The sequence below is a fragment of the Spea bombifrons genome, chromosome 6 (genome assembly GCF_027358695.1).
Source record: "Spea bombifrons isolate aSpeBom1 chromosome 6, aSpeBom1.2.pri, whole genome shotgun sequence".
Taxonomy (NCBI): domain Eukaryota; kingdom Metazoa; phylum Chordata; class Amphibia; order Anura; family Pelobatidae; genus Spea; species Spea bombifrons.
Window position 1 is genome coordinate 945383 of NC_071092.1, and position 105587 is coordinate 1050969.

Consider the following 105587-nt stretch of genomic DNA (forward strand, 5'->3'; position numbering starts at 1 on the left):
ATATCCATGAAACATCTGACTGAGCACATGCGCGGCCGCATCGCACCCCCGCCAATTACCCCAGTCTCTGGCTTTGGGTTTCATGTCTTTATTACACATTTTCAGAGCAGCCGTGCAGCTGCGGCCCCCGATTAACGGCCATCGGTGCCCCCGTTTAAGTGTTAGAGGGTCTCCGTCTCCGAGAAAGAACCTGACATGGTCTATTATCAATTTATTATTCGGGGAGGAATTCTCGCGGATTAAGAGCGAAATAATCTGACTCCCTTCGTTTTTTGGGAGCTCGGAGGAGCAGGCGGGAGGAGGCATCTCGGAGATCAGGCTTCCCGGCCGGGGCGGTCTACGTGACGGCCGACACACTAAGGGTACGCGGCGGATCCGTTACGGATGAAGCGGTGCCTGGGTAGCTCCTCGTCTAATCGCTCTGATAAACGAATCATCTGTAACGCGGGACGGACGTTCAGGAACCGAGCAACGGCGTCCTCCGTCAGCTTTATGAAGCGGATAAGACGTTATTATCGCTGCCGGCAGGAGGGATCTCAGCCTCTTCCTCTCTATGGTATACGACTTAACTCAGTGACCCCAATACGGGGCTGTAAGGGTCTAACCTCGTTGTCTGTGGAGCTCGTAATCTCTGATAGTCTCGTGAATTCCATTTACCCCCAGGGGGCAGCTGAAGGAGCCTCTAATTCTGGCTCTGCCTTTTATCGTAAAGCGATAGTTCAACAACGCTCAAGACGGCAAAAGTGTAACGATTACTAATAACCCAAATACACCTCGATAACACACCTCGTTATAAATTCAGTCACCGCTCGTTTAATCTCGTTAACCGGTAAAGTATCCGTTTTTGATGACATCATTACATCATTGTTTTCCAAGCAAACGCACGTTTTACATTCTTCGTAAAATAAACGCTCTTTTCGGGCGGCTCATAGACTGAGGTCTCGGCGTTTCGAGAAGGAAGACTTCTGGCTTCTGCTATCTCGGCCTCCAGCTCGGGGGGCTCGGGGGGCTCCATCTGGACAGAAAGATAGCGAGACGGAAAAACCCACCCAGGTCCATCTTCAGTGCCGGAGAATCCCCCGGCCGCGCATTTATCTTCTTCAAACACATTTCAGGCGATTTCATGAAATTCAAAACCCAAAAAATTGTCAAAAAGCAAAAAAAAAAAAAAAGTCAACCGATTTCAATGGAAACCCGCGAGACTTCGGCAATTAACTGCAAATATCAAGAAACGCGCCGGCGACCTAAAGAAGTGACTTTTATTTTCACCCGAGCAACTTATACGATTTAAATTAATTTGGGATATTGAATAAAAGATAATGGAGGATTTAATAACCATTTCTCCTAAAAAGGGGGTTACAGAGAAATAGAGAAAATTTACTCATAACATCGCCTGACCTGCGACGGCATCAGAAACAAAAGGATCTGAGTATTAATCGCTATTATTAGCAACAATTCCGTTAAAAGTCTCAAAATAGCAATTTTTTATATATAAAAAAAAAAAAAAAAAAAAAAAAAAGATAGCCAGCCAGGTGTATGGTTTTAAAAAAAGACATTTTAAACATTTACCATTATATAAAATTATAAAAAAAAAAAAAGGATTCTGGTAAAAAGGGGTCATAGCAACCAGTGGAAAGGACCAAAGGGCCAAAAATTACATTGGTTGCTATGGCGATAAGACTCTTTGCACAAAGAATTTTAGTTCATTCAGGACAGTTTAAAGCCGACTCTTTGCCAAAAATAAACTTTGCTGAGAAGGTTGTAGATGATGAATGGATTATGGTTGTAGTGGAACAGCCTCCCAGCCGAGGGGATCCGTGGAACAAGGATTACACTTCAGACGACGGGGGAAAAGGACGTGATTCTGATTAAAACGCATCATCTGACTCAGGAAGAAGATATATCGTCACCACGGCGATTAGAAAAGGAAAGCAAAAACATTAAAATACATCTTCAGAATTCTCAAAAATTTTATTCTTATTAAACCGCGAGTCGAGGTGCTTTTTACCAATTAAATACATTTTATATATTTATAGTCCGGACCTGCAAGTCATCTAAAGAAGTTATAAAAAAAAAAAAAAAAACACACAAAAAAACGGTGACAAATATATAAAACAGACAAAAAAAGAAAAAAAAAAAAGACAATTTTCTGTAAAATCCCCTCGCTTTGTGCTCAACGTCTTAAACCTTTTTGTTTTTTTAAATGTCTGAAAATCTGTATTTAACATTATTTACAAATCATAAATAAAATCACAAATTACACCAGATTAACCCGAAATAACAACAATAAAGAAAAAAATATTTTCCCAGCAGTACTGATAATGTTGTTTTAACCCTCTGAGCACCAGACGTGGGCAACGCATTTCGTGGGAATGACACACACAGGGGGTTAACAGACGTTCCATAAAACTTCTTGAAACGTGGTGAAGGTGCTTGGATTTTGGATTCATTTGGGGGAAGATTTTTTTTGGGGGGGGTATTTCACCGACAGCAAGAGCCCCCTCTATTAATGCTTACAGCGCCCCCCGAGTTTATGAGTCTCGAGACTCCACGAGCGTCAACATAGACCAGAGCGCTACTCGATAGAGAAGTCCTTCATCCCAAAAGATGGCGGCTTCCACGAGAAGCGGGACTACGCGGAAGGGACGCCCGTGGCCGGCCACGATCTCTTCTGTGCTAACTTTGTGGAAGCCAAGACTCCGCCACGGGACGCAGCACCACGGGACGCAGCACCACGGAACGCAGCACCACGGAACGCAGCACCACGGGACGCAGCACCACGGGACGCAGCACCACGGGACGCAGCACCACGGGACACAGCACCACGGGACGCAGCACCACGGGACGCAGCACCACGGGACGCAGCACCACGGGACGCCGTGCCAAGTCTCTAAAGATTTATTGATGCGTCGTCACCGGTGCAGCTCTTTTTAAATAAACTTATATACAAAACTAGCGGAGCCGTAGAGCGCGACATCTAACGGATCGACCCATTCAAGGAAATACGACATCCTGACGGGACAAACGGCACGGAAAACGGCCCCCGAGGGTCCGCAGCGCCCCGGGTCGGCCAACACAAGAACGTACAGCAAGCTACGCGATGGGGCTCCGGAGCCGCCGTTTGGAGGACGCGTTGTAAGAAGATCGGAAAGCGGCTCCTACGCCTCGTCCGGCTCGTCCGTTTCATCCCAAACCTCTCCCTTGGAGGCCCGGCTGAGAATTCCTTTCCATTTGCCGAGTAACTCCTCGTCCTCCGCGCCGAAGAACAGCGTCTGCTGGGACTGGCTCAGCTTGAACGCGTGCTTTAGGTCCAGCTTGTCGGCGGCGCCGGCTAAACTCACTTCGTATCCGGGCAGCGGTATGGCGCGGGGGGATTTCCCGTCCTGCAAAAAGACGGAAACATCGTTAGAATCCAGACAGACGAGGAGGAACCGGGTTTAGCGCAAAGTCACTCATTATGGGGGGCCGAATCCAGGGCCGGATATCCCCCATAAATCCCTAGCTATGGAGACGAGGGACGTACCGCGCGCAGCGAGCCGGTTACAGATTCTCTGCGGAGCGCAAGCGTCTCACCGAGAACTTCTTTAACCCTTTAAACTCCAGGCTCGTAACACGGACCACGAATGACGTTTCATCTCCCCGGTAACATCTGTGGATTTATTGGCGACGCCGAGCCGGACGAGGCATCCGACGTTTTATGGATCCAATAAAACCCACAAACCGCGGCTTCACGGCTAGAAATGGCGGCGGCGATAAAATGGAGGTAGAGAGCATCGCGTCGCGTCTCTCCGCTGAACATAAAGTCCGGGCATTCATTTCGTGGCCATTCTTCATATTTAGGTATTTTCTATCTGCCCGATAAGCGAGTAAATCGTATCGGCTTCCCCTCCGCTAAACCTCACTCCGCGGCTCTGCTTTTAGTCACTGAGTCTGCCGGGTTGGCTCCATAAACGGCTTTTCTGGCCCCGATCCGATGACGTCAGGATAATGATATTACTTTACATATAAAACCATCATAAAGGAGACGTTCGTACAGAGAACGAGTGATGTCATCACCGCTCGTCTCATCTCCCATTGGCTGCTCTCCGTTCTGATTTAGAATCCGGAGATATCGATGACATTTTAAGACTTATTTATTCCCGCGATAAATCGCTCACCTGACCGCAGAGCTGAAGATACAGCACAAGAGGCTCAGCCTTGGGTATACAGACCCAGACCCTGCTCCAGGTCTTCCCCTTCTCCAGAAAAAGGAGGTTACTGCAGAAAACGCTGTTCTCCGGAGACAATGAATTTCTCGTCTAAAAGGAAAAAACGAAAACTAAAATCCACCCAGATATCCAGAATTTACAGAAATAAATAAAAAGAAACGTTTTCTGCAATCAGTCAGGTTACCGGCCGGCAGCCGCTGCTGAAACGCCGGCACCGGTGACGAGAACGGGTTAATAAACCGGCCGTTACGGAAATGAATCAAACGGGGATCCTAACGAGGCGCTAAATCGCACGACCGGGCGGACGCCGTCATTACTCATCGATTTCATTCATTTCCCCCCGGAAAAATTACCTCGAAATTGGTTTTCTTCTTTATTTCTCCGGCAGGATCTGCTCCCCCCGGAGAGAAGGGGCCGGCCGCGGACAGCGGGAAACACTCCTTACAGACTCTGTGATGCCTCCCGTTTTCTGGGAGAAGCTTAAATTCGGAGCATTTCGCACAAATCACCTAAAATAACGAAAACGATCCGAGTGAGACGGCCTCCACGAAACCCAACGAGACGCCCTTCCCAGAGCGGGGTTTCCGGCATTAAAAACCTCAGATTTCATTCATTCTTTTATTTAATACGGGAGCCCCCCCCCGTTAGATAGATAGGAGACGGCAGGCGCGCAGGGGCGGGCGGGGGCGGGCGGGGGCGGGGTGTCGTCTTCTCTTACCGCCGAGCACTGCTTGCAGTGATGCCTCCGCTTGGTGATGGAGTTAAAGCTCTCTCCGCAGCCTTTACAGTTCTTTATTTTAGATTTTCTGAAGTAGTCCGGCTTCAAAACAGAAAGAAAACACCGCAGATTAGCGGCCCGGGGGCCGGGTGGATCCGTCAATAAAACAGGTTGGTTTTTATGGCAGAAGATTCCAATTCTTAAACCGCACAATAAATGATAAATAAACCCGATTATTTTGGTGCAGAAATCCCACTTATTATAAATCTAATAAATGTACGGAAGGCGGCCGCCGGGTTGCGGATCTCGCTGCTTGCGTAACGTGTGATTTCGACGCATGTGACTGATGGGGGGGGTAAATGTGTTAATTGGGTTTCTATTTTAAAGCACCCCGGTGTCTCTGCGCGTGACCGCCCCCCTGTGGCCAACAAAAAAATAGTAATTTTACCCGCAGAAAGTTCCACTTTGACTCAATAACCCCTTTCTAGTAGAAGAAAATCCTATAATTGTAGCTGGAGCCCTAAAGGCTTCCTTACCCCTCCTGGAGAGCCGCAGCCGTCAGACCCCGGGGTAGAATCGGACTGAGCGCCGCTCGCCGGTATCTGGAAGAATTCAAATATATTCATTTAGGTTTTACTCTAATTTACACTTTTCGCTCATTAACCCTTTTTTGATAATTAAAGCGTGACGGAGATAATAACCCGCGTTTACTTCCCGATGCTTCAAGGTACACTTTATTTAACCATTTCAGTGCCACCGGCCCCGCTTCGCCCCCCCCCCCTCTGGCAGCGAAAGGGTGGGAACACGGTTAGTGAATGACGGGACTTACGGGAGAATCGGGACAGTGTTCCTCCTCCCGGGAAAACGAGCTGTTAAACGCCTTGAACGTCTCGCTGTTCTGTTTGTGCTTTTCGATCGTCGCCTGAATGACCTGAAACGGAGAGAAATAATAATAATAATAATTATTAATAATAATTAATAATAATACGGAGAACACGGAACTCTGGCAATTGGGACAGAATACCAAAAAATTAAAGTGCCCAATTTGTGTTTTTTTTTTTTGTTTTTTTTTAAGCGATTGGAGGAAGGCAGCGTTCCCATTGGCCGACTTCCGACCAGTAAAAGTATTTATCATCGTGGCGTCGTCGGGGAGGAAAGACGAAAGTTTATCCCATTGGTAAAAAAAACCCTCGCTGCGAACGCGTCGCTTCGGGGGGATTCAGTGGCTCGGATTCTTCGCTCCGCGGGGGAGGGGTTATATTTGGATAGCTGGGTTTTTAGGATATTTCCGGGGGAGGTTGCTGCCCCTGCAGGGTCAGGACGGGCAGCTGCAGCTCCGCGTTACATCTCTGCGAGAATCATTATTCACTTTGTGGATACTTCATAATTTACTAATAAAGGTTCCGTTTTATGCGGAAGGATACGGAAACGGAGCGCGATGCAGATACGGAGCTAAAACCTAACCTATTATACCCGGAAAAACCCCCCGATGATTGAGAAGAGTCCCGCCGAGCAGAACAAACACAACGTTACCAATAAAAAAAGAAGTCCGTTCACCTGAATCCAGTCCCTCCGCTCCTCCTCCGTCCTGCAATAATATTAATAACAGTTACTGAGTTACCCAAACTTTTGGCACCTGGTCTCCGACTCCCATACTGCCCAGCCAAAAAAATCCCCTCCCAAGACGGTTCATGTAATTAAACAGTCGTTGATACCTGGCCTGGAGTTCCAGCGACCGCTTCTTCCCTATTATTAGAAACGTATGAGATGCGTTCGGCTTCACAATTTCCTGGACCTTAAAAAAAACAAACAAAAAAAAAGGTTCGTATCCGGGAGACAGAAGCCTAGAACCTCCCCTGGAGATCGGCCCCCGTCGGCCCCATCTAGTCGCCCGTTTCTCCTGCTGTAAAACCTTAATCAGTCGTCGGTCTCGTCTTAGATTCAGGAGCCGTATGTCTATCCCATGCATGTTTAATACCCTCACTGTATTACCCTCTACCACCTCTGCTGGGAGGCTGCTCCATTTATCTACCACCCTCTCCATGACGTTTAAGATTGGTCTGAAGCCCAAACACACTCAGCCGGCACAGGATTTAAACTCCACAGACACCGACCTGAAGTCCGGCGACATCGATTTTCTCGCGCACGCTGAACTTCTGCCCCATCAGCCGCAGTTTGGGGACGCAGTAAAGCAGCATACAATTAAACTAAACAGCAAGAAAACACATTATTCTATTATTCATTATTATTATTAGTAACAGTATTTGTTATATTCATTATTATTATTAGTAGATAACTATTTTATTAACTACTTGTAGATTATTATTATTAGTAGTATTTGTTAATAATCCACTAATATTAATATTACACATACTAATAATAGTAATAATCCACAAATTAAATAATCCACTAATAATATGAATATATTTATTCTTTACTTGTAGATTATTATTATTAGTAGTATTTGTTAATAATCCACTAATATTAATATTACAAATACTAATAATAATAATAATCCACAAATTAAATAATCCACTAATAATATGAATATATTTATTAATTATTTGTAGATTATTAGTAGTATTTGTTAATAATCCACTAATATTAATATTACACATACTAATAATAATAATAATAATAATAATAATAATATACAAATTAAATAATCCACTAATAATATGAATATATTTATTCTTTACTTGTAGATTATTATTATTAGTAGTAGTATTTGTTATGTTCATATTATATTATTAATTATTTGTAGATGATTATTATTATTATTATTATTATTATTATTATTCAGAATACACTTTGAGGAGAATCCTCTCACCAGGTAGAGGTAGCGGTCCTGGGTGGTCCCGTTCTTGGCAGATAATTTCTGGATATGTCCTTCTTTAATGAATTCGTTGGCCGGATTCACGATGTTCTCCTCCCCCCCGAGACGCTCGTAAACCTCCAGGAGTTTGTGCATCTTTTCCTTTCATTCAAAAACAAATAAAAACACAAAATCAGCTTTTTTATAACATACAGATAACACGAGAGACAGACCGTGACGCGCAGGCGCAGAGACACACATTATATACATACATACAGATAACACGAGAGAGACAGACCGTGACGCGCAGGCACAGAGACACACATTATATATATATACATACAGATAACACGAGAGACAGACCGTGACGCGCAGGCGCAGAGACACACATTATATATATATATACAGATAACACGAGAGACAGACCGTGACGCGCAGGCGCAGAGACACACATTATATATACATACATACAGATAACACGAGAGACAGGCCGTGACGCGCAGGCGCAGAGACACACATTATATATATATATACAGATAACACGAGAGAGACAGACCGTGACGCGCAGGCGCAGAGACACACATTATATATACATACATACATACAGATAACACGAGAGAGACAGACCGTGACGCGCAGGCGCAGAGACACACATTATATACATACATACAGATAACACGAGAGAGACAGACCGTGACGCGCAGGCGCAGAGACACACATTATATATATATATATACAGATAACACGAGAGACAGACCGTGACGCGCAGGCGCAGAGACACACATTATATATATATATATACAGATAACACGAGAGACAGACCGTGACGCGCAGGCGCAGAGACACACATTATATATACATATATACATACAGATAACACGAGAGACAGACCGTGACGCGCAGGCACAGAGACACACATTATATATACACATACATACAGATAACACAAGAGACAGACCGTGACGCGCAGGCGCAGAGACACACATTATATACATACATACAGATAACACGAGAGACAGACCGTGACGCGCAGGCGCAGAGACAAACATTATATACATACATACAGATAACACGAGAGACAGACCGTGACGCGCAGGCGCAGAGACACACATTATATATATATACATACAGATAACACGAGAGACAGACCGTGACGCGCAGGCGCAGAGACACACATTATATATATATACATACAGATAACACGAGAGAGACAGACCGTGACGCGCAGGCGCAGAGACACACATTATATACATACATATAGATAACACGAGAGACAGACCGTGACGCGCAGGCGCAGAGACATACATTATATACATACATACATACAGATAACACGAGAGACAGACCGTGATGCACAGGCGCAGAGACACACATTATATATATACATACAGATAACACGAGAGACAGACCGTGATGCGCAGGCGCAGAGACACACATTATATATACATACATACATACAGATAACACGAGAGACAGACCGTGACGCGCAGGCACAGAGAAGCACATGAAAGAAGAGAGAGAGAGAGAGAGAGACAGCGCGAGAGACACATCAGAGGAATTGCCCGTCTCTCCATTCTAGTTCTGTCCGACCCTTTGAATGTAGGGACTGTAAGAAGCGCTACAGGAATTGTTGGTGCTATATAAATGATAACTCCCGCAGCGCTTCTTACAGTCCCTACATCCAAAGGGTCGGACAGAACCAGAACTGACAGAGGACCCGATACATTAGGCGCAGACGGCTCGGCCCGCAGGCTTACACCATGAACAGCGTTTAGACGGCGAATACATGAAAAGAAAGCGTAAGCGTGACATTAGTATGTTCTGCGGGATGTGACACGCGCAGAACGCGATCACTGAACATACGGCCGGCTGAGGCGTCCGGCGGCTTCTTACCATCTTCCGAATGGCTGCGTTGGAATGGTCGGCGGCGGTGGAGATCAGCTCCAGGGACTCTGCAACACACAATAAACATTCAGGACGGTATAAACGGTATCGGCCCCAGGAACACGCGTGACGCGGCAGGATCGAAAGTGACCCCACCCCGGGATGGACCCGCCGATGCCGTCAGCTTTACGGACTTGGGCGCTGAGGATAATGGGAGTCGTTCCCTCCGTGAGACTCACTCTCTGAATCCTTCCTGTCCGGCGCGTCCCCCGGCAGCGTCTTCAGATAATCTTTCAGCAACAACTCGTAGCGCGGGATCCTCTGCACCGGCTCGAGCATGTGATGCTGCAGCGTCAGGTTCCCGCACACGTCGTCCCTCTGCGGGGAGGAAAAAGCAAAAAGTAAACGCAAAGTAACACAAAGTAACACAAAGTAACTAAAAGTAACTAAAAGTAACTAAAAGTAACTAAAAGTAACTAAAAGTAACTAAAAGTAACTAAAAGTAACGCGTTTGGAAGCTACAAAATATCAAAACGGTCTTAAATTCCCAGCTCTGAGTATAAATCGGGGCGAAGAAACGGAAATAACATTCATATATCTAACGGGGATCGCTCTCTGTTATCCCGGGTGGTTACAGATATTCCCACGCTGCTCCTCTTTCAGTTATTACGTTCCATTGCTTTAGAAGGTGGGGGTTAAATAAGCGGAACAGCCTCCCAGCAGAAGTGGTAGAGGGTAATACAGTGAGAGGAGTTAAACATGCATGGGATAGACATACGGCTCCTGAATCTAAGACGAGACCAACGACTGATTAAGGTTTGAGTCTTTACAGCGGGAGAAAGGGGCGACTTGATGGGGGCCGCCGGGGGCCGATCTGCCGGCGGGTTCTGCCTGTGGAACGATGTGAATTATTTCCGGGTTCTGTAAGGATCAGACGCTGCGTGCGAGACGGACGCCTTTTGGCCGCGTTATTGATTTGGGTTCGTTTCGCGTGAAGGTCGTGGAAATTGTTGGAAACGTCAATAATCGAGGGAAATAAGGAGGCCGCGGATTTAACACTCAATCTGCCGAGTGCCGCAACGAGCCGCCGAATGACCGAGCGCTAAATCATTTAACGAACAAGCCGCTGATGACAGAGGCAACCAAGCGGCAGAACGTCGCGCATGCTCAGAGATTCGCTTTTATTTGGAAAACCCCAAAATCCTACAAATAAAAGTTTCAACGGAGGCCTCAGTCTGCTCCCCCGATTTGCCAGGTTTGGGTCGATAAAGCGATTTGTGTTTAGAATTCTGAGCCCGCGGAGTAAATTTCGGGTATAAAACTCATACATTTTTTAGGAAATGAGAAAAAAGTTTTTGTATTTTTAGAAGTGAAAAGAATAAAACTGAAACCTGGATGGTGTGAACGACGTCTTTAAAGATGGCCGACCGCTGGGTCCAGGCGTTCACCATCTCCATGGCTTTATCGAAATTCTTTATATATTCGCCGTACATCTTCAGGAAAGGAGCGAGTTTCTGGAGGATGTCGCCTATCCGCGGATTGGAGTCCCTTCAAAAATACACGAAATAAAGCAAAATTTACAGAAAACACGATCGTTTCTTCATAAATTCTCCACAACATCGCTGCGTAACGGCATCGACCGAGGGGGCCGCGGATCAGAAACAATCCCAGGGCTTCCTGAGGAGGCCGGACCCCGCGAGAACCAGCGAGAAGCGCGCGGGGTCCACGTCCGCCGGTCTAACGCATAAACCACAGAATGATAAACGAGGTAAAACCCGACTTCCACATTCTCAAAGAAGTTCTCGGGAGCCAGTTGTGTTTATTAGAGAACTAAGGAGCCCGAATCCAAGGCGCACGCGGGGTTAAGGATAATAAACTGAATTAGCCAAAAAAGTACCAATAATAACGGGGAAGAAAGCTCACCATTCCTGCGTTATTCGCGTCTTCAGCTCCGGCAGCAGAAACTGACCGTGAAAACAATAGATGGAGGAAATATTGGAGAAAATTCCGTTCGTTACGTCGGTTGGAATTCCGGCCGAAACCAGCTTAGTGCAGAAAACCTGGCGGGAGAAATGAATGAATAAAACGAATGAATGAATAAATAAAGTGAATGAATGAATAAAGGGGGTGAATTTATCTGAATATTTAAGTATCAGGATCTGAAAGAAGTGAAAAATAACCAATTTCCCTGAAAAGAACCCAGCGGCTCCCGCCTTAAAAAGGTTTGCGGTTCATTCAATGAATTTATTACAGAAGAAGGTACCTGGTCGAGCAGATGCAGCCGCTTAACGTACGCCTCCTCCGTATGAAGCAGCTCGCTGGCGATATTAAACAGCTTCTGAGGCTCCGTACACTGAAAAAAAAACAGAAAAATATACTTTACAGAGTACAGAAAACGCTATTAATGTTTTGGGATCAAAATCAACTCTTTCTAAACATTTGAGTGATTGAGTTTTTCCAGACGGGAGTGAAACGCGTCGGTTTGTTTCTGGGAAGTGACCCCGGAGTGGAAATTTACTTTCAGAATTAAAAACATGAGATAAACGTGTGAGATAAGGACGCGGCGCACACCGAGCACAGGAAGTAGTCGGGGACAGGGGGGGGGTATTTGCGTCGGTGGATATTTGCCCCGGGGCTGTGACTCTGTGATAATATAACCGGGAACGTGCGGATAAAAACCTGCGAGAACCCGTTTCACCGACTCCCGGCAGACATTAAATCTGATTAAATATAAACCCCAGATTGCAGCTGAACGCCAGATGCCGGCGAGCGGCCCCCGTGGCCCCCGTGTCCTGAGAACATCATTAATATAAAAACAGAGTCATGTGATATAATTGAAGCCGAGACTCCATGCCGTCCGTGGAGTTATTTATTAAGTTCTGTTACTGTAACCTGGCTTTGTGTCGTGGAAAGCAGTGCTGGGAGTTGGAGTTCTCCGTTTCCTTTGCTCACCGGAGCCCCCCCCTGCCATTAATGTATTTTAAGTCAATAATTCAAATTATATGTTTTTCTGCGAATTCACCCCAAAAGGTCTCCATATTTGGAGCCGTTACTCGGGGGCCACCTGCCGCAGAGAGAGTGATTAATAATATATATATAATAAGAGACGGGGAGAGACGGGGTGCAGGGGGGGTCGTTACCGATACCCTCCGAGAGTCTCCAGAGAGAATCTGACGGGACGTTAAACTTCCTCTATTGATTGCTTTCCAGGCTGCCGATCAATACTTCCATTATCGCCCCGCAACTCCCCCCAGCGGCCCCGGAACCGCAGCTCCGGACACATCCCGACGTTCTCCGAACTCTCTGCTCTAGAATTTCTTCCCGGAATAAAATGCCGGGAATTAGAATTAAAGGTTAATCAGGAAACCGGCCGGCTCCAGAACGTCCCCGGGGAAGGCGAACGCAGCGCGCGGCGTAACCGATATCGTTCCGGAACATTCACTTCTTCCGAGCGTCCTCTCTGTACCCGGAACGTTAATCTAGAAGAATCCTCCTGTGGAACGTTATGGTCTCTAAAACCGCGCAGCCTCTCCCCCCATCCGGAAATCTAAACCTTCCGCCTCCAGCTGATGCCCTCGATGGCCGGAGATGTCCGGAGCCTCCGGAGTCTCTTATGCAGGAAGCGAAAATATCTGAGATGATCAGGAACGTTACCCCCAGAAACAGAGAACCTGCCTGTCCCATCCGGCCCCCGTCTAGTCACCGTTTCTCCCGCTGTAAAGACTCAAACCTTAATCAGTCGTTGGTCTCGTCTTAGATTCAGGAGCCGTATGTCTATCCCATGCATGTTTAATACCCTCGCTGTATTACCCTCTACCACCTGTGCTGGGAGGCTGTTCCACTTATCTACCACCCTCTCAGTAAAGTAAAACTTCCTTACATTCGATCTCTGGCCCTCCGGTTCTAACACTTCTCCTCCTTCAGTTTATGGACCGAATGCTCTACAGACGTTGTTCCTACCTTCACAGAATCGACGGGGTCCGTCTTGAGCGCGTCGATGGAGTCGTGCTCCTCGCTGCTTCCTTCATCCATGTCGCTGTCTTCTTCTTGAAGAAAGTCCTGCTTTCGGTCCACAGACGAAGCCTGATCCTTTCTGTCCTTCCCCGTCTCCATGGCGTTGACGGGCAAAGTAAGTTTTTTGGGGTCCGCAATGTCGTCGCTAGAAAACACCTCCCCCACCACGCTGCACGAGGGGCTGTCGATCCCGCTGTCTCGGTTGGGAATTTTGCCGTTGTCGTTGGGGTCCATGGTTGAGTCTTCGTTGCCGTTATCTCTCCGGGGCTCGTCTTCGAGGATCCCGTCGGGATTCTCCCCGTTGCCGTCGGCGATATTCAGTCCTTTGAATTTCAGAGCCTCGCAGTTGGCGGCTTCGTTATCCTCCGGCGCCGTCCGCTCCTCGCTTGCGATCTCTGCGGCCGAGTCTTTGCAGGACAGACGAGGACATTTCGAGGATTTTGATCCTAATTCCATATTAATATTGATACGTTGTTTCTTCGCGGGTTGGACCGGTTGCCTAGGAAACAGAAAAAGATAATACTGAGGCGGATGATTAGGTTTTACGGACGTCCGCGGCCCCCGAAACGCGCTTCTAAGACATCATGTACGGCATCTTTAGGGGCAGCAGGGGGCACTTAGCAGACAGATGCCCCTCCGCGGGGCAGAGACTATTTACCTGAAACTTTCGAACTTCTCGATGAGGATGCTGATGTCCGGCGGCCTGTTCTGCTCCCGGGCCCCGGGACGTCGGGGGGGTTTGGGGACGGAGGGCAGGGGTCTGGATGGCGCTGGAGGAATCCGCTGTCTGGTCCTTTCCGGGAATCCAGCTTTCAGGTGATCTGGTTTAGGGGGTACTAGCGGGAACGCGGAAAAAGAAAGATCACAATCCAAAAGGTCTTAATTAGCTGCAGAGAAAGCACAGTGTCATCCTGCTTGAGCTCAGGTGGTAATTGCCCCTGCATGACCTCATTTTGTACCGGGAGGCTGTGGTTTCAGACGGGTGACCCAGACTCCCCTGCCGCGGCGGGCGCTTCAAAGGATTAATCCGGGGCCGAGTCGTGCAGACCCCTGGCTGACGCGGAGCCGTGTATGTAGCGTGTTTACTGGTGAAGCCGTGCCTGGGCTGAGTTTACATGAATAACACTGAACATGTTTACAATACATACAGCCCGGGGAACGCGCCGCTCCGTGTTATGTCAGAAATGCAGCAGATCTGTAGATAAGACGGCACGTAAACCCCTGAGCTCATCAACGAGCCCCCACATGCAAATTGGCTGCTCTTTGGAGGAGATCATTTGCATATGGGTTCAGGATGATGTCACCAGCCGGGCACCGGGGCCAAACAAAGCCCGGTCTTCTCTGGATTTGGCCAGCAGTTCCCCTAACAGACATTTTCCCCGCTCCCCCGGATAACGATCTCACTTTAGTAAGTAATCCGACGCGTTTCACATTGCTGGCTTTGCCACGCCGGCCGTACGGCAGCCAAACGGTTAAATCATTCCAAAGTCTTACGAAAGATCCCGCTAATAATCTGAACGACGTGCAGAAGGTTTGAGCCCCGGCGCGGATCTCTGCCCGGCCCCCGCTTCCTCCCACGTCGGCCCTTCTCGAAGCTTGCGGCTAACCACCATCTGCCTTCCTTCCTCGTTCGCTTTAAGTAACATTCTTACCAAACATCTCCACAGCGCCGAGCAAACCCACGGCAAAGCCCCTTTCTATTGGGTTTTAATAGAGCATACTAAAGGCTCAATGTGAAGGCAGAGCGCTTGTGAACACGCGTGCATGAAGGGGGTGAACACGCGTGTATGAAGGGGGTGAACACGCGTGCATGAAGGGGGTGAACACGCGTGCATGAAGGGGGTGACGACGCCATCTTAACCGGGGGCCCAAACACGCATTTATATAGCGCCAGCAGACTCTGTAGCGCAGTTACAAAGAGACGGTCGACGTATCGACAATAAGATCGGAGAGAAGGAGGAGGTGGCCCTGCGTCTCGGAGCTTACAATCTATTAACCCGATGGGAGATCCTCTTATTTCTTCATTATTAACTCTCGTGACCCCGGAATCCCCAGAACCGGCGGCCGCTCTCACCTTGCGGTTTTCCTGCAGCCGGACTTCTCGCTGGGACCGCTCTGCATTTCCATTTCCTCCCAGTTTGCTGGATGCATTTTACTGGGTCGGCCGGCTGCAGCTTCCCACGCGGACCCCCGTCAACGCGGCATTTCGGCTGAAAAGACGCTGAACAGAAACCTGGAAACATAGAAATAAAAAGGTGTCACGTTACGAAGTCTGCAGACCGACGCGCATGCATCACGCAGACAGATTCCCACACCGCATGCTGACGCCCGCAGCGCACTCGGCCGGACGCGCATTCTATTATTAAACAATAATAATAATATCAGTAATATTATAAATAGTAATAATAATAATAATAAATGTCAGTAATAAATAATAGTAATAATAATAATAGTAATAATAATATCAGTAATAATGAATAGTAATAATAATAATAAATGTCAGTAATAAATAATAGTAATAATAATATCAGTAATAATAAATAGTAATAATAATAGGCGCCGAAGGGCAATCATCGGGCCACCGGCTGCCCCCCCCGCGCTGCGATATCATTGGGTTCGGAATCTGTTCCCCTTTTCTGCCTGCGGTATTTAAAACAAATATCTTTAAATATTTCAGCTTCCCTAAAACTCTGTAAAGCGAGACCACGAAAAGCTAATTTACTGTGAAATATATTAATATCACGGGGGGGCTGTACGAAACACCCCAAAAAAACTCAATCAGTGCCGCGCATGTTCTAACCATGCAACCAGATCGAAGCCAGCAAGGCACCAATTCCAGCAAACGGTTAAATAAAAACACGCAGGCTGTTTTGTTTTTTTTTATCTCTAAAACCAGAATTTTCTCCCTAAAACGAGCAGGGAAGCGGATGAGACAGCGGCGGAGGTATTTAGGTCAGAGGCAGACGAGTCCAATGAACTTTTCATATTCCGCGTTTCTGCGCCTCGGAGCCGAGTTTCGGGAATTCTCTGATGGAAACGACCGGAATGTTGGAGAAAACCGCCTGGAATCTTCAGAGCCAATTCGATGAAGTCGCTGAGAATCGTTAAAACGAGATCCCTCGGCCGGAGGATTTGGGGGTCCTTTATTAAGTTACATAGCGCAGTCATACTCCGCAGCGCTGTACAACGTGTGATTATTATTTATATATCGCCGTCACATTCCACAGCGCTGTACAATGTGTGTTATTATTTATATATCGCCATCATATTCCGCAGCGCTGTACAATGTGTGTTATTGATTTATATATCGCCGTCACGGAGGGACCGAGCGTTAAGGTAACTTTCATGTTCGGCCCTCGATCTCCGCGTTGACAGGAAAACAGATCGGCGAAGGGAAGCGATTCGTCATCGATGTGCCAATAAACCCAGACGAGACAGAAAGGGGAATGCGCAACACCGGCAGACCCCCTTCAACCGGCTGTAAACAAACACTTCCAAGGCTGAAAAGCTTTGTCCTGCGGCACACGGTTGAATCTAGAACCGGATTTACCGGGTGCGGCAAACAGTCTCCGGTGGTTCCGGTATCCGGGTCCGTTTCATTCATCCACGCAGCTTAATTCTTTCAGCACAGACCGTTTTCCTATAAAAGCAGCGGTTCTCCTTCATTCCGGGCGCCCCCCGAAGTCTCTGCCCTGCCGGACGTCTATGGCTAGTGGATCCTAGGAAGGAGACGCGTTCCACGTTCACAAAAAACACTCCAAAAGTTTACACAAATACAAAAAAATCATGATTCTGCTGCCGAATCGCTCAACGTTTCCTTTAAAATCAGAACCTCCACCCCCAGCCTTACCCGAAAACCGAGGCTTACCAACAAGGGGCCGACGTCGGACACACTGACGTAGCGACACGTTATAAGCATACTGTGCATAGGAGGCAGGCGCTCAAAAGGTTAATTGAATTGGGTAAATATGAGACATCGACGCCAATTATTTCTGAGAAGAAGCTTCGGCCTCCAGACGGTCCTTTAATCTTCGGGATCTCTTTGATGCTGGAGTTTAAGGCGTTATAAGGGTGAGATTCGCAAAGTCGCCTCCATGATGTCATAACCCCCCAAAAACAAAATACACGAAACTTCATCGGATCATAAAACTAAGCCCGAGAACATGAGCGGTTTGGGGCCGGGACACGCGGGAGACGAACGAGAAACAAGGATTTTCACAAATTCGTTGGATTTAGGGTTATTTTCTCCATTATCTGAATTTAAAGGAACGTCTGTTTTCTCTGAAATATTCTGTTTACGTTCAGTCATCGATTCGGTTTTAATCCCCGCAGTGCGGCTCGCAGAGTCATCGGGAAGGAGCGAGACCGTCGCGGGGTCTCCTGGCCGCCCAAATCTTACGTCACTAAATAGTTGTGAAGGTTCTCGAGCCGCCGGATCCCTCCTGCGCGGATATCAACACCAACCGGATACATCGTTTCCACCTGCATGCAGGCAGGCACCACGCCATCACACTAACCCCTAGACTCCGCCGTAAACCTGTCGCCGGTTACATTTCTCCACGAGCCGCGTCGGTAACAACGTATCGGCAACCGGTTCTCCAGATGAATAACCCGTCCGTGTAAAGCGTCTGGCGAGACGGACGGACTCTGTAAACATTCCCCGCGTTTATTCCGGGCTCCGTTATCTGAACTCCTGGCCCTCGGGGCGGGAAACTCGTCTTTCAGGATGGCTTGGATTCCTTTTTTATTCTCGTTCTTGTCCCCGCAAGTCGCCAATTAAACGCTTTATTCAGTAAAAACGCAGCCAAGTCCCCCTGGAGTCAGAATTCGTGACAATTCCTGCCATTTCCGGGCTTCTGAACGCCGTTTATTGGAAATCAGATTGATTTGTGAAATTCTATTAAGACAACATTGCAGCCCCTCGTCCAGAGGAGCAGCGGGGTGCAAAGCCAGGGGTCCAGAGGAGCAGCGGGGTATAAAGCCAGGGGTCCAGAGGAGCAGCGGGGTGCAAAGCCAGGGGTCCAGAGGAGCAGCGGGGTATAAAGCCAGGGGTCCAGAGGAGCAGCGGGGTGCAAAGCCAGGGGTCCAGAGGAGCAGCGGGGTGCAAAGCCAGGGGTCCAGAGGAGCAGCGGGGTACAAAGCCAGGGTCCCAGAGGAGCAGCGGGGTGCAAAGCCAGGGTCCCAGAGGAGCAGCGGGGTGCAAAGCCAGGGTCCCAGAGGAGCAGCGGGGTGCAAAGGAGCAGCGGGTGGCAGGTCAGGGGCCCAGCATCCTCTGATTTAAATATTAACAGTTCACAACCCCCCCCCCAGAAAAAAACCTAGCGGAATGCAAGCTCTTTGGGACGGAGTGTGGTGATAGTAAAAGGCTCAGACCTACCTTTTGAACACTGTCCCAAAGAGCTCGCATTCAGTTTGGGTAAATAAAGTCAACCTCAAAACTCCACAGAGGGTCAATCACTAAACCTAAAGACCCAACCGGTGCCCGGAGAACAAAGGGAGGAGCTCAACATCCTGCACCCAACCGGCAACCACCCCCATTCACCTCCGACGGCAACCAACCTGGGGGTCTCCAGAACGCGGCCCCTCGTTACCCAAAAAGCTCACCCTGCAGGGTCAGACGCTTCACATTTATATCCGCGCGGCCATCACCGACACGAAGAGCCCCGGCAGGTCACAGATCGGTGGGGCTTTCACAGTAAAACTAACAGCCCCGGGCGAATAAAACGAAAAGGAGACAGCGCTCCGACCTCACGATGGACCAAAAACATCACGTTTGGGCTTCCGACCCCGTAGAAAGTGGCAGAAATCCTGTGTTTTAACCTAATTTGTGAAGCCTGGAGCCCGGTGACTCACCTCCCCGAAGCAGCGGCCGCTGTCAGCTCTCCGCACACTTCCTGCATCTCGCACTCAGTTCCTATTTTGAAGACGAGGAGCTCGAGGAGAACGTTTACATTTCTGCTTCGTGACGCGATGCTCTGCCAGGAACTGCTGTCATTCAGGTGTCGCTACAGAAACCAACCCCTCGTGAAAACATTTTATCTGCTTCTCAGACACCGGAGAACACCGGACAACACCAAGGAACACCGGAGACCACCAGGGAACGGCTGACATCGTCACCAAATTCATCGTCTCTTCCTTCAGCTTAGTAAATAAGACAGACGGGTGTCTCGTCGTAAAGCCAGCCCCGTCTATGTATTCATTATTACTTAAGGACTCGCCGAAGGTCAGGCCTTTGGGGTCCCAGCATGTATGGAACCATTTTGACTTTATAAGACCCGCCCCCTCCCTCCCCATCATTGAATCACCTCATAGGAGCGGCGCCCGGCGACAGGAAGAAAATGCGCATCGATTGGTGGAGCTGAAGTAACGGCGGGAAACGCGCACGGATGACACGGATAGAACGATGAGTTTACAGAAAGATAAGCGCATACATTCGTGGGGATTTTTATGAAAATGATGGAAGTTTGTGACATCATACGAGGTATAGAGAGGCCTGGGGCTGCGGTTACTTATTAACCCTTTGAATTTGCGTGACCTCCGATGTCGGTCGGCGCCAAGAACAGGTCAGGTTACTAAAAATACACAATAACTAAAACATGGCTCTGAATTTGCTAAAATAAAACAAATAACCGCCGTGCCGAGATTACAAAACGTCAAACATTTCCAACACGCTCTACAGACGGCAACCGTCAACGACGACCAATCACATGACAGCCAGGGCATTAAACATCAGTTTAACTATACATTACACCGGGCCGGCTCGCTGATTTAACTATACATTGTGCGGGGCGTGTGAATTATCCCATTGAACAGTAAATACCCCGGAGGAGGGAAGAAAAGGCTTTTGTTTGAGCTTCTTTAAAGCAGTAATTCTGCTGGATCCGTTCAGCCCTGGCCGTGGATAAAGAAGAATGAAAAATGATCCCCTTTGATGAACTTCAAACGCTGTTTAAACCTGCTACAGGTCAGGTGATACGTGTCACGAATAAACACACGCACAGTAGCGCTGCCGGTTTGAGTGACAGATCATACCTCCCAAGTTCCGCCCCCAGGGTAGAAGTTGGGAGGTATGATCTATGTTACCCCTTCATGTTAACTACTAAATCATATGATTTTCATTAAAAAACAGCGTCGGCCCCAAAAACCTGATTTTTAAAGCGTCTTTTATTACAGTCACAGATAGCGCCTCCATAAATGCGGATTATTTCCTGAGCTGCCCCACGTTGCCCCTCCGTGTAAATACCCCAGACACAGGCAGTATTAGCAAATGCTCAGGTGCAGTTCCTGCCGGCAATACATTAATCCGGGATTTCTCCTCTCCAGGAAAGATTAAAGGCTTTACCCCCCCCCCGTACTGGAACCCGAACCACCGCCGGAGTATCACAAAGGGGATTCTCACAATACCAGCCCCACCTGGGACACAGGGCTCTGCCAGACTGCACTAACAGCAGGTGTTACCCCAGCAAACCTTACAAATAACCGGCCGTTACAGAAAACAGATACAAGATTCATAATCATTTTATTATACTTCAATTGGAGCAGCATCTCAGCAGAGGTGGTAGGGGGTAATACAGTGAGGGGATTAAACATGCATGGGATAGACATACGGCTCCTGAATCTAAGACGAGACCAACGACTATATTTGAGCCTCTACAGCATGTCGATGATGTCCGCGGCACCCGGCGCACACAGGACAAACATTTAATCCTGGCTTCTCTCTACGCTTATGACATCATCACCTTTAAATTTGATCTGATTGAAGATGTGATGTAATCTGACCCCAGACTGGGTTGGTTTTGTGTTTTTTATGAAAGAGTCGCTCCCGGGACGGGCCCTTCATGCCTGGAATCTGATTCTTTTGCCCCTTGAATTTGCCCCTCCACCCAGGGGCACTTACTGCCCACCACCAACCATCTTTAACGTGAAGTTGTGATTGGCAGATGGCTGCGCCGTGTAGTGAACGTGCCCGCGGTATTCTGCACGGAGCCGAGGGAGCGCAGCCATTTCCTGCGCAGATAAAGTGCGTTCAGAGCAAAGACTTCCGTGACCTCTGCTTTACTGAAAGTCGTTTGTTCAGTTACCCGCAGGACAACAGCTTGAAGCAGCCGAGCCTCCTCCGTCCACATGTACGAGAACAACAAACACGCGAAGCCAGGGGCGCTATCTGCCGGATCTTAAAAGTGATCCGCTCCCGCGCTGAGAAAAAGACACTATTACTTCAGTATCTGATTTTACCAAAAAGACAGGAAACGCACTTAAAAGAGTAGCGTAAAAATTCTACAGCGAGAAAGAAAATGAGCGGAATTGGCCAAGAAGGAAGGAAGTCTTCATGTCAGTCCCTGCAGTTCCCCCGAGTGCCTGGCGATGGCGCCATTTAATTCCGCGTTTCTGGGCCTGGAGTGAAAATTCACAAAGGTCTCGGTTATTACATCGGCAGCACGAGGGCCACACATGGAGTGTCAGAGGGGCCGCCTTCTTCTCTCGTAGACGGGAGAAGACATGACGTGCTGTCACTGCGCATGGATATCAAACAGGGCAGACGCTGCCCCGGGGGTCCGCGCGCGACCAACGCATCCCGACAAACATTTTATAACATGATGCAAAGTGATCGCGGCAGAATCTGTTCCCCGTAACATGCACGATCTCTCCGTCTGATCATCAGCTCTTGGGACAACACGTTAACAGCCTCGTAACGCAAACATTTCATTACCAACCATGGAAGGAAGCGCCGGCGATCCACGGCCCCCGAGACAAGTCCTTACTCTCCAGACACAAAGGTCCTTCTCCGGTTAGACGTCTAGGAAGGCAAAGAATTTCTCGGACATGAATCTCCCGAAAAATTTCAATAAAGGAATATTTTGACTGAACGGAGCGATGGACCGGAGTGCTGGACGGGGGGCCGATGGACGGGGGGCCACGCGATGACGAATTACTGTTCAGCGTTCTAATCGATTTTAAGAGACTCCACGACTATTAACGCAGAACCTCCACGACTTCAGGCCATCGACGTAGATTGATGTTCTGGTGACTTTTCTTCATTTTCATGAATTATACCAGAAAACGGAGCCAAGAGCCCAGAGATCGATATTTTTTATGCATCGTGAAGTAGTCGGCAGTCATTAAATCCGGGCCGCGGGTATTACGAGCGCATAACGAGCATCAAAGTGTTCTTCATGAGGGCAAAATTCCATCGGCACAAGTAGCCACGTCTACCAAACATGAAACGTGTCACAGCTTCCCAACTAACGGAGCGATCTCCTGCGGCCCCCCACGGCCCCCCATCAGTGACCTTTGAACATTCCGAAGAGACGTTCCGCGGCCCAGCTTGTAGAATTCTCGGATCCGGCGGCTTTATCACCCTCATGGCGGACGGTGTAATCCGCTCGCCGTCACGCGCGGTTATTAAATAGAGATCGGGAACCGGCAGCGGCTTCAGGATTAATCCTCACCGGCCGCAAAGGGCTTTATTCGCTTCTGGAGATTTACAGCCTGCGCACAATCTGATTTATTGTTTCTTGGGATTCCTTCATCGGCCTCTCGGGTCGGAGAACTTCGTTCCGAGCCAAACGCTCCTGCCTGCGAGACAAAGCCTTTTATGGGTTAAATTCTGATAAATAAATGACTCGCCGAGGATCCGGAACCTTCCGGCAAACACTTCCCAGCAGTGCGGAATCCACTTGGGGCTCGCTGATCCGAGGAGCCGGCGACGCCGCGCACCCACCGGGCCAACGTCTCCTACCCAGCGGAGAGCCGAGTAACCGCTGATTATTAGTTAATTACAGAAAACCGCGGAGAGATTAACGAGCCGGTCGCTCCGACCTTCAAAGACGAAAAGCTGAATTACAAAAAAAAAAAAAACGGTTGGGAAATCGGGTGTTAAACGCGTGGGGCAGCGAGAGATGCAGATTTATACATTTCCAAAGCCATTTAATGTTTGTGACATTTTCACTTATTATAGTTTCCCTGACAGAGAGCTGCACAGCCATGGTCCTCGAGGGCCGCAAACGGGCCAGGAATTCTATCTATCCCAGCCTGAAAACGGAACAGTTTAATGATTACATTTTAATAAAAGAAACTAGTTTAAAGATTCCTAAATTGAGAGGCGTGAGCTGGGACACCAAAAACACGGACTCCGTATCACGGCCCTCGAGGGCTGGCGTTGGGCCCTCTGTAATCCGTAAACCGGTTTCAATAGCAAATGTCTGGCTCGCCAAAACGTTACCCAGAATACCCTGAAATGGGATTAAAAGAATAGATTTAATAAAACATTCCACGGCTAAGGGATTCCCGCGCGATTCCAGACGAGCGGTTACAGGGATTATTCCGGAGACGATATAAATCCTGTATAGAAGGCTCCGTAACGCGGAGCCGCTATTAGAGCCCTGCGTGTTTACACGCGGTATCCGGAGGACGTCGCGCTGCCGTCACCATCCTCTATCTGCACGGGGAGCGCGTGGGGAATGCGCGGGGCAATGCGCGGGGCAATGCGCGGGGAGCGCCCCGGATCCGTCGCCCGGTTTCCCGCCTGATTACGGTCTGTTAAGCTGCAGACAGAGCCGGATATGACGGAGCGCCTCCGCTGGCTCCCGGGGGTACTGCGCCCTCTAACGTGCTGCAGATTAAAAGGCGAAGTTAAAGATTCAATTTATGGGGATTCAGGATTATAAAAACCTGCATAAAATATACATCGACGGAAGACCTGCGGCCAACACCCCCCTTATACATCATATACGACGATCTAAACTCTGCTAATACAGAGGATACAACGCCTTAAATCACAGATATTGTATAAAACGCCCCCCTCCCCCGAGAAGTTCTAAAATCACCTTTTACCGTCCTGCTTTTTATATAAAGATACAGATCCGTGTGATATATTACCAGACAAACTATTGATATGTAAATGTCGGCCTGTTGGTTGCCCGGAGGCACGCAGACAATCAAACCCTGGCCCCTAAGCCTGCATGCGCAACCCTAGGGGTTCAGTCACCAGGGCCCCCCCCAGCCAAAACGCCAACAATAAAGCCCCAGAAACCTTCCCAGAACGCCCCCCCCAGACGTCTCTCAGTCGCCAGGGCAACTTTGGCATCGAAAAAGATCCATTGATGGGAAACGGATTCACATTCTTTCTGCCCCACAGAATCCGAACGACTCGGCCGCCAACGGTAACGACGAGCGATCTACAGAAAAACGTGACAAAAATACATCGAGCGATAACGAGAGATCAAACCCAAACCTCTGCGCAGCTGGAACGTGGACTGCGAGGGTTAACCCAATCATCGAAATCATGTCACAACATGTCATTGGGCTTAACCTTTTGAGTGCAGAGGATGATATTCTCCTTCTTTGACAGTCAGATGAAATGCGAGCCGTGCATGCAGCCAATCACTGTAAGGGTTAAAAGGGGGTTATCCCTTAAAGTTGTGCTTTGGGCTTGTCGGTCTGCACATCCATGCACACACACACACACACACACACACACACACATATATACACACACACACATATACATATACACACACACCCTCGTCTCTGCGCTACACATACATGTAGATATTAGCAGATCTCACGCAGGAAAGCCCGATTTGCAGAGATCGGTTCCAATCATCCTTTTTTATTAGTAAATAAAACAAAGCGAAAGGATTTTCTGCGATTTCCCGTCGGAGGCACCTGACACGTGTAACCGGAGAGCCAGCGAACGACGTCCGCAGAGAATCGCCACAACGAGACAAGAAACACAAAAACCCACCTCATCGGACCACGAACGAGAACGTCAGTCCTTACCCGACACGGCCCGCCGGACGCCAACCAGCCGACCATCTGCCCCTTCGGGAACCGGGTATATCTCCCTCTCCGATAAAATCCAGGGGGTAAATCCGCAGCGGGGGGGGGTATTCTCTAGGTCATTTGAAGGTCGCCTTATTCATCTATGAGCGAGGCCCCTCAGCCCAGCGGCCGGTCCCCGTCCTTCATCCTCAGCGCCACGGACGCCCTGAGCTCTGACAATGCCAGCATGCGCGTGAAAGGGAGAAAGTACTTTCAGGCTGCAGAATGCCTTGGAATTGTTGCCATGGCAATAAATGTGCGGGGGGGGGGATGACAAAAGCCGGCACTCGGGTGAGGAGCGACGGATGAAATCTCTCGGGGAGGACGAGTGCAGACGAAAAAGAGACGTTTATCCCGGCTAGAAACATCTGCTTTTCGTCCAGCGGCCTCCGAAAGGATTCATCGGTTTAAAACCGGGTTAAGAATGATATGAATGCGGGGGGGACCCAAAGTGATAAAAACAGAGCAGTCGCCATAGTAACCCGCGGTACCATCTTGCTGATTGCGACAGTTTTAGTGCCCTTTTTGTCTACTAGAAAAAAAAAGGGAATTTTTCCGGGACGCGGAGAACCTCGTTGCAACCTTTTGGGGTTTGGAGTCTAGAACTTCGCAGTTTGTTGTTTGAGGACTTTGGAGCCTCCGACCCGCCGCGGTGGTTCTGGACCCGGGATTGTAAAAAGTTAACGTTTTTTTTTTTTTGGGTGGGAAGAGAACGCGTAAATCCGGGTCAGAGCCTCTCGGAACCCAGAGCTGTCAATCAAATCCCCAAGAGCTCCTGCAGCGGCTGCGGAGGAGATCCCTTCACTGGGACCCGAGGGGGTAGCGGAGCTCGCGGGGACCCCTCGCACCCAGCCCTTCACAATATTGACGGGTCACGGCCGGGGTACGAGGATAAAACAAATAAAAAATTACCCAACCCCAAGACTCCCACCTTTATATCCATCCGGGGATCAGCCCCATAGCCCCGAGAATCTGCCCCATAACCCAGAGACCCCAAGAATCTGCCCCATGACCCCAATAATTGGCGTAAAGGCTCCCAGTTACCCCTTTGGCCAGCAGGTAGGTACCGGCAGGTGGTACGGGGAAACGTTTTACCCCCCCTTTTTGGGATGGGGGTTGTTAAAGAGACAGTAACCCATTAATATTCCGCGGCTGCATGTGTTTTCACTCCAAATGATGACTCATTGAAAACATTTTGAGATTATCTATTGTCTCCTAGCAACAGAGGCTTCTCCCCTCCCCCGCTCAGTCATCTGACTCAGGGCTTTTTCTTGTTCATTCATCTATTAAAAGGCCAAAAGCTTCACAAATCCCCCCCCCCTCCAGGAGCCCCCAAAGACGCCTTCAAAAAAAACACAATTTACTTAACCCCTCGGGTGCTGGTCTGTAACACCTGACCCAATAGTGAATTCAGCAAATAAATCACAATAAAACACCTCGTTGGGGCGATAAATGAATGGACTGAAAAGGTCAGAGAGCAATTGATTTATTTACAACATCTGATCAAAGGGCGCAATTAATTTGCGTTTATCCACCGATTGGGAAGTTTTCAGATTTTTAAGTGATGGGCCACCTGCGTCCCTCCAACTCTCATCATTCCGAGTCAAACCTCGGCAGAAATTAAATATATTAATGGCTGGGATGATTAGAACCGTTAACCCTTCACACATACGGTTTTACTGCTAGAAAATACACATTTACAGCTAAATAGAAACGCTGCGTTTCCACCCAGCGGGTATTTACTAAAAGCACAATAATATTTTCACCAAAAACGCGTGAATTTCTGCCATGTCGCAGCTTTAAAAATACATAGAATAAAAATTCTCAAAATTAGGAAGAAATAATCCTGAGCAGCCAGCGGTAAGGGGGGGTATTGGGGGTCCTGGATTCAACACATTGATTTAAACAATACTAATAATACCAATAATAATAAAATACTAATAATAATAAATACTACTACCACCAATAATAATATTAGAATACTACTACTACTAATAATAATAATATAATATAATACTAATACTACCACTACTAATAATAATATAATAATACCAATAATAATACTAAAAATAATTAATACTACTACTACTACTGATAATAATAATACTGATAATAATAAAGCTTAATACATATTGTTCAATATCAAAAGGTGATACATTGAGCTCCGACAATCCGTTCCCAGAACCCTTTGCAGCGGCGACGGTTCATTGACGGATGTTTAATATTAAGCGATGGAGCCGCCTGCTGGTGGAGCGCAGTATCGCAGGCACAGGAGGCGACTCATTCCGCACAAACTTATTATTATTATTTATTGTTTTATATGGCGCCATCAAATTCCGTAGCGCTGTACAATGGGAAAAACAGCTGAAAACAGCAGCAAACGGCAAAAACTATAGAGGGAGCACAGCAAGGATCCGCCGGCTGCAAACGATCTGTCATAATGCCCCAGCTACTAGATGAGCCCCGTGGGGTGGTTTCATCCCTGCCCCCTCGCTGGGTCAATGCAAACACTCGTAGAACCCGCCCTGGCGGCGCCTGAAACATAACGCAACCAGATGAAAATGTCCCATGACGGGACTGTCAGGGAGAAGCGAGCAACTGCGCAGGAATGAGGAAAATGACAAGAAATTTTAAAAGAACGGAACGAAGAAAAATAATACAGCTCCACCAACACGACTCCCGGTTACCACGTATCGAGTGATCAGGCGGCTGAAGCCGTTCCGGGGATAGAATGTCACAAATAATGGTGTATAATTAAATAAATCTAATCCTTAATCTAAGAGATCTTTAGTGAATAACACGCTGCCGGCCTAACGGAGGGGGGCTGCCGGCCTAATGGGGGGGCTGCCAACTAGGACTAAACGGGTCGGCGACTCACCGATGGAAATATCGCGTCATAAAGCGATGGATTCGGCGGCAGGTTCTGGAGGGTCCAGGGTCCGCAAAGTCACCCTCCTCGGGAATGTTTTTCGGGGGGGGGGTTAATATCTACCTGACGCTCAGGATCCAAGCGAGATAACGAAGGTTTCGGAACGGGGAGGACGCGGTTAATGGCATGTAACCGGGGGCCGGCAGGTCGGGGGCTTCTCAGGGGACCTTCCTGTGTTTTGGAAACTTTTTTTTTTTTCCGTGGATTTATTAGATCAGAACTGGGAAAAACCACTGGAACGAGTTATTAGCAGAATCCGGGCGATAAGGTTTCCGACGTCATTCTGAGCCACGGACGCCCTTTAGATTCGTATCTTTGGCCCCCGTTTGCCTCAAACGCCGCCGGTCGCTGGCACTAAACTGACCTATTCCAATTACATACAGAAATTGGTCAAATTCCCCTAAAATAACCCAAAATTTTAAAGAAATCGATCTGGTGATTGAGTGAAAATTTGGGGGATATTTAGGGTGATAACACAGACCGGTGGGAAGGAATGGGGGGGTATATTTAGGGGTGCTCTCAGCCTCCCTTATTTACCCCCCGCCAGCCTGGGGAGCAGCTCAGCGTTCACCAGCCGGTCGTCCCAAAGCTTCCTACATCTGCCGAATATTCCGTTATCCGCCCCACAGCTGTTAAAATAGCAAATGTTGGTGGCCGTGCACCGCAGCAAGTTACCAGCCAAACTGGATTCAACCAAGTGTGATTACTTCACATAAGTGGAACAGCCTCCCAGCAGAGGTAGGGTTGCCACCTGGCCGGTATTTCACCAGCACAGCCGGTATTTAGAGTACCCTGCCGGCATCAGTATTTTTCGCAGGGCAGGCAGGGTGATTGGTAGGAGGGGGAGCGCCCAGAGCGTCTTTAGCGCAGCGCCACGTGCCGCAACGGCGTGATTGGTGGAGGCTGAGCGCTGGGGGGAAGTGATGTTTAATTTCATGATGTCACTTCCCCCAGCGCTCTGGAGTCTGGCAGCATCCGCAGACCGGCCGGCCTGTGCAAGCTCGCTGCCTTTGGAGGAAAAAGCCTTATGTCCCAACTCCTGCCTGCACTGAGAAAAATAAACTGAGGTAGGTGCACATTATGTTTCTGTGACAGGAAATATTGGGGAGGGAAGGTTGGTGCACATTATGTTTCTGTGACAGGAAATATTGGGGGGGAGGTAGGTGCCCATTATGTTTTTGTGACAGGAAATATTGGGGGGGGTAGGTGCACATTATTTTTCTGTGACAGGAAATATTGGGGGGAAGGTAGGTGCACATTATGTTTCTGTGACAGGAAATATTGGGGGGGTAGGTGCCCATTATGTTTCTGTGACAGGAAATATTGGGGGGGTGCACATTATGTTTCTGTGACAGGAAATATTGGGGGGGTAGGTGCACATTATGTTTCTGTGACAGGAAATATTGGGGGGAAGGTAGGTGCACATTATTTTTCTGTGACAGGAAATATTGGGGGGTAGGTGTACATTATGTTTCTGTGACAGGAAATATTGGGGGGGGTAGGTGCACATTATGTTTCTGTGACAGGAAATATTGGGGGGGGTAGGTGCATATTATGTTTCTATGGCAGGAAATATTGGGGAGGGAAGGTAGGTGCACATTATGTTTCTATGGCAGGAAATATTGGGGGGGTAGGTGTACATTATGTTTTTGTGACAGGAAATATTGGGGGGTGCACATTATGTTTCTGTGACAGGAAATATTGGGGGGGAGGAAGGTAGGTGCACATTATTTTTCTGTGACAGGAAATATTGGGGGGGTTGGTGTACATTATGTTTCTGTGACAGGAAATATTGGGGGGAGGAAGGTAGGTGCACATTATGTTTCTGTGACAGGAAATATTGGGGGGGTTGGTGTACATTATGTTTCTGTGACAGGAAATATTGGGGGGAGGAAGGTAGGTGCACATTATTTTTCTGTGACAGGAAATATTGGGGGGGTAAGTGCACATTATGTTTCTGTGACAGGAAATATTGGGGGGGAGGTAGGTACACATTATGTTTCTATGGCAGGAAATATTGGGGGGGAAGGTAGGTACACATTATGTTTCTGTGACAGGAAATATTGGGGGGAAGGTAGGTACACATTATGTTTCTGTGACAGGAAATATTGGGGGGAAGGTAGGTGCACATTATGTTTCTGTGACAGGAAATATTGAGGGGGAAGGTAGGTACACATTATGTTTCTGTGACAGGAAATATTGAGGGGGAAGGTAGGTGTACATTATTTTTCTGTGACAGGAAATATTGGGGGGGGTAGGTGCACATTATGTTTCTATGGCAGGAAATATTGGGGGGGAAGGTAGGTGTACATTATGTTTCTATGGCAGGAAATATTGGGGGGAAGGTAGGTGCACATTATTTTTCTGTGACAGGAAATATTGGGGGGGGTAGGTGCACATTATGTTTCTATGGCAGGAAATATTGGGGGGGAAGGTAGGTGCACATTATGTTTCTGTGACAGGAAATATTGGGGGGGAAGGTAGGTGTACATTATGTTTCTATGGCAGGAAATATTGGGGGGGAAGGTAGGTGTACATTATGTTTCTGTGACAGGAAATATTGGGGGGGAGGAAGGTAGGCGCAGATTTGGTGAGATTTCATTGTCCTACCAAGCAGCCCCCATAACGTGCACAGTCTGCCCCGGTGCAACCGCTAATACCACGTCGAGGCGCAAATGTGTTATTTATGTATCGCCATCATACTCCGCAGCGCTGCACAATGTGTTATTTATATATCGCCGTCATACTCCGCAGCGCTGTACAATGTGTGCTGTTATTATTTATCGCCACCATACTCCCCAGTGCTGTACAACGTGTTATATATATCGCCATCATACTCCGCAGCGCTGTACAATGTGTGTTGTTGTTATTTATATATATATATTATTATTTATATAGCACTGACATCTCACTTAACCCTTTCCGTGCTGAAGGTCACTGAATTCACTAACCATAAACTTGTTAAAACCAGTTCATTTTGGCAATTTCCAGTAAACTTTTATATACATTGTTACCAGGAAGCACTGTAGGGAGTATGTATGGAAACACGCAGCGAACATGCAAACTCCATGTACCGTCAGCGGAGAAGCCCCCCCGGACCCTGAGAACTCCCCACAAAACGAGACAATAAACCCTTTATTTAAACCAAAAGGAATGTGTCCGATTCCTTTGAATAAAGCGAGATGTCTGTAAGAGACTCATTTCACCCGGGAGCGCAGACTCTAAAAATAAAATACGGCAAATCTTAACCTTTCCGAGTGCCGGAGAGCAAAGAGACACTTTATAGCGAGGCTTCCCCTTTGGCTCTCAATGGGTTAATAAATAAAATTCTCAGCAGAGGACATTAAATCATTGAGAATCTATTAAAGATCCAACCGAATCCCAACGTCTTCCGAGAGCCTCCATGTCAGAGCCGGAAATAAAGGGTTAAATCCCAAATCCAGTAAAATCCCCAAACTTTTCCCAAACTCACCCTCTGCCCCGGCATGGCTGATGGCTCTGTTACCGGTCATGGTGCTCATTCTCCTTTTGCTCTTCTCTGCTGGAACGAATGCCCCGAACCTCCTGGTTACCCCAAGCCCTTACATCCCTGGCATCACAGGGCTCCCGGGCAGCATGTGATCGGAAGAAGCTGTCTGTATTCACTAAGAGCCGGGAGATCCTGCAGCTGAGCCTCTAACAGGCAGAACCCAACCCACCCCCGACAGCCAATCACTGGGGCCGGGGGAAGCGAGCCTGACTCTCAGCACTCACAGGCAGCCAAGTGTGTCTTAAACATAATGACCATTATGAAGGGGTTAATATCCGTTGTCTGCCCCCGCAGAACCCGCCGTGAAAACAGTAATGAAAATCTGTTTTAAGCCAAACAGGAAATAGGTGTTGTTTGAAAATAGCCCCACCCCTCCCACCTGTGCGGTTCGGACCAAGCACAGCCCACTTTCTGCCTTTATTTCAGATTTTTAGGGCATTGAGAAGCGAAAGGGTCTCTGGGGGGCCGAATACCGCTGTCTGGAGAAACTGTCCGCTGACCCAACTGGTCATCGGAGAACTTGCAATATTCCAATGGTTTCCATGGTGATTGTTCTACATTTAGAATTTTGTCCCATAATCAGTCCTATTTTGCGTTAATAAATAAAGGCCTCCCCAGAATGAGCTGTAGGCAGGTTTGTAGGATTTCCTTAACTGGATCCATTCAGTGCTCCTTCCATAGGTTTTTAGAATGTGTTGGTTAGGGTGACTCGGGGTGCAGCGATGGGGGGGGGGAATCTGCAGATCATTGCCCCTTTCGGCCAGTCTTTCCCAAACCCGCTGTTGCCCATCTGACGCTCTACAAACCAAACAATAATTTAACCTGTGTGCCAGACATCTGTTTGGGTCCTGAAGAGTTAACAGCCCCTGATTTCTCAGTGCGCCCGCCGTCGTATGGACACCGCGATGACAATCGGACTATTATAAATTTTTCTGTTACCCGAGGAGCGGACGGGGGGTTTGTGAGAGACGGCAGCAGCTGCGACTGCTTCCGGGGGGCCTAAAGATGGGCTCTTAATTTCTAAGTGGATCTGAGGCCGTGATATAAGAGGAGCAGGAAGGGTTAACAAAAAATGAATTGCATATTAATGATGTCTTTAAACTTTTTTCTAGATGGGAAATTACCTCCCAAGTGTCCCTGTTTAGTTTGGCCAGTCCCTATTTGGCCTTCAAACCTCTGATGCCCCTCTCCCCTCCCCCTCCCCTGATGCCCCTCTCTCCTCCCCTGATGCCCCTGTTTTCTAGGAGGTCAGAATGTTTGCGGGGTATGAGGATATCACAGGGTTCTACTGCCCTAAAAGCCCCGATAATGTGTATAGAAACAGCAGGAAACGGCTTTATAAATTAAACGGGGTAAATAAGCCTATTATTCTAAATGCCCTGCAATGTTACACACATAAAATGTCTGGGAAAGCCCCGCCCCATCCATGTCTCTAGCCACACCCACTGAAAAGAGTGCCCCCTCTTGATCAGCTCCTCTAGCTGCCCCCAGCACAGGCGACGTATTTAATCGTGGGTTAGGGAGTTAAACTGAGATGTTTCTAATAAAAGTGAAGGTTAATTGCCTTTATAACGCCTGCATCCTGACCCCCGGGGGTCGAGGGGGTTCTTATTCGATGCAGTTATACAGGGGCCGTGGGGTGCATGCCCTTATGAGCAGGTGGTCTGATGGGCTTTTGTTGGATTATGATGTCATACCCCAGTATCGTTACTCACCTGTATTGTCTCCTGGCGCTCTTGCGTGTCGCTGTCCGGGGTGCTGAAGGCTCCTGAACCTGGAAGACCATTCCTGCCACCTCCAGCTGAGCCGTCCTCACTCCTTAAAGCCCCATCAGTGTCCTAACTGCCTAGAGCTGCCACCCCGGGACCGGCTCCTGGGGGCCCAAAGTTCTGCTCAGATCCTCCATCTTACAGACACAGCCCAAGGCCCAACCCTTCCCCCACGCCAAGAGCCTTTAACGGAGAGCGACCCATTTACAATGAACAAAGAATCTTTAACGAGGCAGATTTTTAACGCTTTTATTGTACGTTTTTATGCGCGATTTCCACTCAATGCCAGACGGGCGCAGAGAAAGGCGTCAGGAACCCCGCAGCGCTCACGGGTTACGCCACGGTTCCGGTGGTGACTCATGTGCTTTTCGCCAGTTTCTGAGAACGTTCAGAAAACAAAACTTCTTTGTGATCTCGGATCTGTTTGCAAAGCTGACGATTTGTGTAGAAAGGAAAAGCCTTTGGCTAAAAATGACCTCAAGGGGCAATAAATATTTAACCCAAACCTTTGCCAAACGTCTTGCCGGCTGCTTCCCTTCAGTCCCAAATCCGCAATGAACCTAATGAAACCCCAAAACAATTACCTATTTGATGGATCGGGGGGACCGAGCTCTGAAGCTCTGTCTAATGGTCTGGAAGACATTTGGGGGGCTTACCGAATCGCACCCCCAAAAGGGGCAGACGCACGTTGCCCACTTTATCCAACGTACAAACGGAGAAAGGGATTCTGGTGCAAACTTTTAAACGTTTTTCACCATAGCAACCAATGCAACTAGTGGGATATGAATTGGATACGAGAACAGTTCTCCTCTCGCACCTGTCAGCATAAAGTTAAAGCGGTGGCAGTATACGTTTTAATGAGAAGCTGCGCCCTCGTTACCCGCCGCGGGGGGTTCTGGGTAGCGCTCGCACCGCGGGAATGAATAACATGTTCCTCGGCTGACGGACGCCTCCAATTAACCTGAAATACTGGGGACTGAGAGCCGATTATCCCCCCGCTTGGGCTCACGGTGTCTAAATCACTCATTTCTAATCCCAGGGGGTTCAGTTACTGTCAAGCCATCACATTTACCTCCCCATGCGCAGCAGGCTCATGGGAAGGCACTGAAACAACTCTTCACCGGTTTGCTGCGAGGGTGCAGACCTTTATCACCGCTTCTACAACTCACATCATGCGCAGCCCTTTCTGCGGCAATACCCACAATGCTTAGACGAGGGCCGGCTGAGTGATCCCCGGGGGTTTCTCTCTTTATTGTGAGCCGGATAAATGATAGACGCTCCCAGTTAGGATACCAGACCCCAGAGCACGACCCGGCCGCCGGTCCCCGTGTGGAGGGTAATAAACCTGCGCGGATCGCCCCGCACAACTACTAACCGGGGCAGGGGAGGCAGCTCTCTGCATGCCGCATCAGGGCTCCATCTAGTGGCCATTAACGGCAGCGCAGCACGTCCGGCCTGCGGAATATTCAGCTGCTCGGTATTCATATCTCGCAGGTATCATTATTAGAAATATCCGCTCCCACACTACACAAATCATTATCAGTAACGCACGGCTTTCGGCGTCCCCGGCCATGAACTCCCCGGCACTCACCGGCCGCTCGCAGGCATCCCGCAGACTTTAACCGTTTAATGGAGCGTCTGATAGCGGCTGGCGTGTAACACAGACCGTGTCGGCTTCTCCTGAACGTCTTATTTTTTCCTGGGAATCCAACGGAACGACCTCAGACTTAACTATTTAACTTTAACGGCCATGCGCAGGAGCGTTCCGAGCAATAAAGAGACGGGTCGGATGCCTTTAATCACCTTTATTGATACGTGATTACCTTTACACAGACGCCTTCTAATCACAAACCTTGCATTAACATGTCATTAACACACGAGACACACCGTTATACTTAGCGTTGGCTTATGAGCTGACAATCGGATCTGTGTAAAGGTTACTTGGCAGGAGGACGTGCAAACCCAAAAAAATGGAAACACTTTGTCACTAGAATGCACAGAAACATAATACAGAACGTAACGAACCATTTAAATAAATACCCACAAACAGATAAAATCATAGCTTAAGGATCAATACTGAAAAAGAGGAGAACCAAGAAAAGTCCACAAAAGATCGTTTTTCCAGCAAACAGAATTTTCCCCACTTTTTCAAACTTAAGTGGAATTTGGATTTTATATTAATTTTTTTATAAAAATTGTCATTTTACAGAGTAACCAATTAAAACATTCGCCGCGGCCTCGACAAACGTGCAGAGCCGACGCATTTCACGCTTGTTGATGCCGTTTCCAGCTTCTGTTTCCTGAAAAGAACGGCGTTTATACAGAACATGCAAAAGCCGACATTGACGCGGAACCCGGCGCCGTGGGACCTGGCGCCGCGGGACCCGGAACCCCGTTTAGTGGACGGCAAAGGATTCGCATCGCTTTAAAAAAAAAAAAGGTGAAAGCTTTTCATTTTGGTTCACAAAGTTTCCATTTTTTTTTCTCCGGATCCCTGAAATACCAAAGATCTCTCGTTTTAAAGAATCGCCGACCAACAGAATTTTTTACAATTCTTTCAGTAAATATAAGCAATTTTACTGAATTTTAAAATAAGCAATTTTTTTGTGTTTCCCTTTTTTTTGCACTTATTGCTCTTTCTTGTCCTTAATTTTTCAAAAACTGGTTTCATTTTTATTTTTTTGAAACCAAAACTCGTCTAAAATTCCCTTGGTAGTTGAGAAAGGCACTGCCGGCAGTCATCGGTAACAAAGGCATAAGAACGCTCGTTAATGGACAACTTTAGAATTTACGTTTTCTAGATGTACCAGAATTTGGCACGATAAACAAGGAAACAGAACAATTCCAATTTGGAATTTCAGTGGAACATTTGTAGAAAATTCAGTTCGTCAGCAATTCTTCATTTCCTAAAAACCAGATATTCTGGTGCTTTTAGGTAATACTACATTAAACAGGTTTTTTTTTTTCAAGTGCCTATTACTGTTTTTAACCAAAAAGCAAGTCAAGTTTTTCCTTGTTACGTTAAACTATTCCTAAGAATAATAATATGAGAACGACCCCAAAACTTGGAGACCCTGGATTTTATTTAATGAACATGGCAGTTAAAACCAGTAATTAAAACACCAAAAAATACTTATTGTAGCAAAAAAAAGCTATAGTTGCACAGAACATATAAATTTATATAATATATATATATTTAACGCCAAAGCGTGTGTTAAATCGGAACATTAGCCGAGCTCCCTGCATCATGCTGATATAAAAAAATCAACAAGTACAAAGCTTCAGAAACCAACAAAAATCCTCTGTTTTTGGGCTAATAATCCATCCGCCCCTCGATCCAAAACACGACTACATGAAATATAAAAAAAAGTAAAATACTCTAATATAAAAAGTGCACGGGTTTAACCAAAGCGGAGTATCTGACGTGAAAATACGACGCGGCGGCCCCCTGTCCGAGGAACGCGGGGGGGATGGGAGTGTACGTTACCGGTAAAGCTTACAGATTATATGGAGACATTTCTATCGCCGTGTGATAAAGCAACCGGTAACGCGGAACCGGTAACACGGAACCGGAGCACGAAGTGGTTTTCCTCCCCTGCTAAGAGCGGTACGGAGGGGCTTTAGCGGAGGGTCTGTGCAAATCAATGCACCGGACGGAACGGTCTTCTTCAGGGACTACTCTATAACTGGAAACGGAAACATAAAACCAACGTTAGACACTTCGCATTCCGTGAAGAAGCTTCGGAGAAAGTTAGTTTGAAAGCGAAGCAAAAGTACCCCAAAGAGGCAGATATTAGTGTCTGGGGGGGGGCTAACGCCAGATACGGTGGGAAGAAGTGGCGAGGGTCTCTTAATCCGAATGATAAGTGCGGCCCCGACGGAGAGGTAGGTTAAATCGACGATAAGCCCAAGCGCCATCCCAAGCAGCGGAGGCCGGATCACAAGATTCACAAATCACAGAAGTTTTATGACGACAGCATGGCGAACGGGCGACCCCCCCCCCCCCCCGGGAATATATTTGGGGCCCTTTCTATCAGATTCGTGCTCGGCAACGGTCGTCAACGGGGTTCCATCGCCTGCTAACGGCTGCTGAATTTTTAGACAAATTCCATGCATTCTGGATACGGGGCTTCCGGGACAGATATAGATTTTTTATTACGAGACCCAAAATCTGTGGAAAGAAATGCTACGAGCGGCGCTTTTACAATCCATTTTTAAGGACAATAAAGGGTTTTTGGGATCATTTGCTTCGTGGTATTAGTTGTACTTTTTATATCTAGTTACATGAGACAAATAAATATAGTTTTTGTGGATTATTAAAACCAAACGACTGGAAACCTATTTTGGGAAAGTGCTTGGTGAGAAAAAGTTCCACGAATGATTTGTGGGGGTTAAAGCGTGTCAAGCGGATTAAAGTGTGTCGAGCGGGGGTTAAAGCGCACGTCAAGCGGGGGTTAAAGCATGCGTCGAGGGGGTCAGACGCACTCAGAAAGCAGGCAGGTAATACAGGGAGCGAACTGCTTACAATCTATAAGGACGAGGAAACAGGACGGCCCAGGGCCCCCCCAACACGGCTCTGCGGGGCAACGCGTAGAAAACGCAGGCACTTCAAACAACGGGTTTCCTCCGTTTCCAGAAAACGTGCCGTTATTTTCATTACTTTGCCAAATAGGAACTTTGCTTTCAGCCGAATCTCTCAATTTATTTACGTTTTTTTGCATAGGCACAATTTGAGAAGTACACATTTTTGCCTCAAACGGGCTTTTTTAATACCCGGTTCCGCATGGAACGCAGAGCCCCGTAACCTGCATGACGCACCCAGCGCTTTCCTCCCCTCATCTCCGGAAAGAAAGTTCATGAAACCAGACTTTTCTTTCCTTTTAAAAAATGCGAGGAAACAGCGGGATTGCTACTTAACTATTTCAATGCCACGGGCAGGCGGCACTCTGCTCTGCAGTTTGCTCCGCTGGCACCGGAAGGGTTAAACCTCAGGTTCAGTAACATTTATATACAAAAATCACCGTATTTCACCCCGACAGCATGCCCGTTTCCGGCAGCTCTCCCACCTCAGGGGTGAATCGCGAGTTTGTGGTTTATTAATGGTTAAAATGTTTCACGTCTTGTAACTTAACCCCCGAAGCCCCCGGAGGAGACACCAGATGTGCATTCCCCAATTAAAGCGACACACGGAAATACTGATCATCGTTGCGTCAGACAAGCCGGTGACGCCTTGCTGATCCGGGTCCGGCCGTCACCCACCGTTTAGTGGCCGGAACATACGCGGCCAACTCCTAGCCGACTACGAGCCAACAGACACGGCTTATTAATAACGTGGGATATAGGAAAGGATGTGGCCCTAATCTGAGGGTCCGCGTTGTGCTTTACTAAACGGAAAGAGCAAACCATGCAGTGCAACAAGGGACACGTCTTCTAAACGCCTGCAGGGAGAACCAGCCCCGGACGGACACATCGCTCACCTCCATCACTACACCTTCCGCTGCTTCCAGGAGGAGGAATTATAAATCCCCCCGGCAGCCTACGCCGCGAGCCACACGAGAAGCTCATTGCTGCGCTCTTTCCCGTTCTGCGGAACAGATATGATGAGACGCAGCGGAGACGTGTTAGTCAGCAGATCCCGGTCCTCCATGCTCCATGCGTGTTTGTTAGCGGCAGCCAAGCCCGGCGGTCACCTCTTTACACGTTATGACAGTTAATGCGACAGTGCAGACAGCGGGCTTCATGCGGTTACCCAAAGCATAAAGAACAGAGTGTTTGCGACCCGCCTCGGCTAATCACAGCAGATCTTGTACTTTTCGCTGCAGTAAACCTGGTTGTTGAGGACAGACGCCTCGGACCTGTCCGCGCAGGAGCGGATTTGACTTACACTGGGGTTACTGCTCTTGGGCTTGGAGGCAGATTTTGTGCGGACCCTTTTGGCCTCGTGGTCGAGTTCCAGATGCTCCAAGCGCTGGGTCAGAGCCAGCTTCTGCTGGATGGCCATGCGCAGCAGCGAGTTTAAAGTCTTCTTCTCGTCCTCGGCGGCCGCCAGCTGCCTCTGCATCTCGTCCAGCTGGGTCACGTACTCATCGCACCTGCAACAGAACAGAGAAGCACCGGGGAAGACACGGATGTGAATTTACCACATGCATGTTTAATACCCTCACCGTATTACCCCCTACCACTTCTGCTGGGAGGCTGTTCCACTTATCTGCTACCCTCTCAGTAAAGTAAAACTTTCTAACGTGGCTGAACATTTTCCCAAGCTTGCTCAGGATGTCGTTCATTACTTGAGTCTTTTCTAGGATTAAGAATAAAACAGAAAGCGGAGGTTCAGCTCCACGTCAGGTATGTTTGGTGCGGAGTAAGATGTGGAGCTGTCGCTTATCACACGCTTATTCACACGCTCCGGCACACCTCTTACATCCAAATCACACGCTAGGAGCTTTATAGTGAGGCATAACACTCTGATGAAGATAAACATGGATTCTGCCTGTCTGGGTAAAGGTACAGAGCCTTTGTACTGCGCCTCAGAGTATGTTAGCGATGCAGAGCTGCCAGTTTAATGCTTAAGCTCACCACACTTAAAGCAGGCATGCGCGACACCCTGCAGAGAGTGCAGCAGAACCCATCACACCGGTTAATAACCCTTCGCGATCCAGAGCGCAGAACAAACAAAGATGTAAAAGCCAGATTTCAAAAGACGGGTTGGGGTTTTTAGTAACGGGAGGCGATCCTCCTTCCAGTGGCTTTTACTACGTCTACAAACACGAGAAAATCTACGGCAGCTCTCGGTACATGAAATATTCATATCGTCACTCAGCGAGAAAGCGGTCGACGTCCCCGGGAATTAATCCAAGGCTCTAACGGAAATTACTGACGTGAGGAGAATTTTAATCAAATTGTGCCGGATTTAGGGGAAAAGGGGTGGAAGTCGTGAGCTCAGCGATAACTCGTCTCTCGCGGGCAAATGAATGACCACAGGCGAGTGAATGAGCAGAAAATATAATTATCATTTATATATTATGTATTATAAACTGTATTTGTGGGGTTCCCAGGTGTTCAGACCGCTGTGTCCTTATCATAATGTAACAATGTAATAATACTGTACAAATAATGTAGTAATAATGCTGTATATATAATGTAGTAATAATGTTGTATAAATGTAGTAATAATGTAGTAATAATGCTGTATATATAATGTAGTAATAATGTTGTATAAATGTAGTAATAATGTAGTAATAATGCTGTATATATAATGTAGTAATAATGTTGTATAAATGTAGTAATAATGTAGTAATAATGCTGTATAAATAATGTAGTAATAATGTAGTAATAATGTAGTAATAATGCTGTATATATAATGTAGTGATAATGTAGTAATAATGCTGTATAAATAATGTAGTAATAATGTTGTATAAATGTAGTAATAATGTAGTAATAATGCTGTATAAATAATGTAGTAATAATGTAGTAATAATGTAGTATAAATAATGTAGTAATGATGTATAAATAATGTAGTAATAATGTAGTAATAATGTAGTAATAATGCTGTATAAATAATGTAGTAATAATGTAGTAATAATGTAGTAATAATGCTGTAGTAATAATGTAGTAATAATGTAGTAATAATGTAGTAATAATGCTGTATAAATAATGTAGTAATAATGTAGTAATAATGTAGTAATAATGCTGTAGTAATAATGTAGTAATAATGTAGTAATAATGTAATAATAATGTAGTAATAATGTTGTATAAATAATGTAGTAATAATGTAGTAATAATGCTGTATAAATAATGTAGTAATAATGCTGTATAAATAATGTAGTAATAATGTAGTAATAATGTAGTAATAATGCTGTATAAATAATGTAGTAATAATGTAGTAATAATGCTGTATAAATAATGTAGTAATAATGTAGTAATAATGTAGTATAAATAATGTAGTAATGATGTATAAATAATGTAGTAATAATGTAACAATGTAATAATGCTGTATAAATAATGTAGTAATAATGTAGTAATAATGCTGTATAAATAATGTAGTAATAATGTAACAATGTAATAATGCTGTATAAATAATGTAGTAATAATGTAGTAATAATGCTGTATAAATAATGTAGTAATAATGTAGTAATAATGCTGTAGTAATAATGTAGTAATGTAATAATAATGTAGTAATAATGTAATAATGTAGTAATAATGCTGTATAAATAATGTAGTAATAATGCTGTATAAATAATGTAGTAATAATGCTGTATAAATAATGTAGTAATAATACTGTATATATAATGTAGTGATAATGTAGTAATAATGATGTATAAATAATGTAGTAATAATGCTGTATAAATAATGTAGTAATAATGTAGTAATAATGTCGTAATAATGCTGTATAAATAATGTAGTAATAATGTAGTAATAATGTAATAACTGGCGCCAGCTCTGCCTCGGTCCCAGAAATGGCAGCAACGCGATACATTGTCTCAGACTTCTGGCTCTAGAAGGGAAGTCGTTTCCAGTTCACGTTGAGATCGTTATTTATAATCCGTGAGAAGTACCCTCGGTACGGAACGACCTCTGCATTGTTTGTGACCTTTTTGCGTGACCCGGGGCATCAATGAACGCTCATTAAACTCCGAGGCAAAGACTTTCTCTCCCGGTTTCTCTTCTGGTTATCGGATGTTTTCGTTAACGGACTATAAGTGGGAATTCTCACCAACAAGATGATAAACAGGATTCTGAATCAGAACATCGACCCCCCCCCCAAATCCGAATTTTACATCATTTCTATTAAAATGCGTCACATACAGAATAGCAGCTGGGATGCGTATTCCTCGGCTGTGATCGGCTACCCACCTGGTCGCAAACATGGCTCGCAGAGACGAGAAGGTGGCCGCGTCCTCCTTTAGCGCTTTCAGCTCATTGCGCAGCTTCATCATGGTTTCCGTGACCATCGTCTTCTCGTTCTCATACTTGCTCTTCAGGTTGGCGAGCGCAACTTCCGCCGTCTAAACGCAACACAGACAGAGAATGTTACGGAACGTCCCCGTATCGCAATGTCTACCGAGACAGCTAGAGGTCCACACATGGGGGGCATCAGTGATCGAGAGGGAACCCTGAGCGATGCCAAAACCGAGAGGACCGGGTACCAGAGGACAATATAATTAATAAAATGATATAAATGACACCTCATGCATGGAAAAATAATGTTATATGTTAGAATGCACAATATCCATCATTTAAACCCAGATTTGCATTCTGACGCTTTGGAGATTAATTGCAAAAGGACTTTCCCGCCATCTGGAATTTGAAGCTACTTTCTCTGGAGCGCGTCACTCCATGAATAAATTAGCATTAAAGGGGTCATTACGGGACCCCCATGTCGTATCCCCACTCACTTGTTTGTTGGCTTTCAGCACGGTGCGTAACGTGGCGATCTGCTCCCGCTTGGTGCTCAGTAGAGATTTCAGCTTCAGGATTTCCTCCATGAGGACCTCCTTGTCTTTGTCCACCGCCGGCCCGAGCTCCTGGCTGGCCACCTGCTGCCGCGACAGCTCCGTGTTCCTGTCCACGGCCGCTTGTAAATGTTTGATTTGATCACGGATTATGGCGATGAGATTGTAAATATTCATGGGTTCCCTTCTTGGGTCAGAAACCGGAGACGGTACTGGAGACACTGGGGATCCGGAGTCACTTGGACCGTTCTCTGGGCTCAAAAGACCCTTTGAAAGCAAAATAGGAGACCGACGACCCTTCCCTTCAGGGCTGTTTCTGCCACCTTTGCCCTCCTTGTAATAATCCAGCATGACCCTGTTGGGGGTCTCGTTGTTGCACATACACACGTGGTGGTACAGGTTGGCCAACTCCTCACTAAAGGTAACCAGCTCATCTTGCGCGACCGTCAGACTGCCTTGGCTTTCTCCGGCCACGTCGGACACTTTCTTCAATTCTTTCTCCAGTTTCACGACCTGATCTCTGTCCAGACGCGTCGACTTTTCCAACGTGGAAATCTTGTCGGCCATGGCGCGCGTTTCGCTCTCATACCGGCTCTTCTCCTCTCCGTATTTTCTCTCGCATTCGTCGTATTTGGCCTTGATGCCTTTCAGCTCCTCCTTTAGATCGTGGATCTCAGACACCGCCACCTTGTACTTGCACTCCAGAATCTCCGCTCCGTTGATGTCGACCTCGTAATAATCCCCGTCTTCGTGGCTGTCTCTCTCCTTCTCGTTGTCGAGCGCAGACTGGCGTTCCTTGGTGGCCTGGAGTTTTTTCATGGCGTCTAAGTTCTCCGTGAGTCTGCTCACCTTGTCGTGCTGCTCCGAGAGGGCGCCTTTGGTGTTCTCCAACTGCTTCTGGGACTCCTGAAGCGTAGACAGCAAGCTGACCTTCTCTCTCTCCATCTGATGTATACAAAAAAACCACAATGTCAAATTAAGACATATAGACACGTTCATTTACATTAACCTAAACAAACTACAGGTCTATACCGCGTGGGAGCGAGCGGGTGATGTGGGATCCTACCTGCACCAGCTGCTGTTTTAATTTCTGTATTTCCGAGATGTTCAGCTCACTCAGAAGATCAGAGACCAGACTCGGCGCCGGGTCATTTTTCTTGGGGGTGGACATTCTGTTGTCACCGTTTATCTTAACGATGCCGTTTTGCTCGAATCCGTTGACGACGTCATCGTTGTTGGGCTCGGTGATCTCGTCGCTGAATTTGAGGCCGTCCAGCGAGAAGTTCAGGTGGTTGCTGTACAGGCTGTCGTTTACGTTCATGTAATGGGACAGCTCCTTCCGCAGGTTGTTTTTCTGCTCCCGCTCGGTTTTTAGCGTCTCCAGCGCTTCCTCCAGCTGGCGCTCGGATATCTCCTTTAACCGTATGGCGTCTTCCAATTGGCTATTCAGGAATTCGGTTTCCTCCTCCAGCCTTTTGATCTCATGTTTAAGACCCTCAAACTCCACCTGGAAAAGGGGGATTCGTAAATTTACACGGAAAAGAATGAAAAACTCCCACCTGATTTAATTATACGTTTTAAAGGACTAATAACCATACAGTAGAAGACCACCCAATGGGGCCGCGCGGGGAAGAAGTGCTGGACGTACGCGGAGTTTGATGTATGGAGCAGCTCGATGTATGAGGTCTCAGGACCCGGAGCAGTTTATAAACACCGAGACGGAGACATTTATAACGATCGCACGCTGAAGGGTTGGAGGACACTTGCCTGGTTTTGCTTGAGGACGGACACTTGCTTCTGGAGGGAGATGTTCTCCTCCTCGAGTTCGGTGTAGTCCTGCAGGAGTCGGGCTTCGCGGAATTTGTACTCCTTGATGTCATCGCGCAGGCGCGACCTCTGAGCTTCCACATTCTGGTTAAGCTACAATTAAAGAAAGAAAGAAAAACAATGTCAGGGCTGCTAAAACGAACATTAAATCAGAAGCACAAGCCCCTCCGGCACGCACAGCCGACCCCCAGCGCTCTCCACCCTGACCAATCAGCGGGAAGCACAAACTCAAGTACGCAGCGCACGGTGATGATGTCACTCAAAACGGGAGGGGCCTAACACGAGCATAGGGTTTCCGGCGGGTACAGATAGATGTCAATGACTTTATTAAACAGAAAAAAATACTAAAGCTCAGCAATCAGGAGCCAGATATCAGATAACAAAACCCCCCCCCCCACGGGTCGTTTCTTCCATCCTTATTCTCGATGACTTCCAGCAGGCGCGCCTCTGACACGGGAGTCCTGCGAGTGATCGGTGCTGGTTGGACGCGGTCCAGTAACCTAACCCACTGTAACCACCTGAAAGACAACGTCGCGCATGCTGTGTAGCCGTCGGGAAACAGGGAAGTTGAGTTGTTTTGCTGGGATGAGTCACTCCCTGAAATAACTTCAGACACGAGATAATAACTCCAGCCGATGACATCATGTTCCTGATTCTCTGCACGCCAAGCAACTTAACCCTCTGCGTGTCAGCGGGACCACCGCTCTGCGTGTCAGCGGGACCACCGCTCTGCGTGTCAGCGGGATCACCGCTCTGCGCGTCATCGGGATCACCGCTCTTCGCGTCATCGGGATCACCGCTCTTCGCGTCATCGGGATCACCGCTCTTCGCGTCATCGGGATCACCGATCTGTGATGGACCACTCCATTAAATTAAAAAAATATTTTAAATACATCATTTTAATAAGTTTCTAAAATATACGGACTGCACAACCAATCAGGGAGCGGCATTCCACAGCCCCCGGTGGTTAAATACCCTGTATACCCCCCCGACCGGTTACATGGAGGCAGTTTTCATGGCGTGTTGATTAATCTAATTGATTGGATCAGCACCATGGCTGACTGAGCGTAGTGGGAGTCATTGTGCTAAATCCGCTTTAGCTGCATAAGTAAGAGGGACGGATAATATCTGAATCCGCAAACCCAGACAGAATTAGCATCACAATCAGCTTCCCCCGTAATTACGACAATTATCAAAGCGGACGAGCGCTAAACGAACACAGACGAGCAAAAGAGACAAAGAAAGGGTTTAATTACCAAAAAACTGTAAAATGGAGAATTATGCTGGTTTTGGAAGGTTTTGGGGTATATTATGGGATTTGATACAAACGCTGCTGATTGGAGACATCTGTGTCTGGACCGGAATTCTCCCTAAAAAGTATCCAGCTGCGCGGTTTGTTACGGTGCTCGATTCACGCTGCAGCTTCCTCTGTCGCACAAATGGCGGGTAATCGCTGTGTCCATTCCACTCCAGAGTCGGCCCTCGGGGCCGGAGATGCCGCTTCCAGCGCAGAGAGGCAAATCCCTTCCAAGTCAATTTGTTCTGCATCCGCGGGGTCCGTAGAGCCAGCAGCGCCTGTTTACTCTCCGATTGTCTATTTAAAGGGACGGTGCCCTGGGAATAATGTTTTTGGGGAGTTTTAACTCTATATGTGTTTATTTTCTGGCATTTCCCCTTTAATCGCGATTCTCGGGCTCATCGCTCCAGGCGTCTGCAGAAGGACGCGGAGAACTTGGCTGCATTTCTCCTGAGCAAACACTTTTCGTTTAGCTGCCGGGTAACTTCTGTCGGGTTAGTTCATTAACTCACGCGGCTTCTGTTTGCACGGCCCGCGTCTGAAGGGGGTCCGGCGGAACAGCAGCCGGCAGAACACCCGATAACCGCGAGGTCCCCAGAGATCCGGATCCCGACGCTTCGGCCACCGTACGTACGTTAATGCATAAGACGGCTACGTAATCGCAGGGGGGATTCCGCACGTTACCCCCATGTGCACTTGCCCCTTCCCCAACGCCCCGAGCAGTGAAAGAGACGCGTTCAGCCAAAGACATCTCCCTGCAGGCGATAAACTCCGCGAGTCAGCTCTGGCTCGGTTAATGCTGCAGCCAATCAGTGTCAGACTACGGAGGAGGAAGGCTGCTGCCGCAGGGCTGCAGCTTCTGTGTCAGGTAAGTGGAAGGATGCGTATTAAGGTGCGTTGGGGTTACTCGCAGAGCGCTTTAATGAGATGGGGAGACGTCACTTAATGAGATGTCACTTTAATGCAGCTATTCTGAATACAGACCCCCCGGCTCTCTGAATGAAGAAGGGAGGATACCACATGTACAAAGGGTTAATAACGTGGACGTGTGCAGATACGGATTACGTCCCCGGGCCGTGGGAATGAGTCTCACCTCTTTCAGCTCCTGGGTGACGGAGGTCAGACGTTCGTTCTCAGACAGGGTATTGGCCACGACGTTGCGCGACTGTTTGAGCTCCGTCTGCAGCTCCAGGACCTTCCTCATGTAATATTCCTCTTTCGTAGCCGACTCCTGGATCAGCGTTTCTTCTCGGCTCTCCCCGTCTGCCGCGACTTTCTTGTGGTTGCTGTGCGCTTGTCCGAAAGCCTGGGGAGCAGAGGTAACAAGTTACTGACAGCCCCCGAGAACACAGGCTCAAGGGCTAGCAATCTAATCACATGTCACATGCGTTACCTGCTTCGGCCCTGTATAGGCGGCCTACTCTAACCGCGACCTATTCAGGGCCGACTCGCTGAGTATACTATACATTATACAGGGCCGGCCTACTCTGACTATACATTATACAGGGGCCGGCTCGCTGAGTTTGTTATACAGGGGGCCGGCTCGCTGATTTATCTATACATTATACAGGGGGCCGGCTCAGCCCTTCATCACGTGCATTAAACTGCGGGTTTAGTGAATCCCCCTCACAGCCAGCGCCCCGACCCGCCGCACGTCACATAATCCTCTCCATCAGACTCGGATGTCTAGAAATCCACAGCCTTCGGAGAAGGAAAGGTCGGCTGCGAGGACAGCCGGGGTCATCGTCACGAAGCCGGAGATGGAGGAATTCTGCAACCCGCGGAACACAACGACCCGAATCCCCCAAAGCAGAGAATTCAGGGACCCTGAAGGACAGCGAGGCGGCCAGCGGCCATCAGTCACGGGCAAGAACAGCTTCCGTGATTAATAACAAGCCGCTGCGCGTCTTACTGCCCCGTAGGCAAGGTTATACCCCCCGTCCGTGCCTTCCTACCACGCGGGGCTGGTATATGGCGACCCCCATATCTCAGAAAAAAATCATATGGAAAGAATGGGGGACGGGTGTCTGAACCGACGGCTTCTTTCAGCTCAAACCCTTTGTTGCCATTTTTGTGCTAACGGTGGATGACGTGCGGTAAAAATCGGCCATCGTTCCAACAAAACGCCTCGTCTACCGCCGCCACGCTGTATGTATTATTCATGTTCTGGGGTTAGACAGCTGGGCTGCCGCTAATAAATCACAGCGAGCAGCGACGCGGCTGCAATCAGCTCCTCTCCGCCGGCGACACCAAAGTCTATAAATTCAGAAACCTCATTCCGAAAATACACAATAATGGAAGGTTTTCAAAAATAAAATATTTATGGCTTCGAATGGAACAGTAATGTAAGATTTTACTCAGGGAGTGGTAGATAAATGGAGCAGCCTCCCATTAGTGGTAGAGGGTACACAAATCCCCAAAATCCAAGGATGGAAAAAGCGACACAGAATCATGTTAATTAGCAGATAAAGCCCCCGTCCCCCCGGGCTGTCCAATGACCCCCTTAGACAGATTTGGCTGAAAATAGGTCAGCAGCTGATGGATAATTCATAGCTGCCCCTCAGCGATGGTCGCAACGCGCAGCCATGGGGCAGAACGTGGCACGGGGGCCGATATGTGCAAATTAACGATAATGAAACGCTCGCTTCCCAGTAACGGGGTTTGGTTACGGGGCAATCCCGTAATTTCCAGGCTCCTCTCCCGAAAGAGACGTCTCAAAATATCACAGCCTTTGTGTAAGTAGATGAGACCCCCCAAACCACGGCTGTCACAAGCCCTGTGCCCGGCGTCGCGCATGGAAAGGACTAATCCCCGGATTAAAAGACAACAAGGTCGAGAGCAGAAGTCTCTGAAACGCGCGACCTCTTCACCTCTCCACGTCTCTCGGTCTGGAGGTCTCTTCTAGGACATCTTTATCCATCAAATTTTTTACTATTTTAAGCGTATTTAGGTGTAATTAACGCCGAGCGAGCGGTTCTGCTCCGAAGGCTCCCGGGCTAATTATGGGCAGCCGACTAATGACAGAACCGGAACATTAACCCCTTTATTCAAAGATAACTCCAAAATCTGACATTCTGTAACAATCAGTTCCTGAGCCGCTCTGTTAGAACGATTACGATCTGTGCCGGGAGAATAACCCCAGTCTCTGACATCACAGCTCACGGTGACATCATTATCCACTTCTTGACGAGCCCCGCGAGACGTTCTGGATTCCATTACACCAAATGCAGCTCCAGACATCACAGAGGCTTCTTTAACACGAGCCATGCTGCCCCTTTCACGGCTGAAATAGGACGCCGATTGTCCCGGGCCAGAGACACGGAGGGCACGGGCCGCCTCAAACAGCCTTTTGTAACGAGGGCTCTCTGATTACAGGCAGAATCCCGCAGAGAGCCGCGCAGGCGCCGGGTACAACTGCTCATTAAATGACAGACGTCACCCACTTAACTATTTAACGCGCGAGGGTATGTCGGGACGTAGCTGCAGAGCGATGGGGTCCTATCACTCCTATTTCTTGGTCTTTTTGGTGTCCTGTTTCATCAGACCCAGAAAACGCGCTATTTATAACATGGATGAAAACGCGGTAATGTTATCCGGAGGTTTATTTTAGGGAAACTTCCTTATTGCCCCAAACAGTCAGAGCCGCTATAAATACCAACCAGTCGGCGTTAGCGACTCTTATTCATGACGACAGACGCCGGTTCCTAAATGCTGGCGTTCATTGGGTTCATCAACAGAGCGTTAAAGGGATTTAAAAACATTTCAAAGCAGAAGAAAGGATCACGCGCGCTGCCGGTACTAGCGAGTGAATTATATGCAGATCGGCTGCATTTCCCTAACAAATAAAGAAAACCTGTGTATGAAAAAAAAATTTACAAACAAAGGAAGAAATAGTTTCCAAATTTTTTTAATTTTAAGAAACGTAAATCCGCGCAACACAAGGAATCACCATGGAAACTAGCGGGGAAAACACTGAACGAGATGACAAATGTGCTTCATTTACACAATTCAAAGAAAAGCCCGTGAAAATAAATCGCGTCGCCTCCCGTTATAATGAATGATCTGAATATATTAACCACTTTCGCCTTTTTTTCTTTTAAAGGAATGAAATCGAGTCATAATATTTAGCCAAATGGCGCAATGCCATATAATAACCATCTTATATTAAATAACAGCCAATGAGACAACAGACGCTTAGTATATAATATTATAAAAGATTCCGAAACAAGATTCGCTGGAATCCATTATTATTATATTTATTAATATTACATAAGTTACGGTGAGTAAAGGTGATGGGAAACTTTTCCACTTAAATGTAAGGGGGTAGTAGAAGTATTATTATTAAACCCTCATCTACAGCCAGAAGGCTTGTTTCTCCCTCAGAAATCTCATGCTGCTGCCACAACCACAAGGCATTCTGGGTAGGCACATGCAAATAAGGCCTTTTGCCTCTATATCCACTTTATACATGGAACCCTTGAAAGTAATTGCCCCGCTGTATAGAACAGCCTTTAGACGAAAATCGGGTAAGAGGTGCAGTAGCCAGAACACCACTCGTGGACGGCGTTTCATCCTTAATGGGACTCGTCGGCATGAGGTTGTGATACCGGCTTAATACTTGAGGCTTGGGGGAAGCACGAGAAATACCCCTACTTGGGGGATTTAAATTAAACCTCAGTCCCGAGATTGGAGACATCATTGGGGAGGAAACCCACCGGTTACCAGCGGCAACCACTGCAACAAACGTGTCTCAGAAACAGAATTTAAGTCAAATTTATTCAAAATCCAGTAAAAAGACAAAAGTGCATTTTGATGAATAATTGACTACCAATCCCCCCCCTGCCCCTGGTCGCAAGCAGCTCCCAGTAAATATAATCTCTTGGCTCCGATTAGGCGGACGGATTTAGCGAACGCGCAGCTCGGTCCTGATATTGGTCTGGAATCTGCTTTTCCTGAAACGATCGTGGAAATGAGTTTCAGAGCTCAGCGTTTCCTAATACGACGCTTCGTGGGACTCCAGATATCCGGGAATCAAAGCAGAGTCTGAGAACATCACACAAAAAACCCGATCCCGATGGAACGGCTCGGGGCCGACGGGGCCAAACGCAGCGAATTCAGATTAATACACGAGCCGAGGCAGCCGCGTCCGTGATATCTCCGGCGATACACGCTGTTAAAATGTAACATTAGAAGACGTTCTCCGCTCTGCTGGTAATAGAAAGTGTTAATGGCTGAAGGTTTCAGGGATGAAGGAGTTAAGCAGATGATGTCACCGGCTCCATGTTTACGTCTGGCAGCGTATGCCGCAGCATTCTTAGAATTGTCTGTCTCTCTTTGCTAAATACGGTATCGCCGACGGCCTGCAGGGGCCACAGAACCAGGTCCCGATTCTAAAGCCCAGAAAGGGCCAGAGTGGCATTAACAAGATGGGGGGGGGTGCTTTAATTACACCAAGAGCTGGAAGGCTATCTAGCGTATGATGTCATAGACTGTGATGAATCGCTACTCCAGGCGGCTTTGGGATAGTAACCAGGGGACGTGGAATTAACCCTTTCGGTCAGTGCTCTTCAGGACTCCGGTTTTTAGCCCTTCTCCAGGTTATGCTGCTGTGGTTCCACTGATTACCTAATCGGTTAAATGGCCCCTGCCGCGCGTGTCCAGCGGGAGACATTGGAGGAGCATTGTTTGGATTTGGAGCACAGCAGGAAACATGACTTTTCGCGCTCCATCCCCCTCACGTTACCCCGGCAGGAGGGGAAGCTGCCGCCACGTGATCCGGAGTCTGGCTCCGGGCTATTTTTATACAACCTCGTTACAAATGCTTTTTCCTTGGGAGCTCAGCTCGGCCGCTCAGAGATCCTCAGCCGGAAGGGCCTCTGAATCCACAGGGTTTGTCCCCGAGGCCAGCGAGCCTTTCCCGGAGCTGCCCGACGCGAGGTTAATGCATATTATCCCCGTTGCGCATGCCCTCGCTTGTATACACACGCATTGTGTACAGAAACCACGTCGCAATCTCTGCGGGTATATCCGTCCACACACACCAACGCACACTAACCCCACAACTCCTGGCACTGCGCTCCTCACTTTCCTTATCGTTTGTTACACAAAGATGTGAAAAATCTTCCCATTAACACAACAGACCCAACGCTACAGTCACGTCACAACAGCCAATCAGTGCAATCAGTGCGTGCGCCCCGTCCCGGCAGGCTGGACAGCGTCCCGCAGCATTAATCTGTCTCTACAATAGCAGCGATCCGTCCTCTTGTACGGCACAGAGAGGGGATTTAGCGCCGGTTAGAAGAGATTACGGTTTGATTGCAAGCGAATCCGGCACACGCGGCCTTTTATACACCGAGCTTTCGCGGGCACCGCCGGCAGATACATTTGCCAGTCTTAACGCGCCTGCCCATGAGACGGCCGGGGTAATTCAGAATAACCCGCAGCTGCTGTCTCTTGGACACAAACCTCCATTCATCGGCATTCAAATGAGAAGCCCCTGCGTGGCGGCCAGCTGCGGGCAGAGTCTCGGGGCATCGCCTGCTAGTCTATCCGGTTCCTGAGCTCCATGGAGGGTATGGGTGGAATAACAATAAAAATGGCAAATACTAACTATGGATAAGTTACGAGGAAGGCGACCATTTGTAAAGTTATGGTGGGATACGGTGATCAAAACACATTATCGAGTCACGCGCTCCATGTTTGTGAACGGTCCCCAAATTAAAACCCCTGCTAAGAGCACAGAAATTAATCCCCCAACCTCCGCAAAATATTAACGGATAACCAAAGCCATTCGCTGAGAGCCCCCGGGGCGAGCCCTAAAGCCTCCGCAAGGCGCACCTTTGGGGTCTCAAATCCATTCTGGATGGATGATAAGGAACAAGAAGACTGGAAAAGAGGCGGATAAAGACGGCCTACATCAGCTCTGCGTGACATCAGCTCTGCGTGACATCAGCTCTGCGTGACATCAGCTCTGCGTGACATCAGCTCTGCGTGACATAGAGTAAGTTGCTGTTTAGGTGATCGTCCTCTTAACTGCATGCTTTTCAGAGACGGAAGCAGGCCTGGAGGGAGCGCGGCACGGAGGGAGCGAGCGCCGCATGGAGGGAGCGAGCGCGGCACAGATGATGTCTCGTCACCGACCCTCTCCCCGCTCGCTGTGTGATCTCAGGTCACGCTTTTTTTCTGCCTAATTAAGATAATCTGCTGATGGCTCCATTGTTATCAACAACGTCCGACTAAATTAGCTTAGAGGGGCTACAGAGAGCTACAGGGGGCAAGCGGTGTCCCTTTAAATAGGTTACAGCGATCCATTCAAACAGATTGGCCGGCGCGGTGCGGTAAGGTCACGACCAATTATCCGCACACACATCACCGATGGCCGACAGACGGAAATGTATCTCCCATGGAGATGGGGGGGGGATGGGTATCTGTGGCCCTGCCTGCCCCAAAAGGTATTACTTACTGGGAAGGGATCACACGCCGTCTGAGACAAACGTGAATGAATGTAATCAGGATTAGGCTGCCGCGTTAAATCACCTCCCATTATGTCGGCTGAATCTTCTGCCACCTCACTGACCCAAACTTGGCACCGAGTTACCGGGCGCCACAAACCGGTCTCCACGCCTCCGTGGATCGGCATTTCTCGTACACGGTGTCTAAATGTCTAAAGCCAACAGGTTATTGTCTTTTATGATTAATGGGCTATTTACACATTAGTTGAGCCGATCCCTCGAGGGCCGACCCGGCCCTCCGGCTGCGACGCACACATAGGGACGAGATTTTTGCTTCGAAACGTTGCCGTCAGACTCTGGATATTTCATACCCACGGAATGCCGGAAATATCTCACGGAACCTCGAGTGACGCCCTTGACCCCGGGGTTATTAGCAAAGATAACACTCCAGATTTCTGTGTGAAGAATTTCAGAACAGAAAGGCAGCTCGCTGAGACTCGCTGCCACGGGCCGACGTCGGGCTGCGAGATGTCGCGCACGCGCTCGCAAACAGCCAGAGTGAGCGCAATCTGTAACCTAAGCTTCTGATTATACAGATTACAGAACATCTGTCAACACATCCAAAATCCCAACTTCCTGCCCCAAAAACAGACTCCCCTGACGGGGCCGCGTCATGTGTGCAGCTCCCGGTGACAGCCGTGACTATTGCCCAGGACCCCCGAGCGCTTGTTTGAAGTACAGCTGGGGGGGATTCTGTATCGTGGCAAATAATCCGTTTTTTGGAACAAAGAACATCGCAGACGGAAAGCCTGTTACAGAAGATGCAGAAAGCGACGCTCAGCTTCAGACGTAACGGTTCTAATCCGCGAGCGGAAACCTTTCCACGTGTTGGTTTTCCATGACATCGCGTAACAGCGAGGTTCTCCGCCGCCTTGGACGATGCGAAGCTCCGGTCTCCGTCTAAAAGGTGTTTCACCGGCAGCGCATCACGTCCATACGCGGCTGACGAACGCGAGATCGCACAGAGACGCACGCTAACCCCTGAGGAATCGCACGCTAATTATCACAGACTGAGATGACGGTAGCCTGTCGGTGCCAATCCTCACCGGAAGAAACCAAGCAGCGGCAGCGAAGGGGTTTGCTCACAGTCTTATTGGTCGTGTGGGTTAATTCATTCTTAAAAAGAAATATTTCGATTCTGCCGGCGGGAAGAGCCTGCCGCTGACCGCCGGGCCTAGAGTCTACAGAAGCCTCTCGGAGTCAGGGGGTTCTGGGGGCCAAACTGAGACTCCAGTGCAATTATTATCATTGGGGAAGAAAAAGCACAAGCTGCCCAGACCTCGGGTAATTCTCAATGGCCGAGAACATTGCTCAGTAACAAGAAGCACAGAGCTGGACGGATGCTGGAGGAGTGAATCAGACACAGAAGGGTCCCACGCTCCGGCCGGTCCTGATTAATCAGAATAATGGGGATTATAACACCCCCAAAGCCCCCACGTACCGGGGCAGAATCTCTCTGACATTCTAATCCGGGCCCTGCCAACAAAACAATAAGGAATTAGGAAAGCGCGTGAGTCGGGGCTCGGAGTCGGTAAGGAAGGTTTAAAAAACGGTTGGGAGGTTTTCATGCCGCTGCCAAAAACGACCGTTTGTACAGCGAGAGGAGAAGTGATGACGGGATCGGGGTGTAATCTGCGGGGTCCGCCGCTAGCCGCTTCCGCAGGACACCCGTCCGGGGACTCGAATCCACTTCATCGCGAAGCTCCCTGCAGACCGTGAGGCGATACATTGTAAATGTCTGTTCTGTTAGAGGATCACAGGATTTGGGGGTTCAGAACCCATTTTCTTCGAGCCTTTATTACATCATCCACCAGGAAATGTGCCGGGAGGGCAGGGGGATTGCTGATGGGACCCCCAAACCCGAGGCTTCCATCCTTCAGGATATATATATAACCGTCTCACTCGCTCGCCCTTGCCTCCTTAGTCTTGACTATGATGTCTTACAGGGGCAGTTATCTCTGGTTAGTTCCTGATCCCCTCCTAACCCTGAACTGTTTACTATGATGCACGTCATTCCCGGATAACAGCCTTGCAGAAATGTTTGGCCCTCCCGGCCCTCCCGGCTGCCGTGTGAAAGAGGCCGTTCATTTGGGGTTTCCAGGGAGATGGTCCGGCTATGAGCCTCCGCCATTCACAGCCTCCCTTCCCCCCAAAAAACACGAGCCTCGCGTATGAATCGGCCTCTCTTCTCGCCGGGGGCCGAGGGGGTCCGTCCTCCATATCCGCGTCTCCCCTTTGTGTCGTGTAAACGAGGTTCTGATACATTGTTACCCGAAAATCTATAATCAACTTCACAGCCAGCGAGAAATAAAATGTATCAACGCGAGACGTTTCATTCACAAGCTCTGCCCACACCGACCATAAACGCTGCCTGGCTCCACACATAGAACCCGCCGGCAGATCGGCCCCATCCGGCCCCCCGTCTAGTCGCCCGTTTCTCCTGCTGTAAAGACTCAAACCTTAATCAGTCGTTGGTCTCGTCTTAGATTCAGGAGCCGTATGTCTATCCCATGCATGTTTAATCCCCTCACTGTATTACCCTCTACCACCTCTGCTGAGAAGCTGTTCCACTTATCTACTATTGTCTCAGTAAAGTAAAACTTCCTTCCGTTCCATCTCAGTCTCTGATCCTGTAGCATTAGATTCCGGTCTCTTGTTGTAACTTCTCTCCTCCTTTTGAAATAAATTCCCTCCTCTACTTTATTAACCCCTTTACTTAACATCCCGTCCCAGCATGCTCTCTGCTGCCAGCCTAGGTATCCCGGCAGGAATTGACTCGATGCCTTCGCTATAAACAGAGCAAGAATAAGAAGGAAATCCGGCGACCCTCCGTGTTCTTTCCAAGGACGGCCTTCCACACAGCCCCGCGCATGGAGAACTCCTCGCAGCCGCTCACTGGTAATCACTAGTCCAACTCTCACTACACCCGGCCATACCCCGACTCCCTGCACCTCTGTAAACACCCCGGGGCCGCCTTACTCCGGAGGTAATTCAGCCGGCATTCCAGAAATACCATGAATGCCCCAACAAGCTGCCTCCTTCTCTAGCTAAACATTTACAGACGAGACGCTCCGGCCCCGAAACACCGACGACCCACGAGTTACCCGCTCGCCGGGGGCTACCGCGTCCCCGGATTTATTAGTAAATATACCGCCACTGCAGGGCTTCCATGTCCGGTCATTACTCTTCACATGTAACACGTAAAACATCCCGTGTAAGGTAAACATGTTCTTGGAGCCGGGACGGTCCGACCGCATTCCCTGCGCCGTGACTTTACCCGGCAGATTCTCACTACTGACGGTTACCTCGTGTTATAAAAACATGGAACACGCTATCCAAACACATGAGGATTTTCCACATATTGCTGCCGGCCTCGGCGACCGAACGAAAAGTAATGCTCAAACATGCAAACAGAATGCATTGAATGCGCCGGAGCCCTGCATGCGCCGGAGCCCTGCATGCGCCGGAGCCCTGCATGCGCACGCCTCTGGAAGCCCCTCTGCTTCCTTTACTGTTCAATGCAAATTCAGGCGCAGCTTTTATCTATCGTGGATCCTGGAAAACGTGATCTGTCAATATTTCCATAGGAAGCTCCAGCCATCTACGCCAAATCCCCCCCTACGCGCCCCGCCGGCGAGCTGCTCTGTCGGAGCCGGGGTCGTCAGCCCGCGCATGTTTCCCTCACAAGGGGGTTTATGGAAAGAGTCCTCTCTTCACGTGTCTGTGAGACAGCGGAGGAAATCCCACCGCATTCTCCGGCTCCGAGTGGAGGAGGGGAGGCCGGGGAGCAGATGTCTTGGGAAGGGCGCTGAGACGTTCTGCGCAGGCTCCCGACACGGTGCCACATCTGCTCAGTGCTGCGTCTATAACTCGGCTCGTGTCTGCTGGGGTCCCCGGATCCCCCCTGCGTGCCCAGAGAGGGGCTTTAACATTCCGGTCTGTCTTCTCATTTATCCCCCCAACTCGTGTAATAAGAAGCCGTCATAATCTTCTGCGGGTGAAACCCAACGAATCTGTTCCACATTTTTCCAGAACTGTGAAAAGAGCGCGATTTGCCACAAACGCAAGAAACCATTAACCCCCTCCCTGCCAGAGCCACACACAGCAGCTGTAGCTCCACGGGTACCACGGACACGTATGTTTCCCTAACACGCTGGGCAATCCCACCAAAAATCCAGGGACATTACTAGCGAGGAGGAGAGGGGCAGAAGACGGGGGCTGCAGCTGCCTTCCGGCGGCACGGGGTCCCTCCGGGGCAAATGCAGGAGGCGGTTTATAAAGCTGTAAGGGGAATTCTGCGCAGCTCTGTATTGTGGGCACGCGTATACTGTCAGGTTAGCTGTATACACAGGGGGGCACTGGCAATGCAAGGGTGGACATGGAAGCAATAAGGTGCTCCGTGTGGCAGCAGTAAGGGGCTTCCCACTCTGCCAATACTCTGACAGCTGAGGGGTCTCTCCTATATCACTCAGGGGTCTCCCCCATGTCACTCCGGGGTCTCTCCAGAACCACGGACAGGTCCCCTGCACCCCTCACAGGGACACCCCCCTGCTATGTGGTACCCCCCGGGGTAGCTGTGCCCTGCTGTTATTTCTTCTCACCCCACTGTCATAGGTACCAACCTCCCTGTACCTGACCCCTGCCACTGCTAATGTCCCCTGGTCATGGGGCACAGCAGGGGCTTCTTATTGCCGCTGTCTACCTTCTTACTGCTTCTAGCTCCTTTCTATTCGCCCCCAACCTCCCCTCTTACTGCCCACCCCACTCGAATTATTGCCCCTGTCCCCCCTTCTTCCTGCCACCCCTCTTGTTGCACCTACCTCCCTGAGCTGCTCCAGCTCGTGCCGCACCGTGTCGTGCTCCAGCTCCAGCTCATCGTAGTGCTGCTGCAGCTGCTGCTTCTCCTCCAGCACCGCCAGCCCGTACTCGGCCGCCTGGATCTTCTCCCGAGTGGTCTCACTGAGCTCTCGCAGCAGCCGCCTCACCTCGGACCGCAGCCATTCCGACCCCGAGTCCAGCAGCAGCCGCTCGTACTCCTCGTCATCCGCGGCCATGGCGGGGCCCCAGCTCCTGACACACACACACCGCGCGGGGCCCCTGCTCCTCACACGCACTGGCCTGGAGCCGCAGCCAGGGGCAGGCACGGGGAGTGTCTGCCAACACCCAGCGGGCGGCCGCAGTGCATACAATGGGCAGAGCTAGAGCAGCCTGGGCGGGGCTGACACTTGGCAGACGCTCCCTCTGCCGCCTCAGGGCACTGAGAGTGCGCACTAACTCGCTTGGGCCAGGGAGAAGACGTGTGTGAGGGCACTACGCATGCGCACTGACCGTAGGCAGGGGCGGGAGAGTGGGAGCGTGCTGCTGAGGAAGACGGGGGTCTGACAGGGGGTGGCTATCAGCAGGGGGCAATCGCCACAAGCCTAGCCTGCAGTGTCCCATTATCTCAACTAGCCCCGGGGCCACAATAAACAGCCAAGTATGATGGAATCAGCGGGGGTTTATTGTCACTAAAGGTTAATGATGGGCTTTTTAGTTACAGACACCTCTAGGAGGGGCTTCAGATCGTATACAAGGGTATGTATAACGCTGTGGAATATGACAGCGCTATATAACATAATAAATATATCATAACCCTGTACATAATACCAGCACGAAACAGAATATATGGAAGACAATTACCGCCAAAATGCAGCAAAGGGCCCCTGTCATGTAAACTAGGCCAAAAGGGCCCCTTGACAGGAAAAAGTAGCTGTTAACGATGACCGGCACCCTCAGGATCGGCCCATGGCGTCAGCCGGTATGCACCCTTCACCAAACGTAACCGGATATCTATGTTTTTGGTTCAGACTGGGAGGTAAGAGGTGCTGGCGATTCCGGGGACTCTGATAAAGAGGAGTTTATGAGGAAAGCGCTTAATGCCCGGAATATGGGGTAATTCACCGCATTCCTCTAAACTTTCTGCCCCCGCCCTCGGCAAATGCTCCCGCAGACTGCTTACTACCCCAAATAATGCATGTTTAGGGGGATTTGGAGCTGGTGCTTTGGAAAATGTGAGTATGGAAATCTTGCTTTCTTTTTGCTGTTTTGATGTACTCGGCACTCTGCGGCTCGCCATTGTTACAAAGCGTGTTTCACGGAATCAAAGCACCTTTGTTGCCTTCACTTCCTGTTGTGCTGGAGCGTCAACGTTCTGCTTCCTGTTCCCCTAATAATAACACTTATTATAAACACCGTCACAGTGAAAATACTATAAAACAATTCGTCTACGAAACGGCAAAAACTTTTCTAAAATACAAAGAAACACATTAACATTTTGCTACGTTGTGTTTCTTGAAATCTCCGCGGAAACGCTGCTCGTTAGCCTCTTAATTAACTTCATTAAAATATACGTCTGGAGCAGAGACGCATCATTCTCTGGAGGATCTCACCTCCAATCCTCTAACGCTCGCGTTTCTGCGCTTTTGGTAAGCAGCCCTTCTCTGCTGCCGAGGGGTCGCGAGGGGATGTGGAATTCGGCGTCCCCCTGGCGAGGTGTCACGCGGTCTCATGGAGCGTTCCTCCTTACGCAAATCAAATCAATGAAATCATATTCAGGTGTCATTAAAGAGACCCAAACACGCTCGTCCATTGCATGATGCGGCTTTTGCCCTCGAGATGCTCCATAATGACGACATTTTACCCAAATAATTGGGGATTCCACAATTCCTGGTGGGAATGGCTGGGCTTATCGTGCGTTTTGGCACCTGTCGGCCATAACGCTCACTTTACCATAGTGCGTACTTTGCTAAAACGTTAAGTGTCACTTTAAACCATTAGATTTTTTTTTTAAGGAGCGTCTGATTTAATTATTTTAATTGTTTGGTCCTCAGACACATGACCTGAATCCCAGCCGGGGGAGGGAGGTAAGCGTTAGGCGCTCAGACGCTGAACATATTTCCAAGAAAGCAAAAAGAAATGAAAATAATATTTAGAATTGGAAGAGAAAAAATTTGATCTTCTCACCATAGTAACCAAAAGAATGATCCAATCAGCAGGATGATTCAATTGGTTGCTATGGTAATAAATAAAACAATGATAATAATAAGTGCAATCCTTTATATATAGTATAATTAATATTTTTCTTCGGTTTTGCTGTTTTTAAAAATCCTGTCGTTTCATTCTTCACCGATTGCTTTTAATCATCTGGAGTCTGTGTCAATCCCCTGTTAATCGCTTGTGATGAGAAGCCTGAGGCCGAAGCAGTTGGATTATTTTTTTTTTCTAAAAAAACGAGGCAACACCCGCTTCGTTTTACTGCCTTCCCCGGGGGCCACACGAGAACCCGGACTCAGGTAACCGAAGTGAAGACAGAGACGGCTCAGTGTAAACAGCTAAACCCCTGAAGGGCTTTATTAGACGGAGTTAAAACATATCCCGTTCTGAGTTCTAACCACGCGTCCCGAGTTCTACCAGAATCACCTTCTTAACACCATCGACCGGCTCCGTGCGGAATGAGGACGCGGTTCCGATGGCCGGGAACATCGTCAGCATTAGTATCATAATTAGTATCATTGTTTCCTTTAGATTGTAATCCCCAAAGAACAAATAATTTGTCGCATTGTTACATTGTTTTAACTGGAAACATTTTGTAAAAAAATCATGTTAATAATGTGGTTGAAGAGGAGCCGTCACGTTCCGGATGATCCTAATTCCTACGCTTCGATATCATGGATATAGAACGTTTATAGAAAGGCTGATGGATTCTGCAATCTGCACAGCGGGGAGAATTCGGACGAAGTGCCTTTCACTTTGGTGTATGTCAGAGCGGAAAATATGATACTTATACGGAAAAAGTTCTAGAGCCCAATTTAACCCCTTCATGTACGGACTCACAATGCATTGTTTTTAATGGGTTTTAGGACAACCCATTGTCCTTAAGGGGTTAATTGCGGCTCCATCTCAAACATGACAGTCCCTTCCTATGGTTCATGGGTTCCGCTATTGGCCATAGATCGTGGAATCCATGAAGAACTCTTGAAGAAGTCATCATTTTACTTAGTTACAGCTGTCCGCCAAATGGTGAGAGATCTGAGAGCCGACGGGTGCAGCTGGGAAGACGGTGGATTAAGTCTTTGCCGTTTTGGAGAGTCGGGGGTCCGCGAATCCGGTTGACAAACAGAAAATCTCATTGTGGATCAGCATATGATCATCACGCAGAAATCCCAGGCAACTGTCAGCCTCTGAAATTCTCTCCCGCCATCTGGCAGCGGCTGCGGCAAGTGTCTGGCATCCAGCAATCTCGCAGCTGAGGTCACCACGGAGGCCGACCCTCAGTAATGCGAGTGTTTGCGAAGGCGAGGGGGGCGCTTTGATAGAACCAACACAAGAAAAGAAGATTAATATGTGGGTGCCCCTGAACCTGTACCGGAATAATGAAACAATAAACTTGGAGTCTCTTATAGCGATCGAGGCAATTGAAGGACAACTCAGTCTAAAAGAAATCCGAGCGATGTACCCTATCCTATAAAACAGTCCGTTTAGAGCACGGAGGGCTCACGTGTCCGCTCACACGCTTGCTCCTCCATACAAGCTTTATTTAACACGCAAAAAGTACGAAAGTGGAACGGCCCCGGATTCCGGGAGGAAGGAGCTCTGATTTAATGCCGATACGTTGCTTCTTAATTGTTGTTCTCGCTCAAAGTGCATCGTCGGCAAGAACAATGCGCCTTGGCGAACACGCGTTTCCACCTCATGTGTGCAGCCAGAAGCTGATCCCCGTGACTGCCAGGATTACACCCGTGCTGTATGTTTACAGGCATGTCCAAGCCTGGCTGTGCAATTACAGAGCAATTTATACCTCCGTCTTCTTTACATATTAAACTCACGTTATAAAGTGGCTGATAACATTCACCAGAGACATGAAATTACCCCCCAGCCCAAATTATCTGTGTCTCCCATTCATCGGCATCCATTCTTCCCCCATTCGACGGGATCAGTCGTTCCTCGGCACAGAGCCTCACGTGGTGTGATGGTTTTTGACTTCTCTGTATAAATACATGAAATATATTCTCCTGTCTTCCCTGTCTGGGCGGATGAATGGAAATAAAACATTTCTAATAATTATGGGTGACTGGCGGCAGAACGGCGTTCATTCCCTCTAATTGTTATAATTAAGTTAGCCGAGCGCCCCTGATTCACGGCGTAATTATCTTCCCTACTTTCTGAAGAAAGTGAGGCTTCCTGCATTTTCTAAGAAGATTAAACCTTCTCGAGCGATTCACGTTGATTAATTACAACGGATCCCGGCCAAAAGAATTGCTTCATTTTAACAAAGAACGAAATGCAACCTTTTATGTTTCTTTACCCGAGGACAATCGGTTTATCCGCGAGAACGGAAGTGTCATGCTGCGGCACCCAGTTATTTACACTAAAAAGGCCCAGTTTCATGGATTTTTATATCAGAAATAGACTGATAAATATCAGTAACATCAGTGGATTTTAGAATTTTTGGCGAGTAGCCTCACAACGTTCTATGAGTTCATCTGACCGGCCAACCGATCAATATTGTCTGTTTTCCATTGACAATGAACCTGGCCCCAAAGATCTGAGCATCAGTCGCTTCTCAAGGGCCCCAGGGGCCAAGCTCCTGTCTTTAATAAGGACAATGGGCGGTCCCATTTTGCATTTTGAGCCCGTACGGGCTTTGTCATTAAGGGGTTAACTATGGCTCAGCCTCAAGGCCCTATGTTCTTCCGTTGTTATCATTAATATCCCTTTAAAGACCCTCTAAGCTTGTTGGAGTCCGAAGTCTCCGGTTGGCTGGAAGTAAATTGTGTGAAAGACAGAACTGCCGGACTGAATAATTTATTTGCACGAGGGATACAAATCAATAGTGAAAACGACTGAGACGCGGCCCTGTCCTCTGGCGGCTGCTTAGGGACCATCTTATTCCTATTAGGGAGTGAAATAAAAGCTCTTATAGATGGGGTATACAGATCGGCCCCTTTAACCCAGGAACTGGAAGCCATAACAGCGCGGGACCGGACTGAAATCTTCTCCCTCTGCAATAACATTTAAAAGACCCCTGTTTTTCTCCCTATGAATTAGGATGCGGGCTGTGATTGTTGGGTATTGTTTTTCGAGGCGGGGATGTTTTGTTCTTTAATCAGTCTCTTCCTCGTGCATGGAGGCTGCGGTGGTTCCCCATGCGCCATGCAGCGGTGTATTTATCATTGGTTAATATTTGCCCAGAATGCTCTATGATTCATTATACAGCGACAGCGACATCTACTGGGCGTTCAGCGGAAGCTACAGGCTGGTTACATTAGATTTTTTTTTATCATTTAGTTAATTAAAGGACAAATTCAATTATATCATTTTACTGGCCGCCTTCATTACTGACACCAAGCTGTTTACCAGCCTGCAAGTTAGATTGTAAGCTTTTATGTACGATGTGTTTGGCATGATGTACATGGTTCCCACGCAAAGCTGCCATGACTGTAGGGCCAGAGGGGTGCAGGGTCTGCGGGGCTGTATGACCCCCAGAAATGAGGCTTTTTCTTGTCAAAGATAGAGGGGTTAATAATAACTGAATTCCTGCTTCAGATCATGGCAGCGAGCAGTGTGCATCTCATGTGGATGCGGGTACCGCAGTGCATCCCTTAGTCTGTCTGTAATATTGTATAAATATATGTTTAATGTTTATTAAGTTAATTGTTGGTGTTCAATGGGCCCCTATGCATTATTTGCCTAGGGGCCCGAAACACAGACCTAGTTCACCTCTTAAAGGCGTGATTATCTCCTCTGCTAAAGCCCACCTCGCAGGCGGCGCTTTGGAAATGTTTGATATTAAATCAGTAAATAAGTTATTTTTTTAATTTAGAAATGTATTTAATTATAATAATAACAGAGGGAGCCGTTTCCATCCGTGCAGAAAAAGCAGCAACGTCTGTTATTATTGAAATATATATTCTTTATTTTATTTTCCCGCTTTTTGACGCAAAATATAAATTACATTTGAAAACGTTTGCAATAGCATCATTAACGCTAGCATTGCCGCAAAGTAAAAAGCTATAAAGATACGCGGTCATGGGAATAATGTGGAATATGTGAACCTGCTATGCACAGGGGTGCCACTAGGCGGAGCTGTGGACGTGCCAAAGTATCGGTACTTTATTACCTGGATCTGAAGTTTTGGAGAGCCTGGAATTCTGAACATCTTGCACTTTTAGTGCCGTTATCCTCATCCATTTGATTGATACAAAGTGTCTGGATCTGTGTCTTCCTACCAGCTCTGAGCAAATACCTGGGAGGCTGATCTTCAGGAGATGTCCTTGCGTGGCCCCAAGCCCCCAGGTCAGTAACCTCTAACCTCAGGTCCTCTAGCCATTAACCTCAGAACCACCAGCCTCAGGGCCACTAATCTCGGATTTACTACCATCCGGCCATTAAGCTCAGGGCCACTAACAGAGGTGGATACAGTGGCTGGTGAGGACTGATTGTACCGCATTTTTCTGGTGCTTCTAGGGGGGTCTCTGGGCAGTTGAGTTTTAGAACTTAGAGATTGTCTGATGTAAAACAGTTTAACATCTTAGCAGGAAGCTGATCCGATTATTTTATTCCCATGTGTGTTTATAGATCTGGGAGAGACCCCCAACCACTTTGCCTCCTTCCAGTCGGGGGTCTCTTTCATACTCATGGCAGTTGATACCTGCCCTGTCGAGTGGTCTCCGTGTTTGGACACATCGTAGAGAGCTGAGATCTTCTCCTGGGCCTGCCCAGACAGGACGGCTGGTTCCCTCGGATCAGGTAAATCTGCATTATTGCCTGACGGTGACTCAAGAGACGTGGATCTCCGCCCTGCCGCCCTCTGCCCCGGGGCTGCGCGGTGCTCAGTTTGTAGCCGAGAATACGGCAGATAACTCCTTGCGTAATAAACTTCCCTATAAAATCAGAGAGATGGAAATACCGGACCAGCAACTTAGAACAAGAAGCAAAACATGCGGAAGATCATGTTTATTCCAGAAGTCGTAGATACATGGAAAGGTTTCTTGGTTTTGGTGGTATCGATTTAGGCAATAAACTCTTTAGGTCTGAAACCGGATCAGCAAAGCGTATTTTTCCACTCTGTCCTATGTGATCATTTTGCTGCTTTCTGCCCTATGTACCATAGTTTTGCCCCATTAAGTGTTACTTCCGGGCAGAGGAGGCAGAATTTCCCGTGTACTTTCTCGTGGCCCTTTAAACTACCTGCTGAGTTCTTGTAATTTGGGAGGCAGCAGAATTTGAAATAACTATTTGTGGTAGAGGAACATGCGCTTGTCAGCTTATAACGTGATTGAAGGAACAGATAAAAGGTCTGGTCCGTGGCCTTTCTCCGAGGCTGGGGAAATCGGGTTAGATCCATGACTTTAATGCTCTCCGTTAATGTTATCGAGCCGCCGCACAGGGGAGGAAAAAGCTCCATAGCTCCTCCACCCCATGTGGATTGTGGTTTTCTTTTGGGTATAAAAGTTTCCCTGAAAGCTCTGAAGGATGTGATGGTTTCTCTTTGTCGTTATGGAGTTTATTACGCTGGGTCCTGTAGGAAGATGGAGACCGTGTCATATAATCACTGTTTGGATGACAGATCTGTCAGGAGCAGCCGCGACGTCACAAAAAGCAAATTAGCATCGACCCGGAGAATGCAGACAGGCAGAAACTCGCACAACCTGTATTCACGTTCCTCCCGCGGCAGCCACGTACCTGCGTTTACTCCGTTGTCCAAAGGGCCCGTGGACCCCTCCGCTCCGGTGAGTAAAACTCCTGCGGTGCCTGGGCCGGGTTCCAGCTGCTGGGTCTCCTCAATTCTACTCCTTTCTCTGAAGAGGATCCTTCAGAAACTCCTAAAGCCTCCTTAATCTGCTTTAACGATGTCTCGGGGTTTAGCGACTTCTAGCAGGTTTTACCTGGCGTGTAAAGTTTATACGGCTTGTGGCAGCCGTGGCTGATCGGGAATTAGTTTTAATGTAAATTCTCTGGTTTTTGGGAAACACGATGACTTAGACTCTTTTTAGATTGTTGTAAATTGCGTCTGTTATTTAACCGAAAATAGAAGAAGTTTACAAAAGTAATGCGAACCCAAGATGACGTAATACGTTTTAATAGGAGACTAAATGTATAGACTAGAGCTGGGGTTTAATCCCGGGGCTTATTGTACAGAATCTGGCCTTTTATGTATAATCGAGGAATGATGCCTGAGAGGTGAAATGTTCTCATTATTATTATACAACAGAGTCCCACAAACCCTGCGATGTAATAAGACAGGGCTCTGCGGCTCGTTAGTGATGTCACTGAGAAGTTATAGATTGTCTTATTTCTGCCAAATGCCCGAGATTACTGAGGGGAATCACGCGGCAGATAAACCCTTGGCTTCTTATTTACTGTAAACCTCGGAATATTTCGGAAATAACCTTGGGACGGAAGCTGAGCCCCTAGGCCTTCCTGTAGCCAGATGGTTAAAGCTCCGTCCCGGCCCCAGCTCGTTATTAAATTGCTTAATAAATCGGGATATTCCGTCTCCAAGCTGCTCCTGGCGATCCTGCCTATAACCACGGCTTTATATAAGCTGAAGCCCAGCTGAATGGGTGAAAAAGCCGATGATTTGGGGTTTACGAGTCACATGGTCACACGAATATTATTCCCGTCTCATCGATTTACATTCCTGAATGATGCAATACGGTGACTGATGATTGTAAAATAATAGGGATGGCGACCAAAAGCCGCCCTCAAACTAACAATGATTCAAACGTCTCTTCCTTCTCACTGAATGATCTCTGACCATAAAACTCCCAAATATTCCCAGGAATCAACATGAGCAAATTCACGCTTCCCGAGCTCTCCCCGGACCAGCGAGGTAAGCCGGGCTTCAAATACTGAAGATACATTTCTCTAACGCTCCAGGGGGATACTTTTCCACTCTTAGAAATCAGATTCCATCCCCAAAAGAGACTCTCCGTGGGTCGTTTCTTGACATTACATGGAATTAAGTGTTTTAGAATTATTGATTGATTATAGAAATGTATCCCATCAGGTTTACTCAGAAACTATTGCCATCGAGACATCAGGTAATCGCACTCCTTGCCTCGTGATGCCGATAGTATTCTCTGTTTCTAGATGTTTTTGAAGAGGCTTTCGCCAAAGACTTAGACTTTTTAAAAGCTATTCCGAAGGAGAATCATCCGTCCTACGATCTGTTTGTCCGGATTTGTTACACGAAGTCGGTGTCTCTGCTGACGGAGGCGGAAGGTCTGGCGGTGAGTCTCCGATAAACAAATTGGATGGGATAATGGCAGATATGGTCATGTGTGCAGCCTCACCTTAATCTAAAGGGTTAATATTTCAGGCTATGGGTAATACATACATTCATCACGTGACATCATAAATCCACACGCTGGGGCTTTCTACAGGGAATTCCCAAATGAAATGACAGATAAAGGATCCCAATTAATATTCTTTAGCATTAAAGGCTTTTTGGCCACTTTTGTCTCTTTTTTTATATTTCAGCTCCAGCAGCTCACCGACCCCTCGGAAAAACAGACAGAAATCCTGAACTCAGTGAAGGAGAAAGGACCGAAAGGGATACTTATGTTTTATTTATTCTTAAATATGAATAACGAAGACATTTACGGAGAACTTCCCAGTTCTAAAGAGAATGGTGAGTATCCACGGGAGTCCCGCGGTGTCAGTGTGTGTAAGTGTATGCTGCTAGAGTGAGTGTGTGTAAGATCATGGAGTTCGCATGTTTAAGTGTCTGTCAGTGCATGGTGTTTGTGTGTGTATGGTGTTAGAGTGAATGTTAGTGCGTGTAAGTGTAAGGTATTAGAGTGAGTGTGTGTAAGTGCATGGTATTAGCGTGAGTGCGTGTAAGTGTATGGTATTAGCATGTTTAAGTGTATAGTATTTGAGCATGTGAGTGTTTGGTTTTAGAATGAGTGTGTGTGTTAGAATGAGTGTGTGTGTTAGAATGAGTGTGTGTGTTAGAATGAGTGTGTGTGTTAGAATGAGTGTGTGTGTTAGAATGAGTGTGTGTTTTGGGTGCACTGTGTTAGTGTAAGTGTATCATTGAACATTTTTTCCTATTTGTAGATAAGAAGCTGGATCTGATCTCAAACTTAAGGGACGGATTCCTCGAGTCACTGAAAAAGAGCATCCAGTTATCCAGATTTTCAGGCATGTGACCGGGGCCTCCCAACGCTCCTAATATCTATCTATCTATCCTTCTATCTATCTATCTATCTATCTATCTATCTATCTATCTATCTATCTATCTATCTATCTATCTATCCCTCTATCATCTATCCCTCTATCATCTATCTACCTATTATCTATCTATCTATCTATTTGTCTATTATATATCATCATCTATCTATTATCAATCATCTATCTATCTATCTATTATCTATCTATCTATCTATCTATCTATCTATTATCTATCTATCTATCTATCTATCTATCTATCCATCTATCTCAACAGAACCAACATACTGTTCACGTATAGAGCATAAAAAAACAGCCAATCCACAGAATAGAATAAAAATGGGTCCTAAAGTCATTTGACCCCCCCTCTTCTGTGCAAATGAGGCAATAGGGGGCTGAGCTGTGATCCCCAGATAATTATAAATAAAGCCAGTTGCAGGTCATATTTGTCACAGATAAAATTCCAGGGCTGGTATTGGAAGAATTGCCCCCAGCTTTGCATTTTATTTAATTCGGATAATCGGTGTCGGTCTGCACTCCATATCTGTGTCAAATCCAAACCTGTCATGGGGTGCCACCTAGAGGCCGTCCGATCGGCCCCCACGCTAACCTTTCATGGGATTACTGAATTTCTCTCCAATATCTGTTTCTCATGAAGAAAACAAACCCTTCGTTCTTCACCTCCAGGCCCGGCGAGACCCACTGCCTCGGTAGCGCCGGTTACACCGATTTCACCCACAAGAGATGAAACCGAGGAAAAGCCAAAGGGTGAGACGGGTTGATCTGGTTATTGTCTGTTCAGCTCGACACGAGCCGGGAGACAAAGAGTTAATGTTTTCCTGGCCGTCTTCTGTTATTTCTAGAATCCAATCCTAAAGATGTGAGGAAAGTGAATCGGGACTCCCAGCAGGCGACAGGTACCAGATCCTTCCGGTATACGGTAACGACGGGGGGGCGCCTGTGACATCATTTATAAACCTGTGTTTACTGTCAACAGAGAGAAGTCGAGGGAAAGAGAAAGAAAAGAAAGAGGAGGAGAGTCCCGATGAAGGTAACGTCCCCGCAGAGGACCGTTATCATTTTGGGGGGGCTGTAAGATCTTTGTGCCCCTGAAATCCGGTTATTGGATGTTTGAGCCACCGGATTAATGAAATTTCTCATTTTCCCTAAAGATGAGAGGCCTCGTCCAAGGAGCCAGAGGAAAAGCTGGGGCATCAGGAAGGACGGTAAGACCGTCAGGGTGTTATTATTTATATAGCGCCATCATATGCCGTAGCGCTGTACAACGGGCCCCGGTCATCTGACCCAATGCCTGCGTCATCTGAGTGCGGCCAGAATTATAACCCAAGACAGGACTTTATTCTAGAAAGAAATGAAAGCCAGAAATGTGTAATATCAGCACGGAAGACAGAACCTTTTACGTGTTTCACCTGTTTTCTCAGCTATTTCATATTTTTAATCACAATTTTCTGTTTCCCCAGATGAGTTTTTCCATTTTATTATTATCTGCTTTGCGGTCGGGGCTTCTCTGGTCTGTTCGTATAACTACGCCGGTACGTACCCAGGGTGCGGAAACGCGAGCGTCTGCGTGGATCTAGAGACGGGCTCGGGGTGCGCATGCGCGTTTCGCTCGCGTTATACGGCGGCAGGAGATTTCATGCTTCCGGCCGGCGCGGTATTTGGTGGCATTTTCAAGAACAATGATATAAATTTCTGCTACTTCTTATTAATTGCGACAAATGAATCCACCCTAATTAACCAACAACCCCCGGAGTAAACGCACTGAGCGGAGGAATCCTTTCCTGTCATTCTAGTATTTGGAGAGACGTCTCTCTCCTTGGATCGGTTTTAAGGATTCACCTGCCGTTTCTCGATCACCCAAATCCATTGTCTGACGGACGGGGCCCCTGATCCGGGCCCCTGATCGCGTGACCAGCCCCTTTGTGTTTTTGTCTTTCAGACTGGACGGTGTCGGCGGGAATCGGTCTCATTTCTTTTGCGTCTCTGGAAACCATTGGATTTTACTTTGGTTTAAGTAAGAAATTGTTATGTTTCTGAAGCTATAAGAATATATATTATATATATATATTATATTAGGCACAAACAGAGATATTAACCAAAACATCTTGTTTTTTAGTTCACCGAATCCGCAGCGTCGTGGAAGCTTTTCTGCCGCTCCTCCGAAAAGCCCCCCTACCCGGTAAATTGACTTTCACCCTCTTTTAGAGATTAACGCTTAATTAAACAAAGTGCATTTAAATCAGATCTCCCCCCTTAGCGCCCGGATCATGTTCCGCGCAGGATGTGACGAGGGGAGTATTAAAGCTCTGTAGGGTTTATTTTAATGTCTAGTTTGCCCCCCATGTATCTTAGTAAAGTTTTATACAGATTGCTTTTGTTTCAGTGCTTTTTAGCATTAACTGTTCCAGCAATGTCTTGACTTCTCTGTTTTTGCCCCTATAATGTGTTTCATTCCATTGCTGCGCGGTCACAATGTGCAAAGCTTTTCCGCCATCAAAGTATTTCTATTTAGTGATTAATACTAATTTTGCTTGTGATTTTTGCAGGTTTACCAAAACAGGGATAATAAAACATAGTATTGAAGGAAGATTTTAGACAGACGGGATGGAGCCTTTGCATTTAGACTGTGAACGTGAAGACAGCCGAGGCTGACGCTCTACCTGTGATAAGAATATAATTCCCTGTTTATAAACTGTTTACAATTTAACCCCTTCCCTACAGCCCTGACAATGTTATTATCCTCCCCTCTTGTCTTATATAAAAGCTCTCGGAGTGTGTTTGGACAATGCTTAAAAACTATTTTTTTAATAATATAAGTGATTCTTGGCATTAATGATCTGCTATTTACTGGATTTCTAAAATAATACACAGAATATGCAAGACGGAGGAAGCAAAACAGCATATTTTTTCCAGCTTTAATTGAAATAAATGGCGATTACACGGTGCTGCGGACTCGTTCTGCGCCTACTGGCCGTCAGCTACACGGAATTGGTGGTTTGGGACACGGCGGCACGGACTGCCTCCACGATGGCGTCTTTGTCGATGCCAAACATCTTGAGCAGTTCGGCGGGTTTCCCGCTACGAGGCACGTGAGACACGGCCAAAGATTTGACTGTAATCCCCGGCTCTCCAACCACAGCTGCGGAGACGGCTTCTCCGATCCCTCCTGAACCGACAGGGAGAGAAAGAGATGTCTGTGGTCAGAGCGCTCCGTTCACCGCAAACATACATTCAGCGTCCGGCCGGACCCTACGTACCCTCGTAGTAATGATCCTCCACGGTTATGATCCTCCCCTTGGTGGCCCGAGCGCTTTCCAGGATGGTCTTACGATCCAGCGGCTTTATGGTGAACGGATCAATGATTCGGATAGTAGTTTTATCTACAGAACAGAAGTAAAATGTAACAGGGGAATACACCATTTACAGGCCGATTTCATAAAACAACTCGTTCCTAACCTGCTTATAAAGGAGATGCAATGACAATCGTTTCACGTAACTCAGAAGGGTTGAGGTCAGTTATTTAGATGGAATCGTGAATCGTTTGTAAATTTCAGAAAATCTACAGAGTTTATGCTTTCTAAAAAAAAAATAAAAAAACCCAAAGTTTTCACCTTTCTTCAGCTGCTCGGCCGCGGCGAGGATCTCGTGCAGAGTCACCCCCGATCCGATGACCGTCACTTGGTCATCTTTACTCTGAGCCACAACCTGATACGGCGAATCGGGGAAAAGGGATATATTTACTATATATATATACACACGAGTGTAAATATATCTATATGTCCATCCAGGCTGGAATAAAGTGGGAGAAATCCCTGGGAAATGTAAATCATCTGGTCTTTAATGCGGCTTCACCCCCTCTATCTGAATGAATCGCGAGGACGTTTCCCGCGAGCCCCGGCGGTACCGACCTTGGCTTGTCCTATTTTGAATTCCTCGTTGCTGCTGTAAATGACGGCATTTTCTGGGCGACTTGTTCTAATGAAGCAAATTCCCTGATTGAAATAATAAATAAAACGTAATTGTTGGGGTGACCCGGATACTCCAACATCTAACGGGGCAGAAAATGTTTAATGTCAAACAGGGGCCCCGAACGCCCGTCTGCACCTTAGTGTTTGCTGCCAACTCAACAGCCTTCTCGGTAGACACCGCATCGCTTGGGTAGAAAACGGTCGCTGTGGGAACCGCGCGGAACATGGCGAGATCCTCCAAAGCCATCTGAGACGGTCCGTCCTCACCTGGAAGGAAGATCCGTTTACTGAGAACCTGATTGCTCTGAAAGCGTCAGAAGCCAACGAATGCATACAATCGCACAAAGCGAAGAAAGAGAGAATATAACCGAGAGATAAAAAGGAACATTCATTCATTCACTTCCCGGACGGTAACAGAAAACTCAAACCCAAAAACCTGCAGCCTTCTGGGGAGGGATAAGAGAAGAAACAATGAAGACTTTAACTGCCAGAGGTTTGCACACAAAATCCACGCATGTTAATCAAACTCATGCTGCGAATACACAGATCTACCTGGAAACACCTATCCGCTTGCGATAGAAGCAGGGAATGGAGAAAATCAGGAGGAAAACTAAAAGAAAGAATATTAGGAAAAAGAGCAGATAAAGTCTGTAAATTGCGAGCTCCGGGGTCTGCAGGGTACAGAGCGCCTGCGCGGCTGCGGGAAGAGGACAGAGTATTCCATGTCGGGGATTAAGGTTAGCAAAGAGCGTTACTTTTATCCAAGGAGTTTCGCAAAGGCTATAAGACGTGCGGCAGGAAAGTGTCGCTCTGCACACGCGTGTTTCAGGAAGCGCACAGTTTCTCAGCACGAGTTACAAAATTGTTTTAGGTTTCCACACGAGCTGCAGAAATGATGCGGTTTATTGTCAAGCAACAAAATCAGGGCCATTGGGGAGGAAATAGCACTTGTTACATCGTAACGGTGGGTTCTAAACCAAGGATGTGTCTCTATCCACAAACTGCCACCAACGGCCACCAACGGGGCATCCCCGACAGTCACGGGTCAAGTTCATATTATTAGCAGCAAAAAGTCACCTGAGACTACATTACCAAGAACGTCAAGGCCACGAATGCACCAGGTGAATATCAGTCTCTTTCATGACAAGAAACACGGTAACTATGAGACATTTACTCACCAATGGAGACCCCGCAATGCGAGCCACACAGGTTGATGTTGCTTTCAGAAATGGCCGCCATCCGGATCTGGTCAAAAGCTCTTGTGAAGAACGTGGCAAAAGCGCTGGCGAAGGCCACAGTGCGATCCCGGGTGGCGCAGCCGACGGCGACACTCACCTACCCCAAAATAAAACAACGTCAGCCAAAGAGGAGGTTCCGGACTCCGCGAAATACCTTCTGGATCTTATTCCACAAATCAGCGATTAGAATGTGCTGCGCGACTCCATATCTGCCATAACCTCCCAGCTTTCTGTGATCAGACTTACCGGCGCGCAGTCACCTGTCTCTGTGAATACTACTCAAAACGACTCAAAACTGGACTAACTTTATACAGTTTGTGTTCTATCGCTTGCTGTCATCATCCAGATACATATTTTAAGCTCAGAATAACCGGTTGGTCTTGGAGAGTGCTTGGGCCGCAGCGCGCAGGAAAGCATTACCATGTTCTGTTCAGCAATGTAACACTCGATGAAACGGCCCGGATGCTCCTTCTTGAAGAGCTCGGAGAAGGTGGAGTTTTTGGTATCTCCGTCCAAGGCGACCACTCGGTCGCTCGCGTGGCCCAGCTTGGCTAGCGCCTGCCCGTAGGCTTTCCGAGTGGCGATCTGCGAGAAACGATGGTCATATTTTATGGATTTCCTCACAAATTACAGCTTATTCTGGAAACGGAAATGTATTGGCGAGAGAGAAATAGCCTTTTATGAGATCATCGGATAATGAGACATTCCTGCAAGAACCGACGGCCGTGCATTTAACGTCCAGTCCGAGTCTGGAACCCAGTGAACCGGTCCCACCAGCAGCCGACTCACCTTCTCTCCCAGTTTGTAGCTGGGTGGAGAGGACATCTTGATGTTCTTGATGCTGACGGCCGGGGCGTCCTCCTCAGGCAGCGTTGGGCACAACTTCTTCTTGTTATGGATCTTTTTCTCGATCTCCTTGATGGTTTCTTCGGCCAGATCTTTGGGCAGGGGCTTGCCGTGCCAGTTCTCCTTATCTTCCACGCCTGCGGCAAGACAACAAAACAATTCTTACTGCATCAACCAAATATTACAAGGAAAAGGCGAGGCCATATTTTCCGGGACCATCTGATTTTTATCTCCAAATTATCTGCATCAAGATCGGCGCGACGAGCTTCTCCAAAAAACAGGATCCTGAAGAAACCTTCAGATTGCGAGAGCCGACCTCAGAGGCTGCGAAACGCGTTAAAGGGAAGCAGCGATATTTCTCCATTCCTCTGAAATTCACAATTCTAATTTATTGGCAGAATGAATCTGCTTCAAAGCGGAGGAGGTCGCTGGTTAGTAGCGGAATTCAGGTTTATGGCAGTTTGTGACTTTTGGGTTCCTCTGTAGTGTTTTATGTGTGATGGACTTTAAATAAATACATTTATTACCGATAATAATAATAAATAATAATAACAATAATAATAAAACTACTACTACTAATAATATAAATAATAATAATAACAACAATAATAATAAATAATACTACTACTACTAATAATAATAATAATAATAATAACAATAATAACGGGGCGGCAGCCGCGTCGTGTGTTCTGCCGTGTTGCGATTGAATGAATTACCTGGAATCCCTTTCCCTTTGAATGTTTTGGCGATGATGGCCGTCGGCTGGTTCTTCACCGGGCAGAGCGCCTTACACAGCTCCTCCACGCTATGTCCGTCAACGATAACCGTATGCCACCTGGGGGCCACACGGCGGATTCAGTAAAGCAGGCAGAACCCCGAGACGGAACCCCGAGACGCAGGACTAGAGATTAACCCTATAATTCCTACCCGAAGGCCTCGCAGCGTTTCTGGTAAATGTCCACTTTGTGCTGGAGCGGAGCCGGGTCGCTCTGTCCGAGGCGGTTAACGTCGAAGATGGCGACAAGGTTGTCCAGTTTGTAAAACCCTGCGAAGGCCATGGCTTCCCAAACGGAGCCTTCTGAGACCTCCCCATCTCCAAGCAGACAAAATACACGATAGCTGCGGAAAGAATATATTTACGTATCAAATAACCAGGTTCTTACCGGCCCCGGCTGAAACGGAAAGTTCATGCAGGTTATTAAATGTTATTATTTCGCTATTATTCACCATCGCAGACAGAAGCCTCTCGAACGCCTTCTTAACAGATTATCTACGTTCTAAATTTAGCACTGTCTGTCCGTCGGGGCCGGGATAATATTTACTCTCCCTGCTCTTTACAGTTTGGATTTTCTGCTGTCGGCCGTCGGTTCCTCGGGGTCACCAATGACACGGCCTTAAAGTGACGGTACCTCAATTTATTTTACACGTTATAATCTGTACTTCCACGCGAAGCATCGGGCGGGAATCCATCCACGGAACAAACGCTATACTTTGTATCGATAGAATTGTAATAATTCCGCCATTCGGCTGAAATCTACAGAGCGAGCGAAGAGACCCATCAATAATTTACAGCCGCCGCGGGAGGAAAGTTCGGCCATTTGCTGGACGCAGACACAGCGGCCCTGTCGGTGCCAGCAATATAAAAATAATTAACCGGCCCGGTGCATGCTGGGAAATAAATTATCCCCCAAACATACAAAACATTAAAAAGTTCTTTATCGGTTTAAAGCTTTGTGTTTTTTTCCCGCGCCGACAGCAGCAGAAACACCTGAAGCAAAGTTCAGACGAGGCGAGGCGGGAAGGGGTCTGTGCAGGTGAACACACGCCGGGCCGACGCATTCAAACGCCCGGAGAGCGGGCGAGATGGGGGGGGCACGAGACCCACGGATCAGGAAATATCAGGAGTAAATCCCAGCGTCTGCCGTTAACCTCTTGGTTTCCTGACTCACAAGCGGTTAAATACTACGAGTGATACTCGGCACCCTTTATGTCCAGAATTCTTTCGAATTAACGTTGCAAACGCTTGGAATTCATTAACCCTGCGATCTCCGCGGCCCGGGTTTCTTTCCTGGTCACGGTGACTCAGCTGAGATGTTCCCCGGTTACATAATAACCATGCGCGACACACAGGGGTATTTATAGGGGGGGGGGCGGCGACAGTCCTTAACCCTTTGCTTAACGGAAACATCGGCTCAGCGAATAAAAGTAAAAGATATACAGAAGAAATAAAAATCCATTCTTTACTCCCGATTTGTCACATTACTCCGGAGTCGTTAGTAAATATAACCCAATATATTCATCTGGTTGCCATAGCGACGTCACCACATTGCACCAGTGTGGAAACGTTACCTGGCTTTGTCAAAGTGCTTGCCGGTGTACGCCATGCCGCACGCCGCGCCCAGACCTTGTCCCAGGGATCCGGTGGCCACGTCGACAAATTCTTGTTTCTAAAATATTAAGATAAATTTCCCCATCAGAACCCGGAAGGATGCGACGCGGTAAAAAGAGTTAGAAAAGGGGGTTTCAGGGGCTTTGGCTGTTATAAAGTTTCAATATTCTGGCAGAAATTGTACGTAAAATGTCGTTTTGATTTCTTTTTATTGTTTTTATTGTTTTATTGTTTCCGCTCTGCTTCTTGTATGGATTCTCACGTCGCCCCCTCGTCAGGAAGTGCGCAGCAGAAAACGTCTTCCCCGTTATTACTCACCGGCACCGGGTGACCTTCCAGGATGGAGTCGATTTTTCTCAGATTCAGTAACTCCGACTCGGGGATGAAGCCGGCTTCTGCCCACACGGCGTAGAGGATCGGCGCGGCGTGACCCTGAAACGAAACGGGAAACAAACCCATCGTTCTCACACTTCCAAATCGCATTTTTTAGGACGAGACAAAACACGGACAGCGAAGCAAAACACAGCAGACAGCTTCCCCGGGAATCAGGACTGGAAAGCGTCCAGGAATTTACTGCCCCGGTACCGGCAGCGTCCTGTTAGGCTGATGGGGTATAAAGCTGTTTTTAGGATAATTTGACCCCAAGAAAATGTTTATCGGCTCCATATTTCATGGAGTGGAGTTCATTCCCGCTGACAGATTGCAAGCTCTTTGGAACAGGCTGCAGGATGTAAAAGCCACTTGAAAACTGTCTATTTCTGGGATTTTACCCCAAAGAGCTTGCAATTCTCCTTTCGCCCCGCAAACTATTCTTTCTTTTATATCCCACCCCGAATGTTCTAACTCTAGTGGCAGAATGAGACATTTTGGGCTTGGATTCTGTGTTTTGGGTACCGAGCCGATTCCCCGTCACCCCCCTTGCTGGGTGTGATAACAGGTTGGCGGGTGGTCGAGGGGGGGTTAGAGGGGTTTCTGCCAACATCTCCCCCCACCTTGGACATCACGAAGCGGTCGTTGCTGGCATTTCTGGGGTCCTGGGCTTTGTACTTCATGGTGTGGAAGAACAGCACAGCCATGATCTCCGCTGAGCTGCAGCATGACGTCGGGTGCCTAAGGGGTTAAAAAGAACATGCGTGTAAAGATTAACCAGTTCATTTCCGGGCTTTCGACAGAAAGTTATCGCGAGCCCGGAGTGTTCCCGCTAAGGTGAGGAATCCTGCAGGCAGAACGGGACTCCTAATAGAGAATCCCCGCTGATAATTGCCCCCATATTCCAGCAGCCGGGGCAGATCCTCGGGGGTTATTTACCCCCCAGATCCCGGAAGGGGGTAAACATCGCTCAGTATTTACCATGCATGTTAGGACCGAGACAATGGGAGCGCCCGGCGCGTTCCACACGGGAATAACGTCTTTACATAAATATGATTACTCATTCTTACAGCGCAGATAACGGGGTTAATTCCAAGACACACAAACTCGCTTAAATCTGTTATTTCAACCAAAACAAAGATTAGTCACAGCAGCCAACATGCTTGTTTCATACTCCCAGTCCTGTGCTCACAGGTGAACGCCTCCTCTTCAAAACCTGAAACGGGGAGCAGGCAAAGGTAAAAAAAACATAAAACTCCAGAAATTAAAGATATTATCCGAATAAAACCCGGGCCGACGAGGCAAAGAAAACAAATCTGCCTTTTTACCCTAAAAAAATCTAAACGCATACAAAAAATCTGTACTTTGCTGCTGATATGGCAACATGTCTTTCCAGCAAGTGCACCAATGGGGCATTAATTTACCCCCCTGGTGCCGAGTCCCCCTCCGGTTGTCAAACATAAATTACAAAGAATTCAATATACACGGATCCGGCAGCCAATGAGGTGCGGGTGGCCTGGGGCATTCTGGGAAATATATTCTCCGTGCAATGATAATAATAATAATAATAACAATAGTAATAATAGTAAAAATAATATTAATAATAATAAAATGAATAATAATAATAATAATAATAATAGTAATAATAGTAAAAATAATATTAATAATAATAAAATGAATAATAATAATAATACTAATAGTAAAAATAATAATGTCATTTAGAAGACGGGGGCTTGGGCCGCGCATGACCTTCTGAATTTTGGGCCGAACATTCCAAGCAGCAGGAATGCATTTAATGCGCGATTTGCAGAGTCAGGGCGACTTCGCCCTTTTGGTGACTGCGAAGCGTGAAATGCAGCCGGCGGCGACTCCAAACACAGAAAAACAAGAAAAAAAGCCAATTGTAACGTCTCTGCCGGGGCTCCCCGACCTAAACGCAGACCGGAGCCCCCCGACCTAAAGGCAGACCGGAGCCCCCCAACCTAAACGCAGACCGGAGCCCCCCGACCGAAACGCAGACCGGAGCCCCCCGACCGAAACGCAGACCGGAGCCCCCCGACCTAAAGGCAGACCGGAGCCCCCCAACCTAAACGCAGACCGGAGCCCCCCGACCGAAACGCAGACCGGAGCCCCCCGACCGAAACGCAGACCGGAGCCCCCCGACCTAAAGGCAGACCGGAGCCCCCCAACCTAAACGCAGACCGGAGCTGAGGCTACTCCTAATCCGGCCCCCCCGCCGTCCCTCGGGGGCCGGCCTAAAACTTACTTACAGCAACTCCATAAACCACTTATGATGCGAGTCAGCGGGTTCTCGGGATACAGAAATACCCCCTGTGCTGTTACAGAAATGCCCCCTGTGCTGTAGAAACAGCCCCCCCCTGTTACAGAAATGCCCCCTGTGCTGCAGAAACAGCCCCCCTGTTACAGATCAGTGGTTAATGCGCATGAATAGTTTCTGTTATTTTAACAACCGGATAAAAGAGAAGAACTTCCTCAAACTGCCCCGGGGCTGCTGTATTTCCTCTTTAAGTTGCCCCACCGGGGGCTGCTGTAATTTCCCCGGTTCCTGGCTGTGGTTTTTCCCCCCCAGCGCTTTCCCAACAGCCGATCTCGTAACTTTTTATCACTTTTTACTCTTTCATCAGAATCTCCTCCAGTTTCATAAAAACCGACTTCCTTTACCTGTCAAATCCGGACAAAAAACATCCGTGTGCCAAACACGCTACATATTAACAACATAGAGCTTTACACGCAGCCCCCGGTAACGCCATCCTCGGGGGTTCGGATCGCGCTTTTCTTTCTGATATGATGGATCTTAAAGTTTTTTCAGAATGCAGCCTCCTGATTGGCTGATCGTTTGATCATTTTGCATGCTGTTAAAGAGCGGGAGCCGCGAGGAGCGCCCAAAATGCCCCGTCATACAGGTCCCGGGGCAGGGGGCAGGAAATGTGGGGGGGCGGCTTTGGGGGGCACCCAGTAACCCGCTGTAGAATTCGGGGCCCCTGAAGGTTTTGGCCCTGGGGCTCGGAGTAAAAATAGCCGAAGGTCAGGAATTTCTTCCAATCTCGTTTTATTTTCATTCTCAGGGTTTTTATCGGATTGTTTCTCATTCTCAATGAGGGGCCGAAACAGGGCAGTTACCACAGATACTCGGGGGTAATAGGGACAGGCATCGCAGATACTGGGGGCTGATGGGGCAGTTATCACAGATACTGGGGGCTGAAGGGGCAGGTACCACAGATTAGGGGTTTATGGACAGAGGCACAAAGGGGCAGACTCCGGCACAGCGGCTGCTGAGGACTACAACTCCCATCATCCTGGAGACAGACTCATAACAAGATGCAATTGGAATTGCAGAAACTGTCAACCCGGAGAATGATCCTTAATGCCCCTGCCGGCCGCACCCCGCGGGCACACCCTGGTAATGCCCACGGCTACCTCCTTCCACTAGCGGATCTCACCCCCTGGCGGGGCATTTACCAGAAACACAAAAACTGCTTCCTATTCGCTGGTTTATTTAACCCTCTGTAAGCCTCGTCTTTTAAATAATGAGGCCGGACGGAAGAGATAAACGGCCCGTTATATAAAATAATGAGATCTAATATATGGAGCGCCGCGCGCAAGCTGCAGCTTCATTCCCGCCGGTGCTAGAATATAACAGAGAGGTGTATACAGATAATAATAATATTAATAAATAACAACAACAATAAATAATACTAATACTAATAATAATAATAAATAATACATAATAACAACAAATAATACCACTACTACTAATAATAAATAATACCAATAAATAATAGTAAGTAGTAAATAATAGTAAGAATAATAATAACAATAAATAATAGTAAGAATAATAATAACACATCACAGGGGCCACAAAAAGTCTCCCCAACATCTCAGCCGAGAGGCGGATCTCATGGGGTCCAAAATACCGAAACGGGAATAAAAGAATCTTCAGCGACCCGTACAGAGTCCAAACTATTTAACCCCTTATCGTCCTGTCAGCAGGTGAAGGGAGCCGCGGCCGTTCACCTGTACGGTATTTACCAAACCCCAACTCCGTGTCACGGCTCACTGTACACACTACACCTCAGAGTGCACTCTCCTCGCTTTTGCCCTAACCCCGGACCCTCACCTCAGCAACAGCACTGTATCGCGGGCACCTGGGCAAAGGGGTCACTGAGGAGCCTGGGCAGGAGGGGCACTGGGGTATCTGGGCAGGAGGGGCACTGAGGCACCTGAGCAGGAGGGGCAGTGGGGTATCTGGGCAGGAGGGGCAGTGGGGTATCTGGGCAGGAGGGGCACTGGGGTATATTTTACCCCAGGTTTTACAGACTAACTCAGAGTCACCCCCACTGCACGCAATGTGTTCGGGGCTCCCCCGCAGGTGGTACCGTCCGCTTCACACCTATATAAGACAGGTGCCCGCCATAACTCACCCGGAGCCGGCCGCCGTGGTCGCCCTGATGGAGAGGATCCGCAGCCGGTTGGCCGTGTCTTTCAGGCCCTGCAGGGTCTGCTGGTCGGGTTTGTGATAATCCGCCATGAAGGAGCCGGGATTAGCGAGGAGTGCGCGGGTAACAGGCGTGGAGTCCGGGCAGCTGGAGCAGCAGGTGGGGCGGCAGCCAGGGAGCAATAAAGGAGACGGAGAGGGTGGGCACCGGGTGACAGGGTGGGCCGGGCACTGAGGCCGGGGACTGGGCCAGGGTTGGGTACAGAGAATGGGAGGGTACGGAGAGGGAGGAGAGCACCGGGGAAGGGTTAGAGGATGGGGAGAGCATTAGGGAGGGCACGGAAGGGGTAGGCGGCGAGGAGGAGGCACAGGCCGTAAGGGGGGGGGCGATGACAACATGAGACAGTCCGGGGTATATACAGAGTGACATTATGGGGGGGTATATACAGAGTGACATTATGGGGGTATATACAGAGTGACAGTAGGGGGGTATATACAGAGTGACAGTAGGGGGGTATATACAGAGTGACATTATGGAGGGGTATATACAGAGTGACAGGAGGGGGGTATATGCGGAGTGACATTATGGGGGGTATATGCGGAGTGACATTATGGAGGAGTATATACAGAGTGACAGGAGGGGGGTATATACAGAGTGACAGTAGGGGGTATATGCGGAGTGACATTATGGAGGGGTATATACAGAGTGACAGGAGGGGGGGTATATGCGGAGTGACATTATGGGGGGTATATATTGAGTGACAGTAGATGGGGGGGTTAATACAGAGTGACAGTAGGGGTATATATTCTGCTTCTCGAGGGCTCCTGGACACCCCTGCTGGCCCCATCTGCTGTTTCCAGTAACCGGGGCCCCCTCTTTGTTTGTTGGGGGGGTTTGGTTACATTGTTACCGATCGCGATGCAGGAAGTTTCTCAGTTAAATTGTTTCGAGCGATTAATCTGCTGACTCATCACAACGAGACAAATCGCGGGAGCCGGAAACGAGCCCCGAAGCCTCCGCCCGAGCCACGGAAGCATTATATATATATACATACACACACACACACACACACACACACACACCATATACACCATATATACACACACACCGTATATACCGTATATACACACACACACCATATACACCGTATACACACCGTCTATCTAATACCCTCCCATGACAGACAATTCCGTTACTTTATTATTTGATTCAGATTCCCGCTCGTTAACGAAGCAGCGAGATTGTATTTCATTTCTGCATTTCTCAGACCAGGGCCTTTTTCTGCACGGACTCCGGCGCATTTCACCGCATGAGAAACGGCGCAGGTATTCTTCTGTCTCTGAACTCCTCCCCCAGCAGCGAGGAACATACCGGGGTACACTTCTTACACGGACTCCGCGGAGCGCCCACTCCAGCCAATTACACGCAAGCTATCTGAACACTAACGCATTGCTGGAAAACACGCAACCGGCTCCTTCTTCCACAAGAGTGCAACGGCGCATGTACAGAACGGCTACATGCGAATGCTGCCTGGACTCAGACAGCGGGGGGGGGGTCGTCGCATCTACAGCACACGCTTCATTCTACATGCAGGGAATGCGCTGGAGTCTCACTGCGTCCACAACACGCAACGCTGTCCCAAGCGAGCATCCGAGAGAGTCCTGGACACTCGCAGCCCCCGTCACGCCGCAGAGATACACCGGTGACCCCGATAATGTGCCAAAAACAACAAGTTTAATATTCCTTTTTTTTAATGCTTTTATTTAACATCTTTTTTAAATGCTTTTATTTAACATACTTTTTTAAAAAAGTATTTTTTTGGTTACTCCGGGCTGCGATCTTAAAAGTTAAAATTCCGCCATTGTTTTCACGGACAGAACGTAAAAATTTTCTCTCCAAAAATGAAGGCTGCAGCCAAAATATTGCTTCATTTTAATGAAAATTACGTTAAAATGAAAGTCATTCTTACAAACCAGATAACTACAGCCAAAGCAGGACGGGCCGGCGATCCTTATCCCCTCACACCCAACGGGCAACGGCGTCCAGCGCAGCGGCTTTAAAAAAATGTTTTTCCTGTTAATATTCATCTTAAAAGAAATATACAAATCGTTAAAGCTTAAAATCTAGGACGGCTTTAAAAGCCATTTAAAAAAAATGTTTTCAAAAGAAAATCAAAATCTTTAACCCCTCTTAAAAGACAATCATATGACCCGTTACCCTGGCAACATGTAAAACAAAAAGCCAAATTCGGAGTATGCTGGTGCCGCTATCCAAACCGTCCAACGCTTTACGCGGATAGAGGGGGCTCTGCAGACCCCCGTAACGTAAATCTGTATAATCCGGGGATTCTCTCACCACGGGATCATCAGCTGCAGCCTTCCTGCATGGATCCAAACGCCGCGAACAGCAACAACGGGTTTTCTTTTACGATCTTTATGATCATTTTAAACAAACGAAATGATTTAGGAGTCAGAGTCCCGTGAATGTTGGCGCCTCGCTCCATCGTCTGATTGGCTGCTGCTCGGAGGTCGTTTCCAAACGTCTTCCCCGAAGATCTCCTTAAACCAAGAGCACGAGATCAGGCCGATCCACGTAGGAAAGGAACGTCGCTTCCCAACGGCTCCGCTTTTACAGCTGGATGTTTTCGAAGCTCTTGGCGAGAGATTGTAAATAAACCTCATGAACCGTCCTGACGAAGCGGGAATCGTTCTAGAAAAAGAATGGAAACCGTTACAGAAAATGACTTCACAGCGGGTGTCCACGCCACGAATTACTCCGCTATATAAATCAATAACTATTCTATACTTCACTAAAGCTACAGAAGCACATAAGGGGTTAAATGACCCCCAGCGAAGTTACCTTTATGAGATGGACTAAGGTTTCCTGGAGCTGAGATCTGCTCAGTGCCAACGCGTTGGGTCTCAGCACGTCGCCGGCCGCGGGCACCGGTGAGGACGTCCTCGCGTTGCCGTCCTGACTCGGGAGTTTTTGGACTGACTGCGCGAAGACGCTGGGCGACAAAAGGACCGACGCCGCCGCTGTGGATGTAGGCGCCACAAACTGTGAGAAAGAGAATCGTATGAACACCTGGAGATCAGACAGAAAATGAACCCCAACTCCAGATGGGGTACCGAGGGAAAAGACGGACCCACCGGGGGTCCGCTAAAGATAAGGAGAGAAACAGAGCATATACTGCAGCACTAATTACGAATGACCCCGTTCTTTGTACTCCCTGCCCCCAACCAAACTATAACTGTCCCCCCGAACCCTAAATGGGGAAAGGCAGTGGGAATTTTGTGTAAAGTGTGCTGCATGCCATTAACCCGGCCCCTCAGGGGTTAACAACACATCATTTGCCACCAATTTATATTTAGTTTTCCTGCTTGAAAAGAGCCGAGTAACCAACGCGTTTCACACCAATGCAAACAGCTTCCCGTCAGGCTCGGGGCCGATCGCGTTCTATAGATTAGTCAGCCGAGGCTTTTGTTTTTTTCTGTTTCCTTTCAATGGAATGAAATCCCCAATAATGAAGAATTCTGCCAACTTTACAGAGAACAGACAGAGCGGCTGGCAGCGTCCCGACTGTTATCAGCTCCTGCGCCACCCTGAACAAACGCGTGGGGGCTGGGCAAACGGGACAGCGTCTCTTTAAATACCCTCCGGACAAAGCACGCAGGGCGAGGCTCGGCACACACAGGGGGTAAGTGAGGACACAACCCAAACGGCCCAACGATACCAACCCAACGGCTCCAGAACACTCAATCTAATCTATGTTCTAGAACCGCGGCACAAAGCACTTTCCGGAGCTGAATCGAAAAGGAAACGTAAAGACGTGTAGATTTATTATATATCTCTCTATATATCTATCGTGGGGTTTCGGGGCGAGGACAGACAGGACCATGAGATGAGACGGATGTTCCGTGAACTCACAATACAGCAAGAAATACAAGTTGGGAAAGCGTGAGGGGTGCTGCGTCCGGATAACGGGAGAAGATCCCACGGATTAAGAACACTTACGGTTTGTGTTAAAACGATCACAGTAACCATAGCAACACTCATCATTCTGACGGTTTACCTGTGGAGCCGCCGGCAGCACACCGTCAGACGGCGCCGTCTTGGGCAAAGTTCCTTTAAAGCTTTCTGGTGTCGCAAGTCGGCTCGTCGTAGCGGGGAATTTGGGCGCAATGTTGGCTTTGCTGATCGGAGGAGACGGGGTTGGTTCGCCCTGCGGGGTCAGCTTCAGCTTGTGAAGGAGATCGGCGTCTGGGTGAGGGATGTTGGGCATCTTGCCAAGGCCAACAGGGACCACAGGAGGAAGGAGCTGGCGGTTGCGGGAAGCGTCGCCGAGGTCGGACACCGACTGGCCCATTAGCGGGGACGGCTGCCTCCCCGTCTGCCGCATGCCGTGCATCACGCAAGGGGAACCGAGGGGGGCATCCGATAAACCCGGAGCGGGACTCAAACTCCCCGGGAACGCCTGCATTTTCCGAGAGTCTGGTTGTGAAGCTGCAGCTTGCGGGATTAATACGGGAGCTGTGCAGGCAGCGTGGCCGTAATCACTGGCACTGGAGCCGAAGATCAGAGACTCCGGCTGCTTCGACTGCTCACACGAGAAAGGCAGGAACAGCCCGTGGCCCCCCGTCTCCGGCGGCAGCAGCAGCTCGCTCGTTTCCGGGTACTTGGACGGCGGAGGATCCTCTTTGGGCAACGAGGTTCCAAACAGCTCCTCCACCGTCAGGTGTTTCTGCACCGGCTGGAAAAGAAAAAAAAAAAAAAATACAACTTTTACAAACAGCAACTTTCATTCAAAGCAAAATTTCACGAATTCTCCGGCCTGGAAGTTTATTCTGAACGCGCATCTCCAGAGAGCGCTGGGCCGGTAGGACCGGATCCGCCGGGGTTTGTATCGTCTGTCCCTCTGGGGTAACACAGCCTGGCCACGGATCGGGGGACTTCAATTTCACCAAGCAAGAGCTTCACATCGCAATACATCGCAATACATCGCTAGTCCACTAGATGGCAGCAGCCCACCAGGGAACGGCGTGCACTCCTCAGAAGCAGAGTACGAGCGCCTGCCGCCCCCCCCAGCGCAGTCAGCTACGTCACTAGAACGCCCCCCATGCTATTCTGCTGCCGTTTGGGATAACGTGGCACATACGGGCGCACGCACTCCGCTGGCTAATGCTCACAGATGGCCTGAGACGTTATCGTCACCGAAGTGAATAAAAACCCAGCGATCTATCGGCATATGGTAAAAACCGCACACCATCCGAGAGAGAGACGCACGAGGCGCTGCCTGCTGATAACAGACACTCAATAAAATCAGCCAGACAACTACCCCCCGATGTGTCTCACTTACCCCCCAAAGCTTCCGAGCACGTGTCTGCAGAACAAGCGCTTAATCCCCCTATACCCCCCGGCATTCCGTATCATTTTCATACCTTCTCTTGAGATGAACCGGGAGGTTCGGTTGTCTCCAAGGAGTCAGCTTTGGTCAAACGTGCATCAGGCTGAGCCCCAGAGCTGACACTCACATCGTTTAACACATGGCCCTAAAAACAAAGCAAAAGGAGCCTCGTAAATCGCATGTCTCAAAACGGGGCATTAAAAACAAACGACGCACCCCTAGCTGCATCTGCGCATGTTACGACGTCACCGCGTCCAGCCTGCGGCGGCACAACAGTCGCTGCTAGTAACGCGGCTGCACGTCGCCCCCCGGAGTCTCCGCGTCTCGCACGGGATGCAGGACTCGCGGGATTAACATGTATTCCGATGTCAGGATTAAGTCACTCGGCCCTCCGATAAATTCCCCCCATGGCTTTGCGGCTACGCCAGGCGGACACCGCGCCAAACCCTGCGTGGGCAGCTCAGCCGGATTACCGCCTGATCCATCTGGAAGGCAGAGGCTCAGCAAACACCTCCCGGCCCGGCCTCGGGCTTAATGGTTGTATGTAGGAGGAAAATACAAGAGGCCGGAATCTATCACTAGACAGCCAGAGACTGAGATGGAACGGAAAGAAGTTTTACTTTACTGAGAGGGTGGTAGACAAATGGAACAGCCTCCCAGCAGAAGCGGTAGAGAGTAATACAGTGAGGGTATTAAACATGCATGGGGTAGACATACGGCTCCTGAATCTAAGACGAGACCAACGTCTGATTAAGGTTTGAGTCGTTACAGCAGGATGAGACGGGCCGGATGGGGCCGATACGGCGGCAGGTTCTGGGTTTGAATGTAAGCGAGCGTCTCTGTGTCTGCCGCTGCCCCTCGCATGTTGCCCCCCGCCCCGCGTTTCGCATGTTGCCCCCCTCGCGTTTCGCCCCCTCCTTACTTTCTCATATTCGTTCTTGGCTTTACTGAGCATCTCCAAGATGTCGATGGGCCGATCGCTGGCACCGCTGGCCGTGGTCGGGCTTTTCCTGTTCTTTGCCCTCTCTGATTCCTGACGCACCACCCTGCGGTCACACAATAAATATATATATCAATCCCACATTAACCCCTTCCTTACACAGCGAGCTCAGGTCGAGAAGCAGGAAAAAAAGACCGCAAGCCTCGTCCCTGAACAGGTGCAGCCGCTGCGCCTCCGCCCCGGGGTAAGCTGCGCATGGTCCGTCATGTAGAAGGAAGCCCGTCTCTTTCAGGACAATGTGCCCCTGCGCAGAGCGCCGCTACCCTCCAGATGGACGAGGAGCTCATTAAAGAAACCAAGCCACCTTCATCATTAGCGCAGCCACTATCAGCGCATGCGCCGTGCAGCCACCGGCAGACAAAATCCTGACAGCGCATGCAACGCGCAGCCCATCAGGCGCTGTACATAAAAACCCCGTGGCGTAAATGCGAAACGGGTACCAGACACACATTCACCGCGCCGGTGCTGTACAGCAGACCCTACGAAATATCCAGCAAAGAACGACCCCCCGGATTTAAAGCAGCACTATACGGAGCGCGGGGCCGCCCCGATATCTCACGGGGGGGACACTCATTAATGTAAAGCCCCTGGGGGGGGTACTTACTCCGCCATCAGCTTGGAGATCCGCTGGCAGTCACTCCGGTCGTAAAACCAGATGCTGTAAATGGACACTGAGAGAGAGAAGAGAGATTACTCGTTACCCCAAACCGCCCGCGGCGGCACCACGGACACCCCCTCCCCGTACAGCAAGGGGGCAACACGGGCATGCAGCACACAGTCCCAACGCTCACACCTATTTAAACAGACTCGCAGCTAAGTAAAGTTGGGGTGGCTGTGAGTGATGAGAGTGATGTCTAAGGAAGGGTTTCTATGGAAACAAAGTAACGGATAATTGGCCAATAAATCATCTTATCGGATACAATGTTCTTCCGGTTGGTCCAACTATTCCCAAATAATCCGCCCCTCGCTTCGGCAGCCGGCCCCCGACGAGCCGCCGCGTGCGACCTCAGAGCCCCCGGGAAAGTTTGTTCAGTCATTTTAGGAAACCTGCAATTCTTATGGTCTGGCAAACACCACGTTCATAATAACTGTGAATCCAGGCATGACTTTGGCCGGATTACGTGGCACTCGTGCGGTTACCGAGCCCGTGGCACGCTGCAGACACGCCGGCGCGGCTCAAGAACCGAGATAAATGAGTAGTCTCGTTAAGTGATAACGTTTGTGTGCGCAGCCCCGACGCGACCGACAACGCGATTTCATCTCTAGCAACAAAACACGCGGAACGAGCGCTCCCCCCGCGGGCGGATAAAGCAGGGGGTGCGCGGCTCCTTTTTATCCTTTTTCTACGTTGGTTGCACAATCACAATCCTCTCCTTTATCTGCCCCCCGGGGTATAAATCCTGCCCGTTACCGGGGTAACTGCACGTTTCAGAGGAAGCCACACGTGTCCTTCGCGGTGAGATCCCCCGGCTGGATACGGATCACAAACTCGAGTGGCTTTAAGCTTGTTTGCTGAAATCGAGAGAAAACATTAGAAGAGGCAGCTTAATGGGCCGGGAGGGCCGGGTGCCGGGAGCCACGCTCCAGACCCGCATCGGTCTCCCAGCACCCGTCGGCCCTCAGGAAGATCCTTTCAGGCTGCGGGGGAGACGCGCGATTTCAGGATTCCCACAAACAAAATTGGCCAAAAACCTCCAAAACCGCCGGTGCGCGGCCCACTGCAATACCGGTTTTATGTCTCAAAACACGCATAAAAACCGCTAGGGGTATGTATCTGCCGGCAGGCGATTCCCTGCGCGGAATACCACACGACGTACTTGGCAGATCACAATCCATCTACGCAGCAGATAGATTTCCGGAGCGAATGTTCAGCCAACGCAGAGTTCTGCCGGACACGATGTCCGCACGGCCAGCACGAGGGCCGACAGATAGCGTTCTCTGCCTCATTCTCTGCACAAATGGTTCTTTTACACCGAGAGGCCAAAAAAACATTCCGATCCCACAGGATTTGGACAAAAACCTTCGTTTACTTTCCAGAATGAATAATCCCGGCAAACGGAGCCGTCTGGATACACGACGCGTTTCAGGCACGCAGGACAAAGCGAGGATTTATTTTCTCCAAAGACCGAGTTTATTAAGAGTTAAAAAGCTAAAAACGGATCCCGGCGGAACGTCACTAAACTGCGCGCAGGTCCGGAGAGTAAGTGGCCCCCGTGGCCCCAGAAGGCATCTGCCCTCAAACTCACGCCTGGGGCCAATTCTGCGCTTCTACCTCTGAGGACCTGCGGGGAGATCTAGCAGCGATCCGGCGATCCTCACTTCCACCAATCAGAGAGAGAGAAGCATTTTTTTTTTGCATTAATGGCTTTTATTAACAGAAAATAATATAGAAGCAGCGTTTCGGGTTTTATACCCGCAGATCGCGTGCCGGGACCCCCACCCCGGGACCCCCGTCCCCCCGCAGCCGCCCAAACTCTATAAACGGACGGGAAATTCTAAGGAGACGTCTGAAGGAATTATTTCACGACCCGGAGAGATTAAAACCGCTGCGGGGAGAAAGATTCGCGGCCTGCTGCAGAATTCCAATTAGTTGCCCCATTTTCTGTTTAACCCCCGCTAAGCCCGGAAGAATTGAATTGCAGATTCCCTATAAAATGACCGTTAACACCCAGGACTAATAAGGCCACGTCGACTACACGGCGCGCTGTCGACGAATGATACTCACGGACGCGCCGTGTCTACACGTGGAAAGGTTAGCGGATTCCTATCAATTTACTGCCTCCAGAGCCCGGCGGCGAGGAATACGTTCGGAGGACATTAAAGCGAGGCGCCGGGATACAGAACGGACGCGGATTCCTTCATCCAGCTACAGCGACGTTTCTCAACCCCCTCCACGTCTCGCGATCTGACGCCCGGCAGAGGCCGACAACTCCGGCTCCAAACAGCAATTCCTTCAAAGCCCGCCCGGAACCCGACATAAACGAGCATGGAAGGTTTCAAAATCTCCCAGCAGAGAAGAGGTTAAAGGGAGCCACGAATCGAGATCTACGTGTGATGGAAGCGAGGACGGCGGACGCGGCTTCCAGCTTCCCGGCTAGAATTAGCCCGAGGCTCGGTTGCCATAGTAACTGCAGCGCACAGGATTTCAAGTCGCATCTCCTCGTGGTCATCCACCCGTAGGAAGGGACCAGGCACCGCTGACACGGCCCGTGGCACCCACCCTCCGCGCAGACAGAAATCACTGGGAGAAAAGACGTTTGGCCCCTGGAGATGCTGGAGCGGCCCCCGGCGTGTCCTCCTCGTCACGTCGTCGTTGGACGGATGAATTTTGTGGCACAGATACCAGTTATAAGATGTCCCTTGGAGTCTTCGCTACACTCCGCAGATCACCAGACGGCTTCCACGGACCTCCGATCCGGCCTCGTGGACCTGCCTCATCCCATCCAACGGCCTCTAGAGTGTAAGCTCTGTGGGCTGACCTCGTGCCATTATCTGTGAAAGGTGGCCTCTGACCACAGAACCAAGGAATAAATCCTGTAACCCTATAGGGACTTAAGCCGGCGGTAACGGTCAGGGTGTGCAGAGTGCATCACCAGCGCCGACAGCTGCCTGACTCGGCACGAACCACGTCACAGAGTAACACAACAAAGAAAATAATAAAAATGCAGGCCAATTGTACACATTTAACCGCCACGCATTATTTCCACGCGGGACTCACAGCTGGAATTCCGGTACAGGAGGAACGGCTCGTGGAGCTGAAATTCCAGATCTTTGTTGACCGGCTCCACCAAATTGTTCATATTCAGCCGGTTCATGATGGTGAACCCGTGGTAGGGGGAGGCCGACCTGCAGAAGGAGGGGGCCACAAAACGAACAGGTTAGGGAAGAAGAAGCCAGCGGTCAGCATCACATATGTAACACGTGAAGCCCTTCTGTACACGGCGTGGTTCCATGGCCACAACACGCGCACGACCTGCAACTAACAGCAGCTCAGGTCTGTTTAGCTGCAGTCTGTCGGGGACATCGCTGCCGGCCAGTCACATAGTAACTTAGAGGGTTATCGTATTCGATGGGGCAAATACACGTCATTTCTGCCCCATTAAGGGCAGTTTGCACGGAGAAACTCTACATACGTGACCCGGAATATTCCACGTGCGCGGCCAACACAGAGACCGGAGCACGCCGGGCCCGCTCACACGCGGACGATGACTCGGTTAGTGCCGGCTCGGCGGCTCGCAATAAATCGGCTCTGACATCCCTCCTCGCCTGGAGCTCTCGGCCATCCAGAGCAGTGAGACGCAGAAACCCAACAAACCCCCCCAAAAGCATTTTATCGGGGAAGATTTATATAAAACGGTGAAATCCGGGCTGCGGTTCAGAAAATTTGGAGAAAAAATAACTAAATCAACGCTACGGGTTTTCACAGCGAGTCAGTTCATTAAAAGCTTAAATAAAATTAAAAAAAATAAAAAACGGGGAAATAGTAGAAATCATATTTTCTTTTCAATCTTTAATATACATTTCTGAGATTTCTGAGGGGTAACTCGGAGAACCCTCCCCCGCACGTACCGGGTGTACACGAATAAGGTGCCCTCCACATCCGTCTTCTCCTAAACATTAAAAAAAAAAATTCATTATGAAAACTGGAAAACTAGAAGAATAGAATTACAGAAATTCCAGATTTATTTAAAAACGAAGAAAAAAATCATATACATTTGGCAGGCGTTTTATTGTCAGATACGTAGGGGGAGGGGCAGCCGGCGATCCCCAATACCGAACCCGGGAACCCCAAAGTACCATCTGCTCACCGCTTGTGGGTTACCACATATTAATGGGTGAACAGACCCCACTCACCCTGCGCTGCCAGCCCCTCAGAGCCCGGAGTCAACCTGCCGTCTTACCCCTCCCCATGAGTCTCATAGTCGAGTTGCCCTGTGCCCACTCTATGCCACCCGGTACCATCCCTGCCCTTCCTGTACCAACATCTTACCCCAGTACCCACTCCATGCTCCACCACGCCCCCTCCCTTCCCATGTACCCACTATCCCAGTACCCACTCCGTGCCCCTCTGCCCCCACTCACTATCCCAGTACCCAGTCCCTACCCACTCCATGCCCCTCTGCCCCCACTCACTATCCCAGTACCCAGTCCCTACACACTCTATGCCCCTCTGCTCCCACTCACTATTCCACTACCCACTCCGTGCCCCTCTTCCCCCACTCACTATCCCAGTACCCCCTTTCCCACTATCCCAGTACCCCCGCTCTGTACCCACTCCATGCCCCCCTGTGCCCCTACCTTCCCGTGTACCGGCTCCCTGCCCCTCTGTGCCCCGGCTCCCTGCCCCTCTGTCCCGCTCACCCATTGGCCGGTGCCGGGGCAGTAGCTGTATAAAGCCACCTGGCTGGTCAGGTCCACGATGCTCCTGATGTAGGGGTCTGTGAGGCGGAGGGCAGCCAGACTCATCTCCTGCCCCGCTTTACCCCGAACCTCCATCTCGGTGACCGGACGCCAACCAGCGCAACAGCTTAAATCCCCGCCTGGCCGCGGCACAAGCGTTCCTAGAGTAGAAACGTTCCGCCTGGTCCGGGACTGGGGCTCCGGGGGCCACATTATTACTGCTGCACACAACCAGGAGCCACACACGGTTACCGAAACACGCAGCCAGGGGCCACACTGACACGGGTACACACAGCATGAATACCTGCCAAGTGTCCCTGCTTGGTCTGTGTAGTCCCTCTCCCATAGCCCCGAGGCCCCTTTTTCTTCCCCTGTTGCCCCTCTTTTCTAGGAGGTCAGAATGTTTGCTGGGTATGAGGGGATCGCAGGGTTCTACAGCCCTAAAAGCCCCGATAATGTGTATAGAACCAGCAGGGAACGGCTTTATAAATTAAACGGGGTAAATAAACCCATTATTTTTCTAAATTCCCTGCCCAGTTACACAAATAACTGCCTCTAACTGACCCCCTAAAGCTAAGACATTTGTGATATTGGGTATGCACAGTCAGGGGCCCCGGCACTTGATATCTATTGGCTGCCGTTACAATAAGTAAAACCACTGAACGGCGGGGTCGGTAACGCCGTCCCGGCACAGTCTGTGTAACCCTGTGGTGACCTTCCCAACCAGCGCACGCCGACCGCCGGATCACGGACACAAACCGGACTGGTCTCACCGGCCTCCTGCGTCCATTTCTTCCTCCCCGGGAAGCTCTGTCTCCGGTGATTTCAAATAGGTGAGTCGGGGGGATCTGTTCACAAAGTATAGCGTTTGAGGAGCTGACATTAGAGTTGCCCTGGGGCAATTAATTGAAAAGGCTGGACCTGGGCTAGTTGTCCATTTACTAAAGTAAACTCGACTCTGTGACTTGATTCAAATTGGCAGCGAAGTTGAGTAAAGGTCAGACAGGACTCAGAACTCAACACAGCTTCCTCACCCGAGAGACTCAACCGAGAAACTCACCCGAGAGACTCACCTGAGAAACTCACCCGAGAGACTCAACTGAAAAACTCACCCGAGAGACTCAACCGAAAAACTCACCTGAGAAACTCACCCGAGAAACTCACCCGAGAGACTCACCTGAGAAACTCACCCGAGAGACTCAACTGAAAAACTCACCCGAGAGACTCAACTGAAAAACTCACCCGAGAGACTCAACTGAAAAACTCACCCGGGAGACTCAACTGAAAAACTCACCCGAGAGACTCAACTGAAAAACTCACCCGAGAGACTCAACTGAAAAACTCACCCGAGAGACTCACCCGAGAGACTCACCTGAGAAACTCACCCGAGAGACTCACCCGAGAGACTCACCTGAGAAACTCACCCGAGAGACTCACCTGAGAAACTCACCCGAGAGACTCACCTGAGAAACTCACCCGAGAGACTCACCTGAGAAACTCACCCGAGAGACTCACCTGAGAAACTCACCCGAGAGACTCACCTGAGAAACTCACCCGAGAGACTCACCTGAGAAACTCACCCGAGAGACTCACCGGAGAAACTCACCCGAGAAACTCACCCGAGAAACTCACCCGAGGGACTCAACTGAAAAACTCACCCGAGGGACTCAACTGAAAAACTCACCCGAGAGACTCAACTATTGGTAGGACTCACACCCTGACTCTCACAACCAACTCCACCGACAGACTCCACCATCAGCTCGACCCAACCTACAAGAAGTGCCACCGGTGACCAGACAGACGGCGACAACGAGTCACTTTCTGTGAGTAGACGCTCTGTAATTGGAGTTGGTCGCTTTTACGTGAAATCGGTTTATTTTCTCCGTAACTCGACTTCCGCTGAATATAAAAGTCGTTGTGTAAAAGCCGTGTTTAGAACGAATCTGAGACGTTCACCTTGGTGTCCGACCGCATCGCGTGGAAAGACTCCACTGACTCGGAAAGCCGACGGCTGCATTCACTTCGCGTGAAACCCCCGGGAATGTAAAGAACAGCGAGTGGTACAGGTCCCTGGCGCTCACATAGTTAATATTAGTATAATATTATTTCATTACCGCTAAACACCCCGAGTTTATGTGCCAGTCCTTTACCCCGGGTGAGAAACACAGCAACAGCGATGAATGGGGGGTATTATTATTATTATTATTACCCGGGGGGGGGGTATCAGATGCTAAATATCAAATTGCTTGTTACTATTCTTTTGGTAAAAAACATTCCTTTTCTACCGGTGTAGGGGGTATAATATTAAGCCCCCCCCGGGGTGTGGGGTGATATCAGGGGGCAAATAAGACAGTGTCTGAAATAAAACTATATCAATGAAAGAGGTAGAGCGCGACCCTTGCACGGCTCAAGAACATTGGAAGGATGAATAATTTATCCGCTATCTCCTAGAAACCGTATCCCGTGCCGACAGGTAATCTAATATCCGATACCTTCCCTGCCGGCAGCCTGCTCCCCCGATACCGGGACGCACCGCGCGACCAGTCTCAGCACGACGAGGCTCACCGGCATGCCGTTACCCCCGATCCAGGTGCTTTAAGGTAAATTCTACCCTGAATTCTTATTCTTTAATTATTTCAGTGAGAAGATTTAGAATTTGTTTTTTTTTACAAGAATATGTGATTTTATTTTATTTTTTAACAAAAGTTTTATTATTTTTAATTCTTCTATTTAAAGCTCACAGAGAATATTAATAAACTGATTATATTCAATATTATTATTTATATTTTATTTAAATACATTTTGAATATTTATAAAAATCATTTATATTAGATTTATACTGATATAACGTCTACATATATTTAGAAAAATAAGTTCTATAAATGAAATATATTTAGTGTATTGAATCTGTGATTTTTCACCCCGTTATACAGCTGATATTCGGTGATTCTGTATCCAGTTCACTGTGAATTCTAATTCACGGAATGTGGATTATTCCCCGAATTAACGCGCACTCCTCGGTAGATGAATGAATATTAGGGGACCGTTTTGGGGGACTTTTTATTGACTTTAACGTCGGTGCTCATCGCGAGTAAACTTCCAAGATCATCTAAGAAGAGAAAGGATGTAAAAGCAGCCGCTCTAATGATAATGAAATGCGCTGCTGCCGCGCCGGCGTCTGGGAGAGCCGGGGATTAAACCGCTGTTAATATTAAATCACGTTGTTGAAATATTAAAAGAAAATTAAACGAGAGATCTGGGTTTAGTAATTTGGCAGATGTGAGGCAGCTAATGGCACGATTTCATTTTAATTATAATGGAATTAACCTTTTCAGTGTTTGGGGGCGGCTGGCAGCTGGCAGCCAAGGGGTAAATCAGTGGGGTTTTGTAACCTCTAACCCCAATTTACTAAATACTGACCTGCTAACCAACCACCCCATGGTAACGAATCCTCATTAACTAGGTGACATCCACCAATACCCTAATGCTTACCCTGATCCCCTATCTGAGTCTAATTACCCGAGCCCTGCTAACCCTAATCCCCTAACTAGCGGACTCTGATTACCCTCACCTTGCTAATCACCTAACTAGCCGAGTCTAATTACCCTGATACTGCTAAATTAACCCCCGAACTCCTAACTAACCAAATCCGATAATCCTACCCCTGTTACCCTGAACTCCTATGTAGCCCTGCTAACCCTAATCCTCTAACTAGCTGACTGATTACCCTAACTAGCCGTGTCGGAGAGTCCTATCCCGGCTACCCTAAACTAACCAGCACTACTAACCGTGATCCTCTAACTAGCTGTGCCGGAGAGTCCTATCCTGGCTACCCTGAACTAATCAGCACTACTAACCGTGATCCTCTAACTAGCCGAGTCGGAGAGTCCTATCCTGGCTACCCTAAACTAACCAGCACTACTAACCATGATCCTCTAACTAGCTGTGCCGGAGAGTCCTATCCTGGCTACCCTAAACTAACCAGCACTACTAACCATGATCCTCTAACTAGCTGTGCCGGAGAGTCCTATCCTGGCTACCCTAAACTAACCAGCACTACTAACCGTGATCCTCTAACTAGCCGAGTCGGAGAGTCCTATCCTGGCTACCCTAAACTAACCAGCACTACTAACCATGATCCTCTAACTAGCTGTGCCGGAGAGTCCTATCCTGGCTACCCTAAACTAACCAGCACTACTAACCATGATCCTCTAACTAGCTGTGCCGGAGAGTCCTATCCTGGCTACCCTAAACTAACCAGCACTACTAACCGTGATCCTCTAACTAGCCGAGTCGGAGAGTCCTATCCTGGCTACCCTAAACTAACCAGCACTACTAACCGTGATCCTCTAACTAGCCGAGTCGGAGAGTCCTATCCCGGCTACCCCCGATCTCCTACTCCTGTACCCCTTTGTTAATCAGGGTAGGGCGAAGTTACCCCAGGAGGGTTTTTTGCCCTCTCTAATGATGCGCGTAATGCCTTCCACTCCGTTGCGTTCGCGTCGTCACCCGCGTGTCACCGTTCTGAAGTTGGATTCGGCTGTAAGGAAAGAGCGCCCGACCCTTCGGATTACGGCTCGATTGTTCGCTGTGTTTGGTTAAGTCCACGATTGCTTGCTTTGTAGACTTAACTAAACACAAAGTGAGTGCACGGCGGCGTGGTGCACCTGCATTAACCCCGCACATGCTGGACGCTGTGTCCAAAGAGCCGTCACCGTACAGAGGATCTCGCGCTCCAGTGCAGCCCTGGAAGGGTTAAGGGGATGCAGGCGACAGGTGAGGGCTCTGCACCTGCACTTAAGTAATCACAGGGAGCGAAGTGCCGTGACCGAGCCGGACGGGATAAGAGCCCCTCTCTGCGTGTGATGGCCGTTCCCAGCGTATCCGCGCGTGCCGGACAGGGCGAGTAACCAGAAAGCCTGGGCTCGGCGGATACCGGCTTGGTAGCCGTGACCGCAGGGAGTCTCTGGGAGTCGCAGCAACGCAGAGCCTGCCTGCCGGGGACCACGCAGCGAGATAACGATGTATAGGTGAGGAAGATGCGATCAGCCAGAAAATCCTTTTATTTACCCTAAAACGTCACAAGAGCTCTTAATTGCCTCTCGGTTTCCATTCTGAGAATTTCCATCCGTTTGTTGCGAAGATTTTGTGTGATTTTGCAGAAATAGGATTTGATAATTGTGTGGGAAACAAGGGTTCCACTCGCATGAGACACGGGCGACGTAAATATATACCCTACCGTTTAAAGGTTTGGGGTGAGATTTCAGTGCGGACGGGGTTAATGTTGGAAATAACTATTGTAGCTGGAAACGGCCTACAGAGAGCCCCTTTATCACTCCCATCACTCTCATCACTCCTGTGCATCAATGGCCCTTTGTCACTCCCATCACTCCTGTGCTCCAATGGCCCTTTGTCACTCCCATCACTCCTGTGCTCCAATGGCCCTTTATCACTCCCATCACTCCTGGGTTCCAATGGCCCTTTATCACTCCCATCACTCCTGTGTTCCAATGGCCCTTCATCACTCCCATCACTCCTGTGTTCCAATGGCCCTTCATCACTCCCATCACTCCTGTGTTCCAATGGCCCTTTATCACTCCCATCACTCCTGTGTTCCAATGGCCCTTTATCACTCCCATCACTCCTGTGTTCCAATGGCCCTTCATCACTCCCATCACTCCTGTGTTCCAATGGCCCTTTATCACTCCCATCACTCCTGTGTTCCAATGGCCCTTTATCACTCCCATCACTCCTGTGTTCCAATGGCCCTTTATCACTCCCGTGTTCCAATGGCCCTTTATCACTCCCATCACTCCTGGGTTCCAATGGCCCTTTATCACTCCCATCACTCCTGGGTTCCAATGGTCCTTTATCACTCCCATCACTCCTGTGCTCCAATGGCCCTTTATCACTCCCATCACTCCTGTGCTCCAATGGCCCTTTATCACTCCCATCACTCCTGTGTTCCAATGGCCCTTTATCACTCCCATCACTCCTGTGTTCCAATGGCCCTTCATCACTCCCATCACTCCTGTGTTCTAATGGCCCTTTATCACTCCCATCACTCCTGTGTTCCAATGGCCCTTTATCACTCCCATCACTCCTGTGTTCCAATGGCCCTTTATCACTCCCGTGTTCCAATGGCCCTTTATCACTCCCATCACTCCTGGGTTCCAATGGCCCTTTATCACTCCCATCACTCCTGGGTTCCAATGGCCCTTTATCACTCCCATCACTCCTGTGTTCCAATGGCCCTTTATCACTCCCATCACCCCTGTGTTCCAATGGCCCTTTATCACGCCCATCACTCCCGTGTTCCAATGGCCCTTTATCACTCCCATCACTCCTGGGTTCCAATGGCACGTTGTGTTCGCTGATCCGAGTTTAAGTTTAAAAGGTGAATTGATGGTTAGAAAACCCTTTTGCGATTATCTTACAGCCAGAAATTTCCTTGTTTCCATGAAAGCAGTGGGGTGACCCGGCGCGTACGGGTAGATAATCAGCAGGGTCTCCGACGTCTCCCTTCGGGGGGATCCTCCGTGGCTCTCGAAGCGTTAAGGCGTCTGCGTTTCCATCGTCGCCCTCGGTTCTTACAGAATGAGTCACTTTAAATTCAGTCTTAATGGGTTTTTTTCTTGTTAAAAACATTTGATGCTTTGTAGGCAGAGAAAGTCTATTTGTTAACTGATATTTCTAATTATAATGAGTTTATTGCACGTCTCACGCGAAGTTATGAGTCACGACCTGCCCAAAGCAGGACAATCAACAAATTTATACCAAAGAGCCTCCGTGCGGCAAAAAACTCATAAAACTCGTCATAAAACGCGGGGAATCGGGGTTTAAATGGTTTTCTGGCTTTTATGTTGGGTTTTTATTGTCTTTATGTTGGGTTTGTCATGGAGATGCCCTGTACATGGGGGGGGTGCGAGGGGCAGTTTATTTTGGGGTTAGATGGGCAGATCGTTGCAGCCTGTGGGTGGCAGAGCTGAGCGCGGGGTAACTGGTGAGGGGGGGGCTGGTTGGTAAACCCATTATAACGTTGGGTAGGGAAGTCATACCGCAGACTGAGTTTGTGATTAGAGATTAAATGAATTGCCCCCCACGCCTGGCACAATTACCCCGTGAGTTACCCGCGCCGCCCCCGCTTGAGAAATGCTCTGGCGGGTTTAGTGTCTTTCTGGTTAAAATGAAGAGCGGCTCCTTGTTGTGGGTTAAAAGTTTCTCTTTATTTTGGAAATTAAATCCATTTCTCCGAGTCAAAAGTTGCTGTTATTGTCAAAGTTTCTGAAATGTTGACATTTCAAAAGAATTTCTGCTCGTAATTCCTTCTCGTAAAGCGCCCGTCAGATTATAAAAATGGCAGAATGCGTTCAAAGCGAAAACTCCGGCAAAGATCAAGGCGAATGCTTAATGAGAACGTGATGTGGAGCTTTATCTGCCCCGGAACGTGGCGGCTGACAGCCCGGTTACCCCGAACATCTCGCTCGTGTCTGGGTGGGCTTTAATGTTGCACAAACATGGCTTTTTACCCCCAAAAATATTTTTGTTTGTTTTTTTTTTTAAAAAAAAGAGTCGAAATCAAAGAAAAATCTCTACTCGCGTAGCCCCAGCTCTCCGGACGGGGCTTAAAATGATGACGTGTCATCTGTGTGTTGTCCGCGTGTCCGCTCCGTGTTTTTCCACGTGTCCGCTCCGTGTTTTTCCACATGTCCGCTCCGTGTTTTTCCACGCGTCGCCAGTAAAATTCATACGTATCTGCTCTTCATTCTTCCCGCATTCTCTGCAGGATCTCATCTGAATTTCCTAAGCAACTAAAAACGGAAATTAACAAAAATGGGAAATTGCTCGATAATTTTATTTATTTTTATTTGTGGATAAATATATATATTTTTTTTACGTCTTGTAAAGTCGGCTCGTCGTCACATGACCTCTACATTTCTCTCTTATGATCCTTCTTGTACTCATGCAGTTAAGCACGTGGCCTTATTAAAAAGGATTTATATTATGTGGCAGGGAATGAAGACCCTAAGCCTCGCGCATGTATAGAACATTTTAATCTGTAGGAGAATTACAATAAAGAATGAAAGGCGACCTTAAAGGGACACTAAAGAGTCATTAAAGGGTTATTGTGCAGATTTGATTTTATTTATCTATTTACATGTACATATTTATATAAAATTGTTACTTTGTACGATCCAGAGAGGTTGTATATAAATATATATACACACAGTGTAGTTACGGGTTTACGAAAAACACAATTTTAGTGTAATCTGAATTTCTTGAGAGTCTCCTTAGATTTGAATCCTTTTGCGCAGGTTAGAGAGTAATAGACAGCGCCGCAGAATAGGATGGCGCTATATAAAACAATAAAATAATCCACCACAACCCATCCGTACGGAAAGAACGCGCCGCAGCCCTCCGGCGCTGAAAGGGTTCTCGGAACCCCATGAAATGTTGCTGTTAAAACTAAAATAATTCACAATGGGAAGTGTGGAAGTAATTATCTTACACCTGCTATTTTGCCGCTTCTAAAAATATTTTTTTTCCCTGAGCTCAGAGATACTTTTACGGAACATCTAATAAAAGACGGCGGCAGACATAACGCGCGTCCTGCTGCTCCCCAAATAATAACGTTTGATGCGTTCTAATTTTATTTTATTTTTGCAGCGAGGAGGGTGATTATTAGCAGCGTTAGAGATTCCAGGTTGTTTCCAGTTAGGAACAAGCGTTCAATGGTAATAACATTAGCTTTTTGGAACAGAGGACATTGTGCTGATTACAGACACCCTGAGACGGGCCACGGATCAGATTACGTTAAAACATGCAAATTAATCACCAGAACGCCCCCCCAAAAAAACTAAAAGAAAAAATCAGTAGTTATGAAAAGATACATTTTATTGTGACAGCCGATAATAAGATTCTATTTTTATGGGAAAGTGAAGCTTTCCTTTCTATGAAATCCCCCTGGGAGCCGTGAACCTCGGTACAGTTTTCATTGGGTAAGGATTTAAAAATTTAGGGAAATAGTTTACATTTTCTATTTATAGAAGTTCATGCGCAGCCCCCAACTTCAGCGAACGCTATTCCATCGCACACATTGTAGAAATATTGACCAAGCGCGTTTCCGTCAGTATGTGCTTTCTTCTTCTTATTATTATTATTATTATGTATTATGTATTATTTGTGGTGTTTATTTATTTGTTCATTTTGTGTTTTTGTTTTTTTGTGTTTAAATGATGTAAAGAAGACACGATTTTCTGGAAAGTATATATTTTTTTTTTTTTTTTTTCCCTTTATGCCCCATTTCTCATACTAATGACAAATTAGTCTCTTTGTTGTGCTAATCCCTGCTTGCGAATACAAGCAACAAGCGCGTGGTTATAGGTTATATTCTGTAAATGTAAAGAAGTAACACCGTGCGCGTACACGTATGCGTACACACACTCCCTCACATCCCTGACACACTAACACCATACAGTGACACACATTCATGCTAACGCCATACACTAACATACACACTAACATGTCATATTTCTGGTAGCAGCGTCTTAAAGGCACGACGTACCTTTTTAATGTGCTGCAGACTGAGGTCGGGCGGCTGGGGATCCTGCCCTAGTTGGGCCTAGGGCAGTGAGATAGATAAACACATTGCTCTACTAACACAAAAAATGAACACACATACACTCATACCACACGCATGCTCATACGCATATGCACATATGCTAACAACACACACTCTAACACTGTACACATAATCACACTCACTCCAACACCATCACTTACACATATCCCTGCCTCCACACACACTCACCTTAACACTGTACACGTACACACATATCCCTGCCTCCACACACACATGCACACGCTTACTCTCTCTTCCTCTCCTGTTATCCGTATGGTTCCCGCTCCATGTGCTGCCATCGCTGCAGCTCGCCGTCTGTGACAGAACGCAACGGCTTCGCGATCTTAACAATACGATGCAGACAAACCGTGTTATCCTTATTTCCATAGAGACTTCCGCGGGGGCGAAGGGAGATTCAAAGCGCGACTGTCACCTGAAATAATACTATATATACGAAACAGAAAGACACTCTCATTGGTTCGAAGTTCTTAACGTTTTTATATTTAAGACTTTTTATGACATTTTATGTTGTGACTAAACTCCACCTACTTCCTGTTTCCTGCGCAAGTTCTAGAACAACCTGTAACAATATAACAAGACGTGGAATAGACAGCCAATGAGGAAAGGGTTCTAGGGAGTCCAAGGAGATGAATGCGCCGATCTGTGACGATGTCACGCGTGCTAAAAACTGCCGCATTCTAATAATCAAGAAATTACATTATTTTACATAAATGTTACATTTTAGCACAATATGTATCCTTTCGTGTAAGAATTGGCACATTTAAGTGCATTAAACATAAGAATTTGATAGTTCTTGGAACTGATAGTCTTTGACGCAAAGGGTTAAGGAAATCCCTTTTTTGTTTGATTATCACTTCAATTGCCGTCGGCTGCACTTTCTTACCCATCTGTGCCAAAGTGTCTCCAACATGCTTAAAAATACAGGCTGGGATTTAACTTCAAAGAAAAGCACGAATCGGAGGAATTCAGCTTAAATCGAAATCCCCGACGCTCTGGTGTGAAGGATATTCAGCAGAACAGAACCTGCGCATGTTCCTCCCACATACACGCGATCAGCGCGTTTGTCTCTTCTCTTATCGTGGGCCCAGCTAGCTGCTCGTCCTCTGCAGTCTCACCCGACGGTCACTGACTGTCCCCATCCACCATATTCTGTTATTTTTACACCCAGGCTGCCCGTCTGTCTCTCAGTGACAAAAGGTTATCTGCCCCTCTGAGATAACCCAAAAATGGTGGCTATTATCCAGGCCCCCTGCCAAAGGTGGGGTGGCCGGGAGGTCCCTCTGTCCCGTGAAAGTATCTCCTATGGCTCTGATATCTTCCTTCTGCTGATGAGCAAACGGTTATTCATGTAGCAGAGAAATCAGGCATAAGATAACCACCCCAAGCTTCGCACAACCCAGGCCCCCCCAGCATCTCTTGACCTCTTTAGTGCCCTCTTGGAATAGTGTTGTCTTGCGACGTGGCAGAGTCTACCTGCCGGGTCGCTGTATGGATGATTGCTGTAGAACTGACTGTGGAAGCAGCTGAAGCACCAAAGCCTCGGGGTCCCCCCGAAACCGGGAGAGTGTCCAAGGAAGGCTCCCATCTTCCCAGGTCGCATTAGCCGGCGTCACACGGCGCGTCTTTATTCCTTAAGTGCGTCGTGAGTTGTAACGTTTATTGGAAACGCAGCCACGATTTTAGTGCGAATCCTGTTTCTGAACGTTAAGCTTTAGCCCTCGTCGAGCCCCTGGTCGGGGTATCGGTACGTCGCTATATCTAAGGATCTTCTTAAAGAACTCTCTAGTTTTTGGGTTGATAATTTGATATTTTTAACACTTTTCGTCCCGTTTGGCCTTTTTTCACCTTTCCGGACTTA

The 105587-nt window shown here is 48.3% G+C and overlaps 5 protein-coding genes across 6 annotated transcripts; 1 reads left to right on the forward strand and 4 right to left on the reverse strand.

Annotated features, from left to right (window-relative positions):
* Nucleotides 1–2923: 2923 nt before the first annotated feature.
* Nucleotides 2924–25556, reverse strand: FGD3 (FYVE, RhoGEF and PH domain containing 3; the record flags this gene model as incomplete). The annotated part of the gene is made up of 19 exons (XM_053469581.1): nucleotides 2924–3383; nucleotides 4158–4298; nucleotides 4562–4717; nucleotides 4927–5028; nucleotides 5463–5528; nucleotides 5756–5857; nucleotides 6484–6514; nucleotides 6642–6721; nucleotides 7041–7133; nucleotides 7757–7903; nucleotides 9635–9693; nucleotides 9865–10003; nucleotides 11017–11173; nucleotides 11549–11685; nucleotides 11889–11978; nucleotides 13586–14138; nucleotides 14298–14475; nucleotides 15714–15872; nucleotides 25421–25556. Coding segments are annotated over 19 exons (2751 nt in total), but the record flags the coding sequence as incomplete, so codon positions are not given.
* Nucleotides 25557–37242: 11686 nt separating this feature from the next.
* BICD2 (BICD cargo adaptor 2) lies at nucleotides 37243–58946 on the reverse strand. 2 transcript variants are annotated; one of them, XM_053468858.1, is made up of 8 exons: nucleotides 58596–58945; nucleotides 47358–47570; nucleotides 44908–45060; nucleotides 44207–44647; nucleotides 43084–44085; nucleotides 42542–42693; nucleotides 39574–39781; nucleotides 37243–37375 (listed from the first exon to the last, which is right to left on the reverse strand). In XM_053468858.1, exons 1-8 carry the CDS (start codon nucleotides 58827–58829, stop codon nucleotides 37370–37372), a joined length of 2409 nt encoding a protein of 802 aa, XP_053324833.1. In that variant the 5' UTR covers nucleotides 58830–58945; the 3' UTR covers nucleotides 37243–37369. The 2 variants fall into 2 exon arrangements, with proteins under 2 accessions (XP_053324833.1, XP_053324832.1); XM_053468857.1 differs by lacking the exon at nucleotides 37243–37375 and having other exon boundaries at nucleotides 38836–39781; nucleotides 58596–58946.
* Nucleotides 58947–64362: 5416 nt separating this feature from the next.
* Nucleotides 64363–71808, forward strand: TMEM40 (transmembrane protein 40). The gene is made up of 14 exons (XM_053469591.1): nucleotides 64363–64398; nucleotides 66383–66545; nucleotides 67598–67648; nucleotides 67909–68048; nucleotides 68299–68449; nucleotides 68881–68964; nucleotides 69679–69759; nucleotides 69855–69908; nucleotides 69989–70042; nucleotides 70164–70217; nucleotides 70473–70544; nucleotides 70952–71026; nucleotides 71129–71191; nucleotides 71559–71808. The coding sequence occupies exons 1-14, from the start codon at nucleotides 64363–64365 to the stop codon at nucleotides 71576–71578; spliced, it is 1098 nt and encodes a 365-aa protein (XP_053325566.1). The 3' UTR covers nucleotides 71579–71808.
* A 105-nt stretch (nucleotides 71809–71913) lies between these two features.
* Nucleotides 71914–82566, reverse strand: TKT (transketolase). The gene is made up of 14 exons (XM_053468987.1): nucleotides 82265–82566; nucleotides 78446–78563; nucleotides 77772–77885; nucleotides 77414–77511; nucleotides 75992–76183; nucleotides 75781–75899; nucleotides 75008–75201; nucleotides 74639–74803; nucleotides 74159–74315; nucleotides 73117–73247; nucleotides 72921–73004; nucleotides 72624–72717; nucleotides 72270–72392; nucleotides 71914–72178 (listed from the first exon to the last, which is right to left on the reverse strand). Exons 1-14 carry the CDS (start codon nucleotides 82369–82371, stop codon nucleotides 71991–71993), a joined length of 1884 nt encoding a protein of 627 aa, XP_053324962.1. The 5' UTR covers nucleotides 82372–82566; the 3' UTR covers nucleotides 71914–71990.
* Nucleotides 82567–84644: 2078 nt separating this feature from the next.
* DCP1A (decapping mRNA 1A) lies at nucleotides 84645–94203 on the reverse strand. Its single transcript, XM_053469593.1, has 10 exons — nucleotides 94048–94203; nucleotides 93256–93296; nucleotides 92405–92532; nucleotides 89291–89357; nucleotides 88566–88732; nucleotides 87721–87782; nucleotides 86355–87032; nucleotides 85139–85339; nucleotides 84912–84988; nucleotides 84645–84837 (listed from the first exon to the last, which is right to left on the reverse strand). The coding sequence occupies exons 1-10, from the start codon at nucleotides 94180–94182 to the stop codon at nucleotides 84645–84647; spliced, it is 1749 nt and encodes a 582-aa protein (XP_053325568.1). The 5' UTR covers nucleotides 94183–94203.
* Between the last annotated feature and the right edge of the window lie 11384 nt (nucleotides 94204–105587).

Coding starts and splice junctions, on each gene's coding strand:
- DCP1A (XM_053469593.1), bottom strand. CDS start 94,182: ATGGAGGTTCGGGGTAAAGCGGGGCAGGAGATGAGTCTGGCTGCCCTC. Junction 92,533..93,255: donor ACCTTATTCGTGTACACCCG/GTACGTGCGGGG, acceptor CTCCTTCTGCAG/GTCGGCCTCCCCCTACCACG. Junction 85,340..86,354: donor TGCTGCCGGCGGCTCCACAG/GTAAACCGTCAG, acceptor TCTTTCTCACAG/TTTGTGGCGCCTACATCCAC.
- BICD2 (XM_053468857.1), bottom strand. CDS start 58,829: ATGGCCGCGGATGACGAGGAGTACGAGCGGCTGCTGCTGGACTCGGGG. Junction 47,571..58,595: donor AGCTGGAGCAGCTCAGGGAG/GTAGGTGCAACA, acceptor TCTGCTCCCCAG/GCTTTCGGACAAGCGCACAG. Junction 39,782..42,541: donor CGAGCCATGTTTGCGACCAG/GTGGGTAGCCGA, acceptor GTTCTGTTGCAG/GTGCGATGAGTACGTGACCC.
- TMEM40 (XM_053469591.1), top strand. CDS start 64,363: ATGGCAGCGAGCAGTGTGCATCTCATGTGGATGCGG. Junction 64,399..66,382: donor TGCATCTCATGTGGATGCGG/GTACCGCAGTGC, acceptor TTTGGATGACAG/ATCTGTCAGGAGCAGCCGCG. Junction 69,909..69,988: donor GGACTCCCAGCAGGCGACAG/GTACCAGATCCT, acceptor TACTGTCAACAG/AGAGAAGTCGAGGGAAAGAG.
- TKT (XM_053468987.1), bottom strand. CDS start 82,371: ATGGCGGATTATCACAAACCCGACCAGCAGACCCTGCAGGGCCTGAAA. Junction 74,316..74,638: donor ACATTGCTGAACAGAACATG/GTAATGCTTTCC, acceptor ATTTTGGGGTAG/GTGAGTGTCGCCGTCGGCTG. Junction 73,248..74,158: donor GCATTGCGGGGTCTCCATTG/GTGAGTAAATGT, acceptor TCTTCCTTCCAG/GTGAGGACGGACCGTCTCAG.